Consider the following 123,077-nt stretch of genomic DNA (forward strand, 5'->3'; position numbering starts at 1 on the left):
CATCCTTGAACTTGGAGTTCAGTATCTCAGCCCTGTTCGGTACCGTGGGTGCCGCTAGGGGATGCTGTGAATGGACCTGGGGAGTCACACTTCCCTCATAGCCCGGAAGTACTAGTGAGTCACAAGGATTGAAATCCAGAAGTACTTCCGGGCTGAAGAAAACTCAAGTTCTCCTTCCGACCCGGAAGTGCTGGCAAGTCACATGGATGGCAGAGCAGAAGCACTTCCGGGTCAGACCATATATGAAGGACTGCTGAAGACCCAGCAAGTGAGCCAGAGTTGGGTGAAGGTGGACAAAGCTTGCTGGGAGGTGTGGAGGAGAGAACTGAGAGTATTGTACTATTGAGTTTATTACCTGTAATATTGTGGCTGTGGTGCTGGAAGAGCACTGCTGCTAAGAAGGAAGAATATTAAAATACTTCTTGGGACTTTTACTCTCTGTCCAGAGCGTCTGTCTGTTGGGGTTAAAGGGGCAACAGTGCCACCTACCGTTTAGACACTATATGTTTTCACTGTCCAATGAAACCACCCTCCTCCTCCCCAGTGTGTCTTGTAGTTCCTTCTACTTGTTGAGCTGTATCTAGTTCTACCATCTATCTGCAAGATCTGTTAACCAAAACGGGCATTTAAGCTCTGGGTGATCAGTATGTCTGGTGTCACAGGTGGCAGGGTGTGGTCGGCACTCAGCTGCCTATTTAAGGGGCCGCCTCCCTGCAATCAAGGCCAGAGTCGGGTGAGGAGGAAGAAGACGAGGTCGGTGTGGAGGAGGCGAGGAGAGGCCTGACATGTGATAGAAAGAGAAGAGGCTAGTGAGAGCTTGGACATTGGGAGACTGTGGGGCTTGGTGGCGGTGCACTTAGTGACTGTAAATAGTAATTGTATAAATAAACGTGGTGATGAGAGGAAACGTGGCCTCCTGTGTGTGTTCGGGCCGTCCTATTTCACACTGGATACTCCCCTGGTATTAAGGTATTATTTCTGAGGCCCCTGGTATAGTATAAAAGCCCTGGTGCTTTCACCAAGATGCTCCATCAAGTGACCCCAGGATAAACCATGGTGACAGACTGTCCTGGAGGAGCCCAGCCATACTGTGATGCATCCCTCTGGACCGCCCAGTACATGTTGTGACCCCTGACTACCACGTAGGGTGGCTGGTCAACTTATCAAAAGTATGTTCTCTCAGCACAATGAAGCAGTTCTCCTTCTTACCACTTCTTCTCACCATCTCCATTTTTTCATTTCCTCCTACCAGTTGACCCCTGTTTAATTCTACTGTCCAACTACAAGCACTCTAGTATGTTGACTAGATGGGGCTTTTAAGACCAGGCCAATTACTATGTCTGGATACGCCCCGGGCAGTATTTCTGTGGTCACTCATAAGGTATAAAACCCCTCGTATCCCTAAATATGGTGCTCCATCTAGCTACCAGAGAATAAACCACAATGACAGGCTGTCCTGGAGGAGCCCTACCATACTGTGATGGAGCTGCATATATTTTATAATTTATATTTTAATAGGATTTCTCCACGTTCAGTCGAGGACTGTTTAGAATTAGAGCTTTGTCCATCTGGTAGTATATTATTTCTCATATATATTGCTGCCCGTTGCCAGAATCATAATGCATATACTGTATAAATGTAATGAATTATTATTATTATAAATGTGTTTCAGCTATCTGGCGACAGCTATTGAGGATGATGTTAAGCATGTGCATAGTGTGCAATTAAATGACAAGGCTTAAGCAGGCGTTTTAGGCCTACATTGTACATGTAATTGTACATGTGCTAAGGGGTAAATTTAGTTCACACAGTTTCGGGTCACAGGGAGCTAATGATTATCACAGCAACACTAAGTGTAAGGCAAAAAGTAACCTTATAGGATCAGTTTAGCTTTAATCCATTGATTTGCTATAGATACTTTGAAATTTTGCAGAGCTGTGGCCAGCGTTTAAACCTGGAATCTTTGGGGGCTCAGCTATTACTGACACATTTCCAGTATGCATTGTTCCTCACTGATAACAATGGATCCAGACATATACTGCTCAAAAAATTAAAGGAACACTTTTTATTCTGAGTACAGCATCAAGTCAATGAAAGCTGTGGGCTATTGATCTGGTCAGTTAAGTAGCAGAGGGAGTTGTTAATCAGTTTTAGCTGCTTTGGTGTTAATGAAATTAACAACAGGTGCACTAGAGGAGCAACAATGAGACAACCCCCAAAACAGGAATGGTTTAACAGGTGGAGGCCAGTGACATTTTTCCCTCCTAATCTGTTTTTTCACACACATTTGGCTACGGTCGGTGTCATTACTGGTAGCATGAGGAGATACCTGGACCATACAGAGGTGGCACAGCTAGTTGAACTTCTCCAGGATGGCACATCAATACGTGGCATTACCAGAAGGTTTGCTGTGTCTCCCAGCACAGCCTCACGGGCATTGAGGAGATTCCAGGACACAGGCAGTTACTCTAAGAGAGCTGGACAGGGCCCCTTATAGAAGGTCCTTAACCCATCAGCAGGATTGACCGGTATCTGCTCCTTTGGGCAAAGAGGAACAGGATGAGCACTGCCAGAGCCTACAAAATGACCTCCAGCAGCCCACTGGTGTGAATGTTTGTGGCTGTGGCTGTTTGTGGCTGTGTATTGGAACCTCCAAATCCTGCTACCTCCTCCTGCTATGCTTTCTGCTGCTTTGCTATCGCCGCTCATCTATGCTACCACACCCGCCTGTCCTACCGGTTCCGCTGTGCTGTGCTGCTTCTCCACTGCTATTCAGATAAGTATTGCCCAGTATCATGCTAAAATACTCTCATGACAAACTCCTTCTTATTAAACAGTTTGTCCAGAGCAAATGGTCTGACTGGAACATCCTAAAGGACGCCGGTATTTTGCAGCGCCCGAAATATATACATCGCGGGTCAGGTTGCCGCCACCGCGGGGCTGCAAATGAAAAGAACACCAGCAGAATTTGCTCAGGAATATGCCGTCTTTCTCATGGCCCTGGAAACAGAAGTGTCAGTGTGCCAAATTTACATTATGTGGAAATAAACCCTGATCGCGGCTCTGTGCAAAAAGAAGCCTCATTAACTAATATTGCACTGTTTAACTCGAGGTCTCTTAATGGCAAAGCATTGGTGCTGTCAGAACTCATCACTGACACCAAACTTGATATTCTGTGTTTAACGGAGACTTGGCAAAAGCCAAACGAATTTGCGTCACTCACAGAGGCGACTCCAATTGATTTCACTTTCCACACAGAGCTTCGCAGCTCAAGACAAGGCGGTGGGCTTGCAGTAATTGTCAGAGCAGACTTAAACATTAAACGAATCCCAATTGACTGTCCATTGTCTTTTGAGTGCCTGGCTCTTAAACTAATAACGAAATCAGGTCCTGTCTCACTCATTGTTCTTTATTGTCCCCCAAAATACAATGCATCCTTCTTATCCGATCTGATTGAACTTTTGACCCACCTAAGCTCTTACTCTCAGAGAATTATCCTTCTTGGTGATTTCAACATCCACATTGACACCCCCACATCTAAACTGAGAAATGAATTCCTATCCTTACTGGACTGTTTTGACTTGACACAACATGTTGATTTTCCAACCCACTCTGGCGGTCATATATTGGATCTGATCTGCACTTCTGGACTATCTGTTGCCAATATTTACAGCACTGATTTGGGACTCTCTGACCATAAAGCAGTATTTTTCGCTGTTTCACTGCCTTTCCCTCCTCTTAGATAGATAGATAGATAGATAGATAGATAGATAGATAGATAGATAGATAGATAGATAGATAGATAGATAGATAGATAGATAGATAGATAGATAGATAGATAGATACTTTATTAATCCTAATGGGAAATTCACATTCTTCAGCAGCAGCATACTGATACAATAAATAATATTAAATTAAAGAATGATAATAATACAGGTGAAAAACTTACCTGTAAACGACAATTTTCTTACAGAAACCTTAAAAATATCTGTCCCTCTATCCTTTCTGGATCCATTTCTGATCTTTTACTGTCTTCAGCTATTCCATCAACACTAGATAGTCTTGTTGACCACTATAACTCAGCCCTTCATTCAGCATTAGATAAAACAGCTCCTTTAAAACATAAGGAGGTTTCCTTTAAACGCTCAGCTCCTTGGTATAACTCAGAATTGCGATCTATGAAAGCAGCTGGCCGACGCCTTGAGAGAATGTCACGTAAGACTGGCCTCACCGTGCACATCCAAACTTTCTCTGACCACCACAGAGCTTACAGAGAAGCACTAACTTCTGCCAAGAACACCCATTACGGCAGAATAATAGAAAGTGGCCATGATAACCCAAGGGTTTTGTTCTCAGTAGTTAATAAGCTACTCGAACCCGCATCTGGCCCAACTACCTCTTCTACTGAAGTCTGTGAGGAATTCCTCCACTTTTTCCGTAACAAAATTAACGATCTAAATAATTCTCCTTCTCTAAGTTCTCACCAGTCACATCTGTGTCTGTTAATAACCTGCTTTGTAAGATGAGGCCGACTACTTGTGTACTGGACCCCATCCCCACCACACTACTTAAATCCTGCCTTCATGCCATAATCCCGACTGTTACAACAATAATAAACTCATCCCTTGACACTGGCTCTGTGCCGCTCACTTTTAAAATCGCTTCTGTAACCCCAATGTTAAAAAAGTCTGGCCTTGACGCTGACAATCTTAACAATTTCCGGCCTATTTCCCACTTACCTTTCCTGTCAAAAGTTCTTGAGCGTGTTGTAGCTTCCCAACTCACCAATTACCTAACCTCTAATAATTTGATGGAACCCTTTCAGTCTGGTTTCAGGACGCGGCACAGCTGTGAAACTGCTCTGCTATGGGTAACCAATGATTTGCTTATGGCAGCAGACTCTGGACAAACCAGCGCATTAATTCTGTTAGCCGTCAGTGCAGCATTTGACACAGTCAGACATGACATCCTACTGTCCAGAATGGAGAACATGCTGGGTATCTCTGGCACTGCCCTCCAGTGGTTCAAGTCCTATCTGACTGATAGGCAAGAGTTTGTTAGTCTTGGCAACAGCAGATCCAGCTCAGCACCAGTCACAAAAGGAGTCCCTCAAGGCTCTATCCTCTGTCCTCTGCTTGTCTGTATTTATATGCTTCCCCTTGGCCATATTATCCATAGCTATGGACTGGGTTATCATTTTTATGCAGATGATGCTCAACTCTACTTCAATGTTAAAAGTGGAACTTCATCAGAGCTTTCTCAGCTCACAACCTGCCTTAGTGAAATTAAAACCTGGATGTAGCAGAACTCTTTAAAATTAAATTGCAATAAAACTGAACTCCTGCAAATTGGGACTAAAATGCAACTTAATAAAATGAGCTCCTTCCCAGTCTATCTTGGCGGTGATCTCATCAGACCTGCCTCTACTGTAAAAAATCTTGGTGTAATTTTTGATTCCTCCCTCTCTTATTCCGCCCACATAAATCACATTAAGAAACTTTCTTACTTTCACCTCTGTAACATATCCCGCGTTCGCTCCTTCCTCTCCTTCTCTAATGCTGAGAAACTTGTCCATGCTTTTATCACATCCCACATCGATTATTGTAATTCCCTACTGGCAGGTGCCCCTTCTAATCTTATATCACAGCTCCAGCTTATTCAAAACTCAGCTGCAAGAGTCCTTACTCAAACCAGCAGCAGCAAGCACATAACACCCATCCTGCTCCGTCTTCACTGGCTCCCTGTGTCTTACAGAATCGAATATAAAATCCTACTGATAACCTACAAAGTCTTAAATAACCTCGCGCCAAACTACATCAGTGACCTTCTCCATCACTATGTGCCTGTCTGTCCACTGAGGTCCTCTGATTCTGGCAATCTTGTTGTGCCCCTCACTAATCTACACTCCATGGGTGACAGCAGGGCCTTCAGCTGTATAGCGCCCAGACTCTGGAATGACCTACCGAAATTAATCAGGTCAGCTGACTCCATGAATTCTTTTAAAAAGCAACTCAAAACTCATCTGTTCAGGAAGGCTTTTAGCTCTACGTGACTTTATTACCCTTCTCTCAGTTTACTTCTCTGTCAAGATGCTCATGTAACCTGTGTGTGTGTGTGTGTGTGCGAGACCATCAATTATGTTGTCTGGTTTTTTTTTTCAGAATTCACTGTCTTAATCTTCTTTATTTATTTATCTGGTTTGGACAATGCTATATACCGTATATGCTGCTGTTCTTTATTATATTCTGTAAGTGCCTTGAGTATGGGAAAGGCGCTATATAGATAAAATGTATTATTATTATTAATGTCTCTGACCAAACAATCAGAAACAGACTTCATGAGGGTGGCCTGAGGGCCCGACATCCTCTAGTGGGCCCTGTGTTCACTGCCCGCTCAGGACCGTGGAGCTTGATTGGCATTTGCCTTAGAATACCAGAATTGGCAGGTCCACCACTGATGCCCTGTGCTTTTCACAGATGAGAGCAGGTTCACCCTGAGCACGTGACTGTTACAGTATACTGCCTCTAACATCGTTCAGCATGAGCGGTTTGGTGGTAGGTCAGTGATGGACTGGGGAGGCATATCCATGGAGGGACGCACAGACCTCTACAAGCTAGACAATGGCACCTTGACTGCCATTAGTTTTCGGGATGAAATCCTTGGACCCATTGTCATACCCTATTCTGGTGCAGTAGGTCCTGGGTTCCTCCTGGTGCACAACAATTCCTGATGGATGAAGGAACTGATACCATTGACTGGCCCCCACGCTCACTCACCTGACCTCAATGCAATAGAACACCTCTGGGTGTGACATTATGTTTCGGTCCATCCAACGCCGCCAGGTTGCACCTCAGACTGTCCAGGAGCTCAGTGATGCCCTGGTCCAGATCTGGGAGGAGATCCCATAGGACAACATTTGTCGTCTCTTTAGGAGCATGCCCTAATGTTATCAGGCATACATACAAGCATGTGGGGTCCATACAAACTACCGAGTACGATTTGGAGTTGCTGCAATGAAATTTCGGCAGAATGGATTAGCCTGCATTTTTTCACTTTGCTTTTCGGAGTGTCTTTGAATTTAGCCCTCTGTAGGTTGATCATTTTCATTTCCATCAAATGGTGTGGTATCCTTTTGTTCCTAACACATTACCCAGTTCATATCAGTAGAGATATCTAGCAGGATTTTTTTTCCTATTGAAATCTGATGTGTTTTCAAAGTGTTCCTTTAATTTTTTTGAGCAGTTTATATGGTGAGAATGTGTAAACCACATGCAGACTCTGTCAATGTCAGGACAAGGAATTCAAGCTATGTGCTACCACTCTGCCTATGCTGAAACATCCATACTAAACTTTAACTTGATTAAAACTAAATGTATACTTGTAACATTTGTTCATTTGTTGTCACTTGATAGCAAGCCACAAGCATACTTAACCTCTCCATCAATAACTGTCAAGAGACAACAGAAGCACACATGCCAGATTATAACAGCAGCAGCATTGAAAATTTTTTTTAGAAATAATGTAGTTCTGTGTTTGCATGCAAGCAAGAATTAATTGGTAAGCTAACCTGGGGGAATACAAGTGGGCTAGTCTGGCAGGGGATAGAACAAGGCTGAGTCATGATGAAACAAGATTGGAATGAAGTAGGGAGTCAGCTTATCCCATCAAAGAAGCTAGATGAACATAAAGACCTTGTAACAAATGAACAATCTCTCTACCAGTTTCTATCCATTGAGGAGAAGAAGATCTCTCTTTCACTCAACAGCAGTATTCAAACAGGCCAAGCAGCCTGCCATTCATGGGTCAACGGAGCAAAGACCAAAAAATTCAGACCAGAGACTTACTAGGGTAAAAACCACTTGGTAATCTAAACATATTGGATTCTTAACATGAACTTTAAAACATTAGAACAGTCTAGACGAGAACAGGCCATTTAGCCCAATAAAGCTCGCCAGTCCTGTCCACTTAATTCTCCTAAAATAACATCAAGTCAATTGTCAATTTATTTATATAGCACATTTAAAACAAACATAGTAATGCTGTTGCCAAAGTGCTTTACAAAAATAGAACAAATTAACATAAAACATAAATAGAAATAAAATATATGAACATAAAATGAAATACATAATAAATAGAAGTAGTGTTATATACACAAAAGACCTGTCCCCCTTGGTTTTGCACTTGGTACGAGGGACAACCAGAGACAGCTGACCAGAAGATCTAAGCACTCCAGATGGCTGGTGTAAAACACATAATTCAGATAAATAGGCAGGAGCAAAGCCCATGTAAAGATTTAAAAACTAGCAGCAAGACTTTAAAATCAATTTGAAAACTGACAGGCAGCCAGTGTAAAGAAGCTAATATTGGAGAAACAGAGTCATACTTTCTTGCCAGAACCAGAAAGCAAGCAGCAGCATTTTGGACCAACTGTAACCTGTGTATCAAGGATTTGTTAATCCCAGAATACAGCGAGTTGCAGTAATCGAGGCGAGAAAAAATAAATGCATGAGTAGCTATCTCAAGATCCCTAGAAGATAAAAAAAGGCTTTATCTTACCTAATAGACGAAAAGTTAAGTTTTGAAAGTCCCTAAAGTCCTACTGTCTGCCACGCTACTTGGTAGCTTATTCCAAGTGTCTATGGTTCTCTGTGTAAATTTTCCTTTACAATTTTCCAACTGTGTCCCTATGTTCTTGATGAACTCATTTTAACATCACAGTCTCGAATCACTGGACTAATTCCCTTCATAATTTTAAACACTTCAATCATGTCACCTCTTAACCTTCTTTTGATGAAACTGAAAAGAAACACGGTCTGAAATGAACATGGTCTATTTATTATTATTATTATTATTATTATTATTATTATTATTATTATTATTATTCACTTTGTACTCTGCTTGCTTATATTTTAGGCATATTAAATTGGTAACTTTTTCTCCTGCCTGTTCTGGTACAATATCTTGTAAAAGAATGGAGGAAGTGTTGAAGTACAGTAGCAGTGAACCCTGATAAAGTGATAAGACTATGGGATTTTGGGCACTTTCTTAAAATCTACATACTAAAGAGTATAAAAGAAGTACTGGTAAAAATAAAACCCTTTGCCTTCACAGATCCCTAGGTGCACACCTAGAATGCCCTGTTGACTGATATGCTCCTGAGTTGGTGATCATATCTCTCTTAATATTGAATACTTATTAGTAAATTCTTTAATTGATAAGACCAAATGAAGCTCCCATATTCATAAGTAATTTTACAAGTGTATCATAAACTCTTCGTATGCCACACTGCACAGACCTGGATAACCACTTTATTGATGCTTTGTAAGACCGAAAGAAGCCTTTTTTATATATATTCTTATTAAAGAACAGTTGCAATTACTGTATAAAAATAAATGAGAACAGAAAATTATAAAGGGTTGGGGACCAGCCAGGTACCCCATTTAATCAGAAGAGATGAAAAGGGTTCAAAGAAATGAGCTTTTCTGTCATGGAGTTCCGTTTGTCGAGATAGCGTAGTCTGAGTGGAGTGATTTCGCTCTTTCAATAGCTCCCAGGGTGGATGAGGCAGACCTGCAGAGTGAAAGCAAAAGTGACGTCACAACCCATCCAGGATTCGTCCACTGGTCTTGTGAGGTGGTTAGTGCTCTGACAGTTCTGATGGTTGTCTTATCTCGATAGAGTTGTCTAGACGCTCCCCAAGTGCGCATGCGTGACACAGTATGTGACTAATAGATGCACCATAGATAGCACCTACTCTAAAGTGTTAAATTAATCCAACATTTTACAATATGTTATTATATTTTTATTTTAATCTTGTTTGCATTGTAAATACACCTTTTAAAGATACCACATGAACTAAAAAAGTTTGGTGTTAAGATAAACTAATGTGTATTTTTGTATATTTTGTAAAGTGCTTTGTGAAGCTTCTCACTAAGAAAAGCACAATATAAAATGTATTACTGTGAATTAGATCTGTATGAAGGAATCTGTGCACTTGTTGTAAAACCGTTTGCTCAAAGACTCAGAGACAAAATTCTACCTCTTCAGATGTATTTTTCAAAAGAGCTACCTAGCATCTCTTTTACTTGCTTGAATGAATGCATGTTTGTGATTTGAAAAATGGTTACACTTTGCCATTGGGAAATGTATTGCTGAAGGAATAAATTACCCACACAGGGTCAAGCATTTTTCAAATATTTGACAGTGCAGGTAAACGTTATGATAATGTGTTGTACTTCTGTGATGAATGACTATCAGCGACACATGTAATAGCTTATTAACGACCTATTCAATTTAAGCACAGGGTGGCCAGATACAATAACAAAAAGTTTAGAGCCGAAAGCAGTGTTTGAGTGTTACTTTTGGTAAAACAACTAAGAACCCATTGGAGATATAGTGGAAACAATTTGAGTGCAGCTCCATGATTCTAAAGTCTGCTGCAGGGGGTACAGATAGCTGTCTCATTTTTAGTTGGGTATTCTCAAACGACATGTGCAGTGATCCTTCAAGATTTACCATCAATTTAAAAAAATATCTTGAATATTTTATCAGCTGTCAAAGGCCTTGCAGCAAATCTAATAACACTTTTCATTTAGGTAATAATGCATTAGTAAGGCAACTTACTAATAACAAGAGTGAAAATTGCTTGTACGTTTGTATGTTTATGTCCTTGAGCATACTGAGACAGTTGGTTGGTTGGTGCAGTGCTTTTCAGAACGGTGCCTTAACCATTAGGTCATCCTGTTGTTTGTGTTCCTTTTCAAAACTCTCATCTTAATTGGTACTGGTTTATTGCTTTTGCTCTATATAAGCAATGGGACTTTGTCATTAATTTAATGTTTACTCACAGACAAAAGAGGGTGAATGTAACCCTTGGATCAGCTTATGTTTGCCCTATTCACATCTTTGTTTTCCTTCCAGATGTTCCATACTAGGCTGCGTAAGTGCAATTTGTTTTATTTCTTAGAGTGTTGCATCATTGTGGCAGAACAACCCAATGAACCCATTTCTTATCAGAAGTCATACCGCCATCTTCTTCTCTCTAGCAACTCCTTTCCCAGTCCATTAATGAAATTTAAACAGAAGGTGTGCTAACCTATGATCTAAATAGTTTTTAAAGTGTGCCACCTGTTTTTACACAAATTTAAGACACTTAACATACTGGCCCATCTGGTAAAAGTTTACATTTACATTTAGTTACTTAGCAGACACTTTTATCCAAAGCATCTTACAAAAGATGTCAACATAATCGAATAAACATCAGTCTGGGGGACTGTTTGGTCTCAAAGGTTACAGGTTAAGGGTACAAAATTGAATATTACAAGTGAAGAGCTCAGAACAAAACACAAGTGAGTTACACTTCCTAGTTTAAAAAAACCTAACAGCTAATATCAGTTAAAAAGAAATTCATCCAATGAAAGTCATCCAATGCATCTTAAACACATTGATGGAATCAGAATTTCAAATGGAGGTGGGCAGCTCATTCCATCAGCTAGAAACTACACACAATAAGAGTCTGGCTTGAGATCTGATGACGTGCACAGATGGTATCAACAAACATGCTTCATCTCCAGATCTGAGTGGTTGGGAAGGAGCATAGGTCATCACCAGTGACTCCATGGGTGTAGTCTGTACTCTGTAGTCATTAATAATAATAAATAATTTAAACTAACACAGCTGACTCAAAAACCTGGCTGATAATAGCAAAAGTTGTATACCTTTTGTAGCCACCGAAGTATAAGGTGAGTTCAAGTACGGGGTAAAACGCGTGCCTAAAGAAATCTCTCAGTCCAAAAGTTTGTTTTAAAAATATTTAGTGAGAATTAAAAGCAAATAATCCATATAAGAATAAAGAAAAAAGTTGTTACACACGTAGAATAAAAAAAAAAAGGAAAAATATATCTTCTCTAAACTTAGCTTTTCTTGAGAAACTTTAGTTATTTCTGTACTTAAAAGTTCTTAATTTCTTCTTCTGTACTTAAAGATTCTTAGCTTCTTCTTCTGTGCACTTTAAATGTATGGCACAGCACTTAAATAAGCGCGTTTTCTTACGAGCTACTTCACACATTCAAAAGACCCATATGCCCGTAGGCATGAGAAGCACGGTTTAAAACCATGTGCCCTCTACAACTTACACATGGCAAGGCTGGTCACTAACTGAGAATAATGTTTAGTCAGAGCTGTTAGAAATGGCTAGAATATACCAATTCAATTCTACTTATGGGGGTTTTATTTATTGTATCAGTATGCTGCTGCTGGAGAATGTGAATTTCCCATTGGGATTAATAAAGTATCTATCTATCTATCTATCTATCTATCTATCTATCTATCTATCTATCTATCTATCTATCTATCTATCTATCTATCTATCTATCTATCTATCTATCTATCTAAATATTTCCAAATAGTCTGTCCGCTTCCTTTCATAGCTTTTCCGATGGCTGTGCTGCTTCCAGACATGTATTTTCGTATTAAAGCATTTAACCAATCACATTTCAACCATCATTTTTTTGCCAGGCAGGGTCAAAGTCAAAGAAGTCTGCCAGGAGGCCTTCACAATCCGTTCTGCAGGCCCTCAAACACAAAATAAATGTCGTTGCTTCAACCAATCAGATTTTGAGTTGGTGTCACTAGGGCCCTCTAGCAGGCGTACGGCAACGTCACCGTATTCAGACCCGTTGATTGGATAGGATGGTGTAATATAAAAATCTGAATGAGAGCATCATGGGGCAGCTGTACACATTGGTATGTTTGGCGGTGACCATTCCCGTGTCCACTGCTTCTGTCGAGCAGACATTTTCAGCCCTAAAGTATATTAAAAATTATGCCAGAAATACGACGGTTTGACTTTCAGCATTAGCTTCGATGGCGATAGAAAGGGACTTCGTGATGGAACTGAAGTGCACGGATAATCTGTATGACAGAGTAATTGAACTGTTTTTGAGGAAAGAGAGGAGGATGGATTTTGTTTACAAATAATCCAAATTTTTGGTGAGTAAAATGTTGCGATTTTCCTAAATAATATTGCAAGTTTATGAGTTATTATTGATGTTTTTTATGTGTGTCGCGGGCTGTAGCTGCAGTAGAAAGGAACTTGTTCACCCCTGGTTTGTCTATTCAATAAAGGAATTTATTGTGGCTATAGGAGTTATCTATCTGCAATGCAATGGCTCTTTATACTGTATTTCTGCAGATTAAGTTGGTTTTTATAACCATAAATTACTTTTTGAGGGGCGGGTTGATTCAGACGGAGCACTACTGAAGGCCTAGGTTTGAAATTCACGGTCCGCCACTGGATCCAACATAAAGTGGATGGTTGTAATTCAGGCACTCAGACCTTATGTTATATATAGCACTTTCTATAGATTGCGCCATCATCAGGTGCTTATTCGCTAACAGAAGCAATAATATTCATTTACCTTAATCTGTCCTTATGGAGATCTGTGCACCTCTATACATTCTATTTTTAAGTGACTTTGTTTCTGCTTTCTTTAGCACAACAGTAGACAATGTCTTGTGAATGCTGGCCAGCCTCCTTTTTTGTGTGATCATTTAGGGGTATATGGTTTCAAGGATGTCCCGTTAATAATACGCCCCGTCATCCCCGTTATCAATACTCCCCATTTGTGCAGAGTCATCTGACCATTTCAGGAAGTGACATGACCTGCTATTATAGTTATAGTATTAGGGGTACTGGGTGAAGAGAAAAGTAGACAAGACTCTTCCTTGAGGTGCTCCAGAGTTGTTCACATCCACATCAGAGACCCAGTCCTCGAGTCTCATAAACTGTGGTCTGGCAGACAGATAATCCGTCACCCAGGACACCACAGGCTTACCCACCTGCATATTTCCTTAACAGTGATGGCTGGGTGGTACTGAAGGCTCTGGAGAAATCAAAATACATAATCCTCACAGTTTTACCAACTTTGTCAAGATGGGAATAAGCCTTGTGAAACAGATAATTGCATCTTCCACTCCAAAATGTAATGGGTCTAAGTGCTGTTTCACAAGAGGACTCCGATAGTCCAGGCTCAGCCCCTCAAAAGGTCATCATGACGAGGGAGTTGTACTTGACAGTCCTGACAGTTTTATTCATCACTAGGGGGTGCTCGCTCTGCTCACCAACGCCCCCCAACCAAACTTGCACTCCGTGCCAGACGTTCGCATTGTGAAAAGGGGGATGAACGCACCCTAAGGAGACGCGGACGCTCCTCTGAAACCCCCTCTAAAATGGTGATACAATGGGAAACAAATACAGTTTTTTTTTTCTTATCTCCTCTTTGCTCGATCAGCTGCTGCCTTGCTGCTGCTGCCGTGCCACGTGATCTGCATCTTGTGTGGCTCTTCAAACATTTAAAAGCCTGTACAGCAGCTGTCCTTTTGTCTCACTGCCTTGTCTCTCTTCTCCCTCAGACATCCTCTGCTCCTGTTGGGGGTCCCGCTCCCGAGGCACGCCCCTATGAAGAGGAAGTTTTTCTATTATTTTAATTGAGAGACAGAACTGTCCTCTCCGATTACAAATGGAACTCCATTCACTCCTGAAAGAGACATATGTTTGTTTGAAGTGTTTGAATAATATTTCTGTCTCTAAAATCTCCTGTGTATCTGTGCAACTCTGTGATCCAAACGTGACAGCGTATGTGGATTTCACTTTCACCAAACAACAAATCTTTTAATTCTCGCGGATATGCCTCTTCATTGGGAAGAAACACTACTTTTCCCTGATGGCAACACGAATTAGACGATCTACAAGTCTCCGTCTTTAAATCCGAACAATATATTCGATCTCTTTTTTTGCTGTTCCGTTATTTCCGTTTGTTTGCACTAATGTGATCTTTATTATCATTTTTTTGAGACTTTCAAATTTTCATACTTCCATTATCTCTAACCTGCTCTGCATGTGTATCATGCCAACGTTTTTGAATTCTTTAAGACATCATCTACTCTTTGTGTTTTATTTCCAACCCCAGGCGTGATTAAATCCCTTGGCACAAAGTCTCATCTCGCGGGACGTGAAAGTTTCTCTCTGAGAAAGTCATGTCTCGTCTCTCTTCCCAATATTTTTTTATTATAATAGAGAGATATTGGTTGTTTTTCTAAGCAAAGGCTGTTTCTAATTTCATTTCCAAATGTGAATAATGTTCAGAACAAAATCTATTTTTGGCATTATAATTTAAGAGAACATCTGGTATTATTAAATGATGTGTTGGAAGATTAACAGCCTGCTCATACAAACACCCTACCCTGCCCCAATAGGGAATAGTTTTAAATATGAGTTGAGTTCAAGGCTGCCACTAGCTTACAGGACCAGAATGAGAAATAACCCAGGCTTGTACCTAACAAATGTGATTCCGATTACAAAATGCAATCTATGTTTTAGTCCAGGAGTTTGCTCTGTGGTGTTGTACCTTAGCAATCCCAGCCACTCACAAACCTGGGACCTTCAGGTCACAAAGACACAATACCATCTTGGTAAGCCATAAAGGGCAATCCAAACACACACACACTTCCATGTTTGCAGTCTGGTTGTCACCAAGCCTCTCACTACTATGCACGCTTGGATTACTGCAATGCAGAAGAGCTTGGTCAGGAAGTCAATAGTCATCAGCAGCTAAGAGCAACAGAAACAAAAGTCAAATCCATTGGGATTATAGGGGTTTTGTATTTAATTTGTTTTCAGCAGTCCCACCACCAACTGAAATGTCAGTTAGTCAGTCATCGTCCAACCCGCTATATCCTAACATAGGGGGGGGTCACGGGGTTCTGCTGGAGCCAGTCCCAGCCAGCACAGGGTGCAAGGCAGGAACAAATCCTGGGCAGGGCACACACACACACTCCCACACACACACACTCCCACACACCAAGATCACACTAGGGACAATTTAGGATCGCCAATGCACCTAACCTGCATGTCTTTGGACTGTGGGAGGAAACCCACGCAGACACGGGGAGAACATGCAAACTCCATGCAGGAAGGACCCGGGAAGCGAACCACTGTGCCACCGTGCCGCCGTCAACTGCAATTTATTTATTTAATTTTGACAGAAGCCTTTCAGATTTTATTGAGCTTTAATATCAAACACTTTTATGTGTTTTTTTGTACTTCGTGGTTTGGAGACCTACTGATTCAGGTTCAAAGGTTTACTTTTCTTTTTGATTTAGTTTGATTAAGCTTGTTTTCATTCCCATTGTGATTCTCTTTATTTGCGCAATGCCACCTGTAAGTGTCACACGACTATGATCATCATGCTAGTGACACCACAGAAGTGATGCTGTAAATACGGCAGTGATCATACTATGCATTATAACTTAGTGAATACTCTTTTTCAAAAGTCTCTATTAATGTAGTTGGCTTCTTTTTCAAGGAGGCCATAGCTGTGGGATCTTGCTTCTAGTTTTGGCTTTGTTTTGTCCTGACATCTGAGTAACATCTTCTCCATTTGATTCTTGGTTGCCTGATTATTACAATAGAGTTTGGTTGCAGATGTCAAATGTGAGGCCACATCCACAAACTTCACTTCCAGCCTGACAGTGGGTGGATGTGACCTGACAGTGTAACTAGGGTTGCCAGATTAGAAAATTAGAAATACGGGACACTCTTAAAATCCCTCTCTATATTACTATATATATACACATTTATACATGCCCCCTACACACCCAGACCAATATATTATATAAAAGTAGAGACATAAGTTAAAAAGATAAAGCAAGGATTTTAATGGGTTATGAGGAAAGCAAAAGTAAAATCATCTGAAACTTATTTAATACAAGCTAAAAAAATTCTGTAGAAGTGAAATTAGTAATTTAACACATCCAACAGAGAAATATTATTATTGTTTAATACAGGTAGTTAGAAAAAAAGTGGGCCGTGGCGAGTAGTAACAACACACTTTGTTCACGCTGTATGTTGCCATGCTGATCCAGAACTGCACAGCAGCGCGGCTGGAGAGCAAAATAGTAAGAGTGTCACTGTCCTCAGCCAACCATAGCAATTGAACGAGTTGCAAACAGGCAGCAAACACTAGTTTCCTCGTTACATTTACGTTATTTTCATCAAGAGAATCTGAGAAAAGTATAATAACTTTTAAAGTTACAACTAAGCACCGTAAGAAGGTAGTAAAAATATATTTTTATTACGAGATTTGAAAATGAACTAAATACGGGACATTTGGGAGTCCCTGAAAGGTCAGTATGGGACAGGGGACAAAATGATCAAATTTGGGACATGTCCCGTATATAAGGGACGTCTGGCAACCCTAAGTCTAACCAGACCCTTCTCGGTTATTTTAATTGCATGATTTTGACCCCTTGTTTTCCCTGAGAACGTCTCTGCCTTTGATAACTGTCTCCTGGTCTTTTCTTCACTTACAATAATCTTCAAGACACTGCACCTGTCTCATAATGTTAGTTTGCTCAAATTGCATCATGTCTTCCAGATTATTTTTTTAAACGAATGAATGAGAGATGATATGACCTTTGACACCTTAACCACCTCTCTCTTTAGTGATCAGCTGTTAAACTGCTATTTCATGTAGCCTGTCCAAATTATTACTAAGGTTAAGGCAGGGAAACTAAGAGTGTTGAAAGACTTACGTAAAAACGGTCATTAATACATCATAAAACTGTAGTTCCCAATAGGTTTAAACAATGCAAGTCTGACAGAAACTCTTTGTTTGAAAGAAGCAATTTCTGTCGTTACTGCTTTCCTTTCAAGTGAATCAGTGACAATGCAGAATTCATCTAAAAAAAGCCGATCACGACGTACATTACTTTTAATCAAAAGAGAAGTTACTCTGTTTAAAGCAAGAGCATAAGTTGAAAAAAAATTGAACATTGTTTCAGGAAACCACAACACATTTCTATTTGTGTATTTCCCCTTGGGATTAATAAAGTATCTATCTGTTTCACCTTAAAATTTATTAGGTGGCAATATTTTTACTTCATATAACCAATTTCATTGGATTTTTCTAAGTTTGATAAAATAGGCACGAGGCTCGATTTATATTTATATCCATCCATCCATCCATCCATTTTCCAACCCGCTATATTCCTAACTACAGGGTCACGGGGGTCTGCTGGAGCCAATCCCAGCCAACACAGGGCACAAGGCAGGAACCAATCCAGGGCAGGGTGCCAACCCACCGCAGGACACACACACAAACACACCCTGCACACACTAGGGCCAATTTAGAATCGCCAATCCACCTAACCTGCATGTCTTTGGACTGTGGGAGGAAACCGGAGCGCCCGGAGGAAACCCACGCAGACACAGGGAGAACATGCAAACTCCACGCAGGGAGGACCCGGGAAGCGAACCCAGGTCCCCAGATCTCCCAACTGCGAGGCAGCAGCGCTACCCACTGCGCCACCGTGCCGCCCTATATTTATATCATTCATTGATTTTTCTGTACAAACTTTAGCCAACTTTGACAGCATCAAGCACAATGTAGGGCTTAACCTCGCATGGAGTATCATATTTGAACAGGTCACATTCACAAACACATTCTCAGACATATCTGGCCAATGTAGAATGAGCCTCAGTGCATGAAAATAAACCTGTTCAGGCACAGAGAGTGTCCAGGCTTGGAAATCATATGTATTCTCCAGCAAATGTAAAACATGAGCACTCACCACTATGCCATCTTTTTTGATAGCAATTACAAGCTTATTTAAATTAAGATTGCTCTGAATAAGTGCAAATAAATGCTCATTGAGGCGGTGTTATTCCCGTTAACAAAAACTAAAACAAAAAATATCACTAACGAAAAAAGAATCATTTCTAACTAAAACAAATTGTGAGAGCTAGCCCGAACACCATCAGACAGACACCGACAGTCCCGTACACACACAGTGCCCCCGCACCTATCACCCTTACACAGGCCTTTAAACGTCCGTGGGCCGCCTTTCTTCCTCTCTCTGGAGCTTCGTCCTCCTGCTGCACTCGATTCTGGCTCCCCGACTGTAGAAAGACGGCCCCTTTTATAATCACCCGGATGTACTCCAGGTGCTCACTGACGTCCTTCCAGCAGCACTTCCTGGTGTGGCAGAAGTGCCGCATGAGCACCTGGAAGCACTCCGGGCGTCCCTGGAAGGTCCTCCACCCGCACTCCCAGGTGTAGCGGAAGTGCAGACATCCCCAATGGGGTTGAGCCTCCATGCTCCGTTCTCATGGTTCCCACACTAACCAGGGCGGTTGCCCCCTCATGGCCCGGGGTACATATAGTCTGCCTCCAGATCCTTCCAGGCATCCCAGCTGGGTCTGACCCCCAGCCTCCTGCCACACTAACATAAAAACAAAAAAGTCTGACAACTAATTTTCTCTAGAATTGATTCCCTTTTAGACACTCATTTTTTTAATTTATTCACTCCTGAAGAACTGGCCTCACACTATAACACTGGACTCAATGGTATTCTTAACTCTGTCGCGCCATTAAAAATTAGATCTTTTTCTTTCTCCTTTTCTGCTCCCTGGTTCACACCTGAACTTCAGCTGTTGAAAGCCAAAGGCCGGCATCTTGAATGGTTATATAAAAAAAACTGGACTGTTTGTTCACAAAGAGATGTACAAAAACTATATACTTTATTACAAGGACTGTATTGCCCAAACTAAATCTAACTATTATACTCTCATTATTTCCTCAAATGAAGGAAACACCAAGTCATTGTTTTAACTACTTAATAATATCACACAACCCCTGGATTCTTTACCTTCTCACCTTTACTCAACTGAATTTTGCAATTCCCTTATGTCCTTTTTTAATGAAAAAATCCAGAAGATTCATCAGTCTCTCTGTACGGAGTTCTTCAGTACTTCATTTGAATTTCACCCACCAACACCAACATTTTCCTCTTTTCAGCTTTCTACTTTCTCAGAAATCTCAGATCTTGTCTGTAAGTCTAAGCCATCCACCTGTCAACTGGACCCCCTCCCTACAGTTCTAGTCAAAGCCTGCCTCCCCTCTCTGGTCCCTCTTATCTCTGCTATAATCCACTCCTCTCTCACCACTGGTACTGTTCCTTCATCTTTTAAAACTGCTGCAATAACTCCAATACTGAAAAAACCTGATGCCGATCTGACTAATTTCAGTAATTTTCGTCCTATTTCTAATCTACCTTTCATTTCCAAAATTCTTGAAAAAATAGTGGCTATTCAACTTCATTCTCATTTATCTCAAAATAATCTGCATGAACAGTTCCAGTCTGGTTTTCGTCCCCTCCGCCGTACAGAAACGGCACTTATAAAAATTACTAATGACCTCCTTATGGCAGCTGATTCTGGTTTAATTCCTATTCTCATCCTCCTTGATCTGAGTGCAGCCTTTGACACTATTTGTCGCACTACTCTTCTCAATAGATTATCTTCGATTGGCATTACCCACACTCCACTAGATTGGTTCAGATCCTACCTCTCAGGCCGCACTCAGTTCATTCAGCTTAAAACTTTCACATCCCAACCCACCACTGTTACTTCTAGTGTGCCCCAGGGCTCTGTCCTGGGGACCCTCCTTTTCATTATTTACCTCCTTCCCCTCAGTAATATCTTTTGTAAATATGACATTAGCTTCAACTGTTATGCTGATGACACCCAGCTCTATCTCACTAGCAAACCAACTGCTTCCTTTCCACCCTCCTCACTTACTGATTGCATAGCAGAAATCAAATCCTGGTTTTCTTCAAATTTTCTTAAATTAAATAACAAGTGACAAAACTGAGGTTCTCCTCATTGGTACAAATTCAGCATTATCCAAAACTGATCATTTTTCATTTGTTATTAATAATTCCTCTGTCTCCCCTTCCCCACAGGTTAAGAGTCTGGGTGTCATCCTTGACAGTACTTTATCCTTTCAGTCTCACATCGATAACATCTCCCGGTCTGCATATTTCCATCTCTGTAACATTAATCGTATTCTCCCTCCCTCACTCCCCACACCACTGCTATCCTTGTTCATAGCCTTGTCACTTCTCGTCTGGATTATTGCAATTCCCTTTTCTTTGGTCTTTCTCGCAAATCTCTTTATAAGCTTCAACTGGTCCAGAATTCAGCTGCCCCCATCATTACTGGAACCCCCTCTGTTCACCATATCCCTCCCGTTTTGCAGCAGCTTCACTGGCTTCCAGTTAAGTTACGAATTCAATTCAAAATTCTCCTATTAACTTTTAAGTCTCTCCACAGCTTCGCCCCTCCATATCTGTCTGACCTCCTCCATTTTGCCATTCTCTCCCGTACCCTTAGATCCTCTTCCTCCCTCCACTTGACTGCCCCCTTCGTCCGTCTTACCACTATGGGGAGCAAAGCATTCAGTTGCTCTGCTCCCCAGCTTTGGAACTCACTACCACCTGAGCTTAGAAATATTGAATCATTTTCACTTTTCAAATCTAAACTTAAAACTCATTTGTTTAAGACTGCTTTTTCTCTTTGATTACAATTGCTCTGTCTGATTTTAATTTTTCAATTTTACTTATTGTTTATAATCTGTGTTTTGTTCGGTGTCCTTGAGTGTTTAGAAAGGCACCTACAAATAAATAAAATGTATTATTATTATTATTAGTTTAGAGAAGGGCGGCACGGTGGCGCAGTGGGTAGCGCTGCTGCCTCGCAGTTGGGAGACCTGGGGACCTGGGTTCGCTTCCCGGGTCCTCCCTGCGTGGAGTTTGCATGTTCTCCCCGTGTCTGCATGGGTTTCCTCCGGGCGCTCCGGTTTCCTCCCACAGTCCAAAGACATGCAGGTTAGGTGGATTGGCGATTCTAAATTGGCCCTAGTGTGTGCTTGGTGTGTGGGTGTGTTTGTGTGTGTCCTGCAGTGGGTTGGCACCCTGCCCAGGATTGGTTCCCTGCCTTGTACCCTGTGTTGGCTGGGATTGGCTCCAGCAGACCCCCGTGACCCTGTATTCGGATTCAGCGGGTTGGATAATGGATGGATGGATGGATGGATAGTTTAGAGAAAATCAATGATTTGTGTACCCTTTGCTGCCCGACATTAGAATCTATGGATTTCACTGATCATTTTAGCCATCAGTAAGCTCTCCCTTCTGGAACTGAGAGTGAATACCAAGGCCTCATCACTGATCATTGACTTATTCTGTGGGTTTCATTGGCCACAATTGACTGTCAGTTACAAATGTCCCATTGTCAGCGAATTGCAGATTTCACCAAACTTTAAGGAAAAGACACTTAAAACATGCAACATGTAACTCTGGAAGATACAGCTATGTAAGTAGTTTGAAAATTAGAGCCGTGGAGGATTTGTCAAGCTCGAATAGCCTCCCACACGCTTCAGATTCAGTCAGTATTTAGTGTAGTAGAAAGATGTTACCTTTATTTGTTGTGGACACAGACAGACACAGACGTCAAATGTCCCAAAACACACACGTTTATTGTGTTCTTGCACAACACACAGTGCACCAATCACCAGTAAGGACTCAGAGTCCTCTCTTTCTCTCCTTTTGCTGCCTCTGCTCCTCTCTCACAAGCTCCATCCTCGTCCACCCGACTCTGGCTCTCCGAATGGAGTGAGGCTGCCCCTTTCATGTTGCATCTGGATGTGCTCCTGGTGCACCCTGATGAACCTCCCGCAGCACTTCCTGGTGTGGCGGAAGTGCTGCCATCCAGGGCTCCTGGATTGTCCAGGCACAGAGAGTGCCCAGGCTTGGAAATCATATGTATTCTCCAGCAAATGTAACACATGGCCCTGATGTAATCTAGGGGGACTGCCCTCTTGTGCCCCGGGGAAGATATTGCCTCTCTCCCGGTCCTTCCCTTCTCCAGATGTCCCAGTGGAGCAAGGTCCCAGGACGTCTGCCACAGCATCAAAGAAGGGAGGAACTTCAGCTTTATTTAGCACAAATATTGCTTGTTGGAGAGTTGTATTGCTGCACTGACAGATACAGTTCAGTCTATTAGTATTTGAACAGTGATGTAATTTTCATAATTTTGGCTCTGTGAGCCAAATTTGAAATGAAGCAAATAAGATGTGATTGCAGTGTAGACTTGCAATTTTAAGTTAAGACATTTAACAAAAACATTGTATGAGCCTTTTAGGATTGATAGCCATTTTTATACATAGCTCCCCCATTTTCAGGGGCTCAAAAGTATTTGTACAAATTAACATAATCATAAATATAATGATCATTTTCAATACTTGGTTCAAAATCCTTTGCAGTTAATGACTGTCTGAAGTCTGAACCCATGGCCATCTCCAAGTGCTGCGTTGCCACCCTACTGATGCTTTGCCAGGCCTTTACTGCAGTGGTCTTCAGGTGCTACTTGTTCATTAGACTTTCTGTCATCAGTTTCCTCCTCAGCAAGTGAAATGCATGTCCAGTTGGGTTGAGGTCAGTTGATTGACTTGGCCATTGAAGAATATTCCATTTCTTTGCTTGAAGAGCACTTGGTTTGCTGTCCCAGTATGCTTTGGCTCCTTATCCATCTGCATTGTTTTTAGTTTTAGTTTTGCAGCATTTGTCGAAATCTGAGCAGACAGTATAGCCCCCCCCTGGACACTTTAGAATTCATCTGCTACTTCAGCCAGCAGTCACAACATCAATGAACACCAGTGACTGATTTCCATGGGCAGCCATGCATGATCACATCATAACATGGCCTCCACCATATTTTACAGATGATGAGGTAAGCTACAGTTCATGAGCCATTTCTTCTTTTCTCCATATTCTTCTTTATCCATCATTCTGTACATACTGATCTTAATTTAATTTGTCCAAAGAAAGCTGCTCCAAAACTGGACTGGATTTTAAGAAATATTTTCTAGCAAAGTCTAATGTGGCATTCCTATGCATGTGTACCTTGTGGTAAACCCTCTGTATTTACTTTCATGAACTTTTCTCTTGATTGTAGACTTTGGCAGTGACTGGTCTGCCTCCCGGAGAGTGCTCTTGGCTTGGCTAAATGTCATGAATTGTGTTTTCTTCACCAAGAAAAATATTCTGCATTCATCCAGCACAATTGTCGTCCATGATAGTCCAAGCCTTCTGGTGTTGCTCAGCTCACTGGTGTGTTCCTTCTCTTTAAGAATATACCAGATGGTTGATTTGACCACTCCTGGTGTTTCTGCTCTCTCTAAGCAGTTTGTTTTGTTTTCTCAGCCTAATGATGGTCTGTTTTTACTGACATTGACATCTCTTTTTTTTATATATATAATTTTATTTATTAATTTTATTGTAATCATTCCATACAAATAGATGAATTTATACAAAAAAGAATTAAAGACAAATCAAACCCCACCCTTGAGAAGGAGAGCATGGCCAAAGGAGAATTGCTTAGGGCTTTTTAATAGGGCAAAAATAAACAAAAAAAAAAGGAAAAAATATATATAGGTAAATAAAAATGGAGAAGGGAAAGAAATGCAGAAATAATTATTTCTTCTTATTCTAAAATATTATTGATTAGATCCTGCCAGGTTTTGAAAAAATTCTGTACAGATCCTCTAACTGAGAATTTGATTTTTTCCAATTTCAAATAATATAAAACATCGGTTTCCCACTGGCTTATCAGAGGAGAGTTAGGATTTTGGCATTGACATCTCTTTGGACCTCATATTGAGAGTTCAAAGTGACAGCTTCCAAATGCAAATTTTAAACTTGGAATCAACTCCAGACCTTTTATCTGCTTAATGAAATAATGAGGGACCTGCTCCCTCCTGCCTATGGAACAGCTTGTCAGTTAATTTTCCAAATATTCTTGAACCCCTGAAAATGGGGGAACCATGAATAAAAATGTTTCTCACTGCTAAATGGCTCATATTGTATTTCTGTTAAACCCTTTGAATTAATGCTGAACCCTTACAGCATTACTACTAAACACTATTGACATACCATTCCTTTAGGATAACCCCTACTCCATTTCTCCTTCTATCCACACCATGGTAGGAATTATTTGAATCTGCTTCCAATGCACCTGGCCTTACTCCCCTTTCATCTGGTCTCTTGCACGCACAATATATCAACCTTCCTTCTCTCTATCATATCGGCTAACTCTCTCCCTTTACCAGTCATACTACCAACATTCAAAGTTCCCATCCTCACTTCTACGCTCTTACCCTTCCTCCTCTGGATATGCCCTCCTCCTCTTCTTTTCCTTTAGCCAACTATAGCCCAATTTCCCCAGCACCCTTTTCGCTAACAGCACTGGTGGTTAACCCAGGCCTCGACTGATCCAGTATAGAAGTCTGTGTTGTTGTCTGCATATTGGTCTGGCAAAATTTTGCACTGGATGCCCTTCCTGATGTAACCTTCCCCATTTGTCTGAGTTTGGGACCGGCGCAAAGAAACGCACTTGTGTGTGCATCCCACCATGGCTGGGTTCTCTCTCTTTCTATCACTGTCAGGTCCAAAATGAGATGCCACTTTTGTCCCTTTTATACCGAGTGGACCAGAAGGGGTGGGGTGCTGTCAAGGAATGGTTTCTTGAGGTTGTGAGTGAAAGATGAGTCAACCATTAACAACAGCACACTGTCTTATCCAGGGGCAATACCACATTTCTTAGGTGAGCCTTGAAGGCATTCCTCTGGCACGCATGTGTGACAATGGAAAATGTTTCATGTCTATCTCCGCTATTACTCTCAATAGCACTGTTCAAGTAGTGACTTCAACAGTATTTAAAAAAATAACCAAAATAAGAATTCCCTGATACACTAGCTCTGAGTACTTTCAGCCAATGAATTATTCAGCAGAAGTGTGTCAAGAAACACTAAGGGGGCTCCTTTATACCAACAGCAATATGCCTGAATACTGCTTCATTATGACTGTGACTGCTAAGTCAGAAGTTTTATTTTCTTTTGAATTTTCTTGCTTTATGGTCATTCCAGTGTGTGTTCAGACCAGGGTGTGTATGTATATTTATTTATTGATTGATTTATTTATCTGTTTTTGATTGTATTTATTTATTTACAGTGCTTTAAAAAGCCAAATTTCCCCTGGCGAGAAATACACTTTATTTGGAATTATAGTCGATTCCGCTTAATTGGACCACCGGTTAATTGGGGCAGCCACTTAATTGGGCCAAATCTCAAGGAATGAAAACCAAAATAATAAACTAATACATAATTTAAACGCTTAATTGGGACAACATTCCGCTTAATTGGGACAGTAGCAGATGCATGCTGCAAGTCAGTCATCTATCGTCGCCCGTCAAAGAAGCACTGGTAAGTTTAGATAGTACAATCTTAAAGAGTGGAGTAGCACATGTCTGCTTAATAGTCTACCGTCACCACTACCAAACAGTACTCAGTTACCCCTACACCACCTCGTGTGTACGTATAACGTATAAGTAAACTTTTTTTTTGTCAATTTTATTTATAAAATTATAACCCTTGCCAAGATGCCAAGAAATTATTTGACACTTTCAAGTAAAATTGCTTTGCTGGATAAAATTAAAAGCCAGCCATTTAATACAAGCCATCGTAGGCTCGCTGAGGTAACTGGTGTACCAAAAATATACCATAGTGTGTCTCTTACAACAAGAAAATCAACTGCGTGAGGAATGGGCATTACAGGAAAGACGAACTGCAAAGGACAAAGTACAAACTTACAAAAACAAAAGACACGATGCATTTTTGCAGCATTAAATTGTATGTACATACCTAATTATTTTACTTTAGAATTTATTATTATTTTTTCTTCGCAGCTTATATTATTTTCTTATAATTTATATTTGGGTTCAATAATTTTATTAAAATATTGAAAGAAAATTATTTATTGTTTAATTTTATGTGGAATTCGCTTAATTGGGGCAGCCACTTAATTGGGACAAAATGTCCTAGTTCTAATGTGTCCCAATTAAGAGGAATCAACTGTATTATCTCTCTATTATATAAAAAAAAAAAAATCCTGAACGCAAGACTGCGAAGTTCTCGGAAGACATTTAAAAGATCTGCGAGACAAAAGAGACTTGCCACGGAGCTCTCACGTTGACCGTAAACATGAGACTTGGTGCCAAGAGATTGTCCCAGGACCGTCTCGCGGGGACGTGGAACATGAGATTCTTGCAAGACACGCCCTACTTACAAAAGATATCATATAAGAGCTCACCCATCAAAAAACAGCCGTGTAGTACACACAGATCATGTGCTCTCAGCACATATAAAGCGTATAAGAACAATACGGAGAATAGGGACCCAAAGGCGCTGGAGAGAAAAAAAGGCAGATAAGAGATTATGAAAGCAGTGGAATTCGAAAGGCTCAAACAAACGATGGCGCGATAAACATGCAGAGAAAGGTACAGAATATGAAAGCGGTAAAATTCGAAAGTATTGTAGCGCCTAGGGTTACCACTTTTAATACAAAAAATAAGGGACGCATACGTATTGATTCAAAACGGGACGCGCAATTTCATTCTCAAATACGGGACGATTCCGTATTTTAAAGGACGGGTGGCAAACCCTACTAGCGCCCCAGCCAGGTTGAGGGCTTTTTGGTTTTAAGTGACTGTTAGGTCAGTTTGAGAGAGAGCGGAGTACAGCACGGAGGACTGATAGCGGGGTATTGCTTGATGCGGTAAGGGGGGGCATTGGAGGGGGTGCTAGAAAGTTGTGTTTGGGGTTAGGAAATCGGCTATTGTTCAAGTAAAACTTTTGTGACACTTTATCATGTCAGTCGCTACAGTATCAAAGAAAAGATTGCATTACCACAAACAAAAGGTGATTAATCATCAGAACCAGGTGTAATTGAAAAAATAGCAGGACAAATCAAGGTCAGAAATAAAAGGCAAAGAGTAAACAACAAAGTCTTTTCGCATTCGCATCATTCAATGCACAAAACGTGGATTTACACAATAATGGACCATACGCTATGAGAATCTGTGGTCCCGGAACAGTTAAATTTCAAAGAGTACACAATTCGATCAGGTGTATATTGATGATCATGGAGAAGCGATGCAAATTTTAACAGGCAAAAAGAAAGGTAATGTATATATTCCGCAAATAACATTACACACCAAAGGAGATCGTGATATGCCATTCGTATTAAAATGTTTACAGTTTACCGTGAGAATAGCATTTGCTATGACAATCAATAAATCACAGGGACAAACATTAGAAAAAGTCAGATTATTTATTAGAGAAACAGAAACAATAGTCACTCATGGGCAGTTATACGTTGCATTGTCACAATGTGTCTCCAAAATATATTGTTTTTAATGAAGCTTTAAAGTAAAAGTGCAAATAATGAAATTGAAACAATTCCAAAGAAAAAAAAATTAAATTGTATATCCAATTAACCAAACACAGGGGTTGGCGAGCAAAGGCCCCTAGTTATTATTATTATGATTGTTAAATAAATAACATATAGTCATCTGCTTTGGCTTTGACTGAGCCTGCTTATTTGATCCCATGTGCCATTCAAGGTTTCAGTCTTGAGTTGGGTTCGTGGTGATAGACTATTGTATAATTATCCAGAATGAGATCATTATTTACCACCATTTGACACCAAAGACACGGATCAGGTAAGAAACAACAGACAGAGAAACAAAGTTGTAATTGAATAATTAGAAAAATTATCAAAAACCAGATAAGCAATATGTAGAAATCCCACTGAGTGAATAGAGAGAATTAAGACAGTGAAGAGTTTTAGTTTAGTATCACATTTGGCATGGGATTTGTAAGAGGTAATTTGAAATGTTGAAAATGAGCTTGAACTATAAACAAGGGCAAAGTGGGTAACATAAAATTATGCTTAATTCTTTGTGTTTTTTAGTAACACTACGTAATTTGAGAGTTTTTCAGAGGTGAGCTACATAGAGAATCTTTAAATTGCAATTGGCAAACTGAATTTTACTCAAGAGTGTCCTCTGTCTAGCCACTCTATCATAAATGTTGTGACAGATAGGGGGTGCTGTTGTCCCCTTGAATCCTCAGATCAGATGCCAGACACCAGGTAAAAGTCCAAGAAATTATTTTATTTGGACAATAATGTGCACAAGCACCTCCACCACCACTATACTTATAAACAATACAATCCTCAATAAATCACAATCAATAATTCCTCCACACCTCCCAGCAGCTCAGTCATCCTTCCTCCCAACTCGGCTCAATCTGCTGGGGTTTCCCATCGTCCTTTTAAAGTCCTTGACCCGGGTCCAATGAAAACTTCTTTCTTTCTTCAACCCGGAAGTACTTTATTTCATCTGTCCTCGTGACTGGGCAGTACTTCCGGGTTATACAGAAAATATAAGTTGTTGCGCCTCCCTGCAGCGTCCCCTGTCGGCCCCCACGGTATCCAGCAGGGCTGTGAATAAAGACTCCAATGTCCATAATGCCCTGCTGGCATTCGGGGCACCTCCATATTGCAGGGAGGGCTCCATCTGGCGGCTTGAGGGTATTGGCCGGGTTTGCTCACCTCAGCAGAATACTTCTTAAGCTCTCTTAAAGTGACCAATAGGTTCTTGCTCACATCCCTGACCAAGTTAGTTTGGCAGGATGGCCAAGTCTAGGAAAACTCCTAGTGTTTCCAAACTTCTTCCATTTCACAATTATTGAGGACACTGCTCCTAGGAATACTCAAAGCTTTAGAAACGATTTGATCCTCTTGCCCTGATCCTTGCCTCACCACAACTGTATTGCAGAGGTCCACAAAGAGTTCCTTGGACTTCATGGTTTGCTTTTTATCCTGACATGCAGTGTGAATGGTGGGTAATTGCATACACAGGGGGGGCGGCGCCTTTCTAAACAAGTTGCAATCAATTCAGTTTGCCACAGGTGGATTCCAAATTGTTAAGTCTTTGGAGTGCCACAGCAAAGGGTCTGAAAACGTTTATGAATTAATGATTTCAGTTTTTGATTTTTAATGAATTTGCAAACCTGCAGTATCTGAAAACAGGTTTTCACTTTGTCATTATGGGTTATTAAGTTTAGATCAATGGCAAAAATGGGAAATGTATCCATTGTAAAGGCAAGAGGGTGCCAAAGAGCCCCAAACCCAAAAAACAAACTCATAAGACAGTCTCTGGTTCAAATAAAGGGTGTTTAATAAACAAATATCTTATACACAAGCAAATAACCACAAGTCATGTCTCCTTCCTCTCTCTTTCACCACTGCACTTCTCTCTTCTCCATTCGAGTGTTGCCTTCCTTCCTCCTAGCTCTGAATTGCCTGGGCAAGGGAGTGCGGTCTCTTTTATTGAGGACACGGGAGTACCTCTAGTGCCAGGGCTGTTGTCCATTGGAAGCACTTCTTGGTCACACGGAAGTCCAACATAACAGGGGGTACATCAACCTGCAGCGCCCTCTTGTGGCACCCACTGACCCCAGCAGGGCTGTGCTGCCGGACTACAACTCCCAGCATTCCCAGCTGGTTCCTGAATGTGCGCCGATATCGAGGGCTGCTGCCATCTAACAACCGGAGGGAATAAATACCCCTAATAGTCCGTGCTTCCCTGTCCTCTTTTATCACAACCAGGGAAGGTGCTATATACAGGTCAGGTTTGGATGCCTGTCCATTTGTCTGGGGCTTCCCTCCCAGGTAAGGAACCATCTTCTTCTCTGGCTGGGTTGTCCATCCATCCATTAGGGATGCCTTGTCAGGGTGTGACATCCTTCCTTCTCTCGGCGAGGATGCCTTTCTGTCCATTTGGGGCCTCCCTTCCAGGCAAGGTATCTTCCTGACTCCTTGCTGGGATGCCCATCCATCCCATGTACCACGTACACCTTTTAAAATTAAATTTGCAACACAATAAAGTTTGCAGAACATGAAGAGATCGGAAAACTTTCTGAAACAAAGGCAGAGCATGTGAACGTCTAGCAATAACAAGCGACAGAGATGGCAAGCAGAAAATGACATCACAGTGACATGATGAAATGTAAAATAAAACAAATTGGATCAAGTCAGATACAAAGTTATCAAAATCAGACATAAGTGAGAAGTGTAAGGTTTGATTCACCAAGTCGATAAATTAATAATTGAACCAGGCTTGATTCCATTTTAATATCTAACATTAATACCGAAGGAGCAACGTGGTTGCACTCTCTTGTGGGCCCACCACCTGCAAGAGAGCCAATAGGGGTCGGGTGCAATGTGATATGGGTGGTAGCCCTGGCATTCCGACCCTTGGTTACCAAAACTGGCTCTTGGAACATGGAATGTTACCTCTCTGGCGGGGAAGGAGCCTGAACTGGTGCGAGGGGTTGAGAGGTACCGGTTAGATATAGTCGGGCTCACCACTACGCACGGTCTGGGCTCTGGAACCATTCCTCTTGAGAGAGGCTGGACTTTGTTCCACTCTGGAGTTGCTGTGGGTGAAAGGCGTCGGGCAGGAGTGGGCTTGTTTCTGGCCCCCTGGCTTGAGGCCTGCACATTGGGGTTCTCCCCGTTGGCGAGAGGGTTGCTTCCCTGTGCCTTCAAGTTGGGGGAAGGACTCTGACTGTTGTTTGCGCTTATGCGCCGAACGGCAGTTTAGAGTACCCAGCCTTCTTAGAGTTCTTGGAGGAAGCGCTGCAAAGCGCAGCTCCTGGGGACTCTATTGTCCTGCTGGGAGACTTAAACGCTCACGTTGGCAACAACAGTGAAACCTGGAAAGGTGTGATTGGGAGGAACAGCATCCCCAATCTAAACTTGAGTGGTGTTCAGTTGTTGGACTTCTGTGCTGGTCATGGATTGTTCATAACGAACACCATGTTCGAGCATGAGGGTGTCCATAAGTGCACTTGGCGCCAGGATGCCCAAGGTTGCAGCTCAATGATCGACTTTGTAATCGTGTCATCAGATCTGCGACCTTATGTCTTGGACACTTGGGTGAAGAGAGGAGCTGAGCTGTCAACTGATCACCACCTGGTGGTAAGTTGGATCAGATGGCAGGAGAGGCTGCCAGACAGACCTGGAAGACCCAAATGTATAGTAAGGGTCTGCTGGGAACGTGTGGCGGAGGAACCGGTCAGAAAGATCTTTAAATCTCATTCCGAGGGAGGTGAAAGACATTGAGTCTGAATGGGCCATATTCCGAGCCTCCATTGTCGAAGTAGCAGAACGGAGCTGTGGCCGCAAGGTTGTTGGTGCCTCTCGTGGCGGCAATCCACGAACCCGGTGGTGGACACCTAAGGCACGAGAGGCCGTCAAGTTGAAGAAAGAGTCCTATCGGGTCTGGTTGACCAGTGGGACTCCAGAGGCAGCTGAGGGGTACCGGCGGGCCAACAGTGTGGCGGCATCGGCTGCTGCAGAGGCAAAAACTCGGGCATTGGAGGAGTTTGGGGAAGCCAAGGAAAACAACTTTCGGTCAGCACCAAGAAGGTTCTGGCAAACCGTCAAGCGCCTCAGGAGGGGAAAGTGGTGCTCCACCAACACTGTGTACAGTGGGGATGGGGCCCTGCTGACATCAACTGTAGACGTTATTGACCAGTGGAAGGAATACAGTACTTCGAGGATCTTTTCAATCCCACCAGCATGTCTTCCTTATAGGAAGCAGAGCTGGAGGACTGTGGGGTGTGCTCCAAGAGTATGGGGTACAAGGCTCGTTGTTACGAGCAATTCAGTCCCTGTACAGGAGGAGCAGGAGCTTGATCTGCATTGCCGGTAATAAGTTAAAATTGTTTCCTGTTGACGTTGGACTCTGCCAGGGCTGCCCTTTGTCACCGATTCTGTTCATAAGTTTTATGGACAGAATTTCTAGGTGCAGCCAAGGAGCGGAGGGAGTCTTGTTTGGTGACTTCAGAATCTCATCTCAGGTATTTGCGAATGACGTGGTTCTGTTGGCTTCAATGGATAGTGACCTCCAGCTCTCACTGGAGCAGTTCGCAGCCGAGTGTGAATCGGCGGGGATGAGAGTCGGCACCTCTAAATCCGAGGCCATGGTTCTTTGCCGGAAAAGGGTGAAATGCTCCCTCCGGGGTGGGAACACATTACTGCCTCAAGTGGAGGAGTTCAATTATCTCGGGGTCTTGTTCATGGATGGAGAATGGAGCGGGAGGTTGACAGACGGATCGGTATGGCATCCGCAGTAATGCAGGCTCTGTAATGGTCCATCGTGGTGAAGAGAGAGCTGAGCCAAAAGACGAGGCTGTCGGTTTACCAGTCGATCTATGCTCCTACCCTCACCTATAGCCACGAGCTTTGGGTAGTGACCGAAAGAGTAAGATCATGGATATAAGCGGCCAAAATTAGTTTTCTCTGCAGGGTGGCTGGACTTTCCCTTAGAGATTGGGTGAGGAGTTCAGTTATCCGGGAAGCTCCTCCGCATTGAGAGGAGTCAGTTGAGGTGGTTCGGGCATTTGGTCAGGATGCCCCCTGGATGCCTCCCTAGGGGGGTGTTCTGGGCATGTCCCACTGGGAGAAGGCCACGGGGCAGACCCAGGATACGCTGGAGGGATTATATCTCCCGGCTGGCCTGGGAACATCTCAGGGTCCCCCCAGAGGAGCGGAGGAGGTGGCCAGGGAGAAGGAGGTCTGGGCTACCCTGCTTAGGCTACTGCCCCCGCGACCCGACTTCGGACAAGCGGTGGACAATGGATGGATTGATGGCTGGATGGATGGACATTAGTACCACAAAGGACTGAAAATGATGTTAAGTTTTACAAGAGGTTTAGCATTCATCATTTAAATTCACTCCCTTCCCAGGTGACAATTTGTACTTAAGAAAAATAATGATTCTCATTTGCTAAACTGCTATTAACTTCTTTTACTGTATGCTGCAGAATATGATAGCACATAAACAATGCTTTTTTATCACTAAAAGGAAGGCTGCTGGAGTAGCAGTGTGCAATCTGGCTCCTTCATTTTCTTTAAGTTTCAATTATTTTCATATGCTAAAACACCTGCTTCCACATTAGCTGGTTAATTATGCATAAATGTAATTTAGCTTTGACAATATTATATCCATTACCCTATTTCAAGTTGCTAATTATCTTCACAGCAAACACTGCACCTTAACAGAGTGAAAAAACAGAAATGCAAATGATAATTATTGTTGATAAGGAAAAGGAATGAGGTAAATAAAAAAGATTAATCTGCATGGGGTCCACCAGCAGTGGACAATAAGTTTATTTTTAATGTAAGTGTACCGAATCGGTTACTATACAATCTTATCAAGACAATCCAGAGCAGATTTACAATCTAGCAATGAATATGAATGTCCACATAACATTTTGTGACATGAGTAGAATACGGGGTCAGGGTCTTATTTTTAACTCCCCATATAGTCCCTGACTGCGTGAAGTATGAACAATATGTGTGGGATTTTCTTTGGGCACTCTTGGTATTTCTTTATTTATGCAGAGTTTTGGGGGATTGTCTTTCAAACCAGAATTTTCACATTTCTGTTTCCCTTGTAAAACATTTTTGCATTTTCTGAGATTTCTGTAGTCTTTTTGAACTTCCAAAGCCAGCTTCCCTTTTTGAGGGTCTGCTAGGCTGGAAGTCATCAGGTAGCTGTCAGGGCCAGCTGGTCTGAAGTGAGTCTCTGGTGCAGTGCTTCCCAAAACTGTGGCTGCAGGTTTTTGTTCCAACCAGATTCTGCTTTTAACTGGACTCCTGGGCTAAGTAAATGAACTGTTATTTCCCAAGTTCTATGTTTTTGGGAACAACATAGAAATTAGAAAACTAAGTTTGATAAAAAAATGTACCAAGCAGTTATATTTTTCTTTTTAACAATATTTTCATCTTGATTTTCATTCTACTTTTCCTGGTGTTCTAATTGTTTAATTAATCCATTATTTACTAATTAGTGGGTCTGACGCTAAAGTAGTTGCAGCCTTTCATGATTCAGTGTTGTTTGCCAGCGTGTCTGCTCTTCTCGTTTTTAATTGTCATTATTAAGATACAACAAAGGGGAAAAACTGCAAGAGAAAGGGTAAAATATGATGAAATCAACAAAAGAGAGTTAAAAATTTAAATCTATAGCAAAAGCAGAAATATTTCTAAATTTCTTATAAATGTAAAAATCATACTTCTGTGCTTTTTCTGTATGTCGAATAAGAGAAAAAAAAATACCAGCTAATTAAATGAGCTCAGTGTTATCAGTTGTCGTCACTGATTATGAATCTGGTTGGAACAAAAACAGTGGACCCCCAGGACCGAGTTTGGGAAGCACTGCTCTAATGGGTGGGTTAGTGAAAGCCCTGACCTGCTTTAAGGTCAGTTTGGAAGTCTCAAACCCACTTTCGTCATGTTTCAGACTCCATCCCATAACTAACTGGATTGAGTATGTCAGCGTTTCTCAACCTTTAAGTATTTGCGACCCGAGTTTTCATAACAGTTTTAATCGCGCCCCCCCCTAACGTTTTTTTGAAAGGAGCCCACTAATACCAATTTGTTCTTTTTTAATTAATGATATATCATAGATGCATATTTTATTATACCTACTTAACTTTTATCGACATTTATCTAACTCTATATTTATTTTTCTAGTATCAGAATGTAGTTTAAGTTAATTTGTTTTGGTTTCAATAGATGTATTTTTCATATTTTCGATTCTTGTTTTCTTTTTTTCACATCTTCGCACCCCCCCTAGGGTTGCCCGCCCCACAGTTTGAGAGTATGTTATGTCATAGTGTGTTATTTGAATTCTGTAGCTGCTTTGCCTTTTTGTAGCATGGATTACAAAACTGCATACTGGACACCAGATATTATTTCACTAGCAAATTATAGATTTTTAACAGAAATGATCTTGAGTTGCACTGTACAGTTCTTACAATGTAACTTATTAGTTTGCCTTTTTAATTTCTTTTGCACTTTAACTTAAGGAGGAGAACGGTACATCAGCATAAATTTATAAATCAGTTTCACACTTTGCTTCTTGTAGGTCAGCTTTGTCTGTCATGTATTTATATTTTTTGTTCCTTTGTTTGCATTGCTTTGTGTTTTTCTCTGAATCCTTAATAATCCATTACCGGGGGGATGACCTCACCAGAGACCCTCTGGCTGGGCTTTTGCACTTCTTGACAGGTCTTCACAACTCCTGTAGGTGTTCTGGACAATATAGAGAACTCCCATTGTACTTTACCCTGGCAAGCAGTCTGCTACTGCCCAGTCACTCCCTTCTATGACTAAGACACTGTGAAGGCACAGAGAAAAGGGTGAAGATGAAGACAGGTTGCTGTCGGTGGGTCATGATTGGTGTAGGTGACCTCCCCACCATCTGGTGAAATGATCGGCAGCAATGCACAATATATTTTCCCATTTGTAACTGTGCTTATTTCATTAAGGGACCACCCAGATGTTTTTTCTAGTGGTCCAAAAAGGTGGAAATCACACGGTGCCAAATCTGGTGAATAATTGCCTGGACAAACTGGTGAGGAAAGCAGGCTCTATTGTAAGCATGGAGCTGGACAGTTTGACATCCGTGGCAGAGCGACGGGTGCTCAGCAGGCCCCTATCAATTATGGAGAATCCACTGCATCCACTGAACAGTATCATCTCCAGACAGAAGAGCAGCTTCAGCGACAGACTGCTGTCACCGTCCTGCTCCAGACTGAAGAGATTATTCCTCCCCCTCACTATGTGACTCTTCAATTACACCCGGGGGGGTAAATGATAACATTATACAAAGTTATTGTCTATTTTTACCTGCATTTTTATTACTCTTTAATTTAATATTTTTTTTGTATCAGTATGCTGCTGCTGGAGTTTGTGAATTTCCCCTTGGGATTAATAAAGTATCTATCTATCTACAGTGCATCTGGAAAGTATTCACAGCACATCACTTTTTCCACATTTTGTTATGTTACAGCCTTATTCCAAAATGGATTAAATTCATTTTTTTCCTCAGAATTCTACACACAACACCCCATAATGACAACATGAAAAAAGTTTACTTGAGGTTTTTGCAAATTTATTAAAAATAAAAAAAAACGAGAAATCCCATGTACATAAGTATTCACAGCCTTTGCTCAATACTTTGTCGATGCACCTTTGGCAGCAATTACAGCCTCAAGTCTTGTTGAATATGATGCCACAAGCCTGGCACACCTATCCTTGGCCAGTTTCGCCCATTCCTCTTTGCAGCACCTCTCAAGCTCCATCAGGTTGGATGGGAAGTGTCGGTGCACAGCCATTTTAAGATCTCTCCAGAGATGTTCAATCGGATTCAAGTCTGGGCTCTGGCTGGGCCACTCAAGGACATTCACAGAGTTGTCCTGAAGCCACTCCTTTGATATCTTGGCTGTGTGCTTAGGGTCGTTGTCCTGCTGAAAGATGAACCGTCGCCCCAGTCTGAGGTCAAGAGCGCTCTGGAGCAGGTTTTCATCCAGGATGTCTCTGCAGATTGCTGCAGTCATCTTTCCATTTATCCTGACTAGTCTCCCAGTCCCTGCCGCTGAAAAACATCCCCACAGCATGATGCTGCCACCACCATGCTTCACTGTAAGGATGATATTGGCCTGGTGATGAGCAGTGCCTGGTTTCCTCCAAACGTGACGCCTGGCATTCACACCAAACAGTTCAATCTTTGTCTCATCAGACCATAGAATTTTCTTTCTCATGGTCTGAGAGTCCTTCAGGTGCCTTTTGGCAAACTCCAGGTGGGCTGCCATGCGCCTTTTACTAAGGAGTGGCTTCCATCTGACCACCCTACCATATATGCCTGATTAGTGGATTGCTGCAGAGATGGTTGTCCTTCTGGAAGGTTCTCCTCTCTCCACAGATAACCTCTGGAGCTCTGACAGAGTGACCATCCGGTTCTTGGTCACCTCCCTGACTAAGGCCCTTCTCCCCCGATTGCGCAGTTTAGATGGCCGGCCAGCTCTAGGAAGAGTCCTGGTGGTTTTGAAATTCTTCCACTTATGGATGATGGAGGCCACTGTGCTCATTGGGACCTTCAAAGCAGCAGAAATTTTTCTGTAACCTTCCCCAGATTTGTGCCTCGAGACAATCCTGTCTCGGAGGTCTACAGACAATTCCTTTGACTTCATGCTCGGTTTGTGCTCTGACATGAACTGTCAACTGTGGGACCTTATATAGACAGGTGTGTGCCTTTCCAAATCATGTCCAGTCAACTGAATTTACCACAGGTGGACTCCAATTAAGCTTCAGAAACATCTCAAGGATGATCAGGGGAAACAGGATGCACCTGAGCTCAATTTTGAACTTCATGATAAAGGCTGTGAATACTTATTTACATGTGCTTTCTCAATTTTTTTATTTTTAATAAATTTGCAAAAACCTCAAGTAAACTTTTTTCACGTTGTCATTATGGGGTGTTGTGTGTAGAATTCTGAGGAAAAAAATGAATTTAATCCATTTTGGAATAAGGCTGTAACATAACAAAATGTGGAAAAAGTGATGCGCTGTGAATACTTTCCGGATGCACTCTATCTATCTATCTATACCTGAAACTTCAGTTTCTCCAGACAAGCCTTGGTGTTCTTGGCAGTGTGCATGTCATTGACTTGCAACAAAAGAACTCCCAGAGACAACAATCCCCACCGCTTGGATCGAATAGCAGGCTTCAGTTTGGTCTCCAGCAAGTCACAGTAACTTGCACTAGTGACTGTAGATAGATAGATAGATAGATAGATAGATAGATAGATAGATAGATAGATAGATAGATAGATAGATAGATAGATAGATAGATAGATAGATAGATAGATAGATAGATAGATAGATAGATAGATAGATAGATAGATAGATAGATAGATAGATATTTTATTAATCCCAAGGGGAAATTCACATACTCCAGCAGCAGCATACTGATACCAAAAACAATACTAAAGAGTAATAAAAATGCAGGTAAAAACAGACAATAAGTTTGAATAATGTTAATGTTTTCCCCCCGGGTGGTATTGAAGAGTCACATAGTGTCGGGGAGGAACGATCTTCTCAGTCTGTCAGTGGAGCAGGACGGTGACAGCAGTCTGTCGCTGACGCTGCTCTTCTGTCTGGAGATGATCCTGTTCAGTGGATTCTCCATGATTGACAGGAGCCTGCTCAATGCCCATCGCTCTGCCACAGATGTCAAGCTGTCCAGCTCCATGCCAACAATAGAGCCTGCCTTCCTCACCAGTTTATCCAGGCGTGAGGCGTCCTTCTGTAGTACCCCTCACTCAGTATGTAGTGTTCAACAATAACTCGCGAGGACAAGACAAAACCTTTAGTTCTGCTGGAATCCCAGCACTGTCAGGCAGGTGACACAAGTGCATTGAGAAGGATGGAGAGGACATTGAGAAATGACATGATCAGTTGTGTTAAGGTTCATTCCTTTTTCTAATAAATCCCATTTCCTCCCCCTCGTATCTATACTTTATGTTTTCTGTGTGTTAATATCAATACTTACACACTTTTGGGTTATTCCTGTCTGAAAGTCTGTTTGTAAAAATTCTGGAAAATCTGAGTAAAGGAAGCTTTAAAAGTTATAACCTTTAAAAAGAAAGAATATGCAGAATGACTCAGCAGCTATATTAAAGTGCAGTGAATTTCTGATATAAAGTGGAAGAAATCTGAATATGATGAATAATAGGACTGACAAAAATAAAAGTCCTTCACTAATCCAAAGACATTTATCTGTAGTGGATCCAGACAGAATGTGAAGGATCCTGAGTGAGGGGATGTGCTTGTCTCAGTAGACGTTGGTCAACATGACACAGGAAGCTGTTATGCAAATTCACAGCTGCTGCTTCAAAACAAATTAAACAGAGAAGGCCCAGCTGTCCACCAGGAATGCGAAGGTTCTGGAAGCAACTGCCACTTCTGTTTAACAAAATGGGTGCACATTTGTCAGCAGCTTGCTGTGAAATAATGACTTTTAATGAAAGGGGGAATAAGTAGCAGTGTTCGACTTGGAAAGCAGAACGTGTTTCACATTGAGGGTATTTCCATCTCTATCCACTTATTTCCTGAGCAGAGTTCATCCACTGTATGGAGACGTACTGCCAAAATGTGTCCTGATACCATCAGACAAGAAGCAGAAGCCAACATTTGCTATTCTATCAAAGAGCACACAGTTATACGCTTACATTTTAAAGTCAACAAGAGCCTTAACTGACACATCTTTGAAATATGAAAAGAAATAAGAAAAACGAGCATCGTACAGTGATTGGACGAAAATTTCAATTAAAATGTACTGTATTTCAATTTGTTGATTCATAAATATATTTAACTAATAAAACATTTTCAAACCAGGTTGATCTAGTTTTGCATAACATGAGACTGGAGCCAGTTTCAATAGCACTGGGTGCAAGGAAGGTAAGAGTTTATTTCATAAGCACCACTAACTGCATGACCCTGTAATGGAGACTGCTGTTCTATGGCTGGCACTCTCGGTTTAATTTATTCCTATTCCGGACTGAAATATGAACTCCTCGACATGGAAGAAAGAAAACAAGCATCTTATTCAGTTAAACAAAAGTAGAAGGTCTTTTTGCTCAAATCAGTTTGTGGTCTTTTGACTGCTTCTCTTTTAAAAGGCTGTCACACACGTGAACTCACTTTGCCCTTTATGGGGTGAGATTTCAAGTTTAAGTGAAGAAAGATTTGAGAGTAACACAGCATCTTAACTCTTTACCAATTGTATTCTTAGCCAAGAAGACATCAACCAATTGGAGGAATGGGGACATAATCCAAGCCCCACCTCCACTACCCCACCTTCCAGTCTACCAGCTAAATATACTTACTGGCAGGGGTGCACATAACTTTTTCAGTGAGTTACTCAAGTGAGTACCATAATATGGAGTTTGGTATGCAATTCAATTCAAAAAGCTTTATTGGCATGACCATAAACAGTTTTGCCAAAGAAATTGAAAAAATTGAAATAAAACAATTTCTATAACAGATTTAACAGTAAGGTAAAAAATTAGGGTAAATAATAAATACAGATACAACAACAATAATAATAAAATAAAAACATAGCAGCAGCTTAAAAAAAGGTAAGAATCAGAAATACCTGATCACTCTATACAGAGAGGTTTTAATAACTGCAATCTTCCTCACTGTCTTCCTCGCTGTCTACCTCACAGTCCTCTACTTCAGCTTCCTGCATTGTAGATGATGATGCTGCAGATGTATCTCCCTCTCCTTGGTTAAAACTCCGCTTATCTGTCTCCATCCACAGGTCAACCGCTGGTTTTGGGTCAAATGTCTCTGTGGTCTTCTTTGACTGGTGGATGTGCATTAGGGCCATGAGGCGAGCATGTGACAGGTGAGATCTGTGCTCGTTTTTTATTATGTTAAGATTTGAGAATCCCCTCACACAGGCTGCACTGCTCAAAGGCAGTGTAAGAGACAGTTTAACCAATTTGACAATGTTGGAGTAAAGATCTGGATTGCTTGTATTTATTATCTGGATCAAGTCATATACAGAGGGTGCTGCCATGCGTTTCCCTGTTTGTTTTATGCACATCCATTCTGTGACAGTTGTGTCTTTGTCAAGACTCAGTGTTGCTTCATAATTCTGAAGAATGGTACAGTGTTGTGTTACCAAAATGATGTAGCATCAAGCAAACATGTAAACTGTCCTGTGGCCACCATGAGTTCATCCTTACATTCTCCAATGCTCAGATTTTCCTTCTGAAACACAATGGATGTGGTCTTCAAAATCTTGCCAATGTCAAGCACGTTGCCCAGAAAACACTGAACTTGGTCTGTGCAGATATGCTGCAAGTCACTGTTATCACTCGTGGCCAGTTGCATTTTAATGGCTGGCAATAATCATGATATTTTTAGCAGTGTGTCATGCCTCCATGTAGACCACAGGTGTCGGACTCCAGTCCTCGAGGGCTACAGTGGCTGCATGTTTTCATTCTAACAATCTTTTTCATTAGTGAGCTGTTTTACTGCTAATTAATTTCTTTTGCTTTAGTTTTAATTAACTTGACTCAGGCCCCTTAATTGTCTCTTTTTCCTTAATTAGTAGCCAAACAATAATGAGACATCAAACAAGCCACCATATGACCAGCTCAGCTGTGCCCATCACACAATATCTGAAAAAAAAATAAAGGTGAAGGTCTCAGTAAGGTTGATCTCTCAGGTCACCAAAACATGTTGAGGGTGTTCTTTGAAAAAACAGAAAAATCAACAAATTTGGAAATGTCTTCTGTGGCAGAATGAGAGCAGCAACAAGCCATTGAATTAAATAACGGGCTTAATTAACAGCAAGAATCAGCTTCTCATTAAGAGAGTGTTTGGAGTGAAACTGGTTTGAAATCCCAGTTTAGCTGGTCATCTGTTGGCTCGTTTCACGTCTCATTTCTGTTTGGCTGCCATTTAATGAAGAAACAAATCAATTCAGAGGACTGAATCCTTATAAACAGAGCTATTGAAATGATGGGAAACGGAGTTAATCAGCAGTGAAAACTGGTCACTGATTGGAAAATGGGCTAGAACTAAAACCTGTTGCCACTGCAGCCCTCCAGGCCCGGAGTTCGACACCCCTGATGTAGACCATCTAATATTATGAAATTTACCCAATTTCACAAAGGTGATCCCGTTCTCCTCACACAACTTCTTAAACACAGCCGTATTATTTGCTCCACCTTTTTGTAAGTAAAACTGCAGCAGCTTGACCACGGAGCGATTAAAGGTCTCACAGTACAGAACGTGGCGATCAGCTGATTTTCCGCAGTTTTCTAGTGCAGGGGTAGGCAACGTCGGTCCTGGAGTGCCACAGTATGTGCAGGTTTTTGTTCCAACCCAGTTCCTTAACGAGAACTCAATTATTGCTGATGAAGCACATATTGCTTAAGTGACATTTTAATGCTTCATTTTAGTGGTCTCGCTTGTTAAGGTTCTCCAACCTTAATAGCTTATTTCAATCTTAAACTGCTGCATTCAGTGTTTTAGTTGCTCCTTATTAGCAATAAGATGTAAAACAGGGGTAGGCAATGTCGGTCCTGGTGAGCCGCAGTGGCTACAGGTTTTCATTCAACCCAATTGCTTAATTAGAAACCAATCATTGCCAATCTCAGACCTTATTTAATTTTATGGCTTGTTAGTCTGTGCAATGTAAGGCTTTTATATCGTAGATTTTTTTCCTTTCCAAGGATATCATCCAAATGATTTGAAGCCTAAAACAGATCATTTTCAGTCTGTCACATTTTTCTATTAAGTGTTTTATTAAATCAAACCGTGCATGATGAACACACACAGATGTAATTGGAAAAAAGCTAGCTGGAGAACTGCTGGCTGCTTTGTCTTTTACATCTTATTGCTAATAAGGAGCAATTAAAACACTGAATGCAGCAGTTTAAGATTGAAATAAGCAATTAAGGTTGGAGAACCTTAACAAGCGAGACCACTAAAATGAAGCATTAAAACGTCACTTAAGCAATATGTGCTTCATCAGCAATAATTGAGTTCTCGTTAAGGAACTGGGTTGGAACAAAAACCTGCACATACTGTGGCACTCCAGGACCGATGTTGCCTACCCCTGTTCTAGTGTGTGTGCGGAGCAGCCACCTACTGCAGCCAGTTGGCGTAGTTTCGAACAATGCCGTTGTATATACCAGGGGTGGGCAAATTCATTCCTGGAGGGCCGCAGTGGCTGCGGGTTTTTGTTCCAACCCAGTTGCTTAATTAGAAAACAATCCTTTCCAATAATTACATTTCATGGATTGTTAGTGCTTTAACTCTGCTATGTCAAGTCATTCTCATATCCTTGATTTTCTTTTCCATTCTAAGGATACCATCCAAATACTTTGAAGTGTAAAACGGATGGGTAATTCTCAATCCTTCACTTTTTTCTCTTCTCTTTCCTTCCAAGTATTTAATTAAACCAAACAGTGCACGATAAATACACACAGGTGTAAAGGGTAACAAGCAAAATGGATAACTGCTGGTTTCTTTTGTCATTTGCATCTTATTGCTAATAAGGAGCAATTAAAAAACCAAGAATGCAGCTGTTTGAGACTTAAATAAGCAATAAGGGTTCATAATCTTAACGAGGGAGACAACTAAAATGAATCAGAAGTGTTTCTAGAGCAATAAGGGCTTCTTATTAAGCAATTGGGTTGGAACAAAAACCTGTAGCCACTGCGGCCCTCCAGGAATGAATTTTCCCACCCCTGGTATATACCGACGTTAACAGCAGCCCCGTCTGTGCACACGGCGAAAAACTTTCTCCTCCAGTTGTCCAAGCCTCCTTCCTGGAAAAGTTTAACGAGTCTGTCTGTTACAGCCTGCGCAGATCGGTCAGCACCCAGTTCGATTAGGCCAAGGAACTCCGTGGTAAACTGTCTGATGTTTGACACAGACACAATGAAAACGATCTCATGCTCGGTTTTAATGATGTCTTCCGATCCATCAAAATTCAGCAGACTCCAACTTTGCTTTCAATTCCGCGCTGATAGTGGTGACGTATGGTGCTGTGGCTCTGCAAATGGATGCTACTCGATAGTGCGCGCGATGGTCTGTATTATCCGTGTGGCCGCCTCACGTGAATGATACGCAGTTCCGACATTTACTCCTAGCCGCTCCAATAAAGGAGTATCTTCAGTATAGGAAGATAGGGGACGAGCGTGTTTAGCTTAATAAAAGGCAAGGAAGGAGAAAAATATTACACAGAGCTTGCCGTTGTTCTTCATTGACCTTTGTTCGCCATCTAGCTAGAGGGCGAGTGGAAATTTCTTCCTGACTAGCTCGATTATTAGAAATTGCTTGAACTATATTCATGTGCTCCTTGCTCTTTTCATGTTTGTCAAATAACGGATGACTGAAATTCTTTGAGCCTGTGTAAAAGGCACTTGTTTTGTCTGCGATATGTGGATGCGTGCGGCACAACTTACACTTGCGCTCATCATTAGCTTCAAGTCACGGCACCTCTTGGAGACACTTTCCAGAAAAAAAGTTTTTTTCTGCTCTGGCTCGGCTTGTTGTTTCTTTGCAGGTGGCGAAACGCCAAAGTAGCTGCTTAATGTCTGTTGTTTTTTTAGATATATTGGCAACACATGATAATCAAAACCAAAAAGAAAACAACGTATATTAGCACCATGAAGTGTTGATGCCGTCTCTGACCTTCAGGTACACACCGGCGCCGTAGGAACACAGATGACGTTATGCATTTATAATTTTTGTCGCGCATGCGTACCAGTTATGTGAACCCTGCTTACTGGCCACTTTATTAGGAGTCCCAGGAGATCAGCAGTTTCTTAAACACTCAGAACAGCCCATCAGGCACCAACAACAATTCCACGTTCAAAGTCACTTAAATCTCCTTTCTTTCTCATTCTGATTCTCGGTTTGAACTTCAGTAGATGGTCTTGACAATGTCTACATGTCTAAATACATTGAATTTCTGCTATGAGTTTGGCTGATTAGATATTTGCATGAACAAGCAGTTGAACAGGTGTACCTAATAAATTGGCCGGTGAGCGTATATGGCACTTATCCAGCTAATGACAATCACTGCTAGATTAGTCCCGGTAGGCGATACTGTTACGTCATCCAAACCTGCAATTTATTTATTTTTAAAATGTTATTAATTTTATTGTAATCATTCATACAAATTCATACAAATCATCTGTTTATATCTCTCCCTGTTTTCCCACTCCATCCAGCTCCTTCTCTAAGTTCTCACCAGTCACATCTGTGTCTGTTAATAACCTGCTTTGTAAGATGAGGCCGACTACTTGTGTACTGGACCCCATCCCCACCACACTACTTAAATCCTGCCTTCATGCCATAATCCCGACTGTTACAACAATAATAAACTCATCCCTTGACACTGGCTCTGTGCCGCTCACTTTTAAAATTGCTTCTGTAACCCCAATGTTAAAAAAGTCTGGCCTTGACGCTGACAATCTTAACAATTTCCGGCCTATTTCCCACTTACCTTTCCTGTCAAAAGTTCTTGAGAGTGTTGTAGCTTCCCAACTCACCAATTACCTAACCTCTAATAATTTGATGGAACCCTTTCAGTCTGGTTTCAGGACGCGGCACAGCTGTGAAACTGCTCTGCTACGGGTAACCAATGATTTGCTTATGGCAGCAGACTCTGGACAAACTAGCATATTAATTCTGTTAGCCATCAGTGCAGCATTTGACACTGTCAGACATGACATCCTACTGTCCAGAATGGAGAACATGCTGGGTATCTCTGGCACTGCCCTCCAGTGGTTCAAGTCCTATCTGACTGATAGGCAAGAGTTTGTTAGTCTTGGCAACAGCAGGTCCAGCTCAGCGCCAGTCACACAAGGAGTCCCTCAGGGCTCTGTCCTCGGTCCTCTGCTTTTCTGTATTTATATGCTTCCCCTTGGCCATATTATCCATAGCTATGGACTGGGCTATCATTTTTATGCAAATGATACTCAGCTCTACTTCAATGTTAAAAGTGGAACTTCATCAGAGCTTTCTCAGCTCACAACCTGCCTTAGTGAAATTAAAACCTGGATGGAGCAGAACTCTTTAAAATTAAATTGCAATAAAACTGAACTCCTGCAAATTGGGACTAAAATGCAACTTAATAAAATGAGCTCCTTCCCAGTCTATCTTGGCAGTGATCTCATCAGACCTGCCTCTACTGTAAAAATCTTGGTGTCATTTTTGATTCCTCCCTCTCTTATTCCGCCCACATAAATCACATTAAGAAACTTTCTTACTTTCACCTTGTAACATATCCCGTGTTCGCTCCTTCCTCTCCTTCTCTAATGCTGAGAAACTTGTCCATGCTTTTATCACATTCCGCATCGATTATTGTAATTCCCCACTGTCAGGTACCCCTTCTAATCTTATATCACAGCTCCAGCTTATTCAAAACTCAGCTGCAAGAGTCCTTACTCAAACCAGCAGCAGCGAGCACATCACACCCATCCTGCTCCGTCTCCACTGGCTCCCTGTGTCCTACAGAACCGAATATAAAATCCTACTAATAACCTACAAAGCTTTAAATAACCTTGCGCCAAACTACATCAGTGACCTTCTCCATCACTATGTGCCTGCCCGCCCACTGAGGTCCTCTGATTCTGGCATATCTTGTTGTACCCCTCACTAATCTACACTCCATGGGTGACAGCAGGGCCTTCAGCTGTATAGCGCCCAGACTCTGGAATGACCTACCGAAATTAATCAGGTCAGCTGACTCCATGAATTCTTTTAAAAAACAACTCAAAACTCATCTGTTCAGGAAGGCTTTTAGCTCTACGTGACTTTATTGCCCTTCTCTCAGTTTACTTCTCTGTCAAGATGCTCATGTAACCTGTGTGTGTGTGTGTGTGTGCGAGACCATCAGTTATGTTGTCTGGTTTTTTTTTCAGAATTCACTGTCTTAATATTCTTTGTTTATTTATCTGGTTTGTACAACGCTATATACTGTATATGCTGCTGTTCTTTATTATATTCTGTAAGTGTCTTGAGCATGAGAAAGGCGCTATATAAATAAAATGTATTATTATTATTATTATTCTTATTAATCAATTTTTACAAAAAATAGGATTGAAAAACAAGTGAACCCCCACCCCTGAGAGAGAGAGCATGGCCAACGGTGTAAAACGTAAGGCCTGTAAACATACCTAAATTGATGAGTTTAATAGGCCAGTAGAGATGAATGGAGAAGAAAAAGAAATGCGGAGATCATTACTTCCTCGGTGCTTTAAGAGCTTATTCTAAAATTTTATTGATTATATCCTGCCAGGTTTTAAAAAAACCCTGCAATTTAAAGAAGAAAATATCTTTGAGTATTGTGGCAGCCCGAGTCTTTTCTGACATTTCTCTTAATTTATGTTCAGTGCCACAAGACTCATTTCACTTGAATCTTGTCAGATGTCTCTAATGCTGCCTTTCCCAGCAAACACAAAAAAACAGTATTAAATATAAACTATTATTTATAACCTTTCATACATATATGGTATATGCAGAAAATATTCAGGCTCCTTCACCTTCTGCAATGCTTTATTGTGTTGTAGATTTAATTTACCATTTTTTGCCCATCAATTCAGTCAAGTAACCATAATAACAAAGTCAAAACATGTTTTCAGAAAGGTGTGCAAATTTATGAAAAATCAAAAACTGAAATCTCTCATTTGTGTAAGCATTCAGAACTCTTGCTGTGGCACTCCAAAGTGTGCTCAGGTTTGTTTTACCTCTTGAGATGCGTCAAGAAGGTGATTGGAGTCCACCAGTGGCAAACTGACTTGACTGGACATCACTTAGAAAGGTAGTAGTAGTAGTAGTAGGTAGTAGGTAATAGTATTAACTTTATTATTATTTATTAATAATATTTATAATTAATATAATATGTAATAATATTTAGAATTAGTGCGGCATGGTGGCACAGTGGTAGTGCTGCTGCCTCGCAGTAAGGAGACCTGGGTGCACTTCCCGGGTCCTCCCTGCATGAAGTTTGCATGTTCTCCCCGTGTCTGCGTGGGTGTCCTCCGGGTGCTCCGGTTTCCTCCCATATTCCAAAGACAGGCAGGTTAGGTGCATTGGCGATCCTAAATTGTCCCTAGCGTGTGCTTGTTGTGTTGGGGGTGTGTGTGTGCCCTGCGGTGGGCTGGCGCCCTGCCCAGGATTTGTTCCTGCCTTGTGCCCTGTGCTGGCTGGGATTGGCTCCAGCAGACCCCCTTGACCCTGTGTTAGAATATAGCGGGTTGGAAAATGACTGACTGACTATTTAGAATTATTTATATAATTTATTATTACTCTTATTTATAACCTTTCATACATACAGTATATGGCATATTCAGAAAATATCCAGTCCCCTTCACCTTCTGCAATGCTTTATTGTGTTGTAGATTTAATTTTACATGGAACCCTAACCCTAACCCTAACCCTAATTTAGGGTTCTGCAATGCTTTATTGTGTTGTAGATTTAATTTTACATGGAAAATTGACCATTTATGCCCATCAATTCACAGTCACCTAACCATAATTACAAAGTCAAAACATGTTTTCAGAAAGGTTTGCAAATTTATGAAAAATCAAAAACTGAAATCTCTCATTTATATAAGCATTCAGACCTCTTGCTGTGGCATTCCAAATTGTGCTCTTGAGATGCGTTGAGAAGTTGATTGGAGTCCAACTGTGGCAAACTGACTTGACTGGACATTACTTATACTTTCTGTATATAAGTCCCCACAATTTACACTCAGTGTCAGGGTAAAAAAAATAGCCGTGAAGTCTGAGGAACTCTCGGTAGACCCCTGCAATGAAGGTGCAATGAGATACAGAACAGAGCAAGTAGATAAAACCATCTCTAAAGCTATGTGTGTCCTCATGAGCACTTTGGCCTCAATAATTGTGAAAGAAGTTTGGAACCACCAGGACTCTCTTTAAAGCTGGCCACCCAACCAAACTGAGTAAGCAGACCAGATGGGCCTTGGTCAGGGAGGTGAGCAAGAACCCAGTGGTCACAGTAAAATACCTTCTGAAGTCCTCTGCTGAGATGGGAAAACCTGTGAAGGAAGAAAATCATCTCAGCAGTACTTCATCGTTCAGGTGTTTATGGTAGAATGGTTAGATGGAAGCCACTGTTGGGTAAAAGGCATATGACAATGTAAAGGACTCTGAGAGAATGAGGAAAAAGATTTTCTAGTCTGATGAGACAAAAATTGTTCTGTTTGGGCAGAACACCAAATACTGTGTCTGGCAAAGACCAGCGCTGCTCAGCAACTGCCTAATGCCATACCCAAGAGGAAGCATGGTGGTAGCAGCCTTGTGCTACTGGGGTTCTTCTCAGCAGTAGGGACAAGGAAAGCAGGGATGCTATGTATTCCCAGAATATGCATCTGCAGTTAAATTACTGAATAGTAAAAAGCTGAGATGCACTTTAAATAACTAAATGGTAAAATAAATGAATAAATAAATGGCTACATTAAGCAATCCTCTTTATTTATATGGGCTTAACTATGATTTTAAAATAGATTAATGATTTCCTAGAGCTGAAGCAGAGTTTTTTTTATAATGAGCATTAATGGCTGACAATTAGCCTCAAGTAGATTTTATGTGTGCTTTTTGATGATAAGTTAGAGTTCTCAGATTTTCGAGTGGAGTGGTGGCACTGGGGTTAAACCCTCATTCTATGTTCGAGTCCAAGCATGTCTGCTGTGTTTGCAGGTTGCACATTTTCCTTATGTTTTTGTGGGTTTCCTCCCGTATCCCAACAATGTTGCAGTTTAGCTTCACTGATTTTCAAGATGCTTAGTCTAATTCAAGGCTGTGGGGATCAGAGCTTGTCACTGATACAGAAGCACTGGGTGGCAGACAGAGACCAAATTATCTAACATTCTTGTCTTTAGAAAGAAAGAAGAAAACCCCACAAAGCACAAGGAAAACATGTGCACTATATCAGGGCAATGGCGCGATTGGGATTTTGTCACAGGACCTGGACCTGTGAGGCAGCAGACCTAATCAACCTACGACAGTGATGCTCTTTTTGTTCTTCTTGGCATTTAGTGCCACCCTCTGCTAGCGGATTTTAGACTTTCTAATTGGCAGATACATTCCTGTGTTTATCAGGCGTCTCAGGGTAGCAAAACAGTCCTAACTGGCACAACATTCGCAGAGTGATTTGGTCATTACCTTTTGGAATAGGAGTAAAAACATTTTAGCAATTTTCCAAATTTAGGAATCTACTACTCACTTCACCAGGATTTAGGAGATCTCGTGAGTTGTCTTAACTCTCTAGGAGCTGCCAGAAGATTACATGCAGGCAGAGACTGGAGCACACATCCCGTGAAAGGCAGGATGTTTGTGGAAGTGGATGTCCTAAAATCGACCCTACAGTAGCTTTAAATTTCCCTGAAGTCACCATCAGTGAAGACTTCATGTGGCCACAATACATCTCAGCTATCATAAAGACGGCTCACCAGTGCCTTTACCTCATCAAGCATCTGCAATAAGTTTGAATATCTTCATTTATGCTTACAAATCTCTACAAATGCAAAGACATTTTCCTCCCTAACTGCATAACATCCTGGTATGGCACCTGCTGTGACACACTGCAGAGGGCGGTGAAGGTAGCTCAGAATATTACTGGCACTTAGTTCTCTTCTGTGCAGGACATCTCTGTATATTTAAAATCCAACATCTGTCTGTCTGTCCGCTTTTCACGAGAGAACTACTTAATGGATTTAGATCGGATTTTTTCCTATAATTTGCTTGAACATTCCGGTTGATTTTGCGACTTCTCTCATCTCACTAAGTATTAGAGTTCGGTTGTGGCACCGATTTATTCATGCAAATCCGAGAAACAGGCTGTGGGTCAAGGGGATGGGGAGGCCAGGATCTCAGGAGTAGGGAGCCGGACAGGGCCCTCCTCACTCACACGCAAGCCTCCGTTCGAGTCGCTCTACCTCTCACCACGTGTTGGAGTGCACATTGGCTCCACTTAACTAGCGATACTCATTTCTTCAGCAGACATTATCATCTAGAGATTGTTAAAGCATAATGTTTGATGTTTTTGAGAGAGAGATCAGAGCTACGTGTGTTTTAGAGGGTAACTGCTGATTGCCAGAGATATCATAGCCATGTACTCTTCTCCCTATGAGGGGGACGCTCTCCCGTCAGAGCTGAACATGATCAGATACAGTGGTAACGTTTGATGTTGGAGCGTACCGACCTTCCACTTGGCCAGAGATACCTTGCCAACTTTTTACATTTTTGACAAAGAGATCACAGCTACATTCTCGCCCCGATAGCAAAACCAAAGATATTGCATATCAAGAGTTCATCGGACACGAAAACTATCAATATAAATCTTCTCAATACAAATTATTACATTTAAAAAAAAATTTCATTGAATTTTAAAGTTTGTCCTGTTTCACTACAATGCAGGTGGAGCCGCAGGGGACAGCTAGTACTGTATATAACACATTATTATTCAGGAACTCCGCTTTTCTCCGCACGCAGCTCACTTCAGTTCAGATCATGCTTTAGAAAGGCTATCAATATTATTAAAAACCTCAGCTTTACCACTCAGTCATCTTCTCTTTCCTCCACTGTGAGGGCATGAACGTGTGAAGCAGAACCTGTTGTCAGGAACAGAATGCATGTATGTTAAAAACAGCCAACTTTTAACTCAACTGGCTCTTTACATAACAACACAAGAAATTTTACAAACAAAAGGAGACCATTCAGTCCATTAGACTCATTTGTTTAGCTAATAGCAAAGCTGTCCCAATGTTTCATCCAGATTCTTTGTAAAGGCTGTCGAGGTTTCTGCTTCAGCTACGTAACTTGGTAGTTTGATCCAGACTTCCACAACACAATGCTTAAAAAGAAAAATGCATCCCTCCTCTGGTTTCCCAGATTTCTTCCTGTATTGACATTAATTTACATTAAATGGGTAGTAAATATTTAACATAAGTTGTGGATGCCGTATAGGCTGGACCGGCATTGTGGCCGGAAGAGGCGATGGTCCCTTACCTGGATGGGAGGCTCCGAGAACAGAAATAGGCATCCTGACCAGGAAAGAGAGAGGAACCAGACCCGGAAGAATTGGCCAGAACAGAGGGTCGGACAGCCCCTTGAAGAATGAAGATGTTGCTGAGGACCTTTTCCTCCACCAGCATGCTAGATGGAAGCAGTCTCGGATAACAGTCCCCATGGACTCCCGGCATCTCCCAGCATGCCCTGCTGGTTTCCCCCTGGGGACTGCCTTCTCTGAGCCTCCCATCCAGGTGAGGAACCGTCACCTCTTCCGGCCACAATGCCAGTCCAGCCCATTTGGCATCTGCAAAGTTCAGATTTATTGTAGTGTACATAGTACAGTGAAATGAAATTCTTACTTTCAGGTTTCCCACAGACTTGTGACAGGAGTACAGTGCCAGCAATATGCAATGGATGGAAACAGAGACCATCAATACAACATTGTGCCTATAAAGCAACATCAGACGTTACATACAACAATTATGTACTTCATTAAGTAACATCAGAATTACTGCACTTATGACAGGTTATGCAAGACATATTTGACACAATCACCAAAACAATTCACGCTGCACAATATTTAATATACTGTATAAACACACAAATTTTGTTTTATAGCAGAATTTAAAAATGATGTTAGCAGATATGAGATCCAAAATGAGGATAAGGCAAATTTCAGTGGTGTGGGAAGGTTATGATGGTAGCTGGATGAGATAATTAGAGTGTCTGTGAATACAATTAAAATTGAAACTGTAAGAACTGCATGCTTTTTAATATGCGTGACTTCATCACAGCCTCAGGCATCCATCTACATGTCTGAGAATCAGTAGTGGCATGTTGTGCTGCTTCCTTCTGCAGTCACACTGACACAGACGATTTACGATGTACTTTAATTCTGCATCCAGTTACAATAAGTGGGAAAAGGAAAACCTTAGTTTACTGTTAATATGTAGAAAAAATACATTTGAAAAATCTGATTATATAAAATATTTTCTTTATTCTGAAGCCACAGTTCACACAGGTTGGACCTAGGAGACTACGTTATTGCCCATGCATATTCCATTGATTGAAAAAGAATGCATTACAGTTTAGAAATGACTCTAATCTAACTACAAAAACAACCAATAAAAAGTGTCTAGTAAAAAAATTACTATTCTTATAGGGAAGAAGGAAAAACGTGATATCTATCTATCCTGCCGACTATACCAACATTAATATCTATCTATCTATCTATCTATCTATCTATCTATCTATCTATCTATCTATCCTGCTGACTATACCAACATTAATATCTCTATCTATCTATCTATCTATCTATCTATCTATCTATCTATCTATCTATCTATCTATCTATCTATCTATCTATCTATCTAAGTGTTCATTAGTCTCCCAATCTGGTGTTGATGGATGGCTATTAAGAATATCAAGTGCAGAAAGCTTTCAACTCTAAACATAGGTGTATATTTTATCTTTCCCAGAATTTTCATTGAAATATTTCCATTATGGGGCAGCACGGTGGCGAAGTGGGTAGTGCTGCTGCCTCGCAGTTGGGAGACCTGAGGACCTGGGTTCGCTTCACGGGCCCTCCCTGCGTGGAGTTTGCATGTTCTCCCCGTGTCTGCGTGGGTTTCCTCCGGGCGCTCCGGTTTCCTCCCACAGTCCAAAGACATGCAGGTTAGGTGGATGGGCGATTCTAAATTGGCCCTAGTGTGTGCTTGGTGTGTGTTTGTGTGTGTCCTGCGGTGGGTTGGCGCCCTGCCCGGGATTGGTTCCTGCCTTGTGCCCTGTGTTGGCTGGGATTGGCTCCAGCAGACCCCCGTGACCCTGTGTTCGGATTCAGCGGGTTGGAAAATGGATGGATATTTCCATTATTATTTTTATTGTTTTGTTGGAAATCTCGTCCCGATGGCTTTTTAAGTTGCCACATCAGTTTTGCTGTTGCCAGCTGTGCCAGCTGCCAATCATGTGTTCATTGGCAGTATGATGTGTGACATCACAATAGCTGGCATTGCGGTTTAAACAAAGAAACCTTGATTCTGGTTTTGCAGTGCAGTCAAAGTATCATAAACAAGTCAGAATGTCTGGCTTTGTATTTTGGATTCACTAAATTTGTTTCACATTTTTGTTTCAAAGATAGATTTCTGGCCTACTTCTTGGTTTAGACCTTTGTCCATTTTTCTGACCATGACTGTTCATCTTTCCACTTTTGCTGTTTTATTATCCCCATCCATTTCTAAAGTTTCGTTTTTTGGGGGTCTTTTGACCACAACACACAGCTGTTCTTAGTATTTAATTTGGTTTCTCTCAAGCTCTGCTTAAGATTATGGAGGGTTTTACAGGTTGAGACCTTTGGCTCTTGTTAATTTTTATTTCTTGCTGTATCATTCATGGATGTTGCTGTTTTGTAGTGAAAGAGACAGCATGTTGCCAGAGAATGTGATCTGAGCAAATGTGGTGCAGGACATTGGCACAGCTCTACAATAAAAGAATGTGATATCCACCACCAAGTGTCTGAACTTTAAACACTTAAAGTGTTAAAATGTGGTCCCAGACTAGCACACAAAGAACACCTAAAAGATAATGTTATAGGGAATGAAAATCTATCCTAATATCTTTGGTAACACTTTAGTTCATCCATCCATCCATTTTCCAACCCGCTGAATCCGAACACAGGGTCACGGGGGTCTGTTGGAGCCAATCCCAGCCAACACAGGGCACGAACCAATCCCGGGGCAGGGTGCCAACCCACCGCAGGACACACACAAACACACCCACACACCAAGCACACACTAGGGCCAATTTAGAATCGCCAATCCACCTAACCTGCATGTCTTTGGACTGTGGGAGGAAACCGGAGCGCCCGGAGGAAACCGAGGCAGACAAGGGGAGAACATGCAAACTCCACGCAGGGAGGACCCGGGAAGCGAACCCAGGTCCCCAGGTCACCCAACTGCGAGGCAGCAGCGCTACCCATTGCGCCACCGTGCCGCCCCACTTTAGTTCAGGCACTGCAAAATTGCATTTATTATTCATTTGTTCTTATGTAGCAAGAGCTTAACAAAGGCTCTTTGGTCTTCATTACATGTATAAAACATCAGTAGACATCTCTGTGGCATATTGAAATGCTGGTAAAATGACTTGTTAATATGAAGGATTCACAGGACTTACTGTTAATTGTAATATGAAGACAAGTGTGTCTCAGTGAAGCCCCCTAAGTTGTCTTAGTCGGTCACATTGCAGAGATGAAGAAAGACTTTATTAAAGCTTTGTAAGTGAAGACCTAAAGAAGAGTTTGTTAAGGTTGTGTGACATAATAGTAAATGAGGAATAGAGGTATTTTTACAGTACCTCAACTAAGGTCATCTGACTTTGATTCCAGTTCAGTCTTAACAACACAAACAATTCTGGGTACTGAATCAGCGAACCTCCATGACTTTTCTCCTGCTGACGCTCTCAACATTTGACCTTTACAATCTCCACAGCTCACAAATTACATCAGTTCCCCACACGCATGTACATTAGAAGAAGAAAGACAGAATTGTGTTAACAGTGTCACACACGTGCGATTAAGGAGGAAGCTGAGTGGACCAAGTAGAGGTAATTACCCACCGGGCCAGGGGGTGGCGGGGTGCGCTAAACCTACTTCTGTTGTCTCTGCAGGCCAAACATGGGAAAACCTACCTGATTTAACAGCAACAACGTCACTTCCAGCAGCAACAACGACATCACTTCCAATTCCAGTGCCAAGAAAGATGTCACTTCCAGTTCCGGCACCCAGAACGACGTCACTTCTGGCTTCAGATGACATCACGTCCGGTTTCAACCTTTAAATCCACCATCTTTTCCACCACTCAAAACAGTTCAGTCTGGAGCTCAACAAGGACACTTCTTGTCAATTCTCATACCCTTTTTGCAGCCAGGGACAATATACGGGTGGCTGCCCCAAACCTTTCTAGTGTGTTGAGACTAATTCTTTTACAACAGTCCAAATGATCAAAAAAAGGAGCAGTCTTAAATATATATTTTATTATCACTGTAAAACACTACAGTACTTTATTACATGGTACGCTTTCAGGTTTGTGCTCTGCAGATGCAGACCTTAGCTTCCACGTTCAATTTAAAATATTATTAAAGCAGAATTCTATTAAAAATAAAATTTCAAATGCATACTCTACCTAGTTTCCATAGGTCTTTTACTGTTTACCCACCCACTGCCCACCCTCCCCATATCCCCATTCCCTCTTTTTATTGTGCTTCTTTCCACATAAAATGCTCTGATACAAAGACATTTGTCCTCCACAAAGGCCCCAGATCCAGCTCGAACTCTGCCCCATGGAGGCCTCAAGTATCAAGGAAATAGACCCACAGCAAGATATCAATTGCACAAGAAACCGATCTCTAAGCATTAGACGTTATAAATTAAATCAGCAGTAACTCTGGTTGCAGCAGAATAAATAGATCTGTATATATTTTCACTAGTTATCTGTTTCTTTGGCTTACAAATACACTAAAATACCTTATTTTGATAATGCTATAGAAATAAAACATACATTACAAATGGAGCAAAATACTAGACAACTCTGTAACACTATAGTTATTCTGGAATATAAATAAGCAAGTATATCATATACCTATACATATATCTACTCTTTAAACATCTGGCTGCAAAACTAGTACATGTATTCCCTTTCCCACAAAGGCATGTAAATATACACACAATCTGCACAAAATTAAATTCTCTAAAAAAACACAACAATAGTCGAACTTTTACAATGACTGTTACTTTGTTGTCCCAGGATGCGGAGGAGATGTTTAATTAGCCAGAAATACAAATTGGTGCTTCAGATTTCCATACATAACAGTTATGAAACAAATGCAGACTCTAATACTGTGACTGGAGCAGCAGTTTGAAGGGGTTTGGGGGGTCCGTTAGGTCAGGAGGTGATGGATAGAAATTCCACAGCACACATGTTCTCTCTTAGCAGCATACATGCATTACTCCTATTTCGGTACAGGATGGCGCAATTAAACCTTACGTGTATTATTAAAATTGTGATCTAAGAGCAGCAAAGATGTTGCTTTACATAAAAATCGGACAACTTCAACACGTGTTGACGAACTTCACACATTACATTTGAAAGATCTCCTTTTAGGAGAAAAAAAAGAAAACCCCTTTAAGAAAGAGATCTACACAGGTCTTGCAAAATATACAAGATGACGACACAAACATACAAACCCACATTATCGGTCCTCTACCAGTCCGCCCATAATAAAATTGCATTCACCACATTTTCAGTTGTTTGCAGGACACGGCCTCGATGGCTAAATGACGATTGCACTTTGAAGACTTGGACCAAAGAGTATAATGCTGGTTTCCTAGAGGCTACAGCAAGTATTACAAATCTTCTCCCAATCTCTCAATTTCATCAATGAGGAAGTCAATGTCCGACTTGGTGGATGCTGAATTTGAGACCACCATTCTGAAGAAGTTGACCTTATCTCCCTGAGGCTGGTATCCTACCATAGTTGTGCCGCACTCCATCATTCGTGCCTTAATTTTTGGTGCCACCTGCACAGGAACGAGAAAAAAAGAAACCAGATTAGGAAAGTGTGGGGGGTCCACTTCTAGAAGTACTTGTACTTAAACTCACACATGTTAGCACTACACCAGCGTTTCTCAACCTTTAAGTATTTGCGACCCGAGTTTTCATACCAGTTTTAATCGCGCCCCCCTAACGTTTTTTGAAACCCTAATAAAATTTATTCCTGTATTATTTGCTGCCGATACACCGCTACAAGTTTAAAATTTCCCTACGAATAGTGAAATTACGCCACATATGGCAACATTTGTGCCCCCTTTTTTGTTACTTCGCGCCCCACAGATTGAGAACCGCTGCACTACACTTACACTATATCACCAAAAATAATGGGACCCCCCCCCCTCCAAATCATTGAATTCAAGAATCCCATGTCCACAGGTGTATAACATCAAGCACCTCAGCATGCAGATGGCTTCTACAAACATTTGTGAAAGAATGGGTCGCTCTCAGGAGCTCAGTGTATTCAAGTGTGGTACCGTCATAGGATGCCACCTGTGCAGTAAGTCTATTTGTGAAATTTCCTCGCTACTAAATATTCCACGGTCAACTGTTAGTAGTATTATAATAAAGTGTAAGCAGTTGGGAACAACAGCAACTCAGCCATGAAGTGGTAGGCCACATAAAATCACCGAGCGGGGACAGCGCATGCTGAGGTGTGCAGGAGTCGCCAACTTTCTGCAGAGTCAATAGCTACAGACCTCCAAAAGCTCAAGAACAGTACGTAGGGAGAAAGAGAGCTTCATGGAATGGGTCTCCATTGCCGAACAGCTGCAGCCAAGCCTGACATCACCAAGTGCAATGCAAAGCATCGGATGCAGTGATGTAAAGCCCACCACCACTGGACTCTAGAGCAGTGGAGATGTGTCCTCTGGAGTGACAAATCACGTAATCTGATGGACGAGTCTGGGTTTGGCAGCTGCCAGGAGAACAGTACTCGCCTGACTGCATTGTGCCAAGTGTAAAGTTTAGTGGAGGGGGGATTATGGTGTGGGGTAATTTTTCAGGGGTTGATTTCCTCTTTTCTAAGATAACTGTTAAAATGTTTTGTGGACCTGAGCAGACCAACATTCCTGAGACCTTCACCTTTCTTTATTTTCAGATATTGTATGATTAACAAAGTTTGCTGGTCAAGTTTTGGCTCATTTTCTATCTCATTATTGTTTGGCCCATGTCAGATCATGGTGATATGAACTCTATTCATGCTCTATTCCCTGTACACCATTGACTGCAGACCCACTGACCCTTCAGTCAAAATCATTAAGTCCACTGATGACACCACCATGACTGGACTAATTAATAACAGAAATGAAACAGCATACAGAAAGGAGGTGACTCGTCATTTGTCTTGGTGCACTACAAATAACCTTCTACTCAAAACCACCAAAACAGTGGAAATGGTAAGTGACTTTCGCAAATCTTCTTCTTCTTCTTTTGGCTGCTCCTGTTAGGGGTTGCCACAGTGGATCATCTTCTTCCATATCTTTCTGTCCTCTTCATCTTGCTCTGTCACGCCCATCACCTGCATATCCTCTCTCGGCACATCTATAAACCTTCTCTTAGGCCTTCCTCTTTTCCTCTTGCCTGGCAGCTCTGTTGTTAGCATCCTCTTCCCAATATACCCAGCATCTCTTTTCTTCACATGTCCAAACCAACGCAATCTCGCCTCTCTGACTTTGTCTCCCAACCGTCCAATCTGAGCCAACCCTCTAATGTACTTGTTCCTAATCCTATCCATCCTCGTCACACCCAATGCAAATCTTTAACTCTACCACTTCCAGCTCTGTCTCCTGCTTTCTGGTCAGTGCCACCGTCTCCAACCCATATAACAAAGCTGGTCTCATTACCATCCTGTAGACCTTCCCTTTCACTCTTGCTGATACCTGTCTGTCACTAATCACTCCTAACACTCTTCTCCACCCATTCCACCCTGTCTGCCTTCTCTTCCCCAATCCCCATTACTCTGTACTGTTGATCCCAAGTATTTAAACTCTTCCACCTTCGCCAACTCTACTCCCTTCATCCTCACCATTCCACTGACCTCCCTCTCATTTACACACATGTATCCTGTTTTGTTCCTACTGACCTTCATTCCTCTCCTATCTAGAGCCAACCTCCAACTCTCCAGGGTCTCCTCAACCTGCTCCCTACTCTCGCTACAGATCACAATGTCATCAGCAAACATCATAGTCCATGGGGACTTCTGTCTGATTTCATCTGTCAACCTGTCCATCACCATTTCAAATAGCCATTACAATCTCTCTTTCTAGAAATTAATGATTTAACAGTCCATAGGGAGGAATCCTTTAAATTCTTGGGCACAACTATCGCAAATACTCTCAGCTGGGACATTAACACCACTTTCATCACTAAGAAGGATCACCAGATGTATTTTCTACACCAACTAAAGAAACTAAACATTTCCCAGCCCATCCAGTGTACAGTTCTACAAAACAAGAATTGAAAATGTGATCGCATTCTTCATTGTTGTCTGGTTTGGTTCAGCAACGGTCCACTCCAACAATAAATGACAGGGTGTTGTGAGGTCTGCTGAGAAAATAATTGGCAGTGCTCTTCCATCTGTTGGAGACCTGTATGCATCTCATGTCACAAGCCATGTCAAAAGGATCACCACAGACTCATCTCACCAAGTCATCATCACTTGTTCCAGAAAACTCCTCTCTGGTAAAACACTTTAGGTCAATTAAAACTCAAACTAATTGACACCTCAGCCTTTTCTTTCCCAAAGCCATAGTCCTCGCAAATGAGAAATTGAGTCTGTCTTCCTCACTTAATTACATGTTCCTTCATTTATGAAGTTAAATTCCATTACATTAAGTACTGATGGATAATAATGACTCTAAATCTTAGGTTCAAACTCTGTCCCCCAGTGTTGTCTGTGAGCAATTTGTCCATTCTCTCCATGCTTATATGAGGTTTTCCCAAAGATGTGCAGGTTAGGTGAGGTTAGAGTAAATGCTAATTCTAAATTGGCCCCGCATCAGTTTATTTGTGTGTGTGGGTTGTGTTAGATTAAGCAGGTTGGAGAATGTTATCTTATAAAAAGATTAACTTTGTAGATTCAAGCAACCGATTAGCTGGAAAATATTTGGGGATTTGGATATTAAAGACTCTTACCCTGTGCAGGCGTTCTCTTCTTTCTTCACAGTCTGGCATGCCACGCAAACTGGGTGGTATGTACCAGAAGCACACATTGGTATGTTGAGGCTAAAAAGAAAAAAAAGTTTATGATTGATTATCTGGCAGGACCAACTACCCCAGCAGAATTAAGAAATTGTCTGTGTAACAGTACATTAAGTGCATTTGACTGGTTAATCTCATTGAGATGCTGCGGTGAAGGCCACTGCTTCAACTTGGTAACTCCGTAGTTAGTTGCACATTCCCATGATGCCTTGTGTGATGAACTTTTAATCTTTATTAGGTGTAGTAAAATGTGAAACTTCACTCACAAGAAAATTTTTGCCTTGAAAGCTTTCAGGTTTTGGAAGTCTTGGATCAGGCCTACAAGAGCCATTCTCCATAAAGACTAAAGTGGATCACTACCCATAGCCGGGCAAAGGAGCATCTAGTACTGCTACTGTTATAATAAATGCCAAAAAGGAAGAGCAATACTGATGCTCTGTGCAAGAGAGGACAGAGCTGACTATACTTCCTTAGAAGGCTGGCGTCCTTCAACATCTGCAATAAGATACTGCAGATGTTCTATCAGACGGTTGTGGCAAGCGCCCTCTTCTGCACAGTGGTGTGCTGGGGAGGCAGCATATAAAATAGGGATGCCTCACGCCTGGACAAACTGGTGAGGAAGGCAGGCTCTATTGTAAGCATGGAGCTGGGCAGTTTGACATCCGTGACAGAGTGACGGGCGCTCAGCAGGCTCCTGTCAATCATGGAGAATCCACTGCATCCACTGAACAGGATCATCTCCAGACAGAGGAGCAGCTTCAGTGACAGACTGCTGTCACCGTCCTGCTCCACTGACAGACTGAGGAGATCGTTCCTCCCCCACACTATGTGACTCTTCAATTCCACCTGGGGGGGGGGGGGGGGTAAACGTTAATATTATACAACGTTACTGTCTGTTATACCTGCATTGTTATCACTCTTTAATTTAATATTGTTTTTTATCAGTATGCTGCTGCTGGAGTATCTGAATTTCCCCTTGGGATTAATAAAGTATCTATCTATCAAAACCATAAAAGACCATTGCCCAAATTCCAAAATTATAAATATTTTAGATAGATAATACTTTATTTGCCCACAAGGGGAAATTTAAATTTTAAAGACGCTCCAAAAAATAAAATAAATATGATAAAAACAAACTATAATCCTTCCATCCCCCAGAACTCCAACACACATAAAAACTTCTGGCTTGGATAACAAAGAGCTGCTACCATCACTACAGGTTGGAAGGTGGCAGTAAGATGAGGTCAGACCTGCTCGGATTGCACCACAGGTTTATATTTGCAGGTATTAAATATTAATAGAGCAATGTCCACGAAAGGAACACACCTAATAGGTCTTGATTACTTCTTTGAAGTCACCAGCATTAAGAATGATTCATCAAAAAGACGTTGGTACAGAGTGAATCCTTTCTGCGGCTGAGTCAGCCAGGATAATGAAACTTACTTTCCCCGGCAGTGACACGGACGATTTTAGTTCACAGTTCAATGCCTGGGTCACACGTTTAATATTAAATATACTGTGCTCCCTTTTTCATTACTGCACAGTCATTTCATTTATTAAATACAATAAACATAATTTAATTTATTCTAATAAAGTAAATATAAAACATGCTCAAATATATATAACATTCAAAATGAACAAAATCTTAAAGATAAGAAAAATCCAAAATAAACCTTAATTTAAAAATATTAAATCATCCAAAAAAGCAGAAAACAGAAACGCCTAATCAGAAATAAAAATAAAATAAAATAAAAGCCAAACATAAAGGGAGCCAAAGAACACTAATATTTTTGATTTATATGCAGTTTCACAAAGCTGACATTAAATTAGTTTAGCAGACGATTTTAAAAGTATGAAGCACAAAACTCTTAAAAGACTTTGTGGGGGTTTTTAAGGTTATTTTTTGGACGGATACCAAAGACTACTGTTCCCTAAGGCCTTGTTCATACTTGCATGTTTAGGTGTGTTCTAAAGAATTTAACTTGTACCACCCCAGTAAAACCAGCTGTGACTCTTCCTCTTGTTTCCATCAACACAGAGGAGTGCATTAGAATATTAGAACAATCTGGACAAGAACAGACCATTCAGCCCAACAAAGCTCACCAGGCCTGTCCTCTTATTTCCTCTAAAATAACATCAGTTATAGTTTTGAAAATCCCTAAAGTCCTACTATCTACCACACTACTTGGTCTCTTATTCCACGTGTCTGTGGTTCTCTGTGTAAAGAAAATCTTCCTAATGTTTGTGTGAAATTTACCCTTAAGAAGTTTCCAGCTGTGTCCACGTGTTCTTGTTGAACTCATTTTAAAGTCACTGTCTCAATCCTGAACATACAGGCTTGGGCAGATTTGTGGCAGATGAAAGTTAATGGAAGTAAATGTAAAGTATTACACATAGGAAGTAAAAATGTGAGGTTTGAATACACAATGGGCGGTCTGAAAAATCGAGAGTACACCTTATGAGAAGGATTTAGGAGTCATAGTGAACTCTAAGCTATCGACTTCCCAACAGTGTTCAGAAGCCATGAAGAAGGTTAACAGAATGTCACGTTATATAGCGCCTTGACGTGTGTGGAGTACAAGTCACAGGAGGTTCTGCTCAAGCTTTATAACACACTGGTGAGGCCTCATCTGGAGTCCTGTGTGCAGTTTTGGTCTCCAGGCTACAAAAAGGACAAAGAAGCAGAAGAGAAGAGCAACTAGGCTGACTCCAGGGCTACAGAGGATGAAATTTAATGTCAGTAAATGTAAAGTATTAAATGTAGAAAGTCAAAATGTGAGGTTTGAATACACAATGGGAAGTCTGGTGAATTATGAGGAAAGATTAAAAGAGCTGAACCTTCTTTGTTTAAGCAAAAGGAGATGAACAGGAGATCTGATGTGTGGAGTACAAGTCCCAGGAGGTTCTGCTCAAGTTTTATAACACACTGGTGAGGACTCATCTGGAGTCCTGTGTGCAGTTTTGGTCTCCATAAAGACAGCAGCACTAGAAAAAGGTCCAGCAAAGAGCGACTAGGCTGATTCAGGGCTACAGGGGATGAGTTATGAAGAAAGATGAAAACAGCTGAGCCTTTACAGTTTAAGAAAAATCAGATGAAGAGGAGACCTGACTGAAGTGTTTAAAACTATGAAGGGAATTAGTCCAGTGGGTTGAGACAGTGATTTTAAAATGAGTTCATCAAGAACACAGTTAGAGACTCCTTAAGGTAAATTTCACACAAACATTAGGAAGCTTTTTATTTACACAAAGAACCACAGACACATGGGATAAGTGACCAAGTAGTGTGATAGACAGTAGGACTTCAGGGACCTTCAAAACTTGACTTGAGGCTTTTATTAGAAGAACAAAGTGCATAGGACTTCATTCTAATGTTCTAATAGGAATTCTAAAGTTCTAATGTTTAAAAAAAAGCATAATGCTGTATTTTGTGTATCCAAATACTGTAACAACATGTCTGCAGATAGAAGTTAAACAGTATTGTGTGTATGACTGATTTAATGAGACACAAATAGACAGAAGAGCTAATAAGCAGTATAATACTACAGCTTTCACTAAAGTCAGCCTGTACATCGCCATTTTGTATTGACGCCATGATTTAAGTCGGACAAACTTGAACCTGACAGAACAGCCTTGGGTTTCCAAGTTGTAAATCTGACTTAAGGGAGTGTTCCAACGGAAAGTTCTGACGAAGGAACTCAGAAATTCTGACTTCACACTTCAAAAGGAACACAGCAAAAGTCACTGAATGCTCTTGAATGCTACAGCATGTGCACGTTTTCTATCTTGTTTAAAAATGTGGCATGTTGCATCTTTCCTACACAAAGACACATTAAAACACCCCGTTGTGCACATTACTGGGTTTTCTCCACAGGAAAACTCAGAGCACTGGAAGTTGCTGCCGCCAAACCTGCCTCTTTCTCGCTGTCACCTAGAAACTGCCTTATCAATGTAAAATATGCACTGTTTACTGCTTTTAGATCTCAATTTAAATCTCTCTATTATAATAAAATAATCCTGTGACGTGACAAGACTTTTTGAAAGATTTTTTTAAGTCCCACGAGATGAGACTTTGGCCATGAGATTTTTTCAAGTCACGCCCTCCTCTCCACCATATTCAACCACACACACGGTCTTCTCACTTCTCAGTCGTGTGAATGCTTTTGTCAGACACAGTGCCTGCTCTCTCAGCTCTTATAAATTTTAACGTTTTCCTTACTTTAAGTTCCCAATTAAAAAAGACGTATTATGTCCAAATCTTATTGAAGAATTTTATCACGAAGGGTTATCAACAGAAGAAATGAGTACACGGGCATTCCTAGCACTGAGAAACGATGAAGTCAAATGAATTAATGCCAAAAATGTCGATCGGTTACGCTGCAAATTGATTAAATGCGTATCAATAGACTATGCTGAAACAGCTGGTGGTGATGGTGCAGAAGATGAAAACATCAACTTACAATATCACAAAGAATATCTATAACCGTTAAGACCATCCGGTCTTCCACCACATGAATTACTGTAGAAAGAAGGATGTATCCAAGATAGGTAATGTAGTACATCTTCAGGGGATAACATTAGAGAACAAAGGAGATCTTCATATGCCATTCGTATTAAAACATTAACAATTTCCCATTGGGATAGCTTTTGCAAAGACAATTTACAAATCTCAGAGCCAAACATTCGAAAAAGTCGTTTTATTTAATAGAGAGAAAGAAACCAAATTCACTCACTGGCAGTTATACATTGTGTTGTCACGATGAAAGTCCAAACACAGAATCACAATTCAATGTGATAATTGATGAAAATTGAATTCAAAAAATTGTTTTTACTTAAGTTTTACAGTAAAAGTGTAAGTTTAAAAAGTTGTTGCGTGTTAATTTCAAAGCAAAACAGAACAAAATCGTATTATGCAACATGAAACACAATTTACATTCCAATTATTATGTTTTAATATTTTTTAATATGGTTAATTACTCGCTGTAATGTAAAATAGTAAATTGTGCATCTGAATCCCCATACACGAATGGCAGAACCACAAAGAGGATAGAGCGTAGCACAAGCGTGGGGTTTGGCCAGCGAAGCGAGCAGGGGGCAAAGAACTTTTGTTCTGTTTGGTCATCATTTGGGTTCGATGACAAAGCATGAGCATCCATATCTATCTATCTATCTCTCTATCTATCTATCTATTATACAGTGCCATTCCTATCTATCTATCTATCTATCTATCTATCTATCTATCTATCTATCTATCTATCTATCTATCTATCTATCTATCTATCTATCTATCTATCTATCTATCTATTATATAGTGCCTTTCCTATCTATCTGTCTATCTATCTATTATATAGTGCCTTTCCTATCTATCTATCTATCTATCTATCTATCTATCTATCTATCTATCTATCTATCTATCTATCTATCTATCTATCTATCTATCTATTATACAGTGCCTTTCCTATCTATCTATCTATCTATCTATCTATCTATCTATCTATCTATCTATCTATCTATCTATCTATCTATCTATCTATTATACAGTGCCTTTCCTATCTATCTATCTATCTATCTATCTATCTATCTATCTATCTATCTATCTATCTATCTATCTATCTATCTATTATACAGTGCCTTTCCTATCTATCTATCTATCTATCTATCTATCTATCTATCTATCTATCTATCTATCTATCTATCTATCTATCTATCTATTATACAGTGCCTTTCCTATCTATCTATCTATCTATCTATCTATCTATCTATCTATCTATCTATCTATCTATCTATCTATCTATTATACAGTGCCTTTCCTATCTATCTATCTATCTATCTATCTATCTATCTATCTATCTATCTATCTATCTATCTATCTATCTATCTATCTATCTATTATACAGTGCCTTTCCTATCTATCTATCTATCTATCTATCTATCTATCTATCTATCTATCTATCTATCTATCTATCTATCTATCTATCTATCTATCTATCTATCTATCTATCTATCTATCTATCTATTATATAGTGCCTTTCCTATCTATCTATCTATCTATCTATCTATCTATCTATCTATCTATCTATCTATCTATCTATCTATCTATCTATCTATCTATCTATCTATCTATCTATCTATCTATCTATCTATCTATCTATCTATCTATCTTGAACTTGTCAATGGAAGTAAAAATGTTACAATGCTTTTAATCATGTCTCAAATTGAGTGGTGGCTCTGAGGCTAAGGATCTGCACTGGTATCCCGAAGTTTGCCCGTTTGAATTCCCGTCACTGCCAAAAAGAGATGCTACTCTGCTGGGCCCTTGAGTAAGGCCCTTAACCTTCAATTGCTCCAGGGGTGCTGTACAATGGCTGACCCTGTGCTCTGACCCCAAGGTGTATGCGAAAAACCAAATAATTTCCTTTGGGATTAATAAAGTATAATAAAATTTTAAAAAATAAAAAAAATTAGCTTCCATTGACACACTGTGTGCTACTGCCATCTGGTGGAAAAAAAACTTTAAAGGCACATGACATCTGCATAAATTTAATAAAATGGAGTTTTAAATAATCCTGCGATTGCCTGGCGCCCTTGTTGGTTTTTGCCCTGCTAGGATGGTCTCCAGCTTCCCTTTCACTTAGCTTAAGATAATTGAGTTTGGACAACTGATGGATGGATGGAGAGCTTTAGATTAGTGTGTTAAGAAAATGGGTGGATGAATGAGAAAGTGAGTAAGAAATGGGCCAGTGTTACTAAGTACAGTGTTAATGTTTTTGTTGTGTAGAATCCACTGCAACTTCAGTACTTGATCATCTGTTTAATGCTAATGATAATAATTCTTTGCAATTTTAAAGTGCTTTTCCCACTACTCAAAGCGCTCAGCAATTGCTGGTTAAGGACTTTGCACAAGGTCCTAACAGTGTAGAGTCCCTATTGGCATTTACGGGATTCAAACCAGCAACCTTCCGATTGTCAGTGCAGATCCCTAGCCTCGTGCCACCACTCTTGCTATACTGTATGTCTATGGTACTCTGGGAATAAATACTTAAAGCAGTTATTCAGACTACCAAGGCAGAACATTGTGACACAGGGTTTAACAGCCTGAAAGCAAATATCCTCAGTTAACCATTGGTCTTACATTGTTAAATGCTTCCTATTCTGGAAAAGTAATGTCAATTTCTTTCAATTAAGACTGCAGACATTTTCTAATATAACCTTCAATCTTAAGCGTTGCCATCTTTCCAGGATTTCAAATATTTTATATTTTGATTCCTGTTAATGTGGTGTGAATTGAATAATGTGTAAGCCACTTAGTAATCACATTCTTCAAAAGGATCACCATTACAAGCCCACCACCCATATTACTCCCACCATCAGAACTCAGACCCACAGCACAGGAAGAAGAGAACTTCACTGAGTGATGGCTTACCTCTCCACTGAAAACCATCTCGTATCCTTCCCTGTTCTTTATCTTGGTGTACAGATACTCTGCCAAATCCAGACATTTGTTAACGTGCTGTTCAAAACCAACAGTACCCTAAAAATACAAAAAACAAAATTATCCACCCATCCATCCATTTTCCAACCCGCTGAATCCGAACACAGGGTCACGGGGGTCTGCTGGAGCCAATCCCAGCCAACACAGGGCACAAGGCAGGAAACAATCCTGGGCAGGGTGCCAACAAAACAAAATTATATTTCACTGAATTTATTTCATTTTAGAAAACATTTGATGAGAACAGGAAATTCAGTCCAACAAAGTTCACCAATTATGTACTTAATTTTTTCAGGATCAAATATGAGTAGATTGCTCAGCAAATGTGAAGCAGATATGCAGGTGGATGAGCCTGTGGTGTCCTGGATAGTGGACTGTCTGCCAGGCAGACCACGGATTTTGAGACTCGAGGATTGTGAGCAACACTGGAGCACCACAAGGAACAGTGCTGTGTCCTTTTCATTTCACTCTGTACACCTTGGACTACAAATAAAACAGCAGGTCATCTCACCTGCAGAAATTCTCAGATTATTCTACACGTATGGGGTGTATTGATAAGAGGGATGAGACAGAAGAGGGGAGTCAGGTGAAGAACTTTGTGTGTTGGTTCAGAAAGAACTGCCTTCATCTTAACATCAGCAAAACTAAGAAACTGGTTATTGAGTTTCGGCATACCAAAGAGCTGATGTCTGGTCACTAGGAGTGGATGTAAAGGTGGTCAACTTCTACAAGTATGAATGACGGGCTGGACTGGTCCCATAACACTGAGGAACTATATAAGAAAGGGCACAGCAGACTCTTCTTTCTTAGGAGACTGCATTCCTTTAATGTGGGAAATGACATCCTTCACATCTTCTATAACTCTGTCATGATCAGTGCGATTTTCTACATTGTGATGTGCTGGGCTGCTAACATCACTTCAAGAGAGTTCCACCAAACCAACAAGTATTTAAAAGTGCAGGGTCACTTATAGGACACACTGTGGACCCCCTAGAGGTCGTAGTGAAGGAGAAAAAACTGAGTGTCATTATGAACAATGTTGCACATCCTCCTAGTGACACAATAACACTAGGGAATTTCAGCCAACAAATTAATCAGCAGAAGTGTTTCAACAAGTGCTAGGCGGGGCTCCTTTATACAAACAGCAATACACCTGCACAATGCCTCACTGAGTCAACCTAGTCAGAAGATTTCTTTCTTTTTATTCATTCTGGTATATATTTGAGAGGGGTTTGTTGTTTGTCATAATATAATAATATTATTTACTGAGCGTTTGAAAAAGTTCAGATTTCTCCTGTGAACAAATATTGTAAAAGTAGGACAGGTAACAACCAATTTCTTACCCTTGTTAATGTTCTCCAAGATACTAGAGTAGATAGGGGGTTACATTTGCAGGAGTATTGGGAAGGACAGACAGCCTGGCCCTCCCCAGTCACACTCTGTGCTATGAGAATTCTGTAGGTAAACCAAGTGCTGCTAAGGGAGGCTTCACAGGGGCACCTGCAGTCCTTTCAGCACAGGCCAGGCAACCTGGCAGCACTTGTGAAGGTCTACCTGGAAGGGTTTCCTCACCCAGACTTAAAAGACCCCTGTAGTCAGTGTACAGGGGGCTAAGCAGGTGGGAGGAAGCCATTGATAAGGGACTGAACAACTAAAGAAAACCAGAGGTGAACTAGTAAGTGAGATGTAAATAGGAGGGCCAGAAGACGTAGGCTTTTGTTATTTTTAAGCCCCTGTGTGTTTATGGAATAACTGTTTTGTCTGTTCATCTACTTTAATATAAAACTCTTTTCTTTTGTTACTTTTGTTCTGGTTGGTCATTATTTGGGTTCGATGACAAAGCATGATCATCCTTATCTATCTATCTATCTATCTATCTATCTATCTATCTATCTATCTATCTATCTATCTATCTATCTATCTATCTATCTATCTATCTATCTATCTATCTATCTATCTATCTATCTATCTATCTATCTATCTATCTATCTATCTATCTATCTATCTATCTATTAAAATGACAGACTCTAGTCTCTAATGAACATAATTGACAACTTGTAGATATCAAGGTGTTACTAAAAGTGGGATTTTCACTTGCTCTTCAAAACTCCCTTTCCGCTAATATTTTACTCTGAGGAATAATATGTTATGTTTTATCCATCCATCCATCCATCCTCTTCCGCTTATCCGAGGTCGGGTCGCGGGGTTAGCAGCTTGAGCAGAGATGCCCAGACTTCCCTCTCCCTGGCCACTTCTTCTAGCTCTTCCGGGAGAATCCCGAGGCGTTCCCAGGCCAGTCGAGAGACATAGTCCCTCCAGCGTGTCCTGGGTCTTCCCTGGGGCCTCCTCCCGGTTAGACGTGCCCGGAACACCTCACCAGGGAGGCGTCCAGGAGGCATCCTGATCAGATGCCCGAGCCACCTCATCTGACTCCTCTCGATGCAGAGGAGCAGCGGCTCTACTCTGAGCCCCTCCTGGATGACTGAGCTTCTCACCCTATCTTTAAGGGAGAGCCCAGACACCCTGCGGAGGAAACTCATTTCAGCCGCTTGTATTCGCGATCTCGTTCTTTCGGTCGCTACCCATAGCTCATGACCATAGGTGAGGGTAGGAACATAGATCGACTGGTAAATTGAGAGCTTTGCCTTATGGCTCAGGTCCTTTTTCACCACGACAGACCGATGCAGAGCCCGCATCACTGCGGATGCCGCACCGATCCGCCTGTCGATCTCACGCTCCATTCTTCCCTTATGTTTTATATTATTAATAATTACTTTAAATTCATAATTAACTGCACATGGAAAGGTCTGGCAGTTATTCCATGAAGAAAAGTAATACTAGAAGCAATAGATCACGGTATAATTTTCAATTTAAACTTTGAGTCATCTGTTTGTTCATTTATAAGATCAGTATGTACTTGTCCTCCAGACTTATTTACCAGACAAGAATACTCCTGCACATAATGTATTTATATCATGTGTTTACTTATATTGAAGGTCAGAGCCACCTAATTATATTTTAGAATTGCCTTTTTCTGTTACGAGAAACGTCCTGCGGTGGGTTGGCACCCTGCCCGGGATTGGGTCCCTGCCTTGTGCCATGTGTTGGCTGGGATTGGCTCCAGCAGACCCCCATGACCCTGTGTTCGGATTCAGCGGGTTGGAAAATGGATGGATGGGATGGATGTTATGAGAAACCTAGTAAAAATGCTATCAATGGGGCATACATCTACTGAGGTGACATGTGCTCTCTGCATGCAGGGGCACTGTTGGTCCTCTTATAATTATTTCCCAACAACTCCTGCATAATCCCAATATATCTCTTCCAGCTACATATGCATTTAGCAGCTGGCACTTCAGTCATGGTGTACACACATTGGCTTTTCTTTTCTTATATACCATATTTTCAGTAGTATATACTGCCCCTAGGTATTTTACAACTACAGAGTGTGGTACAATTATCCACAAACATTTACCACTTGAGCCAAGGCAGGCTAAGTAAGTTGCTCAGGGTCACACATTGAGTTACTGCCAAACTGAAAGAGAAATCTTTTACAGTCCAAGGGTTAGGATTAGCCAGTAGGTTATGCTAAAAGTAGTTGTTTGAAATGCACAAGATTTCATTTAAAACCCTGGACCAAACGTTTTGAGGTGAGTTGGAGAAAACTGAGTTTTTCTAGATGTTCCGTAGTCAGGTATCCGTCCTGTAAAGTTAATTAGTAATCTAATCCTGTGATTCTTTTCAGAGTGATATCATTTACTTCTGCTTTGCCCCAAATTTATAGAAAGGAAAGCAAAAAAGTTAAACCAAATGAAGTAATTATTCTTCTCTTCAACTTTCAAGCATAGAAAGGAGTAGCAAATGTTGAGTTGCCATTTGTTGTTAATTTACAAAGTTCCTTTCTTAACAAATCTTTTAATGCACCGCTTTTATAAAATTCTGAGGTTCATAGTGTAGTTGTGCTAAACTTCTAAGTGTTTGCCCTTTAGAAATGGGCAAAGTGCTACACATGGGCAAAAGGAACATCTCTATACATATTCTGTGATATTATGTGATATCATCTACTGTTAAATTCTGCTCTGTACTTCTAAAATTTGTATTTTTTTTACTTCCAAAAAAAAAAAAACTTTTTATTTTATATTGTATTGTGGATTTGTTCTGTTCTGTGTATTGTATTGTATTGACCCCCTTCTTTTGACACCCACTGCACGCCCAACCTACCTGGAAAGGGGTCTCTCTTTGAACTGCCTTTCCCAAGGTTTCTTCCATTTTTCCCTACAAGGTTTTTTTAGGAGTTTTTCCTTGTCTTCTTAGAGAGTCAAGGCTGGGGGGCTGTCAAGAGGCAGGGCCTGTTAAAGCCCATTGCGGCACTTCCTGTGTGATTTTGGGCTATACAAAAATAAACTGTATTGTATTGTATTGTATATAAAATCCAACATACGTCTATCTGTCTGTATGTCTGTCCGCTTTTCATGAGAGAACTGCTTAACGGATTTAGATCGGGTTTTTTTTCTGCAATTTGCTTGAACATTCCGGTTGATATTGTGACTTCTCGCATCGATCTAAGTATTATAGTTTGGTTGCAGCACCAATTTTTTCGCACAAATCCAAGAAACAGGCTGTGGGCTGAGGGGAGTGGGTGGTGGGACACTCCTCACTTACGCGCCAGCCTCCATTCAAGTTGCTGTACCTCTCGCCACATGTTGGAGCGTACCTTGACTCCGCTTAGCAAGAGATACCTGTATGTTCAGCAGACATTGTCATCTAGAGATGGTTAAAGAGTAACGTTTGACTTTTTTGAGAGAGAGTTCAGAGCTATGGTGTTTTAGAGGGTAGCTGCTCTGGCAGAAATATGACAGCCAGATATAGTGGCAGCTTTTGATGTGGGAGCATTAGCAAAATCCCAAAATATTGCATATCAAGAGGCCCTCGGATATGAAAGCTGTCAATATAAATTCTTCTCAATACAAATTATTACATTTTTTAAAACTTTTTTTTATTGATTTTTAAAGTTTGTCCTGTTTCACTACTATGCGGGCAGAGCCACGGGGGACAGCTAGTCAATTTTAAATACAAGATGGGAAACACTGTCCTACATGAAGCAGCCTCTAAAAAGGATTTAGGGGTTTATGTTGACCCAACAGTTTCATCGACTAAGCAATGCACAGAAGTAATTAAATGGGCAAAAAAATGTTAGGTGGTATCATAAAAACTGCTGAATTTAAGTCAAGGGACCATTATGCTCATATTACATAATGCATGAGTGAGACCACATCTGGAGTGTTGTGTGCAGTTCTGGTCACCACAGTACAAGAAACACACAGCAGCACTCGAAGCTGAGCAGAGGAGAGCAACCAAATGCATCATGGGACTTAAGGACATGTCCTACTGTGACCGACTCAGGGAATTAAACCTGTTTAGTCCGAGCAGAGGTGAAGGCATCGGGACATATTCCAGGTATTTAAAACCCTCAAAGACATTGATAAAGTAGATCCAGCAATATTCTTTCAGGTTAATGGTGAATCACACACTCAAGGATATCAGGGGAAGTTAAGGGGAAGTGCATTTATAACTAAAGCCAGTAAACTCTTCTTTATGGAGGGAGCTGTGGGACTCTGGAACAAACTACCAAGACATGGAGTTGAAACAGAAACATTTTTTTTTTCTTTTTGTTCTTTTTTTTTATTTCGACTTATACGATTTCTCGTATTAGAAATTTGTTAGTTTTCGCATACCCCTTGGGGTCAGAGCGCAGGGTCAGCCATTGTACAGCGCCCCTGGAGCAATTACAAGTTAAGGGCCTTGCTCAAGGGCCCAGCAGAGTAGGATCTCTTTTGGCAGTGACGGGGATTCGAACCGGCAACCTTCTGGATACCAGCGCAGATCCTTAGCCTCAGAGCCACCACTCCGCCCCATTGACAACCTTGAAGACGTATCTGGATGAGATGTTAGGGACAGCTTAGCTATTTTAGTCCTTACATATAAGGCCATTCATAATCTTGCCCCCACATATCTCTCACAGTTCCTACAAGTCATTAAACCCTCTCGTATGCTCAGATCTTCTTTTTCCATTAACTTAAATAATCCACCAGCACGTCTTGTTACGATGGGATATCGCGCATTTAGCAGATCGGCACCTTCCTTATGGAACTCATTACCTGCTTATCTTAGGAATATGACTACCCTTCACCAATTTCAGGCTAATCTTAAAACTTATCTGTTCAAAATTGCTTATTCATTGTAACTGTTATTGGTGTTTTATCTGATGTTTTATTTGGATTTTAAATTTTCTAGTTATTGAATGTTTATTTTTTAACCTGATTGTACAGTGACCTTGAGTTTTTTGAAAGGCGCTTCAAATAAAATGTATTATTATTATTATTATTAGTTAAACAAACAGGCTTGACGGACTGAATAGTCTCCTCTCCTCAAAATTTGTCAAATTTTGTTAAACAGTCAGTTCAAGTAAAGGGTGCAGTTCTGAGGTACAAAACTGCTATTATATAGTGCCTTTCCTATCTATCTATCTATCTATCTATCTATCTATCTATCTATCTATCTATCTATCTATCTATCTATCTATCTATCTATCTATCTATCTATCTATCTATCTATCTATCTATCTATCTATCTATCTATCTACATACATTCACTTATGGCAGGTTTACATGCTTGCCATTCATACTTTTTGGTGTGAGATCCTACTAAGTTTGAAATTTAATCAAATGTTAGACTGGTTGAGACTACAGAATTTCCACTAAAGAGCCTGTTGACTTTGAATTAAGAAGCTGAGTGTCCCGTGTATGCTTTGCATTTATTATGGAGGATCGCAGGAATCATTGGGTAGAGGGGTCCTTTCATCGGATTGGCTGGCCCAGTGTTGACTCAACTGTGGAATAGCCAATAGGGGGAGGTAGCTTGATGGCCGAGGTCTGCAGGACTCTGAACAAATCCAAATGGTATTATGTGATATCGTGGGCGGCACGGTGGCGCAGTGGGTAGCGCTGCTGCCTCGCAGTTGGGTGATCTGGGGACCTGGGTTCACTTCCCGGGTCCTCCCTGCGTGGAGTTTGCATGTTCTCCCCGTGTCTGCGTGGGTTTCCTCCGGGCGCTCCGGTTTCCTCCCACAGTCCAAAGACATGCAGGTTAGGTGGATTGGCGATTCTAAATTGGCCCTAGTGTGTGCTTGGTGTGTGGGTGTGTTTGTGTGTGTCCTGTGGTGGGTTGGCACCCTGCCCAGGATTGTTTCCTGCCTTGTGCCCTGTGTTGGCTGGGATTGGCTCCAGCAGACCCCCGTGACCCTGTGTTCGGATTCAGCGGGTTGGAAAATGGATGGATGGATTATGTGATATCATCTACTGTTGAATTCTGCTCTGTACTTGTAATATTTCTATTATTGTATTGAGGATTACTTGTGTTTTGTTCTGTGTATTGTATTGTATTGACCCCCTTTTATATGACACCCACTGCATGCCCCACCTATCTGGAAAGGGGTCTCTCTTTGAACTGCCTTTCCCAAGGTTTCTTCCATTTTTTTTTACCCTACATGCGTTTTTTGTGAGATTTATCCTCGTCTTCTTAGAGAGTCAAGGCTGGGGGGCTGTCAAAACGCAGGGTCTGTTAAAGCCCATTGCGGCACTCCTTGTGTGATTTTGGGCTATACAAAAATAAATTGTATTGTATTACTAGTTGCACTTAGCCTTACTGTTAAGTACATTTTTAGGGCATTGGAAACTCAGTTTGATCCGCTGCATTTTAATGAAAAATGTTTAAGTGTTGGTGGTCTGTGGATCATAGAAGGGAGAGAAACGTCTTTTCAGGTAATTTCATTTGAAATGTCTTCCCATATGCTGTTCTGTTGTACTTTTCAGAATTGCATATCTGCTCTTTTGGCATAGCAACCCTTTTGGGTGGTCTCCAGTTCTCCACTTCCTATCATCCTATCCTCATTGGCCTTCTGCACAATTAGCAGCTGCACCATCAGTTATTTAGGCCTTCAGCCTAGGGGCTGGTAGGTGTCCATGTCTGACCTGAACTGGCCACTATCATTCGATTGCCCTTGGTGCTATTACATAAATTACATGTCCAACTGTTCAGTGTTTCAGGTTATTTTGTGATGAGAGCGACGCAAAGTTTAAAATGAATGGATGCAAAACACGCAGTAGATGCAAGACTTTGGGATAGTGGCTAAAAAATGAGAAAGACTCTGATCTAGAGTGTTTATTTGATCCCCTTGTCCTCTCTCTCCTCCTGACTCATTTGTTCACAGTCCAGCAGATTAATCGCCATTTCTTTACAAGAAAACACACAGACTCTGGTGTGTGTGTGTGTGTGTGTGTGTGTGTCAGTGAGTGTGTGTAATAGAGCACAGCATGAACTGGTTACAAACTGCATGATGAAGCTGATGCAGGCAGCGGCAAGAGGGGTCTTACGAATGAAATGAATTTTCTCTCAGCAGGCTTAGTGCTCATTTTGGGGATCCACAGGAGGGATGGAGACTCTGTGATCCCAGCTTTGTGTTCCTGAATGGGAAAGCTCACAGCGAACGGTAGTTGAAACTTATTAGATGTTTCCTGCGGCACCCTGTCGGGGGAAATGGGCTACATTTACATTTATTGCCCAACTGTTTTATCCAAAGCAGCTTATGAGCCAAAGAACAATTTGCTATTCTATTTCTATAGTTTGAGCTAGTCTCGGGATCGGTAGTGGGAATGAAGTGCAGCATGTAAACCACAACGTTGTTAAATCTTGCCAGTAGGACACAGTAATAAAATGTTCTACTTTCTTAAAAATAAAAAAATCGGGAGTGGGCTTCCCTCGGCTTTCTCGTATACTGAGATTGAGGAGAAGGTCATCACAACCACTTCCAGTTGAGCAAGATTTTCTCAAATATCATAACTCTTTGTTTCTCATCATAACTAATTGATGATATCAATACATAATCATTTATCTCTATTTATAATCAAACTCTGGAGTCCCAAGGGGAAGAATATATAAACCTGTTCTGAGGTGAAAAAATTACACGTATGAGATTGTATATAGTGAATGTGTACAGAGACTTAATTACTTTATTTCTAATATTTTACTTTATCTGTAAGGTTATAGTATGAAACATTTTAACAGAACTTTAGCCTGCATAAACCTATGCAGCAACTACAATCTTCTAATGTCTTGTTTCTGTCCCAAAGCCCTGATATATAAATTAATATTAGACTTTACAAGGAAACCCAGGCAAGCCCTACGCCAGGGTTTCTCAACCTTTAAGTATTTGCGACCCAAGTTTTCATAACAGTTTTAATCGCGCCCCCGTAACGTTTTTTTAAAACCCTAATAAAATTTATTCCTATATTTTTTGCTGCTGATACACCGCTACAAGTTTAAAATTTCCCAACGAATATGTGGCGAAATTATGCCACATATGGCAACAGGGGGGGCTGCCCTACGCAGACATCAGCCTATCCAGAGACCAAGTCAGCCTTCAGTAGTAGCAAGCTAACCTAACCACTACGTCAGTCAAAATTGTTTTTGTCTCATTTTTAGAGTGGACGATTCAGATATTCAAGAGGAATTTTTCTGTCACAAGTTCTTCCAACCAATCGAATGGAACAAAACACAAGCAATACACATCACTAGAAAGTAAATATTTAATTTTACTGTTTTGCAATGCCACAAATGCCAAAATGTATTTTGTCATTTTTGGTTATTTGTAAGCTTTGATTGTTATATTTGAGTTATTGCGCTTGGTTATTTTGGCAGAATAATACATTTTTAGAAAAAAAATTGTTAGATCGCACCATTATTGGTGCTAATGCTCTCGCTTAATGATTTTGTGATTTATATTCCTAGAAGAAAAAAAATCGGGAGTGTGCTCTCCTCGACTTTCTCGTATACTGTGATAGAGAAAAAGGTTGTCAGAACCACTTCCAGTTGCGCAATATTTCTAAAATATCATATGTTTTTTTCTCATCATAACTAATTCATAATATCGATACACAATCATTTATCTCGATTTATAATCAAACTTTATATTGAAATGATATTTTCGCACTTAGGGAGGTTGAAAACGATGCTGGAATTTTTTCATGATTACATATGCATTGCCTAGATTACGTGCAAAATAAAAAGAGTTATAGTCACCTAAAAACATAGAAAAAGTGTTAGTCTTATATATAAATACTAGCAAAATACCCGCGCTTCGCAGCGGCGAAGTACTGCCTTAAAATTTTTATTAAGATGAAAAGTAAACCTTTTTAAACTGAGGGAAAATATACCAATAATTATTTGTTAAGAATCTGTTTGTATACCACGTTGTCAGTTTGGCCCTCCAGTTGTAATATGACCAAGCTGTGCACTGAGCTTACTCTTGAGCATGCAACTTATAGTTGGCCATGTGAAAAGCAATCTTGCCTCAAATCAATGCCAACCTTTTGTAGGATCTGTCCCTGAGACTTATTAATTGTCATTGCGAAGCAGAGCCTTACTGGAATTGGAGGCGTTTGAATTGAAATGGGAGATCAGAGGGTATAACGGGGATGTGAGGAACAAAAGCTCTCTCCCCTGAGCCACCACCAGTAAAAATAGTTGGCTCAATTAGGTTCTTTTGCAGACACGTGACCTGAAGTCTCATTCTGTTACAAAGATTCGGTGGCTGTATGTTTCTCAGTAACATTATTGGTGCCCTAACCTTCAAAATTAGATTATGCTCAGGAGTGCCTGGAGGATTCAGAGCGTGGAGAAACTCTACTGGATAGTGTACCGCGTCTTCCACTTCTACAACTGAATCCACAGACTGATATGTTTTTGGTTGTGAAGGTAGTACTTGAAGTAAAATGTGGTTTATAGTCGTAGTCATGTCATTTCTTGGTGTCAGGATAGCTCTTTCCCTCAACCATGAAACGTCGTTTTTGTGGAGATTTCGTAGATTGGGGTAAAGATTTTGAAGAAGGCTTTGTAAGAGGCATTGGCGGTTGTCCAAAGGTGTAAAATATTTGGCCATTTCGGTACACTTGAAAGCGACAACCGAACAATTCAGCGGCAGCCATCAACTCACATGCAGAACCATAGGTGAAGGGCTTAAGCATTTCACTCTTCTAGTGCTCCTGTGTAGTATAATTATCTCCTGTACCGTCATCAGTCCACACCTTGAACCTGTCCCAGTCATTCAATACATAAGACACAATGTTCCTCTGGATATCAAGAGTAAGCCTGATATGGCCGTGCAATATGTAACACAGAGAATGGAAAAGGCAGGCGCCATCTCCAGGCATGGAAACCACTCGGTAAACGACAGTTCTTTGATCAATGGTGATCACCTCGATAGACATGTTAATGGGGGTATGGTTGGAACGATAAAGGAAATGGGTACCTGAACAATGTAAACTAAGTCTAAAATACCTACACAATAACTATAATCGTAATAAACGAACAATAAAACAGCGGAGAAGCTGTGGATTAAATAAAAAGGCTGCAGTTATCAGCAGGGAGACGTGAATACCGTGGCAAAGCAAAGAAGGGAATGAAGAGACTGGAGCGACGGACGGCCTTATATAGGCAGGCAGCCAACTATGTAGGAGGCATGGGGATGGGGGACCCAATGCTGCCTCACACGGCGACCGAGCTACAGGCTTTGGACGTATATATGTACGTAAGTAGGATTCAGTTAGCGTTGGGAACCCACGTACCAAATTCCTTGAAGATGGGCCCATAAGTAACAAAAGACCGTTGGAAAGTTCAATATGGCGGCCAACAGTGGTGACCGTTATGACCGTTACACGTAGAATTTTGAAATGAAACCTGCTTAACTTTTGTAAGTAAGCTGTAAGGAATGAGCCTGCCAAATTTCAGCCTTCTACCTACACGGGAAGTTGGAGAATTAGTGATGAGTGAGTCAGTGAGGGCTTTGCCTTTTATTAGTATAGATCTATGCGTGGAAGTGTGTGTGTCTGCCTGTCTGTCCGGCCCGGAAGTGAGAGGTGGAGTCAGGGTAAGGGCTCCACCTCCAAGGATACACAAGCGACGCGAGCACATCAGCAAAGCGAAACCTCTGAAGAAAGACTCACTCACTTAGCCGCTAATACACAAGTGAGGCGAGCACGTCGGCAAAATGAATCCTCCTAGGAGAGAGATGCGCCGAATAGTTCCTTCCAATTACCTGACATCTCTACATTTATGTCTCTACGTTTTTCTGATGATTTCAATAGTTTCTAGGACTGCAGGCTTTATACAGCACGGGCTTACACCGCTAGTATCATATAATATTTTTTGCAATAAATTGCTACAGGTAAAACTCAATTTAGCTGAATTTAATTATGATAATGATGGCGGAAATAAAAAAAATAATCATAAAATTAAATTTATTATTAGGAATACAATGGGGACGTAGCAGCTTATTGTTCCCATTACATCTTTATATTTACATGGCATGTTCAATGTCTACACGTTTTTGTTAAACTGATGAATTATAAATTAAAATTAAATTAATAATAGTTATTGAAAGAAGAGGCATTATATTGAATACAGTTTTTAATGTTGTGTACACATATTTCCATGATACATAAAATTTAGATGGTTGTTTAAATAAAATACTACAGTACTTCCAGTTGAGTAATTTTTCTCAAATTTCATATCTGTTTGCTTTTTATCATTATAAATATCTATAAAAAATTTGAATCATCTATCTGTAATTAGAACCATAGTTTACCTGAAAATTCACAAAAGTATTCAGTTAAAGTGTCACTTTTCTCAAATTTCATATCTACTTATTTTTTGTCATTTCTAATATCCAAGCAAAATTTAAATCATATACTGTATCTCTATTTATAGCCATAGTTTACCTGAACACATTTCAGATTTTTTCAAGTAATGTACCACTTGCGGTTGCCAGAAGAGGCCCAAAAGTTGATAGGATTCCGTATTTTTGATATAAAGAAGGTGTACAAAATCTCATTGACCAGGTGAAAGCGTTTCCAAGTTATCGTGTTTACACACAGACAGACACACAGATGGATGTAATTTCAAAAATTGTATTTTCAGACTCAGGAAGGTCTAAAACGTCAACATTCATCAATATCTCGAGGTCGAATTTTTTCACGATTCCTATATTTTCTCTATACTATGTATACGAGAAAGTAAAAAGAAACAGTCAAAACAATTACTTCTTCAAAGTTATAAAATCTAAACCCATCATAATTTACCTTTGCTTTCCACATGAGCCAGAACTTGAAAATGTCCACATGGCGGCCACATTGTATTGCTTTATCACCTGTGTCATAGGAAACATCATACTGCTTGTCCTGCTGGAAGAGATACCCTGCGCACATCTGATTGCAGCCTTGAAGGATGCCCTAGAGAGAAAACAACCCAAGATTATTGTTGGGTCTGCTGCTGAATGTTTGAGTAGAACATCAAAACGTCTTGGCTTAACCTTCCATGGAAGCATCTCTCTTTCCTTCCTACCTGGGCTTTGTTACAGACCTGTATAAAAGATATATTGGTGGTTGTGCTGGTGCTTCCTCTTCTCTTTCTCCAGAAGCCAGCTGCAGGAATTTGTGTGATGATTTTACTAGTTTCCATTAGGCTCTCAGATTTACAGTTGATGTTTCTACCACAACTACCATTTTTAGATATCAGTCTTTCTATCAGTAATCTGGGACTTAAAACAACTCTGTCTGTTACAAGCCAACTGACTCACACAGTTGTGTTCTAAACCTGATATGCTAAAGACCTTCAACCTCTTTCACAATTCCTCAGACTCCAATACCTCTGCAGTGTTAAGGATGACATCTGTAATGAAGCACTCAGAATGAGGAGTTTCTTCATCGATAGAGAATACCTTTCTCATTTTGCGGACTGGGCCCTCAGTTAAGCCAGGAGTAGACCACTTAAACATTCACTCTAAAAGGAACACACTAATGTGTCCTGTCTGGTCCTCTCATTCCACCCTAATACAGGTTATCAAAAAAACTCCCCAATTTGCAGACTGATCTTTTCACAGGAGCCTTTTTTCCTAACCCTCCCTCGATCTCCTGCTGTTGACAACCTAACCTACGCAAACTTCTAGTCCACAGATAAGTCACATTCCTCTCCAGGCATTTTTAACTGTAAGAAGGGCCGCTGTGTCACTTGCAAATATGTCAACAACAATAAACTTGAATCTGGCCCCCCTGGTAAATTCATTATTAAACATCAGGCCTCCTGCCAGTCTAAAAATTGTATTTACTGCATTTCTTGTCGGAAGTGTCTGGCCACATAAGTGAAACAGGGGGCATTGCAGAGAGCAGGTTCAAGAAATTAAAATCAAAGTGCTTACAAAGCTTGTTATACAACATGTTATCTCCATTGATCTCTCTGCTTGTGTTCTTTCACAGGGCCTCAAAGACACTTTTCAATGAAAAACGGAAGAAGCTAAGCTCGTTCTCAGCCTGGGATCTCACATTTCTAAATATCCTAATGGCCAACTAACTTTTTAATCTCTCCTTATTTTCCTCAAATGGAGGCTTTTTCTCACCTACTCTCACCTTTTCTCATTTCATCTGCCTCAACTTTGTTCCCTTCTTTCCCACCTATATATGTTACCCGCTCTTTCCTTTTACATTTGCACAGACAAAGCATTGCATCTTTAACATTCTTTCCCTTTCAATAACCTTTAACCTTTTTATTTTGCAAATCAAAATAGCCTTTAAAACATTTCATAATGCAAATCATTTTTAGGGCGGCACGGTGGCGTGGTGGGTAGCGCTGCTACCTCACAGTTGGGAGACCTGGGGACCTGGGTTCGCTTCCCGGGTCCTCCCTGCGTGGAGTTTGCATGTTCTCCCTGTGTCTGCGTGGGTTTCCTCCGGGTGCTCTGGTTTCCTCCCACAGTTCAAAGACATGCAGGTTAGGTGGATTGTGCGATCCTAAATTGGCCCTAGTGTGTGCTTGGTGTGTGTGAGTGTCCTGCGGTGGGCTGGCACCCTGCCCGGGATTGGTTCCTGCCTTGTGCCCAATGTTGGCTGGGATTGGCTCCAGCAGACCCCCGTGACCCTGTGTTCGGATTCAGCGGGTTGGAAAATGGATGGATGGATGGAAGTCATTTTCAGATTGTGCAATTAAGATACCATTTAATATAAAACTAAGAACCGTTTTTATTCATTAACTTACACTACCATTGTAAGCCACTATTTGAAAGACAACACAATAAAAAAATTAACTTTACTCAGGCAACCTTAAAACATGAAGTACCCCACCATGTTTGCTTGGTAGGAAGAACTTTTCACTTGTGCCTAAGACAATTAGGCTGGAAATGGCCATGGCTTTTAATAAAAACTAAATTAAAATATACTGTATTATTTCTCACACACACTTTCTTAAAATACAAAATGTAGCATCACATATAGGCACAAGCCTAACATTAATGATAAAATATAACATGAAGTCATCAAAGTGATCCATATAACTGTTACAGATGCATGACATCCAGCAGTTTGGCAAGACTGCAACAAATGTGCCAGGGACAGTGGCATAGCTAGAGTTTGTGCTGCTCGGAGCGGAGTGGGCTTCAATCTGAATATGTTAACCTATTTAAATAGGAAATTAAAATGTCGTTTAGAGAAAAATTAAGATAACTTTTGCATAGATTTATTCATATTTAGAGAAACAGCAACAATTTTTCACATAATTATTTGCAAGCTTCAACTAGACAAGAATCTAGTATAGACGCACTGATAAGCCAGGTTCTAATCTAATCATTAGTTTAATATAATTATGCTGCGAAAACCAGAACCAGTGTAGTGTACAAGTGATAGGTGGCGATGTTTTCTGCGCAGAGCAAGAACGCAATCGGATTGATAACGAAACGAAATTATAATTTGTAAATTAGTTGTTTATCTTCCTAGAAATTATTATCAGTGTAATGTTTATGCTTATTTTTGTTATCGCCTCATAAATTTCTACTGCTGTGTCTGATGCCGTCACAGAAGGACAGTCTGAAAATTATTTTGGAAGCATTTGTGGATAAAAATCAGAGAATTTTACTTTTTTCATTCATGCGTGATATTTTTCCGAACCCTGCTGCTTACACACGAATTGTACTGAGCCTTTTGGCCAATAATTCCGCCCCCAAAAATGTGCTGCCTGGGGCGGACCGCCCCCTCCGCCCGCCCCTAGCTACGCCACTGGCCATGGACCCCTTTAAGGTGTTCCTAACCACTAAAGATTCAACTGCTGGAATTCAGATGGCAAAGCTACAGTGTTCCCGTCATCAAACATGTCTACTCTTACATCCATCCATCCATTTTACAACCCGCTGAATCCGAACACAGGGTCACGGGGGTCTGCTGGAGCCAATCCCAGCCATCACAGGGCACAAGGCAGGAACCAATCCCGGGCAGGGTGCCAACCCACCGCAGTACTCTTACATTCTTTTTCTATTAATAAAGCTTTGATGATTCCATTAAAGAAGAATTGTTTAGGAGATTTAACGTTTGTATTCAGCGTTGCATCCTTGCATAATATCTAAACAAATAATGCTAGTTAGATGTTGTAAAATGAAAAAAGAAATTGTTTTGTAATTTCTAGAAGTATCATCCCTTCCATTACGTAATGAAGTTAACCAATGAGACTGGCCTGCACCAAAATCCTGTCATGCAATAAAATGGGTGAAGTTTATTGATTTAAGTGTGTTCAATCCACTTCTGAAATTGCAATTTCTTTATCACAAAGTGTTTCTCTGGATTAAGTGTTTTTGAAAAAAAATGTTTTTTTAAAAATAAAAAGTTGCATTTTTTTATATCATTAAGTAATTTTCATGCTCAGAAAATTATCTGAAGTATGCTTTGAGCTGAAAAATAATAATAATAATAATAATTCCTTACACTTCTATTGCGCTGTTCTTCATTACTCAAAGCACTGCAGTGAGTGAGGAGCCACTTGAACCACCACCAGTAATGTGTATCACCCACCTGGGTGTTGTGATGAGAGCCATTATTGTGCCAGTGTGCTCAGCACACATTGGTTATTAGGTGGTGAAATAGTGAGTGACAGAGGCAATTAGGGACAGGGGAGAATTAGGGGGCCAGAAAGACTAGGCTGTGGTGGGTGGTTTAGCCAGGACATTGGGATACACTCTACTCTTTACAAAGAACACCCAGGAATCTTTTATGACTGCAGAAAGTCAGGACCACAGTCGTACGTCTCATACAAAGGATGGCGCCATTTTTACAGCTCAGTGTCCCTTGTCACTACACTGGGAGCATTGGCATCCACATTTGGACAACAGAGTAAGCGCCCCCTGCTACCCGGCCTCACCAACACCTCTTCCAGCAGCAACCCAAGCTTGTTGTAGATGGATTCCTGTCCAAGTACTGTCCGGCCTTAACAGGCTTAGCTTCAGGTTTATCACCTGTTCTGAAGTGCAGGCAGCATGGCTGCTGGTAGTCTCCCTCATTCTTAACATTAGTTGAGGTGGAAAGATAGAGAGAGAGAAGTTGGGAGCAGACGCTGATACAGCGCATCGCCGCACCCACTGCATGACAAACCAACTCAGGATCCCAGATTAGGCCCTGAGTGCAGCTATGCAGCGGGTGACACCTTGGCACCACGCTAGTTCAGATGGCATGGAACAGTGTGAGGCTGTCATAGAGCAATCAATTTCTATGCAGACCCGTGTTATTCACTAGAATGATTTGCAGCTCACTGTAGGTAAAACATAAGCCACTTTCTTAGAACTTTTACTAAAAAAAAATTTTGTATGCCTGGGACATCTCTTCATGCACTAACACAAACAAATAAAAATAAAAAGAGTACAAGTGTAAGACACTTAAAATGATGAAAGTGGCCATCAGCTGTTCAGACTTTGAAAGTGCACTTTAATTCAAAAACTCAGTTTTAATTTGCCACCTCGTCTTTATCAACGACATTTTGCCAAAGCTGAAATCTCACCTTTTCACGAACAAGAATGGCAGAGCACTGTAGCAGAACGCCCATCATCTTGTGAGGATTCCAGGTCACCGAGTTGGCCCTACAACAGTAAGAGAATGTATGGACAAGAGGCCAAAGGCTGCAGGCATTCTGTGATCAATAAAGCCCAAGATTTGCCTTACCTTTCAATTCCATTTAGTTTATGACGATGCTTTCTGGACATGAGAAGCCCACCTCCCCATGCTCCCTATGACAGAAGAGAAAATATGTCAAACTAAACACCATGTGGAAGATGACACAGGAAAATGTCACAAAGTAGATGGTCACTATGCGAATGGCGGAGCACTGTAATTTCAGTCATTTGTTTCATTGGTAGCAATTCAAAAGTATGTTGTCGTTGAGGTTCCTAGGTGTCCTTAGGTGCCTAGGAACAGGCAACTAAATAGTTCTACGAAGCCCCCCATTACATCACCTTTGAATCTCTCAAACCTCTCTCCCTCAAAATGAATGATGGACACTGATAAAAATAAGGAATCCAACATCTCAGGGAACTCAGTACAGTTTAGGATAATGATGTGCACAAACCTAGCAGGGATGACCACCAAATCTGACCTGCATTTAGAATATTATAAATGCTGATTAGAACATTAGGACAATCTGGAAGAGAACAGGTCATTCACCCCAACAAAGCTTGCCAGTCCTATCCACTTAATTCTTCTAAAAAAACATCAAGTCGACTTCTGAAGGTCTCCAAAGTCCTACTGTCTACCACACTTCTTGGTCGCTTATTCCAAGTGTCTATCATTCTTTGTGTAAAGAAAAACTTCTGAATGTTTGAAACTCTTAACAAGTTTAGAAAAGTGTCCCTGTTTCCTTGATGAACTCATTTTAAAGTCACCGTCTTGATCCACTGGACTAATTCCCTTCATATTTTGCACACTTCAGTCAGGTCTCCTCTTCATCTTCTTTTGTTTGAACTGTAAAGGCTCAGCTCTTTTAATCTTTCCTCATAACATATCCCCGGTAGCCCTGGAATCAGCTTAGTCGCTCTTCTGTGGACCTTTTCTAGTGCTGTTATGTCCTTTTTGTCGCCTGGAGACCAAAACTGCACACAGGACTCCAGATGAGGCCTCAATCTTGAGCAGAACCTCCTTTGACTTGTACTTCACACATCAAGGCGCTATATAACCTGACATTCTGTTAGCCTTCTTAATGGCTTCTGACACTATCGGGGAGTCGATAGCTTTGAGTCCACTACTACTCCTAAATCCCTCTCATAAGGTGGACTCTCGATTTTCAGACCGCCGATTGTGTATTCAAACCTAACATTTTTACTTCTTATGTGTAAATATTTACATTTACTGACATTAAATTTCATCTGCCTAAGCCTGTATGTCCATCTGTGATGATATAACGGATTCCAAATTATCTGCTAATCCACCTATCTTGGTATCATCTGCAAACTTAACCAGCTTGTTCCTTATATTCCTATCTAAATCATTTATATTTATTAAATATAGCAGCAGCCCTAGCACTGACCCCTGCTGGTCACCACTGTTAACATCGGCCAATTCTGATGAGGTTCCTTGCACCATCACCCTCTGCTTCCTGAGTCAATTCTGCCCCCATCTAAAAACATCACCCTGAACTGCCACTTCTTTTAGTTTGATGCCCAACCTCTCATGTGGCACCTTATCAAATGCTTTCTGAATGTCATTATAAATAATCTCATGTGCTCCACTCTGATCGTATCCTTTTGTTGCCTCCTCATAGAATTCCAGCATGTTAATAAAACACAACCTCCCTCTTCTAAGCCCATGCTGACTGTTCCTAATAATTCCTGTCCTTGCCAGGTGTTGCTCAATCTTATCCTTAATAATTCCTTCCATTAATTTTTCTGTGATGCACGTTAAGCTTACTCTGGCCTATAGTTTCTTGGATCTGCCCAGTCACCCTTTTTATATAATGGGATAATAATTGCCATTTTCTAGTCCTTTGGAATCTCCCCAGTGCACAGCAACTTCCTAAAAATGTGTGAAAGGTTTATATCTGTACTCACTAGTGTCCTTAAGAGCTTGATGATAAATATTATCTGGTCCCTGTGATTTCTTTGATTTCAGCCCATTTAATCTGAGCAGCACTTCTCCCTCTACAATTTACAACTCCTTCAGTAGATCCCTAGTAGTCCCGTTTACTGCTGCGAAGTTAACTACTTTCTCACTTGCGGAGTCTTTGGAAAAATGCAAGTTGCAGAGCATACCCAGGCCTTCCCTCCCCCCCAAAAAAGACAGACCACAAATACATAATGGGGTGCAGGAACAAGACTTACATCTACATGGAGCCACAAGTTGTATTTTTCACAGATATCGGCAATTTCATTAATTGGATCGAAAGCACCATATACAGTGGTTCCTGCTGTGGCGTTGACATACAATGGAACATATCCCTAGAAAAATAAAGGTAACAGGCAGATTAATAGATTTGTTTAATAGTAAATTAAAGATATAAAAGGGTGTTTCTCTCTTGTGCTTTTCAGAAGTAGCAACAAAATTAGATTCAGTAAGTAAATAACACAACTATACCGCCATGGAACCCTATCCTGGCTCCAAAGAAACAACTCCCCGTACACCCTGTCCAACTTGCTTAATTTACCAATAATGGACTTGCAGTAGTAATCGGAACTTGTTGGCCGTGAAATTGTTTTTAATATTTTTTTGTTTTTGCTATGGACAAGTTCTGAACTTGACCCAACCCAATGGACTGAGTAATCCTGAGCAACGTGCTTCTCCTGTCAGTACTTCAAGTGTGAAAACTCAGCTGGGTTGAGTGATACATCCTTGGATGCACTGGGATGCATCTTCAGTGATGTATCCTGGGATCTTTGGGAGTTTTGGGTCTTTCCTAACATCAGACACCTCACCCAGGTGACCCAAATGTAGTTTACTCACCAAAAAAAGCATCATGGTCTTAAATTACTGGTTCTGTAATAGCACTTCATGGGGATGTGTGGTTCCTTGCAGAACCATTACTTGACAAAGAACCATTTTGTTCTGTTGTGGAGTCTTAGCATATGAAATCGGTTCTTTGGGCTTGGAAAAGGTCTCTAATATGTGGCCAAACCAGAACTCCGTAATATATAGTAGGTGACCTACCAGGATACCACAGATCAAGAAACCTGAACTTAGCTTGTGTTACTCTCCTTTTAAAATCATGAGCCCTTTTGAATTTTACAAATTTATCATCAACTCATGGTGATTTATGGATCTTGTTATGGATTTGAAGGTTTTTTCTGGAATCTTCATATGTATGATTCTTTGGGAAGCAAAAATGTTTCCCCAATGGCATTGTTCTTAAGAACCACTCTGGCACCTTTAATTTTAATAGTGTAGCTACACATATTTCTGACAATCTCCATGCCTACCTTTTGTTTCACTTCAATAATTTTAGATTCCAGATCAGCCGGTATGACTCTTCCTCTGGCAAAGACAGAAAAGTGGTCAACTGTAAAATTAACAATAAAGAATAAAGTAGCACAAGTTTCTTGTTACTGTTGTGGACACCGATGGGACACTCCAGCTCCCCAAGCAGCCAACACAATCAGGCTGAGACACAAGTTAAAAGGCTTAAAGAGTCTTGGTTTGGTGGAAAACTCTTCTTGGAAAGTGTTTCCCACCACCATAGCCACAAGTACAATAAAGCACGGTATAGCACAACACTTTTCTCTTCCTTCTCCCACTGGTCACTGCCGTCCTCCACTCCTTCTTGTCAGTATTGTCCACCTTCCTTTTGACTCTGGGTTTGTCCATGTGAAGCAGGGCAGCTCTTTTTATCTTCCATGTGGAAGTACTTCCGGTGCTCCGTAGATGTTCTTCAAGACCACTCGGGGTGAGGTGGAAATCCCCTGAAGTAAGGCTCCTTAGGCCCTGCAGCATCACCTGACAACACCCATGGAACCCAACAAGGTTGAGTTAAAAAACTCCCATGTCCCATGCTGTACTGTGGGAATCTGAGGCACTGCTACAACCGAGGGGGGCTGCCACCTAGCACTCCTGGATGAGATAATGCTCTGTGCGCATTCTCTTTCCTCGTCGTTCCATTTCAATGGCGTCACAGCAGGGTAAGGACACGGGCCGTACCTCAAACTATATATAAAAGTATTGGCTCCATAGGATGGCATGTAGCACAGTGGGTAGTGTTGCCTTCTCATGGATCTAGCACCAGGACAGTATCTTTGTAGAGTGTGCATGTTCTCCATATGTACGAAATGAGGGGACCACATACAGTATAAAAAATGTCATTTCTACATGGTGTGTAAGCAAATGCTTTTTAAATGAAAGTCTGCAATGTGCACTTCATTCACATCTGAATTGTTTGATTTGTAATTTTAAATTGAGGAGCAAAGCGGTAAATTAAGGGAATAATGTTGTTTTTGGTCCCAAATTGTTATGGAGGGCACTGTATGTATGGGTTTTCTTGGGGTACACCATTTTCTTCCCCCATCCCAAAGGTCTAGTGAGCTGGTGATTCTAAATCAGCCCCATTGTGAGTGTGAGAGTGTCCAGCAAGTTGGCCAAGGATGAATGGGCACTGTGCCCGAGGCTTTTTCCTGCCTTATACCCAAGTGCTGGCAGGATAGGCTTCACCCTTCATGACCCAGAAGTAGATTCCACAGGTTTGAGAGTGATATTTATGATACATTTAGATCATCAGAACATTATAAAAACTGTGAGGAGAACAGGCCATTCAGCCCAACAAATTCACCCATCGTATTCACCGAGGATTGCTAGATTGCCCAGACCTAACATTGCTCGATTATATGTACCTCTTTGTAAGTCGCTTTGGATAAAAGCATCTGCCAAGCAAATAAATGTAAAAGTAAATGTAGTTTGTGCAAAATAACATCAAGTTGAGATCTGAAGGTCCCTAAAGTCCTACGCTCCACCACAATACTTTGCTAATAATAACGTTCTAACATTTTCACAAGACCTGCCGCAAAACAAGTCTACAACCATGTCCCTGATACCAAATTTATTTTAAACTAACAGTCTGAATCCTCTGCACCAGTTCCTTTCATAATTATAAACACGTTCCCTCTTAATCTCCGCTTACTTTAACAGAGAAGGTTCCACTCCTTCAATCTCCCCTCACACCTCTCGGTCTTAATCAGCATGGCTGCTCTTCTCTGGATTTTCTCCAGCACTGCTTTGTCTTTTTTTGTAATATGGAGACCAAAGCTGTATGCAGTACTCCAGGTCAGGCCTCACTAGTGTGTTATAAAGCTTAGCAGAACCTCCTTTGACATGCACCACACACATCAGGGTGCTATATAACCTTAAAATTCCTGTTAACCTTCTTGTTTGCTTCTGTCCACTGCCTGGATGCAGATAGTAATGAGTCCACTATGACTCCTAGGTCTTTCTCATAAGGGTAGGTTCACGTTTAGGACCCCCACCACCACCATATTTAAATTTACCATTTTTACTTTCATGAAATGTTTTACATTAAGTTTTATGTGCCACAATTCTGCCCAAAGCCAGTATGCTATCCAAGTCCCTCTATAACAATTTTGCCGATTTCTACCTGATGTGCCCTTTACATTATTTACTTAGCAGACTTGTTTAGCGCCTTACAAAAGAGGTCAACATAATCAAGTAAACATCAGCCTGGGGACTGTTTGGGAACAACTGTTACAGGACGAGGGGACAAAATTGATCACCACAAGTGGAGAGATGAGAACAAAATAAAAGTGAGTTGCACTTCCTAGTTAGAAAGCAAAAACCTAACAGCTTATCAGTTAAAGAGGAAATTCACAGAACTAGAGTGTTTTCAAACAAAAATGTATCAAGGGGGCTAGCAGTTCAAATGGAGGTGAGCAGCTCAATTCCACCAGCTAGAACCTATACGCGGAAAGAGTCTGAATGGAGATTTGATGCCACACAGAGGTGGCACCTCCAGATGCCATTCATCAGCAGACCTGAGATGTTGAGAAGGAGTACAGAAACTCATAAGCCACTTCAGATTAATTGTATTCCATCTGCAGGCTAAGCATGTTTGAACCTACCTAGTAGTTAGATGGGAGACAATCTAGGGAAAAGCTTCGGTTGTTGCTGGAAGAGGTGGTGGGACCATCAGGGGGTGCTTACCCTGTGTGGGGATCCCAATGCCCCCAGTGCAGTGACAGGGGCACTGTGTTGTAAAAAACGGTGCCATCCTTTGGATGAGATGTAAAACTGAGGTCCTGACTTTCTGTGGTTATAAAAGATCCCTGAGCATCTTTTGAAAAGAGTACGGTGTACCCCGATGTCCTGACTAAATTGCCCACCACAGCCTTGTCCATTCTGGTCCTCTAATCATCCCCTGACCTATCTCTCTTACCACTTCACCATCTAATAGCTAATTGTGTGGTGGGCACGCTGGTGCAAGTATGATAGGTGCAGCACATTGTTGGTGGTTGAAGTGGTTCCCCACTGTCTATGTACAGCACTTTGAGTAGTGAGAAAAGCGTTCTATAAATTAAAATTAATTATTGTTATTTTAACTGTCTCCATAGAGGTAGAAGCTGGCCGACTGACCAATCTGCAAACAAACATTAAGGATTTGAAAATAATATGTGCTGCTGCAGGGTGCCAGTTAAGTGATCTGAAAAGAGGAGTGATATGTGGCATGTACGATACATACCAGGGGTGTCCAACTCCGGTCCTGGGGGGACGCTGTGGCTGCAGGGTTTCCTTCCTGCCTCTTTTCTTAATTAATGACCACTTTCAGCTGTGAACTGACTTCTTTTCCCTTCGTTTTAATTGCCTTAAGACCCAGATATCTGAATTGCTTCTTTTTTCCTTAAATGGTAGCCAACGTGAAGTGAGCCAACAGAAGACCACCTGAGTCAGGGCCTCAAACTCCAAACAATTTCATCCCAACAAGTTTCACAAATAGAAGCCGATTCTTGTTGTTAATTTATTTCCATGGCTTGTGTGCTGCTACAGCAGGGATTAATAAAGTATCTATCTATCTATCTATCTATCTATCTATCTATCTATCTATCTATCTATCTATCTATCTATCTATCTATCTATCTATCTATCTATCTATCTATCTATCTATCTATCTATCTATCTATCTATCTACAGCAGCCTGTGTTAATATTGTTATTAGACTGTTTGGTACATTCCCAAACCCCCCCCTTTAAATTTAATAGTTATTGGTATGTCCCTCACTCCCTTTTTGCTATTAGAATTGCTTTAGTCTTTGCTTTACCTTCCACCAAATTGTATTTTAGGTTTTAGGAAATTATCGTCCTTTTACCGTCAAGTTGTTAATGGTTTTCATGTCCTCATACTTTGTACGACTTCTTGCCAGAAATCAACATTAAAGTATACGGATTCTCAACCTTGACCTTCTTGATCAGTAAAGCTATCTGTCCACGTTCACTACAACCAACGGGGCGACGCACACTCCGTATGGACTGGGTCTTAGGAGAGAAGCCTTGCTAATACGGCATTTGGGGATGGAATTGCTTGTTTGTCCTTTAATTCTGCCACAGCAGACGTTTCCAGAACTGTTGATGTTCTTTTTTCTAAGAGTACCGTCACAACATTTTGTGGACCTGAGCACATCAACATTACTGAGACTTTCACCTTTCATTATTTTCAGATATTGTATGATGGAGACAGAAGAGAGAGACACGCTGGGCAGATTGTATCTCATGGCTGGCCTGGGGATGCCTTGTATCCCCCCAGAGGAGTTGGCAGAGAAAAGGGATGTCTGTGCATCACTGCTGCCCCCTGTGGCCTGGACCCAGATGAGCAGCAGAAAACAGATGGATGGATGGATTGCATGATAGACACAGGTTAGCTGGTCATGTGTTGGCTCTTTTTGTATGTCATTATTGTGTGGCTGCTAATTAAGGTATGTGACGGGTGGCCATGGGGGGCGGGTAGAGAGAATCTATGAGGCACTACCTCCTCTCGGACACTAGAGGGCGGCCCTCCTGGGCAGCTGTGGCACCACAGATCCCCGCAGGGCACGCTGGGAGTTGGAGTTTGGTACAGCCCTGTTGGGTTCAGCAGAGCCATACAGTGGACTTCCACCACAGCTGGGAGTGATTCGGGTAACACTGATGAGCAAACTGGAGCACGCTCAGGAGTGAAATAAAAGGATCTGCCTCACTCCATTCGGGGAGCCAGAGTTGGGAGGAAGAGGACGAAGCTTGCCGGGAGAGGAGTGGAAGCAGAGAAAAGAATAGAAAGGAAAAGGACTGTGCTTTGGTCTTGTGGACATTGTGCTCTTGTGGGGAGCAGAGAAAGCGTTTCCCACCTGTAAGTAAAGGTGTGCTGTGTGGAGAAACTTATGTCCTGCCTGTCTGTGTCGGGTTAGGGCGACTGTACGCACCCCGTTGGTCCACAGGTAACAAAGAACAATGAAGAGGTCCAAGTCATAGCAAGTCAATTAAAATTAAAGGAAAGGAAGTTAATTAGCAGCAAAAACTCATGACTAATTAAGGAAAGGGTTAGAATGAAAAATTGTGGCCCTTCAAATCCTGAGTTGGACACCCCAATATGGAGCAACAACAGTGTTCTTTGTGAATAAATCCATAATCAAAGAGCAAAATAAATCCTACTCAACTTTTCCAGTTATAAATATAACATTGAGCATCTACATTTAGCTTAGAAAAACTCTTAGCTTAGCTCAAAGCATATACTGTACCTTTCATCCGTTTTTATCAAAATGACGTTCTCTGTCCCGAATCCAAGTGCAGCTCCTGCTTTCTTTATGGAGTAATGACTCTGGAATGATTTCAAAGAGATACAAATCAGTCCTGGAACTCAACACAGACATGGGTGTGTTCAAAAAGAAGAAGAACAATCAATTACCAGCTCTGAGGTAAACAGGATTAGTTTAGGGACTGCAGCCATTCCTTTGGTTTTCACATCTGGGAAGTACTTGTAGCGAGCGGCCATTACGCTGTACATGTTGGATATAGCGCCACCTGGCCAAAAAAAACAAAAACGAAGAAACCAAGTTAAGTACCCTCTTAAAAATAAAGGTGACAGAGTGTCTCTTCTGAGCGATGCCATAGGGAATCCAGGATTAGTTCCCAAGAGACCCCTTCACATGAAAGTTTCAGAAAGAACCTTATAATTTTTTAGATACATCAGAGGTTCCATACAGTAAATAACCAGAAACTAACAGATTGGTAACATACCAGTGGCTCCTGATTTTAAAAGGATTCTCACTGCATACAGTTAGGTCCATAAATATTTGGACAGAGACCACTTTTTTCTAATTTTGGTTCTGTACATTACCACAATGAATTTTAAATGAGACAACTCAGATGCAGTTGAAGTGCAGACTTTCAGCTTTAATTCAGTGGGGTGAACAAAACGATTGCATAAAAATGTGAGGCAACTAAAGCATTTTCTTAACACAATCCCTTCATTTCGGAGGCTCAAAAGTAATTGGACAATTGACTCAAAGGCTATTTCATGGGCAGATGCGGACAAGTCCGTCGTTATGTCATTATCAATTAAGCAGATAAAAGGCCTGGAGCTGATTTGAGGTGTGGTGCTTGCATGTGGAAGATTTTGCTGTGAACAGACAACATGCGGTCAAAGGAGCTCTCCATGCAGGTGAAAGAAGCCATCCTTAAGCTGCGAAAACAGAAAAAACCCATCTGAGAAATTGTTACAATATTATGAGTGGCAAAATCTCCAGTTTGGTACATCCTGAGAAAGAAAGTAAGCACTGGTGAACTCAGCAACGCAAAAAGACCTGGACGTCCACGGAAGACAACAGTGGTGGATGATCTCAGAATCATTTCCATGGTGAAGAGAAACCCCTTCACAACAGCCAACCAAGTGAACAACACTCTCCAGAGGGTAGGCGTATCGATATCCAAGTCTACCATAAAGAGAAGAAAGCATGAAAGTAAATACAGAGGGTGCACTGCAAGGTGCAAGCCACTCATAAGCCTCAAGAATAGAAAGGCTAGATTGGACTTTGCTAAAGAACATCTAAAAAAGCCAGCACAGTTCTGGAAAAACATTCTTTGGACAGATGAAACCAAGATCAACCTCTACCAGAATGATGGCAAGATAAAAAGTATGGAGAAGGCGTGGAACAGCTCATTATCCAAAGCATACCACATCATCTGTAAAACACGGTGGAGGGCAGTGTGATGGCTTGGGCGTGCATGGCTGCCAGTGACACTGGGACACTAGTGTTTATTGATGATGTGACACAGGACAGAAGCAGCCGAATGAATTCTGAGGTGTTCAGAGACATACTGTCTGCTCAAATCCAGCTAAATACAAGCAGTCAAATTGATTGGGCGGCGTTTCATGATACAGATGGACAATGACCCAAAACATACAGCCAAAGCAACCCAGGAGTTTATTAAAGCAAAGAAGTGGAAAATTCTTGAATGGCCAAGTCAGTCACCTGATCTTAACCTAATAGAGCAGGCATTTCACTTGTTGAAGACTAAACTTCAGACAGAAAGGCCCACAAACAAACAGCAACTGAAAGCCGCTGCAGTAAAGGCCTGGCAGAGCATTAAAAAGGAGGAAACCCAGCATCTGGTGATGTCCATGAGTTCAAGACTTCAGGCTGTCATTGCCAGCAAAGGGGTTTTCAACCAAGTATTAGAAATGAACATTTTATTTCCAGTTATTTAATTTGTCCAATTACTTTTGAGCCCCCTGAAAATGAAGGGAGTTGTGTTCAAAAAATGCCTTAGTTGCCTCACATTTTTATGCAATCGTTTGTTCAACCCCACTGAATTAAATCTGAAAGGTCTGCACTTCAACTGCATCGGAGTTGTTTCATTTAAAATTCATTGTGGTAATGTACAGAACCAAAATTAGAAAAAAGTTGTCTCTGTCCAAATATTTATGGACCTAACTGTATGTACAGTAACACAGGCCAAGTCCAGGTTTTCTTAATCTGTTAGCATCTTGTTAAGTAGCCTACCATTATATATATTATTTTTGACTTATTAGGAAGTGTTTGCAAAGCACAAAGTTAACTTCCTTTGCACAGGCCATAATGTGGTGTAGTGGTTAAGGCTTCGGACTTCAAATCATAAGGCTGTGTGTTCAAATCCCACCAGTGAGACTGTGTGACCCTGAGCAAGTCTCTTCACCCACCTGTGCTCCAACTTTAAACTTTCACATCCCAACCCACCGCTGTTACTTCAGGTGGACTCTGTCCTGGGGCCCCTCCTTTTCATTATTGACCTCCTTCCCCTCGGTAATATCTTTCATAAATATAACATTAGCTTCCACTGTTATGCTGATGACCCCCAGCTCTATCTCACTAGCAGACCTACTGCTTCCTTTCCACCCTCCTCACTTACTGATTGTATAGCAGACATCGAATCCTGGTTTTCATCAAATTTTCTTAAATTAAATAACAAGTGACAAAACTGAGGTTCTCCTCAATGGTACAAAATCAACATTATCCAAAACTGATCATTTTTCATTTGTTATTGATAATTCCTCTGTCTCCCCTTCCCCAAAGGTTAAGAGTCTGGGTGTCATCCTTGACAGTACTTTATCCTTTCAGTCCCACATCGATAACATCTCCCGGTCTGCATATTTCCACTTGTGTAACATTAATCGTATTCGCCCCTCCGTCACTCCCCACACCACTGCTATCCTTGTTCATAGCCTTGTCACTTCTCGTCTGGATTATTGCAATTCCCTTTTCTTTGGTCTTTCTCGCAAATCTCTTTATAAGCTTCAACTGGTCCAGAATTCATCTGCTCGCATCATTACTAGAACCCCCTCTACTCACCATATCACTCTTGCCTTGCAGCAGCTTCACTGGCTTCTGGTTCAGTTCCACATTCAATTCAAAATTCTCCTGTTAACTTTTAAGGCTCTCCACAGCTTCGCCCCTCCATATCTGTCTGACCTCCTCCATGTTGCCATTCCCTCCCGTACCCTCAGATCCTCTTCCTCCATCCACTTGACTGTCCCCTTCGTCCGTCTTACCACCATGGGGAGCTCCCCAGCTCTGGAACTCGCCTATGGCCCCATAATACCTAAGACTGGGCCTGGTTCGGTGTGTGTTTTGGTCTTTCTATCTCAGTGTTCGTTACAATATATTTTTATGTGCATTCGAGATGTTTTCACGTATACAAGATAGACTTAGAATAAAAAACGACAAAAGTGTGCTTCGCTTCTCCCTTACGAACATGAAAACACATCTATATGTACGTGAAAGTGTCCCAGACGTAAGAGATATTTTCACGTGAGTACCCGATTGGGGTTATTCCATAATTATTTTCACCACCTGAGCTTAGAAATATTGAATCATTTTCACTTTTCAAATCTAAACTTAAAACTTCATTTGTTTAAGACTGCTTTTCCTCTTTGATTACAATTGCTCTGTCTGATTTTAATTTTTGTATTTTGAGTTTTGTTTTTAATGTGTGTTTTATCTATTGTTTGATGTCCTTGAGTGTTTAGAAAGGCACCTACGAACAAATAAAATGTATTATTATTATTATTATTATTATTTTTAATTCTATCTCAAATGTTGTAAGTCAGCCAAATATGTAAATGTAATGCAAAGAACCCTTCCCCGAACGAAATGGTGCTTTGTCATCTATTCACATTAATAGATTAGTAGTATACAGACTAAACTAAACATAATCCAAACAAGGAATCACACAACCCAGTAAAGAACCATAAGGTGCCATTAAAGAACCAGCATTTTTAAGAGTGTACAGTATAGCAACACACGGCTAGTTGGACTTTGACAAAGCCTCACAGTTCTGGTCTTTCTATTTCCTTGTCTACTTTGCTTTACTGCACACCTTCATCTGCCCTTCAGTTGTCGCAGATCCCTACGTTTCTTGATAGTCCGAGTCCTAAGTACACTCTTAAAATTCATGGTTTCTTAATGGCATTTTATGGTTATTTGTTGGTTTGTGTGGTTCGTCATATAGAACCATTGTTTGACAAATCACCATTTCATTCTGGGAAGAGTTCTTTGCACATGAAGTTGGTTCTTTGTGCTTTGAAAAACGTCATAATATGTAGAAAAAGAAAAGCCCTGAAATCTCTACACAAACAGATTAAGTCTTAACTTAACTTAAGTCGGTTTTATTGTGTGCAGGAAGATTGTCCTTTTACAATCATGACCTATCGGTATTTCGCAGATCAATGACCAATCTATTCATGGTTATTCACTGTATGGATCTCAATAAATTATGGATCTTTCTGGAATCTTCATGTGGATGGGTCAGGGAAGCAAAAAAGGCTCCTGGCATCGCCCTGAAGTACGCAGAGTGAAAATAATTATGGAATAACCCCAATCGGGTACTCACGTGGAAATATCTCTTACGTCTGGGACACTTTCACGTACATATAGATGTGTTTTCATGTTCGTAAGGGAGAAGCGAAGCACACTTTTGTCGTTTTTTATTCTAAGTCTATCTTGTATACGTGAAAACATCTCGTATGCACATAAAAATATATTGTAACAAACACCGAGATAGAAAGACCAAAACACACACCGAACCAGGCCCGGTCTTAGGTATTATGTGGCCATAGGCGAAAGGGGGGTCCAGGGGCCCCCTGGAAGCTCTGTGAAATGCGTGAAAATTAGACCAAGGAGTCGCTCCGGGGCCCCCCGGACGCCGGGGCCCCTAGGCGGTCGCCTACTTCGCCTATGCCTAAGGCCGGGCCCTGATTGGGACAAATAATGCTGTAGTATATTTAAGTATATATGACAATTGCTCACTCGACAATTTGTTTTGGGGGCCCCCCAAGAAGGCGGGGGCCCTAAGCTATAGCTTGTGTAGCTTATACGTAAATCCTGCACTACACCGAACTAAACCCAATAACGGGCGCGTTTATTCCACAACAAATGATTTTCAGCAGCCTTCTAAGCAGAATCATCACTCGCAAACGCCCTGTAAAGATAACAGTCACTTCACTAAGTTATTCTACTCTCGCAGCGTCCCCGACCGCCGCCCGGTGTCTCGTGTCGTGTCCCTTCTCCAGCAGTTACCCCGTTATGTATGTATGAGGCCCTGGGAGTCTCCACCTGTCTTCTCGGACTTCGAAGGTTTAACGAGAAAGTTCCAGGGATTCCTGGAACGCAGCGCTCAGCGCACCTGCGACTACCCTGCTGTCAATCACCTGCCCAGGACCCGCCCATCTCCAGAGTGACAGTGCTGGCCATTACAGCAATTCATTCGTACGTGAAAACATCACGGTCATACGAGATAAGGGCTATCCCATATATTATTTTACGTACTGAAAAACCACTCTGGGACTTTAATTTTTAAGAGCATTGGCTGTGATACCAATACACCTTTCTCGGCATTGCCACGTTAGCTAATATTTAGGGACATTAGCATCCAGATTAAACTAAACGTAATCGAAATCAAAGTCGACAATTGAGCTAGAGTCCTGTGTAAAATTCTAGAAGATTCGCGAACTATTAAAATAGCAAATTCGTACCTGGTGAGAATATTCCATCTCCATCTCCTCTAGGCCATCCAATGATTTCCCTCATTTTTCTAAGGGTAAGTTGCTCCATCAATACAAACACAGGGGCAATTTCGTAGGTGAACCTGCCAAAAATCAAACAGAGACTTCATTGTTACTTTCACGATTCTGCGCCGAATTCTCAGCTACTCTAAAGAGTTAGGAGGCTCTCAGAGCCTGGGCATTTGGTCTGATTTGTAAGTGACACACACACATATATATATATGTGTGTGTTATAAATATATGAGATGTTTAGAAGGTGAGACGAGAGCAATGGGCACCAAAGCTAAAACTTGCGTATACAAGTACCGGGCCATTGTTTGCGATTTTTAAAGTGCGATAACTAACATACGGAGACTCCTTAAACGTCGCACACAGCGATGGTGGGATTATAACTACAGCTCTGTGCCTCTGCCATAAGGTCTTGTGTTGTACCTTTCATTACCACCATAATATTTTTGTGCATCTACACGTTTACACCTATATGCTGCTTAAACCCTAACTTATTGCAAGCATTCGTTTCATCCATCAATGCCCCTATGTTCAAGCTCTTCTAATTCAGTCAATTATAAATAATGTCAAATTGAAGCCCTTTTTTTTAAGTCCAACTTTATGTTAAGTGCGTTTCCGTTTGGCTCGAAAACAAATCTTAGTGGATATGTTCCTACGAAAGACCATTATGAAAAAAAAAATCCATCCGTTTATTTTCTAACACTATCCAAAAAATAGCAGGCTCACTGAAAAATAGAGTCAAAGCTGAGAAAATTAATCTCCCCAAAATCCACCCGTTCATTACCTCAATGTGCTTAATAAGCTTACAGTGCCGAAGGGCCGCAGTCTCCCCGGGCCGCACAGGGCGTCGGGACCAAACTCTGGACAGGACACCAGTCCCACTGCAGGGACACATCACTCCGAGGTGGCAACAAAGATGCCAATCTCTACTTTACTACGGTAAAACCTGCCCGGTGATGTTTTCTGGTTAAACTTAAGTTATCATGAATGTTACGAGGAGCAATAATTCATTGACACCGATATCCCACTAGAATAAGTGAGCAAGCAATCCGTAACCGAATCCAATTTATTTGCTCCAATAATCTCAAACAAGGAAATACGCACAAATTATGAGGGCCTTTTAAAATTCACTCGAGGTTTAACAGAGCGCTTTCTTCCGGCAGATTCCAATTAAATGATGTCCCTTCTCAAAATGTTAAGAACGAGCAGTTGGGTCAGTTGTCTTTCTTGTTTTCTCTGAAACATAGGCTTGTTCAACGTGACAGATTTAAATGGCTCAACATACAAAGTCACACCCTGCGGTGGACTGGCGCCCTGCCCAGGGTTTGTTTCCTGCCTTGCGCCCTGTGTTGGCTGGGATTGGCTCCGGCACACCCCCGTGACCCTGGAGTTAGGATATAGCGGGTTGGATAATGGATGGATGGATGGATAGATAGATAATGGATAGATGGAACATACAAAGTGCATATGAGCAACAGAGAACTTTTACAACACTTGAGTTAACAGGTGCGCCATTCATCGCACTTTCTAAACGAATTCGAGCCGTTTGGTGCGGAATAAAACTGTCTGATCTATTAACCTGTTGATCCTAAATACTCTTTTAGATTGAAAAAATACAAGGAAAGAATAGCTTTTGTTTGGGTTGCGGTAATGGTGAATAAAACCATAACGTAAATGCCTATCAAATACCAGCATGTTCGAACGATGCTGAACACTGTATTCGATGTAAGACATTTGGCATTTTTTAGTTCAATAGATAAATAGAAAGAAAATGCACAATAGTGTATAACAGATAAATAGGAAATGCACTATAATAGATAGATACGAAAGGCACTATATAATAGACAGGTAGATAGATGGATAGATACGAGGGACATTCAAAAAGTTTCCGCACTTTTATATTTTCGTTGTAAACGGTGAAGGCGGGAGGAGTAGCAATTGGGTATTAAAAAGCTGGTATGACGCTGGGAAAATTGCATCGCAAATGAAGGTGACTACAGTATGTAGAAAAGTGATGTAATGTGTTTTTGAAATCCTTAATAAATAGAGTTTAAAAAAGTGCGGAAACTTTTTGATTGACCCTCGTAAATAGATAGATAGATAGATAGATAGATAGATAGATAGATAGATAGATAGATAGAAAAGGCATTATATAATAGATAAATATATAGGAAATGCACTATATAATAGAAAGTAAAGGCACTATATAATAGATAGGTAAAAAAGACACTATATGATATATAGAATAGATATAGATAGATCCATGTGAAAGTTCCAGAAGTAACTTTTAATATTTTTTTTCTATAACAGGCTCCATAAATATAGATGCTAAGAGATTTGCGTAATAGTGGGTTCATGATTTTAAAAGGCAGTGCGCTGCATACAATCCCACAGATTCAGTACAGTTTTTCTTGGTCTGTTAGTATCCTGTGACATCGAATACTGCACATTAAAGATTTTTGTTTTGTCCAGATGTTGGGAAACACTTGAAATACGACACAGCACCAATTACAGATGCTAAGAACTCTTTCCAGAAATAAATGATTCTTTGTCACCAATGAACTCAGTTAAATTGTGTTGCGGAACCGTTATTTTTAAGAGTGTATAAATAGATTAAATAGATTGATGAAGGCACTATGTGATAGACAGACAGATAGATAGAAACGCACTATAGAATAGATAGATAGATAGATAGATAGATAGATAGATAGATAGATAGATAGATAGATAGATAGATAGATAGATAGATAGATAGATAGATAGATATGTGAAAGGCACTATATGATAGATAGATAGATAGATAGATAGATAGATAGATAGATAGATAGATAGATAGATAGATAGATAGATAAAAGGCACTATAGAATAGAATAGAATAGATAGATAGATAGATAGATAGATAGATAGATAGATAGATAGATAGATAGATAGATAGAAAGGCACTATAGAATAGAATAGACAGATAGATAGATAGATAGATAGATAGATAGATAGATAGATAGATAGATAGATAGATAGATAGATAGATAGATAGATATGTGAAAGGCACTATAGAATATAATAGAATAGATAGATAGATAGATAGATAGATAGATAGATAGATAGATAGATAGATAGATAGATAGATAGATAGATAGATAGATAGATAGATAGATAGATTACAAGTTTGTCCGTAATCTTAAATTAGCTATGTGCAGATAGTTAGCAATATCCCAAAGGCAACTTCTACCGTCGTAAACAGATTTAAATGCGACTGCACAAAATAAACTGAATTTAATTTGATTAACTAAATAATTAATTTCTCTGGTTACGAACGCAATAGTCAAGACCTCGTTAGGCAGTGATATTTTCATATTTTAAAGATAAGGGTTCAAAAGCCTCGATATTGAATCTGGATTTTCCTACTGATCTTGCAAATAAATCCTATTGATCCAACATTGAGTGCGCCTGGTAAGTTTCACGAGTCGTGTAAATGTGTTCCTAATTCCTAGTACAAACAACGAGGATACAGCCTATAGTCTGTCATTTTTCTTTAACACATTCAGCCCAGCATTGCACTGAAAAGGTTATAGTTTTCATAAATTAAGGAATAAACCGAGTAAAGCACACACGATGTGGGCTATCACATTAACATTAATCAATTAAATTTAGGCTATATTGAAAACATTTAACCATCTGGACATACGCATGTGATAAAAAAACATTTTAAATTTAGCCTTGCAATTCATATAAACTGTTTTGTGAATTTTACATAAATAAGACAAAACGCGAAACAAATAACTATTTTTAATGTTACGTACAGCTGCCCATTTAAAATGGGGTCATACTGTGTAAACTTAGTATCGGGAATCAAAAGCCCACCCAAGCTGTATCACCTTTTACTGGATCCCTACGTTCTTTCTCGGTAAAATTAGACGCGAATGATGTCGTATTATTACATTCAAGCCGTTCCGAGGGGTCCTCGTTTAACTTTAGCTAATGTCGCTTTGTTGTCTGTTTTCAAATTATTTTTGAGTCGCCGTTCGAGGTGACGGATTCAGCCTGACGCGCCACCCCAGCCCCCCGCCCCATCCCCCCGCTCGCATCGCCCAGGGTAACGCTTTCCGCTTCTGGATGGCCTCGTCTGTTGATACCAGCCAACAATCAACCAAAGTTAATGGACCGTTGAGTTGTAATCTGGGACAAGATTACGGCAACCAGAATACAGTTTCATTCCACCTATATCTTTAAAGCAATACAATTATCTGAATCACCGGTAAAAAATATTAATTTCGTTGAAGTCAATTTACAACACCCAACCCCCCACCCCCCCACCAAAAGCCATGTACACAGATCATATGTAAACCCATGTAGCACTGTTTCTAGATCGATATGCAATTTAGTTTGACTTGAGGGTTTGTACCACGATTGTTTCGGAATGAATAGGCAGGCTGTGCTGTTCTTGCGAACCCTTATAGGCATGGTGGGATCACGTGACTTGGCCGCCTCTCGGGTCATTACGTGGTTCACATTCTGACACCCGACGAGAAAAGAAACGACTGAACACGGGCTCGTGTAGGACCTCACTATTTCATTTAACGGATGCCAGCCTTAAAGGGACAGTGGACGTGTTGTTCCGTTGGTCGTTTTCCATTGTATGTACTGCAATACGAATGAAGCATTAATAGCCAATACTAATTGCTTGCAAAACATTTGTTTGAACAAGTAGATCAATATTAACAATTGGGGGCTTTTTGGTTTGGAAAAATGGATTGCATTATTTTTTTCACCATAGGTGGCGCTTTATTAAAAAAAAAAACGGGCATATGTAAATTAGAAACAGAAAACTTCATGATGTGAACAAGCCATTTAGTCCAACAAGCTCGTCAATCCTATTCACCTCGAAAATGAATTCATGTCGACATCGTAAAGTTCTGCTCTCATCCACGATACCTGGACATTTATTTTCTCACACCCAGAGATGAAGAATTGTTTTCCCTAAGAAATTTGACCAACAAGGGGACCATTCAACTCGTTTGTTTAGCTCGTAGCTAAGAGGTCCCACTATCGCATCCAAACACATCTTAAAGCTTGTCAAGCAAGGTGTCTGCTTAAACTACATGACTCGGTAACAAAACGGAGAGGCAAGAGGAACCCAAGACCTACATGTTTGTATTGGCAGTCGACGTGAGCCATTCTCCTGCTAAACCTATGATGTCCAGTCCGGAGGAAAGCTGATTGAAGAATCTCGGGTGACCTACAGATGGAGGAGAAAAGAAATAATTAAACATTACGTCTCAAACACAATGATAAGAAATCATGTCATTCTCTGGAGCAACCGTGTTCGTTATACTGTATTATGAACGTTTTCACATTGCGTGTGGCAATTCGTTTGTGGAGGTGCCAAACAGTAACCTGCTAGATCTGGGTCAAGCGAAATATTCTACAGGAAAAAAGATTCAATTTAATGCTGCAGATGCGTCGTTTTTGCTAGCTTATATGAGCAATATTTAACATATCAGTAACTCCCCCTACCCCTTTAAAGTTATGTACGGCTCCTGGACCGTGCAATTGTGAAGTACTCATTTCAATTAAAACAAAAAAGCAAGCAACTAAATAAATAAATAAATAAATAAAATTAATTAATTAATCTGTTTATGGCAAGTAACTTTTAAAAAATAAATCGGTTTATGGTAAGTTTAAAAAATCATTACGGGTGTAAAAGATCCGTTCAAAGCAGGAGGAGATTTGTTTAAAATCAAAATCAGAGAAAATTCGCACAATCGCGTGCACGGCTGGAGTCCACTAGCATCCAGTTTAAAAAGCGGAGCAGGTGTGGCCCATTTGGAACGCTGCCTACAAATATTTTAAAGCTATTAAACATGAATTAATCACAGAAAAGTGTTCTGGTAAATATGTTTACTGCTAAACTCTTGCGGGAATACATCTCTTAATACAAAGAAACGTATAGAACAGCATTTTATTAATGTTAACAGGCAAGCTACAGTATAATAAATGGTAACAGTGGCTTTGCTGATGCCTTTATCCAAGGCGACTTACAACATTTGAGGTACAATCGGATCCTTTTCTTTTAACAATTGGAGCGCAGGCAGGTAAAGTGACTCGCTCAGGGTCACACTTGCAGTGACATGTGAACCCGCAACCTCAGTTTTTGAAGCTCAAAGCCTCAACCAAAACGCCACGCGGCCTTTGTTATGGAGAAGCAGCAGCCGTTTAGTTTCTTTATCTAAGCGTATATCTCCATCTACTGTGCATCTTTCTTTCTTTCTTTCTTTCTTTCTTTCTTTCTTTCTTTCTTTCTTTCTTTCTTTCTTTCTTTCTTTCTTTCTTTCTTTCTTTCTTTCTTTCTTTCTTTCTTTCTTCAAATCAAATAGGCAGTGTGGCATGTTGAGATTATTTCATGGCATTATGAAAGCCAGAGTGTAACTTAGAATATAAATTCTAGAAAATGATCGCAATTGTCGATTCTTCTGCGGAACGGTGGTGCGTTCAGGAGGCAATTGGCAAATTTGAGAATAATTAGGTGATTTTTCTTATCTGAAATATAAATGAGTCATTGCTTTTTGTTTTTTTTTTTTTTTTGGGGGGGGGGGGGGGGGGGGGGGGGGGGGGGGGGGGGGCGTGAGTTGTTTTTTTACTTACGACATTAGTGTGTTGTAATGTTAGCCAAAATGGATTTAATGACACCTTTTATTGGCTGTAACTGAACAGATTACAATATGCAGGCTTTCAAAGCAACACATCTTCTCTGAAGAAGGAGCCTGAGTTGCCCTGAAGGCTTGTATATTGTAATCTTTGTAGTTAGCCAATAAAAAGTGCAATTTTGCTTGACTTCTCATTGCATCCATAATGGCTAACACGGCAATTACGACAATATTTTTTTTTTTGTTCTTTATTTCGTCTTATACGATTTCTCGTATTAGAAATTTGTTAGTTTTCGCATACCCCTTGGGGTAAGAGCGCAGGGTCAGCCATTGTACAGCGCCCCTGGAGCAATTACAGGTTAAGGGTCTTCCTCAAGGGCCCAGCAGAGTAGAATCTCTTTTGTCAGTGACGGGGATTCGAACCGGCAACCTTCTGGATACCAGCACAGATCCTTAGCCCCAGAGCCACAATGATTAGTTGATTTTTGACTAATGACGTCCCATTCAAAACTTACTTTCTTTCTTTCTTTCTTTCTTTCTTTCTTTCTTTCTTTCTTTCTTTCTTTCTTTCTTTCTTTCTTTCTTTCTCTTTCTTTCTTTCTTTCTTTCTTTCTTTCTTTCTTAGCCCTAACCACTACGCCACACTACTATTCCATAAAGCGATATGGAGTGATGTTAAAAATGTAGATTAAGTATCAACGATTCAGGAAAAATTAAATGAGTAAACTTTAAAAAACATAATAATAAAAATCAACTGTTATTCCAAAGCCTTCACTACTACGCCACCCTGTCATTCCATAAAAAAGTTAGGGGGTGGTATTAACAAAATGAATTTTAATATCAAATATTAAAAAAGAAATTACGCTTAAAAAATGCAATCAACCGTTGATCCGAAGCCTTAACCACCACAGACCACACCAATCCATAAAATTGCACGAAGTGATATTAAAAATGAGATTAAACATCAAAGAATCGAAAAAAAATTTAAATGATTGATCTTTTAGTAAACAAACAACGAAATCAACTGTTGATCACAGCAAACAAGCGAATGTTTCATGGCTTTGTGTGTTAAGCATAAATTAGCGACAGATTTGTTTAGATGTTTAAAACAAATTCCGAACACGTCTAAGAACTGATGTACCGTTTGGGAACAATGACATGCATTCGGATATCTGGAGTTTGTGTTAAATCCCGTAAGGAAATGACACCCAGTTGTTAATTCGATTTAAGTTTATATCAATTTCAGCTGATAATACAATGTTATAAATTATTATACTAGTACGGTGAGGCGTAACGGTTAAGGCTTTGGACTTCAAGACCTGAGGTTTGGGGTAAAAGTCCCGCTAGTCACTTCACTTCTGAGGTCATTATAAACAAGGGGACACTAGAAATGATAAAAGATTTAAAACAGAAACTGCGGGCAGTAGTTTATACATCTGTAACCATGAGCAAGTCAACTCACCTGGGATGTCATTATAAAGAAGGAGACAATAGTAGTCATTAAAGATTTAAAGTAGAAACTGCTAGCTTACAAACAATATATAAGCGCTTTGAGTACTGAGAAAAGCGCTATATAAATGAAATGAATTAATTATTATTATTATATGAATTTGAAACCATGAGCAAGTCGCTTTACCTGCCTTTGCTCCAACTGGTAAAAGCAAAAGGAATGTACCCAGTTGTATCTCAAATGAGGGAAGTGACTTGGATAACGGCGCCTGCCAGATAGTAGGTATCAATAAAACACGCACGTCAAACGTTGATTTAAAAAACGATAAATGATCATCAAACGGTCCTTGCAGTGGTGGCCTTAATGCTAGCAAATTATAACAAGAAACAGTCAGCGCGCCTGCAAATCGGAACAAACGAATTGGGCCCACGAATTACCTCCACATAAGTAATACGGCTACATTTTAGTGTTTAACTTTGTAATTTTCACAGTCAACATACTAGCGGTATAAATCATGCTACTATTTTAGCACTCACACACAGACGTCAGTCGTTTAAATGAAATACACCACAGCAAAGCATCGCATTGCAATGAGGCAGATGTTTTCCCACGAGAATAACTGGCCGTTACCTGTTCTCACTCCGTATTTCAGGCTGTCTCTGCAGTCCACCAGGATCTGTTCGAGAGACTCGGGCTGGTCAGACAATTCCAGATTAAACCCTTCGATTCCTTCCAAGAGTTGGTGCGGGTGATGAAAATCCAAGACCTTCGTGGAGCGATCAAAAGTCTTCTTGATATAACTCAGGAGAATGTCAACCACTTCAAGCAGGAACTGCACAGTCGGCTCCTCTCCATTTTTGGCTGGCAGTAAATCTGGATTAACAAATTGAACGCGTTACAGTCGCAGCTTCGCTGGTGGCGCTTTCGGCGCACTGCACTGCATAAAGGCTGCACCGTCGCAGGGTACACCACAGTGCTTTACAGCCGTTCAATGGTTAATTATTTTAGGATAAAAGGTAAAAAAAAAAAATGTATCAACTGCACTTAAAATAGAACATTATCATGCGATAACTGTAATTTACAATAAAAAAGTGTCAACATTTACAAAAACAATAGGTCTATTTTCTTTAAAAGTAAAATACGCGTCATTAAAGGAGACGCACTTATGCCAAAAGTCATATATTAAACTTGTTCAAACATCTAGAAAAATAACACTTTACAAAAGATAACATTATGAATTTGAGCCGTGTGCATTCTATACCTCTATTAGGCGGTTAGTTCAAATCTAAACCGTTACTTGACCAGAGATCGTATATAAAGTTGGATTGCTTTACCTCTTGCATAGAGATTCGAGAAGTCTGTCTCAGTGCGTCTGAACCGGGGGTCTCTGTCAATGTTCTCACAGGACAGAAGGTTCTTGGCGGCCTGGCGCTCCTTAAAGGAACTCACTATCCGGCTTTTGTCTTCCAGGCTGTTGTTCCGTTGCAAGAACCCTACATTATTACAGGGTGTAGAAGAGAGAGGTGTCCTGTTACTGTGCCCTAGCATCGTCCAAAGGTTAAATCCCCGCTACTTATTCTGAAGTAAGATTTTTTAAGATATATATATACTTCTTTTTTTTAAGTATAGTTAAGAATGGGTCAGCTTTGGCGATTTTGATTTGAAATCTTTCTGTTGTTTGTGTATTTATGGTGGGGGACAATTTGCCTGTAGGAGGTTGAGGCCGCGTGACATCAGCATGAAAACCAGCCATGCAAAAACCAATATTCGCCATTTAGTGCAATGGTAAATTCTTATTAAATCTCTCGGACAGATTCCACTTCATCAAGCCAGCCGTTGGGGAAGGGCTATGGAACGGGTCAATGCAACCCAAGCCTGCAGGATACAATTCAGGACAAAAAGAAGCCTTCATTAATGTGAATCTACATGACAGGCCATCTTCGTATGTGCTGTTGACCGCGAAAGAAGAAGAGCAAACAAAAATACTACGCGCTTGCCAAAAAAAACCAGAAACACTAGAAGCTATTATATAGCACCTTTCACAGCGCCGAAGTACAAAGCTAACTGAATTAAACGTAACTGTGGGTGTAAAAGTGATAATCCTTATCAAATGCTTCATTGTGTGTATATTAAAACCACTCTAGAAATATCAAAAATAAAAATGGAAGAGGATCTTGGTAATCCACTTCTTTTTTTTTTTTGGTAACATGTTATCTGGTCCAAAGGAGGGGAACAAAGAGGACGCAGCCATGCGTTACCGGAGCTATTCGCGGAGGAAAATGAAGGTAAGGCTTTTCTATTAGAGGAGCGGCATCTCTGTGGACACTTTCAAAAAGGATAACAAAATGGTTCATTAAATCCTTGTCATTCACTTTAAAGACCCGCGCCACGATTACAGTTTGTACTCCCGTTATGAAAATGGCAACCTAAAAATATATTTTCTAGGATCAAATGCTGCGCTCATTACGTGACCATATAGGTTGATCATATTGCCTTAGTTAATTTCAACACTATTTCCATCTCTGGTTGTAACCCGGTTATCTAATTTGTCAGTTTCCTATTAATTGAAATGAGATATTCAGCCCCGATTAGTGCACAAAAGACACAGCCCGCAGGAGTTCAATCCTCCACACTGCTAAGCAAACACCTCCTCTGATTTGGACAACACACAGGGTTCGCCTATCTCATGGAAACAGAAGGTCGACGAATTGCCATTTAATAAATTGCTGGTTAATTTTTGTTAAGCCAGTTAACCCCCTTCTTGTGTTGAGCGATAAGAGCCGATAAATCCAAAGCTGCAAATCCATGATACTGAAAGCAGCAATATTTTATTCCCACTCACAATATGGATTTTTTTTCTCTTGTTGTTTGGTCTCCAGTAAGGTTTGCTGAACTCCTTACATAGGTGGTGGGGCCATTGTGGACGCAAATCGAACCATTTCTTTGTCACCGAAACGGGATTTTCTAAGAATCGTCCATCTGAAAACATTTTTTTTATAGGCAGTGCTTCCGAGAACCTTTCTGGATTATTGTAACCCTTAAATAAACGAGAAAGACCGCACCTCGGCTGTTTATACAGGTTATCACTTAACACTGCCGATTTGGTTTGGTATACAGAACGCACGCGATTAAAGTAACGGTTCCTTATAATAACACTTCACGGGGTTCTTCGTAGAACCATTGTTTATTTGAAAGAATATTTCTTGGAATATAAAGCTGAAAAGGCTCCTAATATGCGGATATAACAGAATTTTTTTAATGTACAGACAGACTATTCCCCGTAAAAGAAGAAGAGAAGCTCAGTGGCGGCTACGCACACACCAGGAGAAGAATGTATTCTCTTCAGCTTTGTTGCAATCTTCCACAACTAATAATACAATAATAATTAAATATACTGCATATTCCTGTTATCTTAACCATACATCTTGTGAAAGGTGCTATATGTATTTTCAAAACTGGAAAACGGATTTGGTGAGAATGAAAAATAGCAGAAGTAACGGAACTAAACACCAAATGTGTTCACAACGCTAAGTGGGGATCATATGATCGACGTGAACTGCGCACGTTTTTTGCCTTCAGGCTCCTCGTGTTGTTGTCTGGATAATTTTTTTCTCCTGTATTCACAAGCCTAGTGAACTGTGTTGATTGGCAGTTTTAAAGTGGTCCGAGCAGAACCAGGGCCCCTCATACTGCTGGGATGGGCTTCATTATACCTGTGGACCAGATTACAGATTCAGACAGATTTAAAACTTGATTTACCGGAGTATCAATACAAGAAGTTATTTGAAGTTTTAAACCAGTGGAGCTTCTGGTGCTGTGAGGAGGCTAACTTTACAGCTGGCTCGTAAAAGGACCTCAAGTCCTCGGAAATTGAGAAGTAATGAGCCACCAAATCATCTCGAATTACACTCCTCACTCCTAAAATAAGACAGTTCTTTGATGGCACTTTACTGGGTCGTGTGGTTCCTTGAGGAGTCATTACTTGACAAATAAACAATTTGTTCCATGAAGTGTTCTTCACATATGAAACTGGTTCATTGGCTTTTGCAAAAAAAAAAAATCCAATGTGTGGACAAAACGATAAAAGGTGTAGTAGGCAGATCAAGAAAACCTGAAGTGAGCCCTTGTGATTATATATGCAATGAGAGCCCTTTCTAAAAAACACAAAGCCATTGATACTTCATAAATCTGTTGTCATCTCTTCATGGCTCTTTATGAACTCTGTTTACACCTATAAATAAAAGTTCTTTCTGGATCCTTCACTTGGATGCTTCTTTTGGAAATCAAATGGTTCCCTTATGTTTTCATGAACTACTTGGGCACCTTTATTTTTAAAAGTGTAGCCCTGGGTTTCATATGCCTGTACCCTGTCACTATCTACACATTTCAGACGATCTGTCTTATCCATGTCTGAAAAGATCTGCGTGTTTGGGATTAGGAGGCTCCAAATACACCCGGCGCATGTGTAGGTGCTCGAGTAGGTAACAGATGGACGTCTAGTCCTGGGTTGATTCCCCTTCTAAGTCCTATAATGTCGGGGGTAGGCCAACACAACATTTGAGTGACATGTTCATATCTGTCATCAGAATAATTTATGTCATCTTTCCAATATATTGCTAACGATTAATAATCTGGATCTTGTAAAGAGGTGTCCTCCATTGCCAGGTAGTTAATCACTCCCCTACTGAGTTGTCCTTAGTGACTTTTCCCCCCTGTACCACTAGATGGCGCAGAAGGCTTGTTACCATCGCCCAGACAGGCCCAGGTTTTATTTGTAAATCTTAATTTAAATTTCCGTCATTTAGATGGGAATCGACAAGATGGGGGCATCAGCGTACCTGCGAACTCTCAGTTCATCAAGTAACACCACAACAACATCGCCCAGTAACGCTAGTAGTAAACGCTAAGATTAACGTGGCCATATATATATATAGTATAGCGTAGAAGATTGACGCGATTAACGGGGGGTTAGTTGCGGCTCGTTTCGTGAGTCATACTTGTGTAAAAAAAAACTTGTGCTATTGTCTCATACAAGGTGTAAAAAGGTACATTAAACAAACTTACCACAGATTTTCATTCCCAGTTTCCGTGTGCATCCATGAGCGACCCCACACCAGGTGTCATAAGCTGAAAGCAAGACATAAAAAAAAATTGAATGCCACTTGCAGAACACCAGGTTTCCAGGTATATCCGTCCATCCATCCTTTTTAAAGCCCGTTTATCCTGAGTGGGTTCATGAGGTGGCTGGAGCCCATCTCAGCAAGCATCGGGCACAAGGCAGGAACAACCACTGGAGAGGGCGACAGTCCATCAGGGATCCCATGGACCATCCCACGCAATTAAAAGCATTCAGCCTCAAAGATTCTCGATCACACGGAACCCATTTTTGGCTTCCATTTTCCTTTTGTGTAGAATTTCTCTAATCACTTCACAGATTATTAGCAGCGCCGGCTGAGAAGTGAATGTCTAATACGTGTTGGCACGGCTCCGACAAAATGGCAGTTTAAAATAAACTGCATGAAATGGGGTCGGGGGAAGGGTTCAGAAATTAATTGGGTGAAAAAATAGTATTTGACTAAATCGGACCTGCATGACTAGCCTTCGGCCAGACTCAGGACAGCCCGCTTTAAAAACAACTTTGTGTTTCATATATCCTTCATGTTAAGAGTTTTAATGTAAAAAATACAAAAATAAACAAGAAAAAAAAAACTGCAATCCAAATTCTTCCCCAAGCCTTGCATAGCCACAGCATTTTATTTCGTTAATTCTTTATTGCGTCTTATGGCTGCAAGAATTAGAAGATTCAGGTCATACTTTGAAGAATACGTTTCGGATGAGCAAGTTTAACATTTTTGCCCCAATCGACATTAAGGTGGACTGAGTAGGGCTTATCGACACGCGCGATAAAACCTGAAGCTGGGCGTACTGGTTAAGACTTTGGACCTCAGTCCGTGAGGCTGTGGTTTCAAATCCCGCTGTTGACCGGCTGTGACCATGAGCAGGTCACTTCACCTGCCCTGTGCTCCATCTGGAAAGAACAAAAGAAACGGAACCAAATGTCGTTAGTCGCATTGGGTTAAAGACGTTAGCCTGATAATAATAATGTAATAATAGAAAACGGAATACTAGAAAGCGTAAAATATACATATTATTTTGAATATATATGTATATTTTATATATATATATATATATATATATGGAAGAGAAGGTCTGTGATACGGTTTGCATATTTGCAGTTGGAGATCCACAAAGGGAGAAAAAACGAATCACGTATCATAAAATAGTTTTATTCCTGAGCTTTCAACCCCTAATCCGGGGTCTTCATCAGAGGATAATGCTTAGACTTACAAGAATCAAAGGCAATATATAGCAACACATTTAGTGGGGGGTGGGTGGAGGTGACTAAGTCCGTATGATCAAAAAGGGGGGGGGGGGGGGGGTTATCGTTAAATTAAAGTGCATATGTCCTTCTTAAGTTGGCATATGCTGGGTTTATGTCCAAGTGTCTGTTGATGGCATTTTCATCTGATAGCCAAGACTCGGCCAACTCTCTGGTGCTTTTATATATATATATATATATATATATATATATATATATATATATATATATATATACACATACATATATATACATATATATATACACATATACATATATATACATATATATATACACATATACATATATACATATGCATATACATATACATATATACATATACATATACATATATACATATACATATACACACACATTATAGATATATATATAATATTATATATATATATATATATATACACACACACACACGCACACACATATATATATATATATATATATATATGTGTGTGTGTGTGTGTGTGTGTGTGTAAAGCACAGCACCTACACTCTTAAGCATAATGGTGCCACAGTGGTGCTTTAGAGCGATGCCATAGGGTTCCCACAAGTTCCAGGCTTGTGTCTGGAACAGGCTCCACAAATAACCACAAAAAGATGGTAACGGATTTGTGAAATACCAGTGGGTTCCTGGCTTTAAAAGGACCCTCGCTGCATACAGTCATACCGGCTTGCTTCATGTCTTCTTCATCCGTTAGTTATCCTGCCTACTATACGTTAAAGATTTCTGTTTTGTAAACAAATTCGGAAACTTATCAAAGCTAAAGAACCAACTTCGTATTAAAAGATCGCTACCCAGAATGAAAAGGTTCTTTTGCTGAAAGGGTAAGCCACACAAAGCGCCCTTTCAGAACCGTTATTTCTAAGGGTGTATAGGAATAGGTAAGTCTATTGACTTGTGTAAGTAAATGCAGGTCAATAGCGATTAAAAACAGGCTGAAACTTAAATAAATGTAAATTTAACCCTGCATATGAATGGTATATACGATATATGAAGCTACTATAATAAACAATCGTTTCATTGACCGACAGTGGAATTTAGAAGCTAAATAAAATCACTGCCAGAGGACGTTTTACGCAAACAACAAAGCAAAAGTTTATCGAGGTAGACAACGCACACATTATCATCTTCATCATCAAAACAAATTTAGATAGACGACACTGTTTTAAAAGAGATATTTAAAAATATCCGAGGGCTTATTTGTGTCCAGCGCCTTGATTTTAGGTTTGGACTCGTTCTGCTTCCAATTAAGTAACACATTACAGAAGTGCGCTCTCGCATTATCGCCCCCCTTTGGGTCAAAAACATTCATCATGGTGACCGAGGGCCATCTTTTTTTTTTTTTTTTTTTTGTAGCCAGACGATGTGTTGGGCAATTATGCCATCGAACTTCTTTTTCCCTGCCCACAGCAGATGAGAAGATTGCTGAGGCAGAACTGCTCCTATCTGTCCCCGACACACTCGCCCTGTCTCGCTGTTAGTGACACTCCAAGAAGCTAAGTGTAGAGCCGAGGCCGATTAGAGAGTATTCTGTGCCGGGCAATTAGAGGCATTTTCATCTTATTGTATGTCGAACCGCTCATCTCAGACGCTTTCGGATAACTGGCAAAGATTACCATTACATGTAAGTAAAAAAAAACAAAAACAAAAATAAAAACCTCGATGATTAACGAATTTATTTCGGGAGGTGCGCTTTGCTCGCGTTGCACGTCTCACATGTAATCAGATTCTCCTGCGCACCTGCAATTTCTTAAAATTCACAAATTGGATTTATTGAAATCTTCTGTGGACGGTTATAAAAAAAAAATAGCTGCTGGTCATATTTCCAAAAAAAAAAGGAGAGACAGAGAGTAGATGCTTAATGTTCTAGTAAGAATAGCAAGATCTGGATTTAATGGATTGCCGTAAAGGCAATTTATTTTGCTGTTGAATTTTGTCGCATACTTTCGAATTTTTCACTTTTATTTTTTAGATAAGGATTATGGCGGGTCAGGGCAGTGTAAATAACAGAAGTGAAATAGCATTTTATCAGCATCAGAGACCTTACTTGTAGAAGGAGGTCGTAAAATTAGAGGAGTTGGGATCCGGGCCACCGCCAGAGGGAAGAAGGTGCGGATGATGCCATTAGTCTTGAGATAAAAAACTCTTCTCTCTCGACGTGTATTGTCACCACCCCGCAAGCGCCTCTTATTTTATAAAGATGGACAGCAATGGTTAACTGCACAGCAAATGAAAATGTGTTAATCATAAAAGTGCAACCATCGGATTAAACAGAAATATACTCTAAGAGAAAAAAAAAACTCGTATAGAAGCAGAAAGGCTCGGCATGAACTACAAATTCAGCGATTTTTTCGCATAGGTGTGACTTAAGAATTTTATTTTTTATCGCACTGCAAGAAATCAGCACCAAAGTCAAATCAATTACTTTTCTGTATATTACAGATTTTAAATATAAGCGGCCCCGTGACCCTGTAGTTAGGCTATAGCGGGTTGGATAATGGATGATGAAAATATAAGCGGTTTTATTTGAACACGTATTAATAAATAACTTGTTTTTCTTCGGTGGAATTACCAAATGTCTAATTTCTGATTTGTCATCCGAATTTGCGCCGTCTAAAATCGTTGCTGTCAAAATTTTAGCTCTTCATACTTAAATAAATCACCCCGTTAACATGTCATCGCCGATAATCGGGAAAAAAGGGGGACGATATAAATGTCTTTGGCTGTTTTTTTCCAGTGCAATAAATCGTGAACAATATTAATGATGACTGTAAATTCAGCCCTTCACATAGTAAATTGATTGGCTAAACGCAGGATCGATTTACCAATTAAGATTAAACCCCCAAATTATCGGTGCTACGGAAAATTTAAATTCACTGCCCCTATAAAAGAAACGACAGAGTTTACGAAAATCCAACAAGTTGCAGCTCTTTAGAAAGCCGTATCACAATTTATAAGTTTGTAATAAAAATGGTTCAGTTTTGTGGAGGTTCAGGTTTGTTGATCTTAAAGGTTTACGAAGCAGTCGTTGAAGAGGGATTTCAGAATTTGGGCTTTCGTTAAAATCTCTTTTCCGATCCAATTTTTATCGTAAAAAAGCCAATTATTATTCAAAACGTTTTACAAGATAATCACAAAGCAAATGAAATACAACATTACTCTGAAAAAAAAAGTTGCAATTAATAGGATCCTGCATCTCTTCGTATACGCAGATAATCAATATGAGGAGATGTCGTGCATCGAAATCTTACCGTGCTGGCGGTCCAGGTGGGCAAACAGGTAGCAGACCCCGAGGAAACGAACCCAGGAAAAGGCACAGGGGTCACTAATCGCAAAGAATCTTTATAAGTCTCCAAGAAAAAGAAGGTCTGAATTTCATTCGGCGGCACAAATCCATCCAGTGCTGTGACCCTTTTATTTTGTTGAAGTACGTTTCAGTTGCTGTTTTTAAAGCGTGAATCGCCTATTTATCCGTTACTACGCACGCATGAGTCACACGAACACCTCCTTCTGATGTTGGTTGGGGTTCTTTCGGTATCGACCAAATCCGCTTTGTCTGCAAAAAAAAAAAAAAAAAAAAAATCATGGAGCGCAATGTCCTTTTTTCCCCGTCAAACGTGACTTTATTTGCAGGTGTTTTGGTTGCCTTTGGGGTTTATAATGTCGATTACGGATTACGATCACGAAGAATGGACTTTTCGCAAGTTTGACCCTATGAGTAACCGCGCTACGTCCTCAGTGCGCTCCATATGTGGAGAGACGGGCGAGGGAGGGGAGGGGAGGGGAGGGGACGGGCGGAGGCGCCGAGATTTTTTAGCTTCCAGGAAAACGATTTGACATTTAATGACAATAAAAATTCAAAAAAAAAAAAAAAAAATGATGGAAACACGGCGCCTTCCAGTACACCGCCCACACACACCACTCCCACCATTTCTTTATTGAGGTTGACGGTAAAGTTCTTCTGTAAGGTGATGCACTCACCCAGAGCACTTGGCTTCTGGTGTTGCTTTTGGGAGTGATAGTGGCAACTCTTACAACAGCATATATGGAGTTCTACCCAATGGACTTTTTTTTCGCAACCTTCTTTGCTCCTGTGACACCGGCAGGCTTATGTTTGGAAAAGAGAGAGAGAGCGAGAGAGACGAGAAATGACCACAAGGGGGCGATGGAGATTCGTACTTCTGGGATTCCGTTTGTTTAATTTCTAGACACAATATCTAATTGCTTGTGTTTTCCTAATTTAAGTTTCAAACATTCCAGACACGCGTTTTAATTAGCTGAAAAATAAAGCCATTTCATTCAAGGGAACCTTCTTGTGGAAATCCATGCCTGTCGATTCTAAAAGTTCTCTTTATACAAAGCATACGCTGTACTCCTGTGTGCTTTCCGAGAGACGCACCTCCACAAGACTAGTATAGGAACGGCGACCTTTCGTCTTGTAGGAGTTTCTTAAGATTTTTATTTTACCTTTTATGGCAGTAGCGCTCTACTCTGAAGCAATCACCAACCGCCACGCCAGTACGGCTGCATACCTCTAGACATTTAGGTGTCGAGAAGTAGGCGGCTGGGCGAACACAGCTCCCTCACGCCACCAACACACGCAACCAAATGTACATAACGGTATTTTCTCACAATCCCAATACGACAGTTATATTTAATATGACCCGCGTCTCTTATTGTACAGAGGACGTAAAAGAAAGTCGGTGCTGATTTTGACGTTAAACTAAATATAACCCGAATTTACTGAGCAGAACAAAACGAACGCTAAGGAATAAGTAAAGTGTTCGAAAAAATCATGCCATCTTTTACAACAAAGGATAACTACAGATAACAAGACAGGGGTTTAAAAAGACACGCATGGCTATGAAATGTTAAAGTAATTAAACTATAAAGAAGCAGCTTTATTTAAGAAAATGACATGAACACGGCATAGCTCAGATTTCCTTGGAAAGAACGAATATTGCATGCTATGTCGAACCAGCGTGAAGATGTGTTATTTTAATTACTCTGACATTACCACTTTTACAGTTCGCTTTTTTTTCTCTCGCAAAAATGTTACGGGTGTTGAATCCGAACAAATATATATGCACATCCATCTCTCTTAATTTTGTGATGGTGTGCATAGTTAGCGGCAAATAACAACGCGCAGCCTCCCCTCAGACTAAAGGGGTGACATTTAAATACATTACATATGCATTTATACATTCGTGGACGCTTTTGCCCAAAGCGACCAACAGAACCAGCTTCACGGTGCATTTGTTTCGACATTGCTGCTTATGGAGCACAGGCGGGTTGAAAGGTCTTGTTCGGCGCGACACAGAGAATCAGCGGTGGGGCTCGGGAGTTGGTGCTGATCGAACGGACAGCCTGGTGCTTTACTTTACCTGCCCACGCACAGCCCGGGGTTTAATCAGGACACAGTGGCACTCATGCCAGTGTTCAATGCCACTGGGACAATTTGGAGAGTCTCTAACAGGGATAGTTTGTTTTTTTAGGTTCGGTTTCGCCGTAGGACGTCTGGTAAAGTCACGTTTCAGAGAGAAAGCGCAAGGAAATCACATTTTAATTCAGCACTTGGACAGCCTCCTTGTTCAAATGCATTACGTTCTTTAGCACAGCGTCCTACTTTCTGGAAAGAAATGGACAGGCCATATGCAGCTGGAAATAAGGACTGGAAAACATTAAGGCCCAGTATCTAGTATCTATTCATGTCTTTAAAAAATATTTACCTCTTTGAAAATACTGTACAAACATATTAATATGACAGCCTCTTTAAAAACGAGCGTATTAACTATTCATCTGAGAAAATGAAGAAATACACAAATACGAAAGAGGAAAAAAAATGACAAACAGGCGGATGTGTGGAGAATAAAACCGAAACTAAAAGACAGTCGCAGGATTTTCAAACTGTCATTATGTTTTTAATATGTGGAGCTGAAAGCTTTTATATAACGTGTGGCGACAGAGACGGAGCTGCACAGACTGCGTAATAATAGGCAATTTGGTTGCCATAACAACTGTTAACCATTATGTTTCTTAAGGTTCCCATTGCAGAAATGCCGAACATTCATAAAGTGATACAACATCCTAAAAAGAAAAGGCCGATGACGAATGGAGAACCAATGTACCAAATTTAGGTCATAGGTAAATTCAAACTGCCTTTTTATATAAATCGTAAAACCTTTATACTTAAGCGAAAAGACATTTATTATCATACAGATAATGTCTTTACAAGTGTTATTGAAAAAGACAACTAATCAAAAATTACATATCATTATTTTTAGGTGTCTGTTTTAGACGTGTGTTGTTATTAAGTAGAATGTGTGAAGAGAAGAATGTTTTTTCTTTTATTTCCAGAAGATGGTGCTGTTTCATACAAAATTAAACAAATATCTATCTATCTATCTATCTATCTATCTATCTATCTAACCCGCTGAATCCGAACACAGGGTCACGGGGGTCTGCTGGAGCCAATCCCAGCCAACACAGGGGACAAGGCAGGAACCAATCCCGGGCAGGGTGCCAACCCATCGCAGGACACACACAAACACACACTTGGGCCAATTTAGAATCGCCAAGCCACCTATCTATCTATCTATCTATCTATCTATCTATCTATCTATCTATCTATCTATCTATCTATCTATCTATCTATCTATCTATCTATCTATCATATAGATGTTTCATCTATCTATCATATAGTGTCTTTCATCTATCTATCTATCTATCTGTGTATCATATAGATGTTTCATCTATCTACCTATCATATAGTGTCTTTCATCTATCTATCATATAGTGTCTTTCATCTATCTATCTATCTATTATATAGGTCTTTTATCTATCTATCTGATATATAGTGCCTTTCAAATCTATCTGAATGTTATGCCACAGGACTGCCAGGTCTCTCTTGTTCTGCCTTTCATCCTTCGATGACTCTTTGCATTATTTGACAGTAAACTATTTTCAACCATTCTATGATCTGCTTCTCACAACTGAGGGCATCGTGGCGGATGTTAGCCGACTTGCTGACCAACCACAAGCGTTACCTGGTAGGTAACCACCCATACAATCAGATTGTGATTCAGACTATGAATGCCATGAATATATTATATATATATATATATATATATATTGTCAGACACATGCACTATGAGAGCATCCTCAAAGCAGGATGCAACCAAGTTAAACAAAAGGGGGACCACACAAGTGGTGACTATTCTTCCATTTTTCCATAGGATAGGAATGCCTCCTATCTGGCTGGCATTCCGAATATATAGTCCATATGGTGTACAGTATATATAATAGCGTATAGTATAGTATAGTATAGTATAGTATAGTATAGTATAGTATAGTATAGTATATATTGTAGACATGCAGGTTAGGTGGATTGGCGATTCTAAATTGGCCCTAGTGTGTGCTTGGTGTGTGGGTGTGTTTGTGTGTGTCCTGCGGTGGGTTGGCACCCTGCCCGGGATTGGTTCCTGCCTTGTGCTCTGTGTTGGCTGGGATTGGCTCCAGCAGACCCCCGTGACCCTGTGTTCGGATTCAGCGGGTTGGAAAATGGATGGATGGCACAGTGGCGTAGTGGGTAGCACTGCTGCCTCGCAGTTAGGAGACCCGGGTTTGCTTCGACAAGCTCTGCTGTTTTCTCCAGGTCCCCAGTCTT

General features: G+C 40.7%; 1 protein-coding gene across 1 annotated transcript; it reads right to left on the minus strand.

Annotated features, from left to right (window-relative positions):
• Nucleotides 1-56,227: 56,227 nt before the first annotated feature.
• LOC114655379 (glutamate decarboxylase 1-like) lies at nt 56,228-117,624 on the minus strand. The gene is given in 18 exon segments (XM_051930638.1): nt 56,228-57,790; nt 60,957-61,046; nt 68,443-68,550; nt 81,702-81,851; nt 86,428-86,506; nt 86,589-86,653; nt 88,736-88,852; nt 89,828-89,882; nt 95,110-95,189; nt 95,277-95,392; nt 100,881-100,993; nt 106,065-106,155; nt 109,644-109,886; nt 110,348-110,506; nt 114,078-114,140; nt 117,459-117,477; nt 117,479-117,512; nt 117,514-117,624. Coding segments are annotated over 18 exon segments (1,779 nt in total). The 5' UTR covers nt 117,537-117,624; the 3' UTR covers nt 56,228-57,616.
• Between the last annotated feature and the right edge of the window lie 5,453 nt (nt 117,625-123,077).

This window comes from Erpetoichthys calabaricus, chromosome 8 (genome assembly GCF_900747795.2).
Source record: "Erpetoichthys calabaricus chromosome 8, fErpCal1.3, whole genome shotgun sequence".
Taxonomy (NCBI): Eukaryota; Metazoa; Chordata; class Cladistia; order Polypteriformes; family Polypteridae; genus Erpetoichthys; species Erpetoichthys calabaricus.